General features: G+C 46.8%; 1 protein-coding gene, 1 long non-coding RNA gene and 1 other non-coding gene across 4 annotated transcripts; 1 reads left to right on the top strand and 2 right to left on the bottom strand.

Annotated features, from left to right (window-relative positions):
• Positions 1-26,051: 26,051 nt before the first annotated feature.
• UVRAG (UV radiation resistance associated) lies at positions 26,052-122,182 on the bottom strand. Of its 2 annotated transcripts, none has more exons than XM_068117052.2 (15): positions 121,897-122,182; positions 112,015-112,132; positions 106,650-106,684; positions 86,185-86,346; positions 85,477-85,551; positions 85,266-85,354; positions 68,648-68,753; positions 54,629-54,755; positions 53,095-53,179; positions 50,412-50,517; positions 50,044-50,104; positions 38,955-39,120; positions 38,616-38,694; positions 27,924-28,015; positions 26,052-27,625 (listed from the first exon to the last, which is right to left on the bottom strand). In XM_068117052.2, exons 1-15 carry the CDS (start codon positions 121,954-121,956, stop codon positions 26,944-26,946), a joined length of 2,043 nt encoding a protein of 680 aa, XP_067973153.2. In that variant the 5' UTR covers positions 121,957-122,182; the 3' UTR covers positions 26,052-26,943. The 2 variants fall into 2 exon arrangements, with proteins under 2 accessions (XP_067973153.2, XP_067973152.2); XM_068117051.2 differs by having other exon boundaries at positions 112,000-112,132; positions 121,897-122,177.
• A 169-nt stretch (positions 122,183-122,351) lies between these two features.
• On the bottom strand, positions 122,352-122,423 carry TRNAP-AGG (transfer RNA proline (anticodon AGG)). The gene has a single exon. It is a non-coding gene; the product is annotated as a tRNA-Pro (tRNA).
• Positions 122,424-123,955: 1,532 nt separating this feature from the next.
• Positions 123,956-124,633, top strand: LOC144892025 (uncharacterized). The gene is made up of 3 exons (XR_013623343.1): positions 123,956-124,025; positions 124,161-124,223; positions 124,502-124,633. It is a non-coding gene; the product is annotated as an uncharacterized LOC144892025 (long non-coding RNA).
• The last annotated feature ends 19,546 nt before the right edge of the window (positions 124,634-144,179 follow it).

The raw sequence follows: 144,179 nt of genomic DNA, 5'->3' as shown, positions 1-144,179 counted from the left end.
GATTGGCACGAAATTTTCAGAATATGAGCGGCTCCTCCTGTGGAATTTTTAAAATGATAATTATGACGTCATAGGTCGCGTGGTACAGGTGCCAACTTGGAAAAATCGAAAAAAAAGGTTGCACCTTTATATCTCTGAAACTGCTCAATGGGAAAAAACTGAAACATGGCTCATTGTCAAGGACTCCGCTTGGGGAATAAGATATGTTAATGATGTCATCGGTACTTTAATTATGACGTCATAATTCAACAATTACAACACTTGATTTGATCAGTATGATTTTTTTTCTCTGCAATTCTTGGTCCGATTGACACGAAATTTTCACTATGGGAGGGCCTCCTCCTGTATGATATTTTAATGATTATTATGACGTCATAGGTCACGTGGTACAGGCACCATCTTGGAAAAACTTTGCACCTCTAGATCTCTGAAACCACTCCATGGAAAAAATTGAGACCTGGCTCATTGTCACCGACTTCCCATGGGGAATAAGATATGTTAATGAATACGTCATCAGTGCCTTCGTTAGACGTCATAATTCGACAAATACAACACATCCATCCAATCATGATTCATTTTTTTTTCAGCAACTGTTGGTCTGATGGACACGAAATTTTCACCATAGGAGCACCTCCTCCTTTATAATTTTTTAAATGATAATCCTGACGTCATTGGTAATGTGTTACAGGCATCATCTTGGAAAAACCGAAAAACGTTGCACCGCTATATCTCTAAAACCGCTCTATGGAAAAAATTGAAACGTGGCTCATTGTAAATAACTCCATATTGGGAATAGGTGCTGTTAACGATGACGTCATTGGTGCCATAATGATGACGTCATAATTCGACAGGGACGACGCTTAGTCTGATCAGTTTGAAATTTATTGAGCATGATCTATGCAACAATTATTTGGAGAATATATATTTATGATGTCATCGCTCACGTGGTCTGGCAGCCATATTGGATCCAAAAAAAAGAAACGTTCAAAAACAGAAGAGTTGGCTCACACCAAGTTGACTGTGCAGGGTAAGTATTCTATGAATACCATGTAGTTTTATATATGATCGAGCCTCATGGAAGATAGAGGCTAGACATTGACATTGATGAATCATCCCACCTGGGAAGCACCAGGGTGGCAGTTTATAGGCGGGTCAGGATTCGAACCCAGACTAGGTAGCTTAATGTGTGGACTGTGCAAACCTGTACGCTATCCTGCCGACCTCCACTCTACAGGTACACTGACACTTAAATAATCCATAACACTTCTTGGAGCAAGTAGTTGTTCGGTGATCCTCCACCTTCTCCATCTCAAGGTAACGAATGTCACGTCGTGCTCGAGTTTGACGGATTGATTAACAGTTTAAATCAAACTCCTCGCGAAATGAACGTTATTATTAAACGTGTGATGAAAATTAAAAACCTTCCATGAGCCTCGATCTGATTTCAAAAGTTATTCCAATGAGGATTGTGGCACTTTAAATTAATTATTCATTTTAAATTATTAATTATTTATAACAAATTAGTAATTATTTTTAAATTAATTAATTATCAAAAAAATCTAAATTAATTATTTCAAATAGGTTAGTAGAAATTATTAATTATTTAAAATTATTATTTAAAATTCTTTTTACTTTCTTGATTATTTTAATTATTTATTAGAAATTATTAATTATTTCTAATCATTTGAAAGTGATTATTTAAAATATTTTATTATAAATGATTTATTTAAAATAAATTATTTATTTAAAATAGGTTATAAAAAATAAAAAACAAATTTTTTTTATATTTATTTTATAACCTATTTTAAATAAATAATTTATTTTAAATAAATCATTTATAATAAAATATTTTAAATAATCACTTTCAAATAATTATAAATAATTTATAATTATTAATTAATTAATTATTAATTTTAATTATTAAATTACAATTTTATACAATTAAAATTTTTACAACAATTTATAAACGCGAGGAATTATTAAATAATTAATTATTTAAAATAGGTTATTACAAATTATTTCAATTTTTTTATTTTATTTATTATTCTTTTAAAATTATTGATTATTTTAATTTTTTATTACAAATTGTTAATTATTTTTAAATTATTATTTTTAATTTATTATTCATTTAAAATTATTAAATACTTCAAATTATTTATCATAATTTATTAATTATTTTACATTTATTATTAATTTAAAATTATTAAATGTATCAAATTATTTATCATAATTTATTAGTTATTTTAAATTTATTATTTATTTAAAACTATTAAATAATTAAAATCTCGAATTTACACCTCGTCTTCTCAAGTACTCGAAGTCGACAATAACGTCGTGATGTAAACGTTGCACATCTGGGGCAACGTCCCGCGGCGTGCTTCACGATGCGGCACCTGCTGCTCGCACCGTAGTCCGCATCGGACACGGATTTAGTCGGATCCGATGACTTCGAGGATATGTCCGTCACCGTTTTACCCCCCATTTCCCCCAAACTTGTGGCGAGCCAACGAAATGCCATGAACTTCCATCACCAAACGTCAGTTCGTTCCGATTCCGGTTCCAAATGGCGTCCATGGTCCCCGGACGAGGTCGTGTCCCGAAGCTTGCACGACCCGATTCCCTCTGCGGACTCTCCGGTCGTAACTGGACACCGCGCAGCGCTCGCTACCCCCAAACTACTCTTGAAGCCAGATCCCCTGCTAGGGCACCAGACAGGTGTTACGTATGAAACAGTCATGGCTTCTGAGAGGTATTTGGCGAACATGGCGAACCTGGAATAGATCTTGTTAGGATTCCGACCACACAGCGCCGCTCTCTCAACGGCATGGATTTTCCCGCCAAAACCTTGAACCCCGGGCCGGTCGCACGTCTGTGCGGGGTCGGGCGTCGTGGGAGGCTTTCCCCAAGACCTGGACCTGGAGGACATCTTAACTCGGGGGTTCGGCACGTCCTGGGGTTCGTTCGTTGAACTTGCCGCGCTCTGGGCTGTGGAGTCAGATTCCCGTGTCGGGATCCCGCGGTCCGGCGAAGCGGCCGGAATCCCATTTGATGTGTCCGGTGCGAGGAGGGAGGTGTGATGGAGGGTGGGTGAATCTGGGGTATAGTGGGCGGGGCGTCAGGGGTCTTCATGACACGCCCACCTATTGAACGATCGACGTGCCACGTTAGAGTACTGCAGGGGGGACGTGGACCCCGTTTACTGGTCCGTGTCGCGATCACCAAAAACTGGACATTACACCTCCCTGAACCCACTCCCGATCTATTCCAGGCTCCAACCCTACAAGACCGATTCATTATACCCTCTACCCCCGCACCGGCGAAAAGAGGATCCTTACACGACCCTGTGTGCCCTACCTCCTGACCCCTCCCACCATAACCACGCGTTTACCCCATTAATGAATCACCACACTTGCGTTACTAATACCAGGGAGGGAGGGAGCAGAGGAAGACCCCAAGTGCATTTCCCGTCCCTCAAGCCCAAACCTCCATCACTGGTATTCCCACCTCATCAAACCCTGTCACTGGTATTCCCACCTCATCAAACACTGTCACTGGTATTCCCACCTCATCAAACATCTACACTGGTATTCCCACCTCATCAAACCCTATCACTGGTATTCCCACCTCATCAAACCCTATCACTGGTATTCCCACCTCATCAAACCTCTACTTCCCACCTCATCAAACCCTACCACTGATGTTCCCACCTCATCAAACATCTACACTGGTATTCCCACCTCATCAAACCCTATCACTGGTATTCCCACCTCATCAAACATCTACACTGGTATTCCCACCTCATCAAACCCTATCACTGGTATTCCCACCTCATCAAACCCTATCACTGGTATTCCCACCTCATCAAACCTCTACACTGGTATTCCCACTGCACCAAGCATCGATCACTGGTATTCCCACCTCATCAAACCCTATCACTGATGTTCCCACCTCATCAAACCCCATCACTGATGTTCCCACCTCATCAAACCCTATCACTGGTATTCCCACCTCATCAAACCCTATCACTGATGTTCCCACCTCATCAAACATCTACACTGGTATTCCCACCTCATCAAACCCTATCACTGGTATTCCCACCTCATCAAACATCTACACTGGTATTCCCACCTCATCAAACCCTATCACTGGTATTCCCACCTCATCAAACCTATACGCTGGTATTCCCACTGCACCAAGCATCGATCACTGGTATTCCCACCTCACCAAACCCTATCACTGATGTTCCCACCTCATCAAACCCCATCACTGATGTTCCCACCTCATCAAACCCTATCACTGGTATTCCCACCTCATCAAACCCTATCACTGATGTTCCCACCTCATCAAACATCTACACTGGTATTCCCACCTCATCAAACCCTATCACTGGTATTCCCACCTCATCAAACATCTACACTGGTATTCCCACCTCATCAAACCCTATCACTGGTATTCCCACCTCATCAAACCCTATCACTGGTATTCCCACCTCATCAAACCTCTACACTGGTATTCCCACTGCACCAAGCATCGATCACTGGTATTCCCACCTCATCAAACCCTATCACTGGTGTTCCCACCTCATCAAACCCCATCACTGATGTTCCCACCTCATCAAACCCTATCACCGGTATTCCCACCTCATCAAACCCTATCACTGGTATTCCCACCTCATCAAACCTCTACACTGGTATTCCCACCTCATCAAACCTCTACACTGGTATTCCCACTGCACCAAGCATCGATCACTGGTATTCCCACCTCATCAAACCCTATCACTGATGTTCCCACCTCATCAAACCCCATCACTGGTGTTCCCTACTCATCAAACCCTTCCACTGGTATTCCCACCTCATCAAACCGCTACACTGGTATTCCCACTGCACCAAGCCTCGATCACTGGAATTCCCACCTCATCAAACCTCGATTACTGATATTACCGTTTCATGAAATCTCGATCACCAATATTCACACCTCCTGAAACCCCAACACTGGTATTCCCACCTTTTGAAACCTCAATCGCTGGTATTCCCACCTCATCTAAATTTAATCACTGGTATTCCCACCTCATGAAACCTCAATCGCTGGTATTCCCACCTCATCTAAATTTAATCATTGGTATTCCCACCTCATGAAACCTCAATCACTGGTATTCCCACCTCATGAAACCTCAATCACTGGTATTCCCACCTCAAACCTCTTCCCCAGAGTCTCAAATGCCATTTTCATGCAAACAGGTAATCTTCCATAGTACGAGTGCAATTCCCAAGACCTTTCTTCCATAGTACCAGTGGAATTCCCCAGACCTTTGTTCCAAAGTACCAGAGGAATTCCCCAGACTTTTGTTCCAAAGTACCAGTGGAATTCCCCAGACTTTTGTTCCAACGTACCAGTGGAATTCCCAAGACTTTTGTTCCAAAGTACCAGTGGAATTCCCCAGACCTTTATTCCAAAGTACCAATGGAATTCCCCAGACTTTTGTTCCATAGTACCAGTGGAATTCCCCAGACTTTGTTCCAAAGTACCAGAGGAATTCTCCAGACCTTTATTCCAAAGTATCAGTGGAATTCCCCAGAGCTTTCTTCCATAGTACCAGTGGAATTCCCCAGACCTTTCTTCCATAGTACCAGAGGAATTCCCCAGACCTTTCGTCCATAGTACCAGTGTAATTCCCCAAACCTTTGTTCCAAAGTACCAGTGGAATTCCCCAGACCTTTCGTCCATAGTACCAGTGTAATTCCCCAAACCTTTGTTCCAGAGTACCAGTGGAATTCCCCAGGCCTTTGTTCCATAGTACCAGTGGAATTCCCCAGACTTTTGATCCATAGTACCAGTGGAATTCCCCAGACTTTGTTCCAAAGTACCAGTGGAATTCCCCAGACTTTGTTCCAAAGTACCAGTGGAATTCCCCAGACCTTTGTTCCAAAGTACCAGTGGAATTCCCCAGACTTTTGTTCCAAAGTACCAGTGGAATTCCCCAGACTTTTGTTCCACAGTACCAGTGGAATTCCCCAGACTTTTGATCCATAGTACCAGTGGAATTCCCCAGACCTTTGTTCCAAAGTACGAGTGGAATTACCCAGACCTTTGTTCCAAAGTACCAATGGAATTCCCCAGACTTTTGTTCCAAAGTACCAGTGGAATTCCCCAGACTTTTGTTCCAAAGTACCAGTGGAATTCCCCAGACCTTTGTTCCAAAGTACCAATGGAATTCCCCAGACTTTTGTTCCAAAGTACCAGTGGAATTCCCCAGACTTTTGTTCCATAGTACCAGTGGAATTCCCCAGACCTTTATTCCAAATTATCAGTGGAATTCCCCAGACTTTTGTTCCATAGTACCAGTGGAATTCCCCAGACTTTTGTTCCATAGTACCAGTGGAATTCCCCAGACCTTTATTCCAAATTATCAGTGGAATTCCCCAGACTTTTGTTCCAAAGTACCAGTGGAATTCCCCAGACTTTTGTTCCAAAGTACTAGTGGAATTCCCCAGACCTTTCGTCCGTAGTACCAGTGGAATTCCCCAGACCTTTCGTCCATAGTACCAGTGTAATTCCCCAAACCTTTGTTCCAGAGTACCAGTGGAATTCCCCAGGCCTTTGTTCCAAAGTACCAGTGGAATTCCCCAAAACTTTGTTCCATAGTACCAGTGGAATTCCCCAGACTTTTGTTCCATAGTACCAGTGGAATTCCCCAGACCTTTATTCCAAAGTACCAGTGGAATTCCCCAGACTGTTGTTCCATAGTACCAGTGGAATTCCCCAGACTTTTGTTCCATAGTACCAGTGGAATTCCCCAGACTTTTGTTCCATAGTACCAGTGGAATTCCCCAGACCTTTGTTCCAAAATACCAGTGGAATTCCCCAGACTTTTGTTCCAAAGTACCAGTGGAATTCCCCAGACCTTTGTTCCAAAGTACCAGTGGAATTCCCCAGACTTTTGTTCCAAAGTACCAGTGGAATTCTCCAGACCTTTGTTCCAAAGTACCAGTGGAATTCTCCAGACCTTTATTCCAAAGTACCAGTGGAATTCTCCAGACCTTCATTCAAAAGTACCAGTGGAATTCTCCAGACCTTTATTCCAAAGCACCAGTGGAATTCCCCAGACCTTTGTTCCAAAGTACCAGAGGAATTCCCCAGACTTTTGTTCCAAAGTACCAGTGGAATTCCCCAGACTTTTGTTCCAAAGTACCAGTGGAATTCCCCAGACTTTTGTTCCATAGTACCAATGGAATTCCCCAGACTTTTGTTCCAAAGTACCAGTGGAATTCCCCAGACTTTTGTTCCAAAGTACCAGTGGAATTCCCCAGACTTTTGTTCCAAAGTACTAGTGGAATTCCCCAGACCTTTCGTCCATAGTACCAGAGGAATTCCCCTGACCTTTCGTCCATAGTACCAGTGTAATTCCCCAAACCTTTGTTCCAGAGTACCAGTGGAATTCCCCAGGCCTTTGTTCCAAAGTACCAGTGGAATTCCCCAGACTTTTGTTCCAAAGTACCAGTGGAATTCCCCAGACCTTTGTTCCAAAGTACCAGTGGAATTCCCGACGTTTGTTCCATAGTACCAGTGGAATTCCCCAGACTTTTGTTCCAAAGTACCAATGGAATTCCCCCAGACTTTTGTTCCATAGTACCAGTGGAATTCCCCAGACTTTTGTTCCAAAGTACCAGTGGAATTCCCCAGACTTTTGTTCCAAAGTACTAGTGGAATTCCCCAGACCTTTGTTCCAAAGTACCAGTGGAATTCCCCAGACTTTGTTCCAAAGTACCAGTGGAATTCCCGACTTTGTTCCAAAGTACCAGTAGAATTCCCCAGACTTTGTTCCAAAGTACCAGTGGAATTCCCCAGACCTTTGTTCCAAAGTACCAGTGGAATTCCCGACTTTGTTCCAAAGTACCAGTAGAATTCCCCAGACTTTGTTCCAAAGTACCAGTGGAATTCCCCAGACCTTTGTTCCAAAGTACCAGTAGAATTCCCCAGACTTTGTTCCAAAGTACCAGTGGAATTCCCCAGACCGTTGTTCCAAAGTACCAGTGGAATTCCCGAGACTGTTATTCCCAAGTACCAGTGGAATTCCCTAGACCTTTCTGCAGTATCGGTGGTATCCCAAAGCCTGTGTTATGTACTTGTAACTTTGTTGGCATTTTTTCTTTTTGGACACACTTTGGGGTAAGTCCCCACGCTTGCCACAGTAGGGTGTCTCCCCTCCTTGCATTACGTCATCTCATTTCTCACTCCCAACACACACACACCTCCCCATCCTGCTTTCCCGAAGTGGTGTACTGTACACAGGTGATAAGTAGGGAACGATGTGCATCTCGCCATTTTCGTTCTCCACCTTCAGCAGTAAGTGCGATTTTTGGCGCGATTAGGATGGGACAGGAATAGCAGAACAAGGAGGGAATATGATGATGGAATGGAGGAGCGAGAGGGTGGGGGTGGATGTGGGGGCTATTAGAGACCCCTAGAGAGTAGTAGGAGGATGAGATGTGAGATGTTGAGCACGATGCGGGAGAGTTAAAATTGAAACATCGTGGGGCTGATAGGGGGTGAGAAGTGAGCAGCATGGATGAGTGAAGTTCGGTCTAAGGGGGAAACGAGGAGGGAATACGATACGGTGAAAGTGGGACAAATAAAGGACGAAAGAACAAGGAGGATGGGATGAATGGAAGGTGAAGAGGGGAGAACAAAGGGGACGAAAGGAGAGATCGTGACAGGGAGAAGGTACAGGTGATGAAGGACACCCCCCTCCCTGCCCTCCCCCATTCAGCCTCCAATCCCTGGCGTTCCCTGTCCTCTTGCCCACCCATGAACCCCTTTGGCTCGAAGCCGCCGCGCCCCGCCGTGGTGACATCTCGCGTTGAACCATTTGGGGTTCACGGCCTGACCTCGACCCCCATCTTGCTTACAGGAGGTGAGAAAGTTCGCGGTCTCCAGACAGCGTGGTGTGTTTGAGAAACCGAACCTGGCAACCTCTTATGGTGTGTGTGTGTGTGTGTGTGTATTCGGACACGTTAAATGTGTGCACATTACATGTGTGTTCATTATACGAGTGTACATTACATGTGTGCACATTATGAGTGTACTTTTATGTGTGTACTTTTGTGTGTGTGTGTGTGTGTGTGTGTGTGTGTGTGTGTGTGTGTGTGTGTGTGTGTGTGTGTGTGTGTGTGTGTGTGTGTGTGTGTGTGTGTGTGTGTGTACACATTATGGATGTGTGTGTGCATTATATGTGTGTACATTATGGATGTGTGTGCATTATGTATGTGTACATTATGGATGTGTGTGTGTGCATTATGGATGTGTGTGTGCATTATGTGTGTGCACATTGCAGTCATGGCCAAAAATATTGGCACCCTTGCACTTCTTTCAAATAACTCATACTTTTCTCTAAAAATAAGTTGAAATTGACAAAGGTATTTGGTCTCCACAATTCTTTATTTCACTGTTAGTATTACAGAACCGTTGTTTTTCATTCAGAACTTAATATATCCTTTTAAATCAGAATATAAAAAGAAATGGCAGTGACAAAATTATTGACACCCAAGACTTAATATTTGGTAGCACAACCTTTGGACAAAATAACTGCAGTCAAGCGCTTCCTATAGCCATGAATGAGCTTCCTAAACCTCTCTCCTGGCAGTTTGGCCCACTCTTCTTGTGCAAACTGCTCCAGTTCTCCCAGATTTGAAGGGTGCCTTCTCCCAACTGCTGTTTTCAGATCTCCCAACAGGTGTTCAATGGGATTTAGATCTGCACTCATTGCTGGCCACTTCAGAACAGTACAGCATTTTGTCGAGAACCATTCCTGGGTGCTTTTTGAACTGTGTTTGGGGCATTGTCCTGCTGCAAGACCCATGGTCTTCGACAGAAACCCAAATTTATGACACTGGGTTGAACATTGCGCTCCAAAATGCCTTAGTAATCTCCTGATTTTTATGATGCCATGCACACATTCAAGGTACCCAGTACCAGGGGCAGCACAGCAACCCCAAAACATCACTGAACCTCCTCCATGTTTAACTGTCGGGAAATGTTCTTTTCTTTGAAGGCTTCATTTTGTTTTCTGTAAACATAGAGATGATGTGCTTTCCCAAAAACCTCTAATTTGGTCTCGTCTGTCGACAGGACATTCTCACAGAAGGATTTTGGCTTGTTCAGGTGTGTTTTGGAAAACTCAAGTCGGGCTTCCGTCTCTCCGTGTCTCTCTCTCCGTGTCTCTCTCTCCGTGTCTCTCTCTCCGTGTCTCTCTGTCCGTGTCTCACTGTCCGTGTCTCTCTGTCCGTGTCTCTCTGTCCGTGTCTCTCTGTCCGTGTCTCTCTGTCCGTGTCTCTCTGTCCGTGTCTCTCTCTCTCTCTCTCTCTCTCTCTCTCTCTCTCTCTCTCTCTCTCTCTCTCTCTCTCTCAGCAGTGGGGGTCCTCCTGGGTCTCCTACCATATAACCCCGTCATTGAGTTGGCAATGGATGGTGCGAGTTGAAACTGTCTTACATTGTGTCTGAAGGTCAACTTGAATCTGTTTGGCAGTTGATCGAGGTTCTTTCTCCACCATTCGAACAATCCTTCGCTGCAATCTTCGATCAAGTCTTTTCTTGGGGCCACGTCCAGGGAGGTTGGCTACAGTTGCCATGGCCCTTAAACTTCCTGATAACATTGCGAATGGTGGACACAGGAACATCAAGGTCTCTTAAAAAAAAAGACTTGTAACCTTGAGATTGTCCATGCTTAGCTACAATCTTGTGTCTGACCTCAGAAACAACTTGCCTTTGCCTCTTGGAAGGCGAATCCAAATGAAGGCAATCTCAGTTTCTTCCACCAAACTCGGAACAAGTGTGTGTCTACCCTCAGGAGAGCCAAGAAACAATATCTCTCTACACTCAAGAATGAACTCTCAAACCTGTCTCCTTCCTCCAAATCCTGGTGGTGTCTGGTCAAATCCATTTCTGGTGTTTGTTCCCCCTCCATCCCTTCCCTCACCTCAAATGGCTACACAGTTGACACCGCACGTGACAAAGCAGAGTGCTTCAACTCTATTTGCCTCAACATCTTGTGTCCCAAACCCATCCCTCTCTGTACCCACCTTACCCAGTCGACCCAGCTGCACCTGGACTCTGTGTCCTTCTCACCTGACAAGGTGAAGTTTTGGTCAAACCTCGACTCTGATTCTGCAACTAGACCAGACGGCATCAGCCCACGGGTCCTAAAATCCTGCTCTGCCGCTCTATCTCACCCTCTCTCTGTTCTCTTCACCCTCTCTTTTGCTCAAGGTCACCTGCCATCATCTTGGAAATCAGCCGACATTACCGCTTTACACAAGAAAGGTGGAAAAACAGATCCTTGCAACTACAGACCAATCAGCCTGCTCCCAATTATTATCAGCAAAGTCATGGAATCCATCATTGCTTCGGATATCAAATCTTTCCGCTTCTCAAATGGCTTGATCTCGGATCATCAATTTGGATTCAGACCAAGTCACTCTACTCTGGACATGCTGCTTCTGCTATCTCAACAATGGATGGAGGTCCTCAATGCCAAGCAGGAAATCAGAGCCGTCTCCCTTGACATATCACGTACCTTCGATACGGTCTGGCACCCAGCTCTGCTCACCAAACTCTCCTCCTGTGGTATCCATGGAAATCTCCACGCGTGGCTTGCGGACTTCCTCTCTGGTCATAGTCAACGTGTGGCCCTGAATGGATTTCTCTCATCTCCCCTTCCTGTTCAGGCTAGTTCCCCAAGGTAGTGTTCTGGTCCCTGTGCTTTTTCTGGTCTTCATCAATGATCTCTCCGACTCTCTGGAAAATCCTCTCTATCTCTTTGCTGATGACTCCACTCTCTGCCGCTCCATACCTCATCCCTCAGATCGGCAGTCTGCAGCCTCCTCACTCTCTGCAGACCTGGACAAAATCAGACTGGTCAAACAAGTGGAACATGGCTTTCAATCCTGACAAATCTCACACTCTGACTATGTCTCTCCGAAAAGACCGACTGGACAACCCTCCCATCTACTTTCTGAATAATCCTCTCCAAGAAGTTCTGTCGCTCAAGCTTTTGGGTCTCACTATCTGCCATGATCTTTCCTGGGAAAACCACATTTCCAAGCTGGCCTCCACAGCCAGTCGCCGACTGGGCATCCTCCATCGTGCAAAGTCCTTTCTTGGCACTCCTGAGCTTCTCACCACATACAAGGCTTCATCCACAGCTCAATGGAATACTGTTCCCCCCTCTGGGCCGGTGCTCCTGCCTCACACCTAGCTCGGCTTCACGCTGTTGAAACAAAAGCTTTCAGAATCATTGGAATCTCCTGCGATGAAGCTAACTCCGAGAGCCTTTCACTCACTCACCGCAGGCAGGTTGGTGGTCTTTCTGTCTTCTCCTGACTCCTCTCAGGCCTTGCTCCCCCAGCTCTCTCTGTGCTCTGTCCACCAAATATTCCTACAGGTTGTAAAAGATCTGCCAGCAACCTTCTTATGGTTAAACTGCCAAAATCAAGAGTCTCTGCTCACCTTTACTCCTTCAATCCCCTTTTCTCCCGCCTGTGGAACAAACTCCCTCACTCTTCAATCCCACTCCTCCCTCCAGGTCTTTAAAACAGCTGTTCACCACCATCTCTCATCTTCCCCCATCCAAAATCTTGATATTTTCTACCCCCGTTAATTCACCCCCAGATCCATTTTTTCGAAACACCAACTTCTTTCCTGGACGTCCTTGCAGTGTCCATGTGTTTTATACTTTTTCCACCCCCCCCCCCCCCCCTCCCACAGATCTCCCGATGTTCCTGCTCTCAAATGTTGTGTTTGTGTGCTTCCCCCTCTCTCCCCATCTTGTATACTGCTCCCCTTATTATATTGTTGTGTGTCGGTTTGACTTTTTGTGTGATTAATGTTAGCTCTTTCACGAGCCTCGATCTTGTATACAAAAAGAAGAAGAAATCTCTGGTTTTCTTTCTTTTCTCCATGCTCATTGTGGTACATACAGACACAAAACAGCAGAATGACTCCTTTTTTTTCATTCAAACTGATTGAATGAGTGATTTTTATATTGCAGGCACCTGCAACTCACCACAGGTGAGTTCAATTCCAAAGTAAAGGAGAATCACCTGCTTGAAATCAAATTATTTCTCACAACTTCTAAAAGGTGCCAATAATATTGTCCGGGCCGTTTTAGTATTTCTTTGTGGAATACGCTAAGATTTAGTAATTTTTTTCAGCTTTTTTTGTTTCGTCCCACTGCAAACCAAAGAAATACAAATGTGGATACCAAAATATTTTTTTATTTCAACAATTTCCTGGAAGAAATGGTGCATTATTTGAAAAAAGTGCAAGGGTGCCAATATTTTTGGCCATGGCTGTATGTGTGGGACCATTACATGTGTGTGTACATTATGTGTGTGTACATTATGTATGTGTGTGTACATTATGTATGTACGTGTACATTATGTGTGTGGGTACATTATATGTGTGGGTACATTATATGTGTGGGTACATTATATGTGTGGGTACATTATGTGTGTGGGTACATTATGTGTGGTACATTATGTGTGGGTACATTATGTGTGTGTGTGTGTTCATTGTAAGTGTGTGTACATTATTTGTGTGTACATTGTGTGTGTGTGTGTTCATTGTATGTGTGTGTACATTATTTGTGTGGGTACATTATGTATGTACGTGTACATTATGTGTGTGGGTACATTATATGTGTGGGTACATTATATGTGTGGGTACATTATGTGTGTGGGCACATTATGTGTGTGGGTACATTATGTGTGTGTGTGTGTGTTCATTGTATGTGTGTGTACATTATTTGTGTGTACATTGTGTGTGTGTGTGTGTGTGTGTGTGTTCATTGTATGTGTGTGTACATTATTTGTGTGTACTGTGTGTGTGTGTGTGTGTTCATTGTATGTGTGTGTAGATTATTTGTGTGTACTGTGTGTGTGTGTGTGTGTGTGTGTACATTATTTGTGTGTGTACATTATTTGTGTGTACATTGTGTGTGTGTGTGTGTGTGTGTGTACATTATTTGTGTGTGTGCATTATTTGTGTGTACATTGTGTGTGTGTGTGTGTACATTATTTGTGTGTGTACATTATTTGTGTGTGTACATTATTTGTGTGTACATTGTGTGTGTGTACATTGTGTGTGTGTACATTGTGTGTGTGTGTGTGTACATTGTGTGTGTGTGTGTGTGTGTGTGTGTGTGTGTTCATTGTATGTGTGTACATTATTTGTGTGTAGTGTGTGTGTGTGTGTGTGTGTGTGTGTGTGTGTGTGTGTCTGTGTGTGTGTGTGTGTGTGTGTGTGTGTGTACATGATGTATGTGTGTGCACGCGGAGGCAGTGTTGTAAAGCAGGGCATTGCGTCACAGACATGACACGTGACGGAGACGTGCTTTGCTCGACCAGGGCATGCATCGGGAGATAAAACAGATTTTGTCAAAAACCTGGGGGGAAACAAGTCGCGTTTCATTCCACGCGGACTTCACCAAATGAAACCAGAACCACGAAATCGAATTCGGTTACAACTCCCAGGGCGATTTTAAAATCCTCTTCGGACGCATTCACGGGGAAACTAATCGCTTCGGATTATTAACAAACAAATGAACAAAATAAAAAAGATGGGGATAAATTTTATAATGTAGGAATGAATCCTTCACCTTACATTAATCATTATACAATACTTTGTATTTACCATATACTGTACATCATACCGGTTTATTTACCATATACTGTACATTATATTTAGCGGTTTATTTACCATATACTGTACATTATATTGTTGCGAATATGGAATTTGGCCTCCATATCCGCTTGTAAATATTCCCCTATTTTCTCCAATACTCCCCAACTTTCCCCAATCCCCCATTCCCTAGTCCCATTGCATGTAAATAACAATCAGTAGAGCCGACCTTCCCCTTATTCCCCCATTAAATGTCGTGCCCAGGTCCACCGCACCACACGTAGACAACTTTCGGACATCTTCCTAGTTATTCTTAATCTATGTCAGTTAAGGCCTCGTTTCCATTAATTATGACTCTTCGTTGCACCAGAATGTGATTATATGGCATCAGTAGTGAGTTTAGGACCTTTCCCATACCTCCTCCCATCTTCTTCCCCAAACAACAACAATAACAACAACTACAACAACAACTACAACAACAATTACAACTACAACTACGACTACAACAACAGAGGGGCGGGGAGTGTGCGTCCTCACACCGGCTCGGTTACCCGCCATGACCATGCGCTCCACGGCGTTACCCCGAAGGGGCTGGCTGTCAGCTCCTCGTCAGGGGCGGAGCCAGTAACCCCCCCACGCACCCAATGAGAAGCAACATGCCGATTCCATCTGGGGCGGAGCTAACGAGCCGAGGGCGTGTCACTCCCCGCCGGATATACGCGGCCCCGCGCCGGATGTGACGTAAGATGCGCCTCAGCTTGGAGAGAGAAGCCACCGCCACCCCCAGCGCGACGATACCTCCCCGCATCTTTGGACCGGACCGGACCGTACTGTACCCTGCCCCGAGCCCAGGAGGACCTGGAGCCATCGATACCTGCCTTTCCTAGCCATCAAACCCCCGTGTGAGTCAGCCGTTGTCCCGTTTGTCTGTCGTCTGTCCGGGGTTAATACAAGAGTGTGTCTAAGTGCCTGTCTTTCTGTGATTATACTTCTAGCCCCTGTAATCTGACCTTTCCGTACGAATATAATCTCCTCCGGAGGTCTTGAGAATCGAAACCTTGGTGTCGTATTGTGTTATTGTAATCCAGCCGGGTGTCTTCTTTTTCTTATTGAGCCAGCATCGCGCGACTAGTCAACGTTCGGGCACAATCGGGTAACTTGTGCAGACGTGGTCATACCATAAAACCGCTCGGTAAATAACATCCAAGCCACGTCTGTAACAATTGGTGTCGAGGAGTGGAATTCGAACCCGGGACTAAATTTATTTAGCCCAAATTTTGGACACCAATTGTGTTAGTACAGTAACAATTGGTGTCGGGAGTGAGATTCGAGGCCCGACCAAATTTTGAAAAAAAAAACGAATAGAGGAAAAAAAAAAATTTGGTCAAAATTTGGAGCGGCCGAAATTCGTTTTGTTTTACAAAACCCGAATTTTGAAAGTCGCGCTATGGCGGATCAAGACGGCTGGGGTCCGGTAGGGGAGAGTGAAGCAGGGTCGGTCCAGGACCAAATTGAGACACGTGAGGAGAGCGAAACAGCGGGGGTAGCAGATTCGCAAAATAGCGTCGTCACGCACGAGGTAGCGGGCGCGCGAAATGGCGCCTCGCAAGTAGCTACGGCGGCCGCACCCGCTGCACAAGTGGGAGGGATGGCCCAAATGCAGGCCCTCATGGAGCAATTTATGGCGCAAATGCAGGCGTCCCTCAACCTGCAGAAGGACGATATGAGGGCTAATAGTGAGCAAATGAGGGCTGATAGTAAGCGATTGGGTGAGCGATTGGAGGACCAAATGGGGGTAATGGGAAACCAGATGGGGGTAATGAGGGACGAAGCGAGGGGTACCGGTGAGGGGTTAGACAATAATTTTAAGGGATTAGACAAGAAATTTGGGAAGTTGGACAATAATTTTGAGGAGTTAGACAAGAAATTTGGGAAGTTAGACAATAATTTTGAGGGGTTAGACAACGGGATAAAAGAAGTGAAAAATGGGTTAATGGGGGTAGAAAATAGAATGGCTGCCCAGGAGAATCAGATAGAGCAGGGGTCAGGAACCTTTTTGACTGGGAGAGCCATAAAAGCCAAATATTTCTAAATATATTTCATTGAGAGCCATATAGTATTTTTAACGTATAATAAATTAAATATGTCTTACTTTTAATGCGACTTCTGGTGCTGCATGGTTTTGCTGATGGCGTTGTAGTCTGGTTCATACGTGGTGAGGTTGAGCTTCATGCAGGCGTTGAGGCTTCCATCAGTTAAACGTGAGCGTAGGTTGGTCTTAATGTTCCTCATATGCGAGAATGACTGCTCACATGCATATGTAGAGCCAAACATGGTCAATACGGCAATACTCACACGCTGCATTGTGTGGTATGTCACAGGAAGCTCGTTCCAAGTTTTAAGAATCAGCTGGTCTTCAGGTTGAGGATTTTTCATTTCTGTCCACTTGTGTTCCCTCGCCAGCTCTGCTCGCTGTCGCGCAAGACTTTCCAACTCTCCATTAAGTGACTTGAACTTACTCATCCACATGTCTGATGCCTTCAGGTCAGCAACTTCCAGCTCAAAGTCTCCGATAGAGACCCCGGGGATGCATGTCAGGTCGATTTTGTCCACTGCACACTCATGTGGATGAGTGATGAACTTGAAAAGACCAGTGCGCGCACGAAATTCTCCAAAACGTGCTTTGAATGACTGCAGGAGATTGGACGTAAAGCCAGCTAGCTGCTGGAGATCCAGATGTTGAGTGGAGTCACTTGCTAAGCATGCATCTCTAAATTGTTGCAGTTTTTCAAAGTGCAGAAGACGACCTGTTTCAATGTCCCTGAGAAAGACTTCCAGCTTGCTTTCAAATGCAAACACTGCTTGTTGAAGGGATGAGATTGTATTTCCAATACCTTGCATTTTCACATTGAGCTGGTTCAGATGGCCAGTTATGTCCACGAGATAGTGAAACTGCAGGAGCCAGTCAGTGTTGTCTAGCTCAGGATGCTTGATGCCTTTCATTTCAAGAAAAGTCCGGATTTCACTCAGGCAAGCTGCAAAACGGCTGAGCACCTTCCCCCTTGACAACCAACGCACGTTGCTGTGTAAAAGCAGACCGGGATAATGATTCCCAACTTCTTCTAACAGAGCTTTAAACTGGCGATCATTTAAAGCTCGGGCAACAATCAAGTTGACCACTCGAATGACCAGCGACATCACCTCACCAAGCTCCTGGCCACACGTCTGAGCGCAAAGCGCCTCCTGGTGCAGGATGCAATGAAAACTTAGGATGGCTCTCTTTTCATGTTCACGGAGAAGCGCTACAAATCCTTTGTTCTTCCCCAACATACAGGGTGCACCATCAGTACAGACAGAAATAAGTTTATCCATTGGTAGTTTTTTTTCTTTAGCAAACTCCATGAAAGACGTGAATAAATCCTCTCCTCTTGTTGTCCCTTTCATTGGCAAAACAGCCAAGCTTTCCTCACGCAGTGTGTCACCTGCAGCATACCTGGCAATTATACTGCACTGAGATAGATGGCTAACGTCTGTTGACTCATCTAACGCGAGAGAAAAGTATGTCCCGGCGTTTATGTCCTTAATTTGTGTTTCCTCGACTTGATTTGCCATCATGATGCTACGATCGTGCACAGTTCTTGCTGACAGGGGCATGTCTTTTATTCGTTTGATTATCTTGTCTTTATTTGGGAAGTCATCAAACAGTTCATTGGCCACATCAAGCATGAATGTTTTGGCATACTCGCCATCTGTGAATGGCTTTCCATTCCTTACTATTGCCAAAGCACCCGCAAAGCTAGCGGAATTCCCGTCACCTTGCTTGGTCCACACACGTAGTTGCTGCTGACTCGTCTGCACTCTCCGCTGTAGCTCCTCGCATGCCCTTTTCCTGCTGTCCCCCGCTGGATATTTCGATGCAAATGAAGCATGGTGCGTATCGAAGTGCCGCTTTATATTTGACCGTTTCATCGATGCAATTTTATCATTGCATATTAGACATACCGCAGATCCTGCTCTCTCACCAAATGCAAATTCCTCTGTCCATGCAGCCTGGAATGCACGGTAATCATCGTCTTTTTTTCTTTTCGCCATCTTTTCCGTTACAAGGGTTGAAGCGGATAAACTAGTTGGCTATCTGATAAAATTGATTTCTTCACCTTTACAATGACGCAGACATGCTCGCGAGCCATTGGTTCCCGACCCGACCCACGGGTGACCCGTGACCCGTGAAATTTATCTTCAAAACTAATTTCTGTTTACTTTAAAATGACAGTATTATTAAGAAATATCACAAGTATTTTAAAATCAGTTCCAAACTGATTTTTTTTTTTTTTTTTTTTCAACTCAAAATTGTCTGGGAGCCATATGCCGTCACCGGAAGAGCCATATATGGCTCGCGAGCCATAGGTTCCCGACCGCGGACTGATAGAGGGAGTGAAAACTGGGTTAGAGGGGTTAGAAAACAGTATGGAAGGCAAATTGAGGGACATGAGGGACCAAGCGGAAAGGGAAGTTAAACAAATGGAGCAGCAGATAGAGGGGGTCAGAATAGGGATAGAAACCAAACTGGATGCTCACAGGGAGGAAATGGAGCAGATGAGGGTGGCATCTGGGCAGGAGATGCAAGTGATGGGAGAGGAGATCAGAAGAGGAGTGAGTGAGGAGGTCGGAGGAGTGCGCGAGGAGGTGAGGCACTGTGAGGAGCACATGGAGAAGGAGGTGAGAAAGGGGACTGTAAAGTTACAAGGGGGCATAGAGGACCTGACGCAGGAGGTGGAGCAGCTGACGGTGGGACAGACGGAGTTAGTGGAGCAGGTTCAAAGGAACACTGCGGTATTAGGAGGTTTAAAGGCGACACAGAAAGAACTAAAAAACGACTTGGTAGCGACGAAGAGGGAATGTCAGATGGTACGTGAGGGACTGACAACGAGGTTGGACGAGGTGATAGAGGTAATGGAGACGAAGGACCGGCAGGTGAGGACGCACATGGAAACGGTCAAGGTAGCCTTGGAGGACGAGCTTGAGGAGACGTACCGGGGAATAAAAGAGGTGAAGCACAAATTAGAAGAAGTGGAAGAAGGGATGAGCGAAATTAAGAAGCGACGGAGAGGGGATAAGAAAGAGATAAAAGAGGAGATAAAAGAATTGGTCCAAAGTCTGTGTTTGGATCGTGATGATGTGCTCATTAACCGGATGAGGGATTCGCAGGTGATGGAGGAGAAGCGAAGAGGAAGAGGACCCGGTGTAAGTGGTGACCAATATGGTCGTGCGTATGATGCGCCAGGTGATTTAAGAGGCTTGGGGGTCGAGATAGACCCGGGTGTTCGTGAGAGGCCGTTGGTGAAGTGTGCGACAGGTCTGGTGTGCGAAAGAGGAGGTGTGCGAGAAAGTCCGACTCTGGGGTGTGTGAGGAAAAAGTGCGTGCCAAGGAGTGAGGGTGCTGGCGAGAGTGAGTCGGTCGTAGCGCGTGTGCGAGGGAGCACATGGAAGCGTGGTGTGGTGAGTGTTACAGAGGGTGTGACGGGAGAGTGTGCGCGAGAAAGGTGTGTGACGGACAGGTGCATGAGGAAAGAGTGCGCTGTCAGAAGTAAGGAAGAGTGTCCACCTGTGGTGAGTGTTACAGAGGGTGTAACGGGAGAGTGTGCGCGAGAAAGGTGTGTGACGGACAGGTGCACGAGGAAAGAGTGCGCTGTCAGAAGTAAGGAAGAGTGTCCACCTGTGGTGAGTGTTACAGAGGGTGTAACGGGAGAGTGTGCGCGAGAAAGGTGTGTGACGGACAGGTGCATGGGGAAAGAGTGTGCTGTCAAGAGTAAGGGTGAGTGCGCTGTCAGGAATGGAGGTGAAAGTAGTGAGAGTGACATGGAGCGTGAGTTAGTTGTGACAGGTGAGCGAGGATGTACACCTGGGATGGAAGGATGCACACCTGGAATGGTAGAGCGTGAGTGGGAATGCACGCTGGAGTTGGTGGTGAGGCACGTGGTTGGGTGTGCGAATGAGGGCACACCTGTGATTGTCACAGAGGAGGTGACCGAGGAGGGGGTGCGAAGCGGTGTATTGGTGAGGTGTGCGAGCGACGAATGTGTGCCAAAGTGTTCGGTGGTCAGGTGTGTGACCAAGGCTGTGAGTGGAATGAGGGTACCTGGGTGTGTAAGGAAGGGTACGAGGAGCATGGGCACAGCTGGATGTGTGAGCAAGGAACGGGCTGCGGGATGTAAGCATGCAGGTGAAGCATCGACGTTAGACGGGGTAGAGTTTAGAACGACTTATAGCCGAATCGGGCCCTCGGTGCGTGCTGGGCCTCGCTTTGAACGGCCGCGTCCGTGCTCCACCAGGCGGAGCGGGTGGCAGGATAGGAAGGGTCGTCATGGCGACCACTTTTTGTTGAGGCATTCCGGCAGGTCGAGATCGGGACATTGGATGGCTCCACGCCGAGGTGATGCGTGGGATCTCGGCAGGTAAGCCCCCGTCCCTGCACCGAATGCGGGACGTGTCCAGCCGCTGGCACAAAACAACCCGCATTCATGGCTTGGCTTTACAAAGCCGGGCTTTGGACGGGAATTGGCGCACCGAGAGGTATTAGTGAGTCGACTGGGTGATGAGGTTAGTGTTTTGGACCCAAAATTAGAGAAAAACAAAATTTGATGATTGGCAAGGGATTGGCAGTAGTGATTGGCAGATGATGGGCAGTGATTGGCAAATTTTTAATTTGTTGAAATTCGATGTGCAAAATTGGTAGTGAGCGATGTGCCCGGTGGGTAAGAGTGGCATCCCTGCCACCCTGCCCAAGGTGGGGCAAAGGAGCAATAGCTTATGGGGTGTATGGCAGTGAAAACTAGCCCGGGTGGGTTAGGATATTGTGTGTAGGGATCTAGAAGATGACATTAGGTAACGTTAAGATTAGTTAGTGACTGATACCTGTAGTGGGGACGCAGGTAGATTAGTATGGATGATAATGACGAGGGAGCGCAATAGTTTAAAGGGACGACTGGGAAGCGCAAGTTTCAGAAGGGAGTAGTTAGCTGAGATGATGCTGTGTTTGTGAGGATGGAACAGGTGTGATTGCACAGGTGTGCAACTGGACAGGTGTGTGGAGCAGTGTGTGAGTAGTGAGTGTGTGGATCAGCGCGAATGCGCTTGGGGAGAGAAGGGTGCAGGTGGCACCAGGTGTGAGAGCACAGGTGTGCAGGTACAGGTGTGTGGAGAGAGTTGGAGTGAGTGGTACGGAGTGGTGTGCATGGTGCGAAGGTGTGGATGGGGGAAGAGTGGACCCCTTTCACGAGCACCCGGGGCGGGTAGTGTAAGTGTTAGGTAGAGGGTGCAGGTAAATTGTGGTTGGATATTGGCATTTGTGGTGCGGTTGCAGAATGGTGTTGTGAATGGGTGCATTAGTGTTGTGGAAATGGCTGGGCGTGTAGCCTGTTAGTGTGTGTAGTTGGTTGGGCACTCCACCACTGTGAGGATGTCGGCCAGGTGAGGCCGCAGGTGGGCTCTGGGAGCCGGTAGTTGTGAGTGGGTGCCTGAGGATCCCGGGTGTGGATCGGGCAGCCCAGTGCCAGAGAGGGCACGGAGTGGGGAGAGAGCCAGAGGGCCTTCCCCTGGTAGTTAGGGTAGGGTAAGGAGCAGGTAAGCTCGGAGGCAACTGCAGTGGTGGAGGTGTGCAGGTGGGTAGACCCACTGGGAGAGGTACACGTCGCAGCCCAGAAATTGTACGAGGGCACCGGGAGATGAATCGGGGGAGTGAGACCCCAAATTGAAGAGCACCACAGTTTGGCCAATGGGAATTGGTTTTTAGAACCCATAGTGTAAGAGGGCCAATGGTTTGGCCGGAGAAAGACCCCGGGTAGTGTAAAGTTGTTAAAGTCATTTAGGCGATAGTTAGGATTGATGAACCTGTCGCACCATACGCAGCCACTTACCTGTGGTGATGATGATGACTCCACACCTGTGTTTTCTTTGTTTGTGTTGCAGAAATGAGAATTGCTGTTGGATTTGTGAGACGCATCACGACGTGGATGAGACATTGGGGTGATTCCATCTCTCCCTCCCTAGGAGGGACTGATGATGAATTGGTGATGGCAAATTTTGATGTTGAGTTGGAGATGGCAAATTTTGATGAGATTTGAAAATGGCAAATTTGATTGGTTAGGAGGGAGAGAAGACGAATTTGGTATATGGGAGGAACGGGGAAGACAGTAGGGATGTTTGTTGATTTGTAAAGTAGATGTTTATGGGTAGTGTTGTGTTGTGTGGATACAGTAAGGGGTAAGGGAGGGGCCATGTAGGTTACCTGGTGGGGGGGGGGGGCGTACGATAGGAACGTACCTGTCTCACCTGGTTCCCATGTGCCCCCAGTGTGCATCACCTTACATTGCGTGCACTTTTGCGCCCTTACCACCTTACTCACTTGTTTCTTCTTTTGTCTCCCACCTCCGAGGATCTGGCTTTGGGGTAGAGAGAGAGGAGAGAGAGGTGCTGGCTGCGCAGTTGTGGGCCTGCACTTTCGCTGTTTGCTGCCGGGATCGATACACCATGTGGACCGCAATGTTTGTGGCCACCCACAATGGACCGCAGTTCGTTTGCGGCCAAGCACCACCCGGGGATGGACCTATGGATCAACGTGGCACCTATGCCATACAGGTGAACCACTAATAGTTAACACCACCAAGTGCACCACAAGAAGAGCAAGAGACACCTGCAGGGTTAGGGGTTGTCGAATTTATTTTTATTCCAATGAACAATGGTGACTGCACCGATTGGTGGTGGGGTGGTGCTGTTGATGCTCGGGAAGGGTGCTCTGCACGTTATTAAAGGCCGTCGGCCACAGAGCACTCGTGGGTTGGTGTATCGATGTTGGCAAGCGCGCTCTCTCTCTATGCATAACATCTGCATGTGTCCCTCCAAAAACAGGTCCTGGATCGTAGTGTAAATAGCAGCGTAGTCTTGTAAATAATGCTCCCTACCGGCTGTATGTTTAGTTTGAGAATTCTTTCCGGATTCGGTTATCCTGTGGGTGTGTTTCTGTGAGGAGAAGGGTGCAACGTCGCAGGGGGACATATTTACTCATTTGTGAATATCTGTAAAACTGTCGCACTCAGGGTAGAGTTAATAGTAGAGGGAACTACATTGCGTGCCACACTAAAGTAGGTAAAAATTTATCGGGTCGGGACGCCCCGAGGGTAGAGAAGGGTGCAATGTTGCGAATATGGAATTTGGCCTCCATATCCGCTTGTAAATATTCCCCTATTTTCTCCAATACTCCCCAACTTTCCCCAATCCCCCATTCCCTAGTCCCATTGCATGTAAATAACAATCAGTAGAGCCGACCTTCCCCTTATTCCCCCATTAAATGTCGTGCCCAGGTCCACCGCACCACACGTAGACAACTTTCGGACATCTTCCTAGTTATTCTTAATCTATGTCAGTTAAGGCCTCGTTTCCATTAATTATGACTCTTCGTTGCACCAGAATGTGATTATATGGCATCAGTAGTGAGTTTAGGACCTTTCCCATACCTCCTCCCATCTTCTTCCCCAAACAACAACAATAACAACAACTACAACAACAACTACAACAACAATTACAACTACAACTACGACTACAACAACAGAGGGGCGGGGAGTGTGCGTCCTCACACCGGCTCGGTTACCCGCCATGACCATGCGCTCCACGGCGTTACCCCGAAGGGGCTGGCTGTCAGCTCCTCGTCAGGGGCGGAGCCAGTAACCCCCCCACGCACCCAATGAGAAGCAACGTGCCGATTCCATCTGGGGCGGAGCTAACGAGCCGAGGGCGTGTCACTCCCCGCCGGATATACGCGGCCCCGCGCCGGATGTGACGTAAGATGCGCCTCAGCTTGGAGAGAGAAGCCACCGCCACCCCCAGCGCGACGATACCTCCCCGCATCTTTGGACCGGACCGGACCGTACTGTACCCTGCCCCGAGCCCAGGAGGACCTGGAGCCATCGATACCTGCCTTTCCTAGCCATCAAACCCCCGTGTGAGTCAGCCGTTGTCCCGTTTGTCTGTCGTCTGTCCGGGGTTAATATAAGAGTGTGTCTAAGTGCCTGTCTTTCTGTGATTATACTTCTAGCCCCTGTAATCTGACCTTTCCGTACGAATATAATCTCCTCCGGAGGTCTTGAGAATCGAAACCTTGGTGTCGTATTGTGTTATTGTAATCCAGCCGGGTGTCTTCTTTTTCTTATTGAGCCAGCATCGCGCGACTAGTCAACGTTCGGGCACAATCGGGTAACTTGTGCAGACGTGGTCATACCATAAAACCGCTCGGTAAATAACATCCAAGCCACGTCTAACAATATTTAGCGGTTTATTTACCATATACAGTGCACAATATTTACCAATTTATTTACCATAGGCTATACTGTACACCGCACTTACCATGTACTGTACATCACACTTACCGGTTTATTTACCATATACTGTACATCCATCATATGTTTATTTACCATAAACTGTACATCCATCGTATGTTTATTTACTATAAACTGTACATCACACCTACTGGTTTATTTACCATACTGTACACCTTCCAGGTTCATTTACCATATTGTCCATCATACCAGTTTATTTACCATACTGCACATTATACCGGTTTATTTGCCATACTGCACATCATACTGATCCATTTACCATACTGCACATCATACTGGTCTATTTACCATCCTGTACAGTAGAATGGCTCATTTACCACACTGTACACAGCATTTACCATACTGTACACACTACTGCTTTATTTACCATACTGTACATCATACCAGTTTATTTACCATACTGTACATCATACCAGGTTATTTACCATAATGTAAAGTATTCCAGTTTATTCACCATACTGTACACCATACTGGTTTACCATACTGTCCAGTATACCGGTTTATTTACCATACTGTACATCATGCCGGTTTACCATACTGTCCAGTATACCAGTTTATTTACCATACAGGTTTATTTACCATAATGTACACCATACCGGTTTATTTACCATACTGTACACCATATCGGTTTACCATACTGTCCAGTATACCGGTTTATTTACCATACTGTACATCATGCTGGTTTACCATACTGTCCAGTATACCAGTTTATTTACCATACCGGTTTATTTACCATAATGTACACCATACCGGTTTATTTACCATACTGTACACCATACCGGTTTACCATACTGTCCATTATACCAGTTTATTTACCATACCGGTTTATTTACCATAATGTACACCATACCGGTTTAATTACCATACTGTACACCATACCGGTCTAATTACCACAATGTACACCATACCGGTTTAATTACCATACTGTACATCATACCGGTTTTATTGTGGCCAAATTAAAGGCATCATATGTAAAGGGACAGCAGGCACTTCAGTGGAGTTTTATTCTTTCCCCACTTCAGGAGGGTTCTTCCTTACACCAACCAATATTTGGTTCCGGTGGCTACAGGATGTATCTGCCAGCATCACACAACAGGTAAGCATGGTGACAGCACAAAAGTGGAGGCTGAAAGAAACAGGCAAAGACTAACTGGTGCAAAGTGGGGAGCTGCTCGTCCGGAAAGCTCCCCAACGTGATTGGGAAGCTGATGGCAGATAAGGGGTCGACAGGGTGGATCACGGCAAACGGCGTGCGATTAACACGACGAGAGATGCACGGAGTGTCGAGGGAGTGTGGGATGTTAAACCCAAGTGCAGTGGGGGTGGAAGAGGTTGGGGGTTAAGCATAGTGCAGAGGACACAAAAACCCTGGAGGCTGGCTGGCTTCGCCATGCTTACATGTTACATGTGTGTGCACACGCGTGTAATAATATTCCTTTCATAACCTTTCAATATATCATTCAGCTTCTTCAGCACGAGAAACTTCAATTATCATCACATCGTCACAAAGGGTAATTACAACACAATAAAGCTTCGCTCATCTATTTGGTTCTGCATACCGTTACGCAAGCCCCATTCATAGGGCAGATCCAGGTAGGCCATCGTTTGGTGCAGGTCCTCACGTGATTCACCGAACTGCGCTTCCCGTTGTCCTAAATGGTCCTCAAAAGTAGAGGAAGCAACATGAAGCGACTCGGTCATCTTGGAATGAAAAACAACTGGTAATGGGAGGTCCTGCCACCAAACCGATATGTGAGTGCGCTCGAGTGCAACATACGGTCATTGGGCGGATGTGAACTGAACGGTAATCCTTGGCCACGTGGAGCCAGAGATAGACGCACGATGCGGCGAGTCGGTCACAACCAAAACGCAATCTCCATCAAGACGAGTCGCTGCGCGTGTTTCGGCGGAAACTGCTGGCATTCTGACTGAGCGCGTCCACACGGCGGGAGAACTCGTCCAGCTCCGAATGTACCTGAGCCATGGCTGCTGGGTCCATGTGGTCCAATGAAAGGAGAACGTGCTCATCGCTGTCCGCCTCCACTGCGGTCTCCACCTCTGCTTCGGCATCACAGAGCCAAGGAACGGCAGCAGCACCGCAGTCACTACCAACAAACGCCGTAGCACCTCCAGTTTCCATGGAAACAGGACCAAATTCCTCCGGTTGGTCCAGCGCTATATATAGCATCGGGGGTGCACTCGTGCCCGCCGCACCTGTTGCATTACCCGAGACCTCCGCGCTTTTAACGATGCGAGATGAAGGGATCGGGAGGCCGGGTTTCCCTGTCCATTCTGTGCCAGGTCGTCCAGGACCGACGTCGGATCCCAAGGAGGAGGAATGTTTACGAACCTCAAGCTGTGAATGAGGCGTGAGTGGCGATGAAACAGCACCAGGAAGTGCATCCGAGCGAATCCACTCGATTGTAGCTTTCTTGGTGACACGGTTGCCAGGTGAAGGGGTCACTTTGTCCACCATTTCACCATTTTGCACATCGTTGCTGGGTCCTGTTACAACCTTGGAGGCCTTTTGACGTCCAGTCGGGCTTGTTCTCAAGTTGGACCTGGCAGATTAACAAACGGCCACAACATGGAAACATCAATAAAATGTCTGCAAGGAAAAGAATACAACTCCAGCGAAAATGACACATCACAAGCATCTTGAAATGGAAAAAAGCAGGAAAAACCTAGTAGAAAAGGTGGTGATCCTTGATTAACAAAGGTGCTTCCGGGCAACCAGGTCTTTCAGAAAGCCTAATGCCACTGATCAAAATAATGTCTCCAGAAATTTAGAAGGAAGACACTGAGAATAGTGTCCAAAAACTGATAAAAGGCACCAAGACAGCGGGGCTTCTCACTCACTGCGACACTCCAAGCCTCGTTTCGAACAGCTCCCGTAGGTTGGGCAGAGTCTGCCGCAGATCTGTGGTGTTCAGGCCCAAGCAGTAACGCAGCTACAATAGGGGATAGGTGAGGAGGGGACAGCGACAGCTGCAAGTACTTGTACAGTCCAACATTTAAATCACACAAATGGAGCTTTCATGACCCAAGCTGGACCTGGACCTGTGGTGTGCGTTTGTCCGTCCGAAGCGAGCCGCTTGTGACGGTTCTACCACCCAAGTTAGTGCGCGCCTTGTTCAGCACGGGTTGAGAATTCTCGGCGTTCTCATTGGGAAGCTTCGTCCTGCGTACCTGCCGTGAATTTTTGGATTTTCGCCACTCTCTGCCTTTTATCCCCTGCCAGTCGTCAATATTATCAAGTTTGTCCTTTCGTCACTTTTTAACCGGTAATTCATCTCATAACCGACTTTTTGTTTTTTGTTTTTTGTATACTGAATCGAGGCTCGTGAAAGAGCTAACATTTATTTCACAAACAAATCAACCAGACAAACAAAATATATAAAAAGAGGGAGCGGAAGACAAGATGGGGAGAGAAGGGGAAGCACACAAACACAACATTTGAGAGCAGGGAGATGTGTGGGAGGGAGAGGGCTTGGGGGTAGGAGGCATGGGAAGGGGGGGGGGGTGGGGGTGGGAGAAGTATAAAACACAAGGACTTCCAGGACAGAAGTTGGTATTTCAAAAAAGTGGATTTGGGGTGAAATTAGCGGGGGTAGAAAAGATCAAGGTTTTGGATGGGGGAGGATAAGAGATGGTGGTGAACAGCTGACTTTGCTTATGAATTTGCAGTGACAGCTTGCTAAGGAGGAACATTCGGCTTTTTCATTTGACCTTTGTCTACAACCCGTGTGTTCAAGTTCTCAACGCAAATAAAAAGTTGCATTATGAAAGTAATAACAAGGACATGGGCACAATCTACAAATTTGATTGGTTGAGACGACATAAATGCCGTAATGTTTTTTTCCAAATACTGCTCAACGGAAGGGTTTTGAAAGTGCGAAAAAGGTGATTTGTTTTCTAGTGTTCAAGTATATAATTCATTTGAAATTAAAATGAAGATTGTAGAGGTTGTAGAAAGAAAAAAAAAAGATCAGAGGTTTAACGCAGTTGATGCAGCGTCTTTTACACCACCTGATTTAACACGTTAAACATTAGTTCTTCGTGCCTGATGTTGTGTCCTTTATAACGTCCTTAAAACAGTAAGTTTCCAGTTTGGAATGATTTTCCATTTTATTTGACTACCAGATGGGCAGACAGAGTTTAAAAATGATCTCACTCGTCTCCGTGCATGCACGACCGTGACAAACTCGACGACAAAGTACTGCTAAACTACAGGTTATTTTTACGATTCGTGTTCAAAATAAAACATTCAACTGAAATTTAGTTGTTTCATAGACAGACAAAGTAGACAGACAAAGCCAGAAGTGAACCAATTAGTCTAGTAGGAAGACTAGGTCCCCCTGCACCCCCCGGAGATATACTTCTAATCAGTGTTTCTAGATTGGAAAAAATGTGTAGAAAATGACTAGCTATGGCCCCAAGCTGAAAAAATGTCCCACATACCATTTTTATGCAAATTACTGCTGCAAATTTTATGCAAAATTATGCAAATTTTATGCAAATTTTTGATGAGGAGTAGAGTTGAGGGGTCTTTGAGGGCTTCATCGAGGTGCTCTCGGTTGCAAGACTGGGTCATTCTGAGAAGCACAGCAGGGTCAGAGATCATGATGTTCTCCTCCTCAGTGAATCTCTCCATCAACAGCCTCTCCATTGCCTCACACACTGTTTTGAGGCAAAAGAGGGACTTTGCGTAGGCCTTTCCACTGAGAACACCTTTGAGAGATCCACTTGTTACTAGTTGTGCCTCAAAGAGAATCTCTGCATATCCAGAACCACGCATCTTGTGTCCAGTGAGCATCCCGATGTAGTTCATGGATGTGTGGAAGGGTCCAATCGTTACTACATGACTAGCAAATTCATTTGGCCAGCGCCAGATGATGGGAAGGGCTTTCATGCAGACACCCAGATCAAATGTATTCAGGACCCATCTCTGACCCACCTCAGCAGTTGCTGCCTCGGAACGCTTCAGTAGCTCACGAACAACTGCGTTGTCTGTGATCGGTCTGTGCCTGGTGCCTGCATGGCATGGCAATGGCCTGCAGCCTGTGCCTGGGCTAGGGGGTTTCACCTCTGCAACTGGTTCTCCCCCACCCAGCAAATCAACAGTCGACTACTGCACGCCTATCCACCAACCGATCACAGACAACGCAGTTGTTCGTGAGCTACTGAAGCGTTCCGAGGCAGCAACTGCTGAGGTGGGTCAGAGATGGGTCCTGAATACATTTGATCTGGGTGTCTGCATGAAAGCCCTTCCCATCATCTGGCGCTGGCCAAATGAATTTGCTAGTCATGTAGTAACGATTGGACCCTTCCACACATCCATGAACTACATCGGGATGCTCACTGGACACAAGATGCGTGGTTCTGGATATGCAGAGATTCTCTTTGAGGCACAACTAGTAACAAGTGGATCTCTCAAAGGTGTTCTCAGTGGAAAGGCCTACGCAAAGTCCCTCTTTTGCCTCAAAACAGTGTGTGAGGCAATGGAGAGGCTGTTGATGGAGAGATTCACTGAGGAGGAGAACATCATGATCTCTGACCCTGCTGTGCTTCTCAGAATGACCCAGTCTTGCAACCGAGAGCACCTCGATGAAGCCCTCAAAGACCCCTCAACTCTACTCCTCATCAAAAATTTGCATAAAATTTGCATAATTTTGCATAAAATTTGCAGCAGTAATTTGCATAAAAATGGTATGTGGGACATTTTTTCAGCTTGGGGCCATAGCTAGTCATTTTCTACACATTTTTTCCAATCTAGAAACACTGATTAGAAGTATATCTCCGGGGGGTGCAGGGGGACCTAGTCTTCCTACTAGACTAAATGGCTTAATCTCACTTCTTGCTTCGTGTGCACGGGGAAATAACAACCTTTAATTTAACATCTATAACGAGTGGAAATGATATTATACAACAACAACAACATGCATTTTAAGGCCATTTTCCCTGCTAGAGCGGGGGTTAGCCTTGCGGTCCCCATGACAATCTTCTCCATTTTGCCCTATTTTCTGCATCTCTCCTTGTTAACCCCCTTGCCCGCATTTCTTCTTCCATCATCTTTAGCCAAGTCTTTCTCTGTCTTCCCCGTCCTCTACTTCCTTCTACATTAATTTCCATCACTCTTCTCAACCAGTCACTTTCATCCTTCCTCAACACATGACAAAACCATCAGCAAAACCTGTTCCTCTTCACAGCATCAATCACAGGCAATATTCCCATCATCTTTCGCAATTCATCATTTGTCTTCCTCTCTCTCAACGATACTCCGCACATCCATCGAACCATTCGCATTTCCACCCTTTCCAGCCTTCGTTGCTGCTCTACGTTCATTACCCATGTCTCGCTCCCATAAATCATAACACTTCTCACACATGCAGCATACACCTTTCCCTTCAGCTTCAGCGACACTCCCCTCCTCATCAGCACGCCACTCAGTTCCCCCGAAACTTCTTCCATGCACATCTCACTCGAGCAACCGTTGCCGAGTCTGATCCACCTTCTCCATTCAGTGGAAATGATATTATATACCTAATAATTCCGTCCACATTTTGAGTGGTGATTTTAATGATGCAAGAGGTGATTGAATGCATGTTTTATTCTAAAGTTTCACATGCTGTTATGGTTCAGGCAAGTTGGGTTAGGCACAACAACAACAACAAAAAAAACCGAGCAAGTCAACAAATAACGGCATCTAGTACTATGGATGAAGCCATCGCAAAAAGCTTCACTAACAATGATATACAAACTAGTGTGAGATTTCATGGCCATGCCGAAGTCAAATTACATTTTGCATCCCAATTGAAGGCTAACATAGCCAAGGCAGATGCATCGAGGACACTTCAGGAGGATGTCTTCTGTGCTGGGGATCAAAACAAATGGAACTAGAATGGCACTCGGTAGAGCGCATACCTCCGTATGCCACAGTTTACGTTTTGTATCCCACTGCTGGCCCGATCTGGATCTGAACCAAAATCCGAATCGGCTTGTTCTTGTCAGGTAACCAACTCATCCACCAAGTTTAGTCCTAACTCGTCCACAACTTTAAAAAATATGTTATGTATCGCTTTTCGCCCGATCTCTCAATTGGTGAAGAATCGCTTTCAAAAATTGAATAAATCTCGTATGAATGAATGAATGAATGATCGTTTCAAGGCCATTTTCCCCGCTAGAGCGGGGGTTCGCCTTGCTGGCCCCATGACAATCATGGTTCCCTGTTTGAGGCAATGTTTTTAGGGCCGGATGCCCTTCCTGACGCCAACTCTTGGTCGCCTCTTACGATGCGCAGGGATACGGTGTACCGATTCTAAACCGGGGTACACACCGGGATCATTCATCCCAGCAAGCTGGTACTCAATTTGCCGACCTCGGAAGGACGACAGGCTGAGTCAACCCCCCTGGCGTTAATTCAGCGTTCGACCGGGATTCGAACCCAGGACCCTAGGATCCCAAGCCGGCACCCGAACCGCTAAGCCAACACCAGGGACTGAATCTGAATCTGAATCCATATTCAGATATTTACCAAAATCGAAATGATTCGTCTTTGTCACACACACCCAACCTCGCCAACAAGTTTCTTCCAAATCCGTCCCCAACCTTTTGAGATATTGTGCAATGTATCGGTTTTAGCCCGATCTCTCAATGGTGAAGATTCACTTTATAAATTCAATAATTCTCGTATCCGAATCCATATTCAGATCTTCACCAAAATAGAATCGATTCGTCCTTGTCACACACCCAACATGTCCACCAAGTTTCTTCCAAAACCGTCAATAACTTTTTGAGATATCGTGCTATATATCGGTTTTAGCACTATCACTCAATGGTTAAGAAAGAATCACTTTAAAAATTATCTGATCCGGATTTGAATCTTCACCAAAATTGAATCAACCCTTCCTTGTCACATAAGCAACGTCTCCACCAAGTTTCGTTCGAATCTGTCCACAACTTTTTGAGATATCCTGCTATATATCGTTTTTGGCCTAATCTCCCAATGGTGAAGAATCACTTTAAAAATTCTAGTAGCCGGATCCGGATCCTCACCAAAATCTAATAATTTCGTCCTCGTCACATACACTACTTCTCTGCCAAATTTTGTCCGAATCTCTCCACAACCTTTTGAGACATCTTGTTCACAGACAAACAGACAGACAGGGGTGAAAACATAACCTCCATGCACCTTTTGTGACGGAGGTAATAAGTGCATTGAAGAGGATGGAGATCATGTAAATAGAGCATCGTGACGCGAATAAGGTTCGTCAGTGGTACGGGTCTGTTGTGTCGGTGCGTTGACAGAACCTTTGGAATGAAACTCATATCTACGTAGGAGTGAAAAAGTGTGTGGCACTCGTTGTCGTAGATATATTTAGTTATTACCACTCAGATTACACGATAAATATCTCAATTGAGAAACTTCTTCACAATTGGCATGCATTTGGCAAAATAATAATTTGGCATGGCAAAAGACCATCCCATTGGACCTCGTCTCAGCTGCCATCTCTTGACAACGAAAGCAAGAGCTTTCATGACCTGGTTCTGGCTCAATCCATCAGGGATTGTACCTATAATTTTTCAGCCTCACCATCAGCCACTACCTCCATTAGTAACATCCACATATCCAAGTTGGGTTCCAAAAGCAGCAGCTCATTGGGCATCCTTCATCGTGCCAGTTATTCCTCAGCAAATCCGAACTTCTTACAAAGTACAAGGCTTTCATTCACGGCTCGATGAAGTACTGCTCTCCCCTTTGGCCGAACACACCTGCCTCATATCTTTCACATCTTTATGTCATGGAGACCAAACTCCTCAAAATCATGGGAATCTCCCACAATGACGTTGGAAAAGTGATTCAGAGGTTCAGCAATGCAGATATTGTACTATCGTGTCCCCGGGGTTAAGACCCCAAGAGGACGTATTACCAAAACGAGCTTTACTCCGAGGCGTATACCCAACTTGGCGGTATTATCTTTTCACGCGCGCGGGAAGGTTCAAGGCTTCATCTGATCGGCACACACGCAGGGATTAATCCTAACCCACAAACACAGACGGCACAGCAAAATCCACAATACAAGGAAAGTAAAATTCGACAAATAATAATATAATGAAAATAAATGCAAATAACAATGAAAGGTGAGGTAAAAACTAAAATTCCGAATTGAGATGTCCCCATTCAGACTCGTATACAAACACGGGGGAAACGAAAGTAAAAGAAAATAAATAATGCTGTGGTAATCTGCCGGCACTCGGCTTTGCGTCCCCAAATGGCTGGTAAGGCTTGCCGGTTGCTCGTCGCCTCCAAACTACCGTGCGGGAAACGCACAAAATGGCGCGGAGTAGCGCTCTTCGACGTCCAGAGGAAACACGACGCGGACCCAGTCCACCGCCGACATCGATCCTGTGCCTTGAAGTTCCGATTGTTCCGAACCGCTGTTTCTCACCAGCCCTTTCCCAAGAGTGCACACGAACCAAAGACAACATACCCGCGACCAAGCCACGATGACATCACACTCTGTCCAATCACCGAGCGCTACTCAATCACGAAGGCCAGGGTGTGGCCTCCCCGTTACGATTCGTCAGGGGCAGAGTCTAATCTCCGTTCGGGAATGTTTGGATGACGTCGTTGGCCATGAGGCGGGGCTTGCGTGCCGATCGGCAAATGTGCCGGGTTTGTCGGACCTGGCGGTGTGGTGAGCGAATGAGTCCATTTACAGTACGATTGTCGTTTTACTGAGCCTTTGATTTCCTGGCTGGCCGAATGTAATAAGAACATAAGGGAAAAACCACAGGGAGGCAATCACGTACAGGGGAATTTAACCTTGCAGTCCGATCGGGAAATGTATAATTAGCACATATTATAATATACAATTAGCATGTATATATAATTATATATATATATATATATATATATATATACATATACGTACATACATATACATATATATACATATATATACATATATATACATATATATACATATATATACATATATATACATATATATACATATATATACATATATATATATATATATATATATATATATATATATATATATATATATATATATATACTGTATATATATATACTGTATATATATATACGTATAATTACATATATATATATATATATATATATATATATATATATATATATATATATATATATATAATAGCATGTGTAGCACATATATATAATTAGCATGTATAATTAGCACATTAATTAGCACAAAACCACCCTCCTTATGGTGACGTACAAACGCTCTTACCTGGACAGACGGCCTACTTATGTACATCGAGATGGGTTCACGGCATACGGAGAATTCTAAACCTACACGATTCTAAACTTCATTAAGGTATTTCATCCATACCCCAAAACAAAACAGTACATCAGTCGGCACAGAATGAACAGCCTCCCTCCAAATTTTTGTTTTCTTTGGCACTTATCTCAAAGCCAATCAATTTTTAGCTCACCTGGAACGAAGTTCAGGGGAGCTTATGCGCTGGCGCGTTGTCAGTCCATCCGTCCGTCCATCCGTCCGTCAGTGCGTAAACACTTGCAACTTCTTGTCCAAACCCGCTGAACGGATTGTGACCAAATTTGGCACAAACGATATTTGTTGTGTTGTGACTAAAGGTTGTTCACGGCATTAAAAAGAAGAAAAAAAAATCAACAAAGAAATCGGTGACTGAGGGGGTTTACCGGTGTCAAAGTGGATCCAGGTTTGACCCTCCAAAATACGAATTTGCTTTTTCCTCTGAAACTACACACACTATTTCGATGAAACGTGATTACAACCTTCATCATCCGTGAAGTACCGAAGTTTGTTCACGGCACAAGGAAAATCAAAGTCTAAAGGGGTCTATGGGGAATCAAAGTGGGTCCAGGTTTGATGCCCCCAAATAGGTATTTGCTTTCTTCTCAGAAACTACACACACAATTTCGATGAAACATGACCCCACAACCTTCACCACCTGTGATGTACCAAAGTATGTTCACGGCATTAAAAAAAAAAAAAAACTGCCTCTTTCAGGGTCTACGGGGGAGGAGGGGGGCAGGGGGGGTTTCTCCCAAAATAGGTATTTGCTTTCTTCTCAGAAACGACACACGCAATTTCGATAAAATTTCACCACAACTTTAATCACCCATGATCTACCAATGTTTGTTCAAGGCATTAGAAAAATTGGGGTCTTAGGAGGTATATGGGGTTGGGGGAGGGAGGGAGGGGTTATGCCTCCCCCCCCGCCCCCCACCCCAAAGAAGTAATATATTTTTCTTTGTTTGTTTAAAGTCTTATGATTATGTTGGTATGATTCTACAATGCTGCCCTGTCTTCGAGCAACCATTGAAATTGGTTTAAAACACCCTTCGTCGGTGCAGTATACTGTTTATTTTTCCAGATGAGCGCCAGCGGTATTGCCCCTATGTTTAGACACAATTGTCGGTAATTCATCAATTGCAAAACATCAGACTAGTCTGTACAGCAGATGTCATTTACCATGGGGGGAGATAAGGCGAATTACTACATTATATACAGACCAGCCAAGTCCAACATTGCTCGGTGCATTCTGTAACATTTTGGTCAACAACAACAACAGGCATTTTAAGGCCATTTTCCCTGCTAGAGCGGGGGTTAGCCTTGCGGGCCCCATGACAATCTTCTCCATTTTGCCCTATTTTCTGCATTTCCCCTTGTTAACCCCCTTGCCCACATTTCTTCTTCCACCATCTTCAGCAACAGGATAATAAAATTTAGGATAAAAAAAAAATTTAACAGATATCCAAACCTCGTACCTTGCTTGATGGTAGTACTAATTTTTCAAAAAAAAAACCACCTTTAGAGGCCATTTTTCCCCGCAAAGCGGGGGTTGGCCTTTTTCGGGGACCGTGGTTGTTGTTTTTTTTTTGGTCCCCTTTTTGAAGCAATGTTTTACGGCCGGATGCCCTTCCTGGTCCTGCCGCCAACCCTGTTTGTCGCCTTTTTACGACACACAGGGAATTACCAGTGAACTGGTACTCAATTTGCCGACCTCGGAAGGATGACAGGCTGAGTCAACCCCCCTGGCGTTAATTCAGCGATCGACCGGGATTCGAACCCAGGATCCTTGGATCCTAAGCTGGCACCCTAGCCGCTAGCCCAACACCAGGCTGATGGTAGTACTAATTGGAGAATATAAAATGAAACCAAGAGAATGAAACCAGCAAACTGGTCTTTGTGAAGACTACAGTCAGTCTGTGTCGGTATAGAAATAAGAACGAGGAAGTTTCACCACTAAATTTTGAAAGCGTTGTGCTAACTACCGTAGGAAAGAAGGTGAAGAGACGTTTTGGATGTCAGCTCTTCTTCAGAGCAAGAGAGTGACCTAAGGATTGATATTTACATATACTGTATATACACATACATATACTTGCACTCTACATGGATATGGATGGAGGGGAAGGGCAGAAATGTAATGGGCCATAGGTTAAAGGGAGACGGTAACGGCCATCATCGATGGAGGGAATGACACCATACCTCAGGTGGGGTTGGGATACAGCTCTCAACATTTGGTTGAGAAAATCCATCAAGCTTGTATCCAAAACCTTAAATTCAGAATGAACAGCGTCACAAAACAGAACCGATTTTAAAATACGGCGAAAACCAGCCCAACGGTAACGTTTGCAGTTTCCGGAGTTAAGAATCATTGTGGAATATGGAAGCAACAGCAACCTCCAGTTCAGGAACCTCATGCTGCATGGCCAAATAAACACGTGACATTACCAAGGGGACAGAGAATATGACGGAACCAAACAAGTAGGGCCAAAAAAGGCAAATAAAAAGACTAACAGGAAAACACTGTTGTACAAGAACAGATGACAAAAATCAAATGACATGTTAAGCAATGAACCCAAACCAGTTGGCAGTGCATCTTAAGAAGCTTTCAATGTGTGCCCAGCAGGGGATCGTAATGAAAAGCTGGCAGAGCCAAGCGCAGCGTGCTTCAGCATCGACCCACGCCTCCGGCATTGCGGCCGAACCTTTCAAGTGGTCAGTATTCTGTCCACAGTCATGTCCTCACGTCCAACATGAAAAACCGACGTGCTTTATTGCCGTAGCATCAAACGGCAATTTGAGGCGGAAAGACAGGCCGTGCGTGCATAGGACAGGAAGTTTATCTGTCCCATTAGCTATGCTGCATTCTGTGGAGAATAAGCAGCCCTGACGCTTTGACCCAATCAAATCCCAGCCACGTGGCTGCGATTTCACGTGAGTGCCGTTTACAACCTACGGGCACAAGGGGCTCAAATCGTTACCGGGCTGCAGGTTCAAGTTCGCATCGAAACTGGATGCAGTATTGCCGCAAAACATAGGCAGCAGCATTTTAGAATTTTTGAGATGTCTTCCTGCCTGATCACATCCTAGTGAAGAGGAAGAAGTGTCCAACGCTCACGTGGGTTTGGTCTCCGATTTTACTTTCCATCCTCTTTACCTGAACCGAAACCTCTGTGTGACGTGTCGTAGCGAACACATGCTATTCCTACAGTCACAGCACCCATGTTACCTGTGCTACGTTCTTGTTCAGCAGGTAGACGCCATATTCAAAGTGGACACGCTCAGCTCCCTTGGAATACAGCGGAAACCTGATGGTAATAGTTACGATATGAGAAATGAAAAAAAAAGATTGCATGGCACAATTAGAAATCTAAAATTAAAACAAACAAAAACCAAAAGTGGAGGTAAACGGTGAAAATACAATACTAAAGATGAGACGAAGTAAAAAATACACCACTTTACGATTCAACTCTTCTAATCCATCAAATGCAATTGTATCGTCATACTGAAGCCAAGGTACAGTGCTCAGGCATAGTAAACACAATGATATTCCCCAAACCATACTCACTCCCTCTCCTTGTCTGACAGCTTGTCTGTGATGAGGTCTTGGACACGAGAGCGAGAGCCATGTTGCTGCAATGGATAACGCAGGGGCACCTCCAAAAAAAGGGCAAGCATAGAGACGAGGTGTGCCGTGAAACCCAGCGCCACTGCAATGCTTGAGTCTTCCTTTGCTGTTCAACACAGGTCAACAATCGTGTTATCACTTTCATACAATGCCATGCCGTTGCCGGACTTCCCCCTGCGTGGCTCCGTGCTGACGCCGGACACGCCCCTTTGCTGGACCGTGGATCGACTCCACTTCCGCGGAGCCGGGCCGTGGATCGACTCAACTTCCGCGGAGCCGGGCCGTGGATGGACTCAACTTCCGCGGAGCCGGGCCGTGGATGGACTCCACTTCCGCGGAGCCAGGCCGTGGATGGACTCCACTTCCGCGGAGCCAGGCCGTGGATGGACTCCACTTCCGCGGAGCCAGGCCGTGGATGGACTCCACTTCCGCGGAGCCGGGCCATGGATGGACTGAGATGCGGCGCCGGGCAGTGGATGGACTACCCCCTAACGCGGCGTTGGGCCGCGGATGGGCTCCCTCCCCTCTTCCGCTGTACCGGGCCGCGGATGGGCTCCCCGTCCGCGGTGCCGGGCTGCAGATGGACCCCCCTTCCGTGGTGCCAGGCTGCACATGGACTCCCCTTCCGCGGCGCCGGGCCTCAGATGGACTCCCCTTCCGCACTTTGTGCCGTTGTCAGACTCCCCTTTGATCGTATAAGGCAGCTCAAAATTTTAATTGTCACTTGTATTGTGATGACAGTTTTATTTTTGTGTGCTGTAAAATCACATTTCAGAGCAGCAAAATCACACCAGGAAGAGCATTTAACCATTGGAAATCTTGTTCCTCTTCTGGACAAAAGAACACAGAGAAAATAGGGGATGGGTAGGAAAATAATAGGAAGAAAAAAATGCACTGAAAAAGAAAAACAAAAGTATTAATTGAAAACAGCTGAAAAGTCAGAAGGAAGAAAAGAGAATTAGCCTTATTGCTTTTTGCACTGCGGGACAGCCAATTGGCCAGCTGTGTATGTTAGGAATGCTTGCGGCTCAGCAGATCCTACAGCACACTTTGATGGACGCCCAAAATTGATACTCCTCATTGCATGTTCTCCTGACAGCAATGTGCGCACATCCATCAAACCAAACCACTAACATTTCATCCTGACGGAAGCAAGCAGCTCCCCATGAAACAGTATATTGCCTAACTAACAATCCCCACCACCCTCCACCCAAAAATAGGGACTCACAATAATGATGGTCCATGATCATTTGGAAGAAAACAAAATCAAATCCGAGGTCTTTGTTTGCAAGTCACAGTCACCGAGGCAAACGAAAATTTGGACGACCTGCTTGACATACTTGTGGTCACGGCGGACTGCAGACCACAAAAAAGGGATTCCTGTTCTGTGCAACATTAATCCTACGCAGAAGAAGAGCATGCAAGCATAAATAGATCCTTTTATATAAATAAACCACAACAGTGACTACATCACCACAAGTTTGCATGTGCAAGATAAGATACGCAAAATATATGGTTTACGAAGGAACAAAGAAAAAAAAATGGGGTAAAAGGTTCGATCTGCACTCTTATGGATTGATCGTGTTGAAACATCACACTAAAGAATACAAACTTGCCTGCTCATCTAACAAAGCATTCTCACTGATTTTCCAAGGGACTTCTTTCCTTGTATTTACCCTTAAATTGATGCCCTAGGGTAGGAAGAGTAAGTCACGGGTTGGGGGTGGCACAGCTTAAACCTAGTTTCTCATGGATCTTGAGAGGCAAGTGAAAAGCCATCCCTTAATATCATGCAGGCCTCCATGAAAAAAAAGAGGAAAGAATGAGGAAAAATGAAAATTTCTCATTTCCACATATCTTCGAATGGCACTGCAGCTCTGAGGTAATAAATATGACCGCAAGTTTTCTCGGATTCGATTCCTGACAGGATCGAACCCGACTACAAACTGTCGCACCAGCGCTTTACGGGCAGGGTTTTACTTCACAGCACACACCATCCCTTTAGAGGGAACTTTAAGCCAGCAGTCTCCTCGTGATCCTTCCAGATCCCACGGTATTATTCAAAAAGAGTAGGAAATCATGGATCATGACCAAATCGCAATTTCGAGCTCCCAAAGAGGTAAGAGCACCACAGGGGCAAAAAAAGGAATCCAACGTGCCGATGGACCGGCTTGGCAGAACCCCTTAGTACAACCGATGCTAAGCGGCCCTCCGTAGGATTCCGCATCAGAGTAGCAGTACAGAAAATGAATGAATGAATGATCGTTTTAAGGCCATTTTCCCCGCTGGAGCGGGGGTTAGCCTTGCGGGCCCCATGACAATCATGGTTCCCTGTTTGAGGCAATGTTTTTATGGCCGGATGCCCTTCCTGACGCCAACCCTTGGTCGCCTCTTACGATGCGCAGGGATACGGTGTACCTATTCTAAACCAGGGTACACACCAGGATCATTCATCCCAGCAAGCTGGTACTCAATTTGCCGACCTCGGAAGGATGACAGGCTGAGTCAACCCCCCTGGCGTTAATTCAGCGATCGACCGGGATTCAAACCCAGGATCCTAGGATCCCAGGCTGGCACCCTAACCGCTAAGCCAACACCAGGCAACACCAGGCCAGGTTGGCTAAGCCAACCAACGCTAAGCCCAGGATCCTAGCAGTACAGAAGCAATGGGAATATTTGACAAGAACATTTTCAAGAGAAGTTTGTTCCTTTCATGGGATGGACAGTCGAATGCAGAGTTCACGAGAAGCATGCGCAATGACAATGCTGTGCAGCCCGACAGACGTGATTCCCTCTTCCACCAATCACGTGCCCTTCCACATATAGACAACTCCAATCTCAAGCAAACAGGAAATTCATGGACATTAAGAATGTAAAATTGCACAATGTACGATCAAATTACTTAACTGTTTTCTGTGGACGAGTCTGGCTCATATCAAGGGGATATTTACGAATAATGTACATCGTGTGTGGCCAAACGCTCATCTCAGCATTCTTATATTCCGAGTTGAAGCCAAAATCGACTTTCTCTTAAATCGAGTGATCTGAGATTGGAGTCAATTTCCTCCTCAAACTTGTGGGGGAGAAATACGAGACATGTACAAGTACTGCGGGCACAAAATATGCATGCCAAACTGCAGCATAAGGTAAGAAGAGAGTCGAGCATTTTACCGTGGAAGGCCTGCAGAGTTAGCCAATTAAGAACAGCGCTCACCAAAGACCACACGAGCACCAGGCCAGCAAAGTAAGCCCAAGTGAAAAGCCAAGATGAAGAGACAGCAAGCAACTGTGAATAAAGGATGAAAACTAGAGGAGTACTTCACGTCACACTCAAGGACATCTTGCTGAAAATGGCGGAGTTTCCGCATCAATCTACGTCAGAAATTGCTATTGCATGGGCTACTTGGCCCATCATCCGTATGCATTACCAATTGCACAGATCACACAAGACAGGGGCAATGTGGCTGAAGTAGTGGCACAAAAACGGCCTACTTCCTTCGAAGGACACTATGGGATCAGAAGGAAGAACGGACTTTTGTGCACATGTGCCGGGTGGTGTGCTTCAAGGTGCAGCACTTCCTACTAGGGTCCAGGCCAGCCATCGCTGGGAATCGAACCCAGACTATAGCCAGATCCCTATCTTCATCACTTTCTCCTATCACGTGGTCAAATGTGCCTCTCCAGGTGTTGAAGCGACCGAAATGTTTCACTCTGTAGTTTGCTCTGCCCTGCGACACCATTTTCGATCATCTATTTATGGTGGACAGTGCCAGTGAGAGAATGCCGAAGAATGTCAGACATTTCAAATGTCTGAAGCGATCACCTCAAAAGACAGATTGTTCACGCAACGCCCTCGATCAAAGGTGAAAGAAAAAAGAATGGCGTCGGAAATCCAAAGCAGTTGAGTCACTTCATTGTGTCTGCATTGCTGGTGACAAAGGGCATTTGGAGCCAAGACCAGACGTACGTCTGAGATCTTCGTTCGAACGCCATCCTCTTTTATAGTGCTACATCTAGGAAGGTAAGTCCTCTTCAAGACCTGACAGGTTGTTTCGCTTACTGTTCCCTTGGCCACGAAATTGTGAATTGGCCATCTTTTATTTATTTTTGCGAATATATATATATATATATATATATATATATATATACATATATATATTTAATTGAACACTTTTTTAATTATACAATTTATTTAAATTATTATTCTAATTCAATGTATATATTTTTTATTTTTTTTTGGGGGGGGGGGGGGAGGAATTGGAAAGTGAATTGGCCATCGGTGCCACAAAAGGGCGAAACAAATGGCTCGCTACACTTGGACCTTATTACAAAGGCCAAACGTTGATACAAAAATATTTTCCAAAAGATGCGCAATACCAAATTGGTAAACGATTCAGAAGGTGAAACATTGGCATCCTTTTCACAATCGAGTTGCTCTGCATGTGCAGGTGCATTCCAAGTTACTGCGTAAAGAACCCGCCAGGTAGATGGTTAAGGAACCGAATCAATGCCGCATGTACCACTAACAGCGAGTTTAACACAGTTTAACTCGACGTGCGATAAATTGCTACAAGGAAACGCGTTCCACCCCATTTTGCATTCACACGACAGCTGTGAACCATTGTTTCATGAAAACAAGTCTATCTGGCTTTCAAACAATCGTCGAGGAATACTTCGGCTCATTGTATTCAAATTTCCAGATGCCACTGCCTCACCAAGGACACGGGCAACGTACGACGGAGGTATTTGTTCGTGACCGCATCGGTCGGACTACGATACCTCGCCGAGGAAAAGTGCGGGCGGACGGGTGACGCAAGTTGATGTACGCAAAATGGTTTACGAGCCAAGCAAATAGATATTACCAGCGCACGAGCTACCTTGAAATGCACATGTACAGGTGAACCATTGCCACTGACCATTGGAATAATGGTTTTGTGCAGAATAATTCATTCACAATGTGTCCAACTTGTAGCCGATTTAATGCAGCGAATGTCGTTTCTAAACGATCGAACCCGAGTGTGCCACAAATGCCATTCAAAGTGGTCTCGTACCACCTGGGAGGATTAAAAACCAGACTCGATGCAGTAGTGCCTCCACATCGGCCATTTACACTGATGGGCCGAGACGGTTTTGTTTCTACCATTACGAATGCTCGACTCGAACTATCTCACACTGCTGATTTAGGGGGAGGAGGGGAGTGGAGGGATGGGAGAACTGTTTTTGACATATCACAGTGTTTGTATAAACGTGGAACTGTTTGTGATCCACAGCAAAGGAGCCAAATCTTCAAAATCCCCTGGGGCGGCCATGGCACCATACGTGGTGGGGTCCAAAATGTACAAATTGCTCTCGATAAAGACAACTCAGATTCGAGCTTTTCTACATCATTATACGTGTAAATCCATCAGATTTAACCACTTGTGGGATTCGTGAGCGAGAGACAGCCGATGACAATCCCCATCGGAGAACAGAGTCGACTACACAAATAGCTGAGTCAAGTCCACCCCCACTCTCTTTTCTCGCTGCCCTTGACCCTCCTAAAAATAAAAAAACGGGTACAATAAAAATGAAAGACCGAGGGATTAAAAAGAAGAAAAAGTGAGCACGATATGACGGATATCTGTTTTCAATCACCAGCTCCATAAAATGAAAGGGGCAGAGTGAGGTTCCCATTGGTGAAGGAAGCACGTGGTGCGGTGCTCTCCACAGTATGTCGAAAAGCGGCCCGCGGACGCCACTACACAGCACTCAAATGAAAAACGTAACGGGAAGATAAAATAGAATACGAGTGAAGAGAAAAGGAGATTCCAGACATTTTGCAAAGGACAGCGTGGCAAATCATGAACGCAGTCATGCCGGCTCGCTCTATCATGGATTAAGTTGTGGAGAAGGGAAAGAGGTGGCTCGGGCGTTTTTTGCAAGGAAATCTCGGCGAAAAGCGAGGGTACTGACAAACCGTCTGTAAAAGGTGGGAAAGTGATGTGGAAAGAGCAATGAGAATAAAGTCGATGCGGGAGATGAGATGCGACGTGGAGGAGAAGAAGAACGCCGCAGATTCCAGCGCCTGATAAATCGCTGCCTTTTGAGCACCCGCTGTGTGTGCAGCACCGCGGTCCTGCTGGCAAGGACAGGCTAGGAGTCACCGGATCAGCACTCCACAGGAGGCCAGTGGGAGGTGGAGGGGGCAGGTGGTGTGGAGGGAGGGTTGAGAGTTTTTGGCATTGAGGTGGGGGGGCAGGGGGGGGAGGTGGGAGGATGTGGTAAAGAAGTTTCTATCTTCCAGCTGTGCACCAGCCATGTGCTGTACCAGGTTTGAGGTACAACCTCCGTCGTAGCTGACGAGCACGACAGGAAACATTATACAGTGGTAGGATTGTGGCTGAGCAGACACCATCAGGTGTAAAGCCAGACATGTCCTCCCATCGAGTGAAACGGTCACCTGACCACACCTTAGCCTTTCCAGAACCTTCTCAGCTGTGATGCGTGCCAAAGCTCCAAGTCTAAACATCAGGATATTTCAAAGATTTTCAAGAACATGAACACAGCTTAAAGCCGAGTTGCTTCAAGGGTCCAAGGAGTCAGAGTCCTGCAGTCTGGCCTAAGGGATTTGCTAGCCTGGGAGGAATATGAAAGTGCACTCATATTTTGGTTTAACAGATGACTGCCTGAACATACTTTTATGTTTTGAAATTTCTACCTTTTCTTCCCTCGCTCGATTTACTGCAGGATACAGCGCTACGAGTTATTCAAGACCCTAGAGGATACTATCAAAAGGTTTGGATCTCAAGCTAGGCCGAGGGCCCTGGCACAGAGCCACAAACTGCAAGAGAGCCGGGGGTGCAGGATTAGAGACTATATGTTGCGTCTTTCCCTCCCAAAACTCATACACACCTGAAACGAATGCGCAAAATCACCTGGTCTGATAAGATTAAAGAAAAACGGTCGATTCATACGTATCGAGTCTGACAGGTACACTGCGCGTGTATGAGTCGCAGAGCACGAGAGGTACTTCGGGTTACGAGGATGAGTGTGGGTTTCAGAAGGAAAACAAAGAGCGGTTTTTGGTTTGATTGCAATTCACCAAAGGTGAGAACAGCCTGCTGTGAAGGTACGGTTATCGGGGACGACACCCTGGGTCTCCGAGAGTGGACAACACGAAGCAGATGCCACAATATGGCGCAAACATTCAGGCAAGAACTTGGGAATGTACATAACATAAAGTTTCAAGGAAGTGCTGAGTCAATGCACACAAGGGTTCAATCCACAGCAAACCCTGGTGGATAAGGAAAGACAAAAGATGAAGGTCGAGGAGCGACGGGAAAGGAATGGACAGAGTAAAGGAGGAAGGCACTGGCAGTGAGTGCTCCATTTGAAGAAATGAATTGTTCAAAACCCTCAGATCCGCCCTTTTGACCTATTGGGATATTAAAAAAGAGAAAACTATTTCTGTGACCATATGACCCTTCAGAGTCCAGTTTGGGAGTTTATACTCACCAAGTTTAGGGAAGAAGCATATCTTTTGGACCAATCTTCTTACAAGCCAAGGGTGTGTGTGTCAGGCCCTCTCCCTGTTGGTCAAGACCCCTGCAGCAAGTGCTGGTGTGACTCAGGGGTTTGTGGTCATCGTTCCAATGAAGAGGTGTCCAAGGTGTATACTCCATCAAAATGACAGTTCACATTCTGAGGTGAACCCACTCTGCGCTGTTCATGCCCAGGAAGCCAGAAACACATCTGTGGATTGATTCCTTGTCCTAGAGGGTGGGCTCCTGATCCACCTCCCACCATCCCCCTAAAATGGTTGTAAAGCAACCTAGGCCGACTGATGCTGCTGTAAGCAGTGTGTTACAACGGACACTGCATTAGGCAATGGGCAGTTGTGTGTTATTCACAGACTGTACCCAAGATAGTTTGCCCATTTCCTGGTGAGTGAACGCACACGCGCACCACACACCACGCACATTGTGATTGACCAGTTTCAGGTATTTGAGGGCATTTTTGCATTTGGAAGAAAGTCCCTAATCATATTTTGAGGATCTCTGGAACAACATCACTACTACCACATAAAACACCATCCAGAATTATCTCGGGCTGCGAGTCGATTGGCCAAGTACGTGAAGAAATTGTGACCAAACAAACACCTGCAATGATTCCCCTTGGTAGTACCGGTAGAAGTAAAAATTGCCACTGCCACTGCTGATTTTGCCAAGAAGCAGGCCCAACCTTCTTGAAGGATAACGCGATCGTGGAATAACTCACGAGGCGGTGTGTGCTCACGTCCTATTTACACTGCTGGGATCAAGTTGCAAATGTGCAGGGCCGGCTGTGAGAATAGAAGACAGGTGTGTTCAAGAGATGCGGGAGATTAAGGGTGGGATCCCACCGGTTCACCCACCCACTCGCTCGAAGTGCAACGCAGATCATATTTTAGTATTGAATTCAGACCACAAGACAAATGGGGTGGGATTTTGGGAAGAGGAAGGTTGGAGGGGGAAGCGAGTTAAAGTTTCAACAAACCCTTTTACACAACTCGAGCAATGAACCCGTCACTTCGCTGACAGAAGTTGAACAACAACTTATATACATGTTACGGTACTGTACAGTAACACAGCTTATGGACGGTCAATATTTGCAAAAAAATATTAATTCCAGAAACATTTGTTTCCTCCTAACAACCCAGCGTAAATTTTATTCGCAAAAAATAACGAATTTGTTCTATGTTCGCAGGGATCAGACTTTGCGTCAGTTTTTAATTTCAAGTTGCAAAATGCAATTCTCACGGAGTCATGAGTAATACCTAGCACTAGACGTAAAAGCCGTAAAGGCCTCGCCTAGTACTAGACGTAACGACGTAATGACGACTTAGGGCACCGCCATCTTACTAAAGACGTAACCCCAAGGCCTAGCGTCTGCCATTCAGCCCGTCGCCTATGCTAGTCAGATAGAGTCTCATGTATGGGTTATGGTGTTGAACTGTTGTAACCGAAGTGTGGAACTGGTTGAGTGCTGAATGCCGGGATGAAGTGTACGTCTGTAGAGACCTAGCCCAGTGCTAGACCTAACACCATAATGATGTCAGCAAAAAGAGTGTGACAGACGGAGAAATTTAGCTACTTTAATACTCGTATATAGATAACTTTATCACCTCACATTTGCAGGTATCCGACAGTGATGCCAAAATATTCCGGTATGCGAGAAGGAATAGCAAACGTGCAATCGTGTGTGTTCCTTGTCGCAGCGAAGTGTTGCACTGGAATTCTTGGAAAATTTTCAAGGGGGAAGGAGAGGGACACAATGATGTCATACCAAACACGGATTTTGGAAATCACGACGATTTTGATTGAAGACTTTCCTCCATTACAACTACTTATGTGCACATTGAACCCCTCATCCCCCTACCCCCTCAACCCCATACCCATACTTTCCTTCAAACACCTTGATACAGGTACTAGGCTTTTGCCAAACGGTGGCCCAAGCATCGATTTGTCATCATGCCTAGAGTCTTTTGCCAGTGATACCAAGCTATTAGCGAGCTTTCTCCAAATGGGTGAGCTGGCTTGCTTGTGATAGACGGGCCTCAAAAGGTGCTCCGACCCAACCCTTGGCCCTATTTGTTTTCACACCCAGCTAAGTGCATAGCTCTTCGTTTACATAAAAAACACAAACCTGACAAGAAAATTGATAAAATTGCCATGGTCTCGTGGACCCAGGAAGGCCTAGCGCCAGATTTGGAAAAAATAAATTGTCAAAAAAAGAAAAAAAGAACGGAAGCAAGCTTTAATAGGGGGTGACAAACGTGACAAATTTGAAGCAAATTGCCAAAAATTTTGAACCGCAGAACTCGACGCCAAATAAAGCGGAGGCAAGTGGCCGAGTCCGTAATTCCAGGCGCTGTCAGGGCCAATTTGGAATAAGACTGCGCAGCCACCCTCTCGACTTTCCCAGGGACGTGGACAAAACACTTCGAGCGCGAAGCGGGCAGGAGCTCGTCGGATGCCGTACGGGGACCGGGCACGGGATGGTAACGAGCGGCGGGAGAGTGGTTTTACTACGTGAAATAAGCCAATAACAGGTAATTCGCAGGTTATGAGGCAAAGTTTTCTTTGGAATACAGGCTTACTGATCTATTAAAATAGATTTACCATCCTCTTAGTCCCCCTTTGGCAATCCCACGCTGCTCTCTCTCTCTCTCTCCCTCTCTCTCTAAGCATACGGAACAGTTTAAGCACGACCATGAAGTAACAAGCTGTTTCAAACAACCTTTGTCCTCATGTTAACGGTTTATCCGTCGCTGAAGAATGTCGAAAGATGAGACAAGGTTGGACGAGAGTGACGAAAACTTTTTCACAAAACAAGAGACAAAAGGTGCAAACACACCATCGGTAAGCAAATGCAAGAAAGGTAAGTGGTTTTGGGTAACTATAGGGGAAGTAAGAATAAATAAATAAAAACATGTACCATGTATAAAAGGGCTGTATGAGAGTAACTAGCACTACTTCTTTAATGGGTAACTAGCACTACTTCTTTAATGGGGTCGGCTGGGGAAAACTTTTGGCCAAAGTCTTTCACGAATCGGCTTGCTCGGCCTGATGTTTGGCCTGAAGATGGCAGGAATTTATGATTTGTTCAGGGTGCCGGTGATAACTCGTCGACCTTTCGTGAAAGATATCGCGCGATTTCTTACATCCACCAACTAATGCAAGCAGACTGGACAATTTAGCTTGATGCCCATCCGAAGGATGGGGCACCTGACGGTGCAAAGCCCCCCGCCTGCCAACCGCCGACCCGACAGTTTATAGTCAGGCCAAGAATCAAACACAGACTATACAGGTCAAAGGTAAGTCCGCGACCTCCCTCCGTACCATCGTGTCGGACTGTAGGAAAGTAAATAATCACGATAATGAGAGAAGGGCGAGACAAGAGTAAGCAATTCCTCAAGGACACCCACGAGTGAGAACAATACGCAAGGCAATGAGGACGGGACGGATGGGACCGTACGGAAGACAGCAGGAAAGGGAGGTGGATGTCTTACCGTGAAAGTTTTCTGAATTCGGAAGTCTCACTTGACAAATGAAGTGATCATCTGTTTCGCGCTGTGTGAACACGGGCAGTATGGCAACGTATTCATTAGGACATGTTAAAAAACCCAATGGATTTACCTTCATCTGAGCTAAGGGGCCGCATACTTATCATGTGTAATCGCAAGGGGCCCAGATCAATTCACTGAGTAAACCCCTCCTCTCCCGCCCTTATAGTGCTAAAGCTGGACACATTTTGGGAACCGTACAACTACGACCCCCGAATGACCAAAGACCGATCAATGTAGGTGGATTCATTCAATGTGTAATTCATGGGAAGGAGCATACAAGTGAACAAGGGGAGAAGGTTGTAGGGCTGGACCTGATTTTGCGTTTTCATCACAGTTATGGGGTAGATGTGGCTCAGTTCCGAGAAAATCTGACGGCGGCGTTGAAGCAACTGAGAGTTTATCTTCTGTAACTGCTGCCTGGGACAGACACATGGACGGCACCACCATAAATCGTTACCAGACCATCCAGAATCAGAATGGGAAAACAGAGGAACTCGTAAGGCACAGTTTTTGACGAGTATAACAAAACCTCATCCTTTCTCCCCTTTGTTAGGAGCTATCTATATTTTACGTAAGCAAAAAATGGCGGGATGCCCTCCCCCACAGGTTTTATCCCCCGTCCCCATTTTCCTTCCTTTCCTTCATACCAACCCTTCCCTCTCCTTTGCATACATATGTACTACGTGGATGGTTCCACAATTTCATGGCAATCTGTGATAAAGAACAAAATTAACCAATCTGCTCTCCAGCCAAGCTCACAACCGAGTGATCAATTGCACACCTAGTTGCATGCAACTTCATCGCATACATGCGGATATTTCTGCGACCAGATGCAAACCATTTGTGCAAGCGGTTGCTTTCGGTAGAGAGGTGCCTTACTTTAAAATCACCGGACGAGCGATTTGTAGAGACGAATATTATCACGTGCACATTTACGATCGGTTGTTAAGATGCCGACCATGCACGGCCAAATGCTGGAATCTTGTTGCGCAACTACAGACTTGGCATTTAATATGGAATTTTTTTTTTTTTCTTGACGGGTTTACTTTCTGAACTCAGTATATCAATCTGGTGAGTTTATTTTATGCTTCGGTGATTTCTTTGTTAAAAGAACCATGTCACTGATTGTCTGTCACAGCAAGAAGTCAATAACAGGATTATATCACAGGTGGCGTGACAAAATGTACGGACAGTACATTTGACGATTGGCTTCACAATCGGGTATATAAAGGTTGTTGCTTTCTGTATTAGTGGAAAACAACTGCTGCACGTCTACAAAAGTTATTGCCGCTTCCTCTGGAGATGGTCCGTCAACTCGACAATGCTGTTTGTCATGGAGTGGTGGCTTTACGAAATTCTGGCATGAAACAGCGTGCTATTGCTCGGCAGTATGGCATCACTCAAGTTCAGGTGTCAAAGATCCTGAAACGAAATGCTCAGAGGGGTGTCCCTACTCCAATACCGAGGCCAGGACGTCCCTGCAGAACCACAGGGAGGGATGATCGCCAGCTGCACCGGTTAGTCCGCAATGGCCGTACCAAGTCAGCTAATCGGCTTAGGGCTGAGTGGCAGCAACTGACAAATGTGCCTGTATCCAGAAGGCTAATCAACCAATGACTGCTTCAAGCAGGCTATCAGGGCAAGAGTCCCCTGAGAAAGCCATGCCTGACCAAACAACACCGCCAGCGCCGATTGCAGTGTGCCAGAGAGCACCGCCAATGGCAGCCAGGACACTGGAATCACGTGATCTTCAGTGACGAGTCTAGATTTCTGGTCTATCGTCAAGATGGCCGCGTCCGAGTGCACAGACAAGTGCATGAAGCCTACAATGAAGATTGTATAGTGCCAAGAGTCCAAGCTTGAGGTGGTGGGGTGACCGTTTGGGCTGCTTTTCATGCATGTGGCAAAACTGACCTGGTTGTTCTGAATGGAAACCTGAACCAGTTCAAGTACAGGGCCATTCTGGAAGAAACATTGCTTCCATTTGCTCATGCAGCCTTTCGAGGAAACTTTGTCTTCCAAGATGACAATGCATGGCCTCGTCGTGCTCGCATGATCCAACACTTTCTTGCTGACCGTGGTGTAGAGCATATGGAGTGGCCTGCCATGTCCCCGGATATGAATCCGATAGAGAACTTGTGGGCAGAATTGACGCGTCAAATGGACAACTTGGACCAGCAGCCCACCTCTGTGCGTGAATTACAGCAGGCTATTGTCACTGCATGGCAAGCGATTCCTGTCCAAACCTTGGCAAATCTCGTGAACAGCATGCCTCAACGTGTATGTGCTCTCCTGAATGCTCGTGGGGGTTACACGATGTACTGAACTGTAATTTTACTGTCCGTAATCCCAGTCGTAATTTAACTTTTGTTAAAAAAAAATTTGGGCTAATGTGCAAAATAAAGAGATACTTCTGGAAAACGTACAGAAGTTTAACACAGTACTGTCCGTGAATTGAGTTCGATATCAGTTTACATCACTTTCAAGGATCAATTTATTTGCTTCGAAATGTCAAATGTGGTTTTTGTTTCTTTTAAAGGTCACATTAACAAAATCTAGAATTATTTCAACATAATTCCAATGAACTTTTGGTTCTAAGTCATCTTGAAAAGTAAGTTCACCCCCACAAAAAAAATATTCCATATTAAATGCCAAGTCTGTACTTGCATAGATGTCGGCAAAACGGTTGCACGCGATTAGGTAGTGCGGTTTAGAGCGATCCGGTTGCGTAACCAATCGCTCAGGTGTGGCCTGGCTTAGGACACCTGATCCTGGTGAAGACAACATTTGCGTTTAAGGCAAATATTCGGAGCAGCATTCCGGTGACAAATTGCCTCTCAGCATTAACGGATGTTATTGCAGAAAACATAAACTCAAACCAATATTAATTCAATCGGTGTGGGTGATTAAGGGTTAGATGACACTCAGTTGTGGGGTTGAGGCCAACTGCTCTCGATAACCGGTAGAGCACTGACAACAACGCAACAGACGTACCTCTTCTCTGCAAGCTTTTTCAATTTGTCCCGCAGACCGTCATGCTCCTGCTGAAATGCACTTTTATGCTTCTCGATGACCACCTCTGTCATTTGGGGAGATTGGTGGGAGGATGAGTGGGGTGGGGGGTCATGTGATAATAAATGGAACAGTAGGTTATTGTCTTTACACAGTACATCAATCACACCAATCACACCACCCCTATCCTTGAAGAATACACCACACGCTTGACATATTATATGTGAAAACATGGAGGAATGCTGGAAAAGCATCTTCTCCATGACATTATAAAATGCTATAAGTGTGCTCTTGAAATGCCATTTTAACACTCAATCCATCATTCACATACCTGGCTGTCTTCATGGGGGATTGATGAAGGGCATAGGGCAGGGGCAGGGGAGTATTGAGCTGCCTTTCAGCAAAGAGGCGACACTTAAAAAAACGAGAGACGAGGAATAAACGCGCAACAACAAAATGAAGCACGAAAGTGGCTGAAATGTTAGTGAGCACAGACCACGGGGGCATGGATGGACACGGTAGCATGCTAGCATGGTGAAGTGGTTACCGTGTCCGTGTTACTCTGGAGAGACTGCGGAATCCATCAGGAAATCGAGTTGCGATGGTAAAAGCTAATTGAGTTGCAATGGTAAAAGCTCATGCAGTGGGTGTGTGAGAATGCCAGGTCCACAGAGCGGCAACGATGCTGCTCAATACAATGTCATCGGATGCGATCAAATAGAGAGGAGACGGTCAAGGCAGAGCTGCACCATGTGATTGGATGTCCTATAGGCTGGTTCGTTTTGAAGAAGGAAATTAAAGAAAGAATGATTGGTTTAGTGTAACCTAAGGTGGTGGTGGTTATAAGGACCGCTGTGGTAGGGGAGGGGAAATCGGAGCAAGAGGATTGAAGACAAGGCAGCAGAGTGGGGGCACGGGTGGAGAAAGACCTGGCGATTGTCCTCGGTGGAACGTTCCTGCCAAGGCACGTCTGCCGCAGACCTCACAGCGTGGCCGGGGAGAGCTTGGCACAGGGCCCGACAAGCTGCCGACACAACGCAGAGCTCTCGACTCCCCACCCTCTTCCATCTTTCATTCCGACTCTCTCCAACTAACCGCTCAACCTGCTGCTTCCAATGTCCAAGTACCCAGGATACCTTCATTTCGTACATCCCCAAGTGAAAGTTACGCACCTATCATCCTTCAGCTTCCATCCAATAATAATATCAAATGACGATCGAAATGTGTTGCCATTTATCAAAGCAATTATAATGCAGTGACAGTGAATACCAAGTTCAGTTGGAATGCTCGCCTCTTTCCCAAACACAATTCCCAACAAAATACATTTGTAAAAAAAAAAGTCAGTATTTCCCCAACAGCCTTGAGCTACCAGACTTTCAATTCTCAAATCATATTGTTGGCATAAACCCAATTCCCCAATCACCAATCCAGCACCAACATGATGCAGATCCCCAGCTACATGACATTAATGTACATGCTCGGGACCGTAGACCCTCCGCAAGGTACGCTAGCCCACCTCTCTCGGCATTTGAAGCGCGCGAGGCTGCCAGTGCATTCGTAAGCCGAGAAAGATCACGAACTTGGCGGTCCAGCTCCGAACGGAGGGTGGCAACACCCAGAACCAGTAGCTCCTGCTCCTTCAGCTGATTAAGGGGGGGGGGGGAGAGAGAAATGGCAGGGTCGGTGAAGGGGACTTGGAAATTCAATTACTCTGCAGTTGATAAAGAAGTTGTTGATCCAGCCATTTGCCACGTGGCTACAAACGCGATTAACATAATCTGCGGAAGACCTGGCAATGTTGTGGAGACCCTCTAAATACAAAACCATCTCCTAGCAGAGTTTAGGTATTCGCGGTCACAGTGAGGAAAGGTACATTAGAGAAGAGGTAGCAAATTATTATGGATCAAAAAGGTCCTCAATCAATGGAAGACTTCCAAATCCATCACGGCACTCAGCAACCTTGTTCAAGTTAGAGGAGAGGAGGTGAGAGAGAGTGAGGAATATGAGCAAATGAGGAGAGACAGCCAGAATTGCAGCTCGGAAATGAACGACGGCAAAGTTTGCCCACGAGCAGCCATTGAGGAGCCTTGGCAAAAAGCCCACAGACGCGTGGTCGAGAGAGAGAGGAGAACCCGTCGTCAAAAGCTCTCCCACAGTCAATCCGCCTGCCAATCATTTCCATTTCACCCTTTAGGTTGTGCCCCTCCCCCATGCCATGGAGCTAGGGAAATTAAAACAGGCCTCAATCGTATCTGGCCTGCGGACAGGCCACACATGAGGGGAGGGAGCTGGGGTGGGTTGGTGGGATGGGATGTCCTTTTCCAAGTTTACCAGAAAGCCCTGATGGCAGCTCCTGCTACATGGTGCTTGGGAACCTTATGTTCGGTCACGATATTCTAATCTTGTTCCTATTTGAAATGAACGATTTTAAACGATTCAGTGTAAAATTAAAGGAAAATTAAGCAGCATTTTGATACGCTCATTTGGCGAGTGGCTCCTGAAGCGTAAGACTTATTCGGCTGGGTGGCCGGGCCTTTTGGGCTGGTCAGCCTCAACAAGTGTTGGAATCGCATCGAAACGACATTGGCCATCGCAGTCAACTCCTGACTCTTTCAAAATCCTGAAATTGCATGAAGCGGCATTCAAAGTAACAACGCCCGGATCATTAGAGGGGAATGGAAGAAGATCAGAGAAAGTGGGAGGCTGCAAGGGAGGACGAGAATGTTTCGAGGTAACAACGTGGCACGTTGAGCCAACATGGAACGCAGCAATTTTTATGTTCATAACTCGTAAACAGCTCACCTGTTAGTTAACCCCTTCTCCTCCGAGTGCAGCATCCAAAAACAACAAGCATTATGCAATCATCGAATTTGCAGGAAAAAAAATCCGGCAATATAGTAAGATCAGCCTTACAAGCACTCGCAACAACACCGTCGTCGGAACAGATGCGAAACTTGTGCGCCATTCGCAATTTTACTCGTCCGTCAGCCACATTCATAGCATGCGTGTGCGACTGAAAAGGAAGAAGATGCCAGATGTTGGTGCTGTTTTTTGTTTTAAAAATAAATAAAATAAACTTCCAATTGTATCCTTTCTGGCCCAAGCGTCTTCCCTCCTTGTAAGCCCATGGCCAAATGGTAATTTTTGGCTTCCTAAATTCTGGGTGTTGCATCATCAAAGCCCTGTTGGGCAAACCTCGACCCATTTACACACCAAGCGGTACTCAACAACAATTGCTACAAAATAATCAGGAGTCGAGATGCAGGTGAATAACGACAATGCTCTTAGCAAGCACGACACAGGGCCTAGATGCTACAGACGTCAAATCTCTGGGTATTTTCCTTTCTATCAAATATCATTTCCATGAGATCCGGACCCAATTAATGACAAGCAACCCTCTTGTGGATTTCACACTGGGATGACGTGACTGGAGGCCGACCCAAGTGGAGCCGTCTTTCCACCGATAGGTTGCGGTGACCAACCCCGTACTCCCAGTAACGTCTCCGGAAGGCCTTAAAGCACTGGTAGATGTAATCAGGGCAGCTTTCACCGGTCCTTTTCATCATTTACAAAACGGCACTTGAAAGCGAAGAGGCTCGATCTCAAGATGCAATTTTTGCAAAATGAAAATATCTTTCCAATTCCTGTCTGTGCTTCTTCCATATTTGACTGCAGAAGTTCAAAGAAGTGGAAAGACTTGCACAAAATAAAATCTTCAGGTTGTTAACACAAGATCTTCACACCTGTAATGCGTCCATGCAACGACCAACATTTGACTGAATGACAAAGTCGTGAATTCCGACTTCCGACTTTCCAATCACCTTGTCCCCAAATGGGAGATTAGGCTACTCCTCCTCTCGATAATCACTGACGCACAGAGACCCGAAAACTTAACCAAGAGGTTGGCAAAACAATTAATTGTGGAATTGGGGGATGGGAAGGGATGCGACGTTGAGACTCACGGAAGAGTGAGGCGACGAGGTAGAAGGAAATAATGACAATGGGGCAACATGCAGATGAATGAATAAGAGTTGGGGAAAGAATGGAGGGACAGAAACAGAACAAACTACAAGTAGATAGGAAGAGGTTAATGAGGAGAGAATTTTTTTTCCTAAAGAAGAAGAATATTCAAAGAAACTTGGACAAAGTAGAAGGCCATTTGTCCCTTCTTGGCTGCACTCGATCTAAACCCCCTTAACGTGATCAGTCACCTTCACCTCGACATACAACCGGGTTAGCAATATCAGCTTTATCTAGCTTAGGTGACATCCAACTCGTACCATAAGCAATTTTTTTTTGTTTGTTTTTGTATACAAGATCGAGGCTCCTGAAAGAGCTAACATTAATCACACAAAAAGTCAAACCGACACCTAAAACACAAAATAAGGGGAGCGGTAGACAAGATGGGGAGAGAGGGGGAAGGACACAAACACAACATTTGAGAGCAGGGACATCGAGAGAACTGTGGGAGGGAGAGGGCTCGGGGGGAGGTGGGAGAGGTTTAAAACATATGGACACTGCAAGGACTTCCAGGAAAGAAGTTGGAATTTCGAAAAAGTGGATCTCGGGTGAATTAGCGGGGGTAGAAAAGATCAAGGTTTTGGATGGGGGAAGATAAGAGATGGTGGTTACCTTTCCTTTACAAATAACCTCTCTCGTGCATTTAATGCAAATTAATTAACTTTAGTAGAGGGTACGCATACACCATGGCCTACTCAGATGGCCGACTTATTCGCCTGCTCAACTTTCGAGATCCGAGAGGCTCAGGTGCGTTAAAGCCGATAAGTGGTAGATACATTTCACTTCTTTGACAGTCCGGCAAAACGAAGCTGTCCGAACTGAACTTCCCAACGATGGCATATAGGGCCCTCTCCTGGCAGGTATCTTCAGCGCTCACAGGCAGCAAACACGATAAGCCTACTTGGTAATCCCAAACGCCTCATGACAAACAAGGCCTTCAGCACCGTGCTTTGGAGTATGGATCTTGTCGGTCACCTTCGAGTTCTGCTTTAAAACCCTACGCGTCGCTCACATCTTCCTGCAGGAGGGCAAGTATGGCACAAGTGGTACTTGTGTTTGGTCTTTTCACCACAAACAGATTGACAGCTTCACTTCATCTAGCTCTCAGAACAATCACACATAATTTCACTTACAAGAAGGTTGTGATGTATATAATATCAAATAATTAGCCTCTGACCGGAAGCACATGCAAATCACCCAAAACTTTCAGGTCACGTTGAGCATCAAGTCCTCTTTTCTGACCTTGATTCGAGAATAGTCCAACTGTGTTAGCAGAATCTCAACGTTTAATCGCCCAGTTATTTAACGCAGTTGCCCACCACATTGCGTTATATCTCCGTGACCCACTTGACGCTTTATCGTTGCAGTCGAAACCTCAAAGACCATCATCAGAGAGCACAGAAAGAAAGTCTCCTCCTTTCACATCGCATATATACATCGGTGTCCTTTTTTTAAAATTTACAGTCGCTCCTTTGGCCTTGCACCTCCTGCTCTCAAGCCACTTGCTCCTTTTGAGACTCCTACAAATCACACCTCGCTAACATCTCTAAATTCAAGCTTATTCTCACCTCCACCCCTCTCCATCCCCCTCCACCCACACCTATATATTTTTCTCCTGTTCATACAACCTTGTCCACTCTCGATCTTCACATCCTTAAAGTTTACAGGAACATGTTTTGCATCCTCTGGATTGCCAACACAGCTGTACCCACTGCAATAAGGACACTTCAGAAGAAGGCTTCTGTACTGGGATCAAAATGTTGGCAGACAGCTGCAAGAAGTGTATCGAAGAAGATGGCGGTCATCTATAATAATGAGACGTAAATGAAGCTTGTCAATTGTACAACATGTACTTTGAATGTGGGTCCATGATCTCATGGAATAGCCCTGGAGGTTTATGTTATTTATTCCTTTAGTCACTTGTTACAGGATATGCCAAGAGCTACTTATAAAACAGCATTTCCTGAACAACGCAAGTTTCCCTGAAAATATGGTTGCGTTCCTTCTTTCAACAGCTGCAGTCCCTGTGTGGTTTAACAGCTTGGTTCACCTGTGATGGGATTGGGAAGGGCATTCCAGGATTGCGATCCAAGTATGAAGGAACGATGATTATACCTCAGCTTGAGTTGTTCCGAGCGATACTGATCTTGTGTTTTTTCACAATACAGATCGAGCGGCTGGGAAGCTATTGTTGGAACAGGGAGGATGCGTAGCTGTGTTACCTTCTACAGATAGCATACACTGGTGAGGTAAGGGGGGGATGATGATGAATTGAGATGGTGGTGAGCAGATTAAAGTGAGCAGCAGCTCTGTTCCTGGATGTAACAGAGTTTAAGTGTTGTTTCAGATTCTCCCATCCAGGTGAGCAGTGAGTGGTCAATCGCACTTCTGACCGGAACATTGTAGATGGTGGAGATACCTTGAAGAGTCTGATGGTCAGGGGCGCCGTAAGGGGGGGAAAAGTTAGGATGATTCCAAGGGCCCTGCACTTACAGGGGCCCTAAAAATTATGAGAACATTAGGTAAAAATGTGCGCACGTGCTTCATAGGGGCCCATTGTGATATCTTTTCATGGGGCCCAAAATCCCTGGCGGCGCCCCTGCTGATGGTGATCCACTCATCACAAGGTACCTAACCTATGTCCTGTTCTTGTAGCCTATGTCGCTATACCAGTTGCACTTCTGCTCAATGATTACCTCCACCACCACTACCCCTCAACCACGGGATGTTGACAATGGAGATTTTTGGGATGGTGGTACCACTGAAAATCAAGGGCATCCAGTTGGCATCCAAGCCTGCATGTTGTCAGACTTTTGATATAAGCAGCCATTTTCTAGTTCATTGTTGGGGTTACAAATGGTGCTGAACACCAAGGTCATCAGCAAATAGCTCCACGTGGCATGTTATGATGGCGCGCAGGTCACTGAATAAGGAAATGAAGAAGGTTTAGGCCTAGGTCACTGCCATGAGGAACACCTGCAGCTATGCTATGGGGTCGTGCTGATAGTACGACCTCCACAACAACCATCTTCCTAAGAGTCAGGTCATGACTGGCCATCAGAGGGTAATCCCCTTGGATTCCAACTATTTTAGTTTTACCAGGACTCGGCCAGTGGAGGGTAATCTAGGTTGCCAGACTCTAATGAATGCTGCCTTGATCTTGAGATCAGCGACTCTCACTTCTCCTCCGGCATTAAGCTCTTGTGTCAATGTTTGGCTTACAGCTGTGACTGTCCTGAGCAGAGCGATTCTCACGGAACCTCAACTGAGCATGCGAGTCGGTTGTTTGTTTTCAGATGCTTCTGCGTGGCGCTATTGATGGCACATCACTTCACTAGTGGTCGAAAGGAGGCTGACTGGGCGATAATCAGTGAGACCCGATTAATCGGCGGCCGGTCAGTCAATACGAGTGACATCAAATTACGTTTCCCACCGTTGCCTTTGCATAGCCTTCATTTACCATTTAAGGGGAGGAAGGTGGACTGCACATATAAGTGATGTTTAAGAAGATGCTTTTGCCAATAAAAAAATAAAAATAAAAAACAACCAAACCACAAGCACACGTGCAGGACCAATTGACTCAGTCTGGAGTTCTGCTTTACCGAGCCTTCTTGCAATCACTGGATTTTATCTGTCCTTTGTGAAATGAAATATTACAAGTTTAATTTCACGAGCTTATGTTTGGACACGAGAACAAGGAATTTAAGTTACTCATGCCTTTAACTGTGTAACATAGTGTCGATCAAAAATAATAAAATGTGGGAGTATGTACAGTCGTGGCCAAAAATATTGGCACCCTTGCACTTTTTTGAAAATAACTCACAATTTTCTCTAAAAAATAAGTTGAAATTGACAAAAGTATTTGGTCTCCACAATCCTTTATTTCACTGTTAAAATTACAGAACCTTTGTTTTTGATTAAGAACTTAATATATCCTTTTAAATCAGAAAATAAAAAGAAATGGCATTGACAAAATTATTGACATCCAAGACTTGATATTTGGTAGCACAACCTTTGGACAAAACAACTGCAGTCAAGCGCTTCCTATAGCCATGAATGAGCTTCCTACACCTCTACTGGCAGTTTGGCCCATTCTTCTTGCGCAAACTGCTCCAGTTCTCCCAGATTTGAAGGGTGCCTTCTCCCAACTGCTGTTTTCAGATCTCCCCACAGGTGTTCAATAGGATTTAGATATAGACTCGTTGCTGGCCACTTCAGAACAGTCCAGCGTTTTGTCTTGAACCATTCCTGGGTGCTTTTTGAAGTGTGTTTGGGGTCATTGTCCTGCTGCAAGACCCATGACCTTCGACGGAGACCCATCTTTCTGACACTGGATTGAACATTGCGCTCCAATATGCCATGGGAATCTCCTGATTTCATGATGTCATGCACACATTCAAGGCACCCAGTGCCAGAGGCAGCACAGTAACCCCAAAATATCACTGAACATCCTCAATGTTTGACTGTAGGGAAGGTGTTCTTTTCTTTGAAGGCTTCATTTTGTTTTCTGTAAACATGGAGATGATGTGCTGCACCAAAAAGCTCTAATTTGGTCTCATCTGTCCACAGGACATTCTCCCAGAAGTATTTTGGCTTGTTCAGATGTGTTTTGGCAAGCTCCAGTCTCTCTCACAGTCTCTTAATGTCTCTCTCTCAGCAGTGGGGTCCTCCTGGGTCTCCTACCATGGAACCCCCTTTCATTGAGTTGGCGACAGATAGTGCGAGTTGAAAATGCCGTACGTTGTGTCTGAAGATCAGCTTGAATCTGTTTAGCAGTTGATCGAGGTGCTTTCTCTACCATTCGAACAATCATTCGCTGCAATCTTCGATCAAGTTTTCTCTTGCAGCCACATCCAGGGAGGTTGGCTACAGTGCCATGGGCCTTAAACTTTCTGATAACATTGCGTACGGTGGACATAGGAACATCAAGGTCTCTGGAGATGGATTTGCAGCCGTGAGATTGTCCATGCTTGGCTACAATCTTGTGTCAGACCTCCTCAGATAATTCTCTGGTTTTCTTTCTTTTCTCCATGCTCATTGCGGTACACACAGTGACACAAAACAGCAGAATGACTCCTTTTCTCTATTCAAACTGGTTGAATGAGTTATTTTTATATGGCAGGAACCTGCAACTCACCACGGGTGAGTTCAATTCCAAAGTACAGGAGAATCACCTGCTTGAAATCTAATTACGTCGAACAACTTCTAAAAGATGCCTGGGCCATTTTAGGATTTCTGTATGGAATAAGCTAAGATTTTGAAAAAATTTCAGCTTTTTTTGTTTTGTTCCACTGCAAACCAAAGAAATACATATATGGATTCCAAAATAATTTCAACAATTTTCTGGAAGAAATGGAGCATTGTTTGAAAAAAGTGCAAGGGTGCCAATATTCTCGGCCATGACTGTATACACATATATACATATACACATATATACAGTCACGTGAAAAAGTAAGTACACCCCATGTAAAGTTTTGACTTTTTCAACATATTTCAACATACAGCTATTTGATCTTCATTTCAACAATATTGATAGATAAAGGTGATATAATACAACAAATACCATGAAACATTTACATTTTGTAGTCCATTGTATAAGTTAAATAAACATAAATGCAAATTTCGCATGTGGAAAACGTAAGTACACCCCTACATTTATCACTACTTCAAATACCTAAAATTACAATCAGGTGCACCAGCTCAGGTGCAAATGATTAGAACATCGTTAGAGAGGATCTTGGAGGAACCTGTCTTATTTAAACCTCAGACATTTAGTTTGGTTTGCTCTTTGTTGTTGAAGTGTGTGGCATCACATTGCCAAGATCAAAAGAGCTCTCTGAGGCCTTCAGAAAGAAGGTTATAGATGCCTACGAGTCTGGGAAGGGATTCGAAAAGATCTCCAAACAAATTGAAATCAATCATTCGACTGTCCGGAAGATCCTCTACAAGTGGAGAAGATTCCAAACAACTGCCAACCTGTTCAGGCCAGGCCGCCCCAGCACGTTCAGCCCGAGAGCAGACTGCAAGATGCTGAAATAAGTCTCTAAGAACCCCAGAATGTCATCACGGGACCTACAGGTAGCTCTTGCCACTGTTGATGTGAAAGTGCACGAGTCTACCATTAGAAAGAGGTTGCACAAATTTGATCTACATGGAAGGTGTGCCAGGAAGAAACCTTTGCTGTCCAGAAAGAACATCAGGGCAAGACTAAAGTTTGCCAATGAACACCAAGGCAAAGACCAGCACTTCTGGAACAATGTGCTCTGGACAGATGAGTCAAAGGTGGAGCTATTTGGCCACAGTACCAGAAAACATGTTTGGCGAAAACCAAAGACAGCATTTGACCACAAGAACCTGATACCAACTGTAAGGCATGGTGGTGGAAATATTATGGTTTGGGGCAGCTTTGCTGCATCAGGGCCTGGGCAGCTCACCATCATAGAATCCACGATGAATTCTTAATTGTACCAGAGGGTGCTTGAGGATAATGTGAGGCCATCTGTCAGAAAGTTGAAGCTCAACCTAAGGTGGACCTTGCAACATCACAATGACCCTAAACATGCCAGTAAATCCACCAAGGAATGGCTGAAATGAAAGAAATGGAGGGTTCTAGAATGGCCAAGTCAAAGCCCGGATCTAAATCCCATCAAGATGTTGTGGGGGGATTTGAAACGAGCTGTGCATGCAAGAAACCCCTCAAACACCGCACAGCTGAAAGAATTCTGCATGGAGGAGTGGGCAAAAATTTCTCCCAGTCGATGTCAGAGACTGGTAGACAGTTACAAGAAACGCCTACTTGAGGTTGTTTCTGCCAAAGGGGGCAATACCACCTATTAGAGCCAAGGGTGTACTTACTTTTTCCACATGCGAAATTTGCATTTATGTTTATTTAAATTATACAAGGGACTACAAAATGTAAATGTTTCATGACATTTGTTATATTATATCACCTTTATCTATCAATATTGTTGAAATGAAGATCAAATAGCTGTATGTTGAAATATGTTGAAAAAGTCAAAACTTTACATGGGGTGTACTTACTTTTTCACGTGACTGTACATATGTGACTGGCTCTGACAAAAGCAGACACTTGGGGGCAAAAATCAAAATTGAGATTTTAATATCATCTGATTCCCCATGCTTTTCTCTTTCATTTGGTATATACATTATGTTAATTGGATGAAAATTAACGAAGTTATGGTATTTTAATGACAATTATATATTCGTTTAATCAATGGGGATAATTAGGTTCCAAGTTCACAATACAGTTCACACGCACAAAGAATGTGCACACGTAGAGCTTTTCATTCATACCAAACATGTATGTCAGGGATCTCCTTCGAATTACGTTGTATGGCTCGTAGTAAAACATCGAAATTTCGCGATCTTCGTGTCTTTTTCAGCACATCTTGAGAATGACATTTTAGATTTTTCGTCGAATTCCACAACTTTTCTGTTGTTTCTTGGAAACATGTTTTGGTGCAAAATAATCTAGAGAAGTTACTCTTTATATCCATATAAAAATCTCAATTTGGTCCCTGTGGTCATGTTTTGACTCTGTTCGGCTTTTTCTCGCTATGAGAAATGCCCCCCAAGTGTCTGCTTTCGCCAGAGCCAGTCACATATACATATATACATATACATACATACACATAATATATACATATACACATACATATACCCATATACATACACATACATATATACATACATATACAGATACATACACATACATATACACATACGGTCCCTGCTCGCCTGTACTAACTAAATTATACAAACCTGACACCTGTCATCCACTGATATTTCTCGTATTTCCTGTATTTTTGTGAGTCTGGTTTGCATTCAGGAATGCAACAATTATGGTTAATTAACCATTTTGAAGTTATTGCTACCATCGTCTAAATACTGAAAATTATGTTCAAAAGACAATTTGAATTACAGATTCTGTGCTCGTCATGGCAGGTTAAAAGTGCCTGGAGAACCCAACAGACAACACACATTAATCCACCATCCACCATTCCGAAGGTCTCAAATTGAAATGGAAATGATCACTGCTGTGCCTTGCTTACGGTACCTTGAGAGAATGAGTCACATGGTGGGAATTATTGGTGTGCATAATATAATCTGTTTATTTATTTTTTATATTGTATCTGGCACGAAGGGGTAACTAAAGGTGCAATTAAATATGAAATTATTCACAGTCACATTCTGTCGTTTTGATTAAAGAACTCATTTGTGCGGAATGGGATAAACGTACCGATGTCTCCATTTTTTTCCTTGCCTCTCACTCATATCGCACCCCAACCTGCATCGACATTTTCCTAAAGCCACCATTGTCTCCTGAGCTCGCAATTCCAAAATGCTGATCGTATTCTTAAACGCGATTGCATTTCCACAAAACTCTCACATAGTCTACCTTTCCTCGAGTTACCGTGCACCATCATTTTTCCCCCAAGATCCGTGTACAGGTGCAACAAACGACCCGTGTTCATAGAGAAGGCGAACTTTTCCTCGATGTCCTGCAGGACCACAATTCACTCCAGCCGAGAAACTTCCAAACGTCGCTCTATTGAAAAGAGAACATGCTCTATGCCGTTCATTATGACTGTACTCTCTCGCGTCCGTTTGACGGAGTCCAAAACCCGAAGACTCGAGTGAAAGGCAATTTCACTGTGATGATCGTAGTTACGTCTTCCATTGGCTAAAGGGTGTACCGTTTTGACTACATGTCATGTTAACCATTATAATTCTCCTCTTGGTTCTTGCAACTCTGCAATGGGTTCTTCAGTTGACGTCTTCAACAAGTGCACTTGGCAAGTGTTTCTTCAAAGTTGTATCGAATGTAAGTACGTCTGCTGGAACTCAAGATGGCCGTGTCAGGTTATATGTTTGAAAGAAATGTGAATTGCAATTTTTAAGTCGTACAAGGTTTCGTTTTCCTGTACTGAAGAGCTCATTTTTTCAACCTACGAGATGTTTTTGTCATACCTTTCTGAGAAGGATGACAATGCTAAACAGTCAACGCACATTCGGTGAGGCAGAGATCGCTAGCAAGTGTGGTGCAGAAAGGGATTGATCGCCATCTCATGCAGTCGGGAGAACAGGTGGCGTTGATTAATCTCCGGTTGAGACGACTGTTTGTTTATGACTAAGGAACTCCCACCCCTTCCACCACAACGCACCTTTCTTTTACCAATAGATGCAAAAATCTTGAATAATTTCACTTGTGGCCCCGGAACCAAACAAATATTTATAATGGTCCTCACAGCTCACCCTCCCAACATGATTAATAGTAGCTATAATAATTTCAACCTTACGCTGTATATTCACAAACCCCAGATATGCCCTTCCCATGGGTGTTCAGTAGCAAATTAATCCAGATATACAGTCCATTCACTGGTAGCAATCCACAAATAACTAACAGCAGCACAAATTCATGCATAGAGACCAATCACCTCACCTCCAATCATCAGCAATCTCATGGAATCCATTATCACTTCCGATATTAAATCCTTCCTTTTCTCCAACAACCTCATCTCAGATAACCAATTTGGATTCAGACCAGGTCACTCTATCTTGGACATGCTACTTCCACTCTCCCAGCAATGGATGGACGCCCTCAATATCAATAATGAGATCACGGCCGTCTCTCTGGACATATCCCATGCTTTTGATACAGTCTGGCATCCTGTCTTGCTCTCCAAAATGTATGCCTATGGAATCCATGGTCAACTCCACTCTTGGATTAATGACTTCCTTCACTCTCGTAGCCAAGGTATGGCTCTCAACCAAACTCTTTCTTCTCCTCTCCTGTCAAGGCTGGAGTACCCTAAAGCAGTGTTTTAGGCCCCCATCTTATTCCTAATATTCATCAATGATCCCACTGACTCTGGAAAATCCTCTGTCTCTTTGCTGATGACTCCACTCTCTGCCGTGACATCCCTCATCCTTCTGACAGACATGCAGCCTCTTCCCTCTCCTGAGATCATGACAAAATCACAAACTGGTCAAACGCTTGGAATATGTCTTTCAATCATGTGACATCCCACTAAGTGTATATCTCTCTCTCTGAAAGGACCATTCCACAAAACCTCCCATCTCGTTTCTCAACAACAGCCTCAAAGAGGTTCAGTCACTCAAGCTCTTGCGTCTCGCTGTCATTCATGATCCTACAAAGCGAGATGCCGCCTGGGCATCCTCCGTCGTGAAAAGTCTTTCCTTGGCACACCTGAGCTCCTATCCACTTACAAGGATTTCATCTGCAGCTTGATAGAGTACTGCTCTCCCCTCTGGGCTAGCTCCCCTGCCTAATATCTCAGCTTAACACCATGGAAACTAAGACCTTCAATATCATTGGAATCTCTTGTGATGAAGCCGAGTTTAAGGGCTATCACTTCGCCATCACCGACAGGTTGGTGATCTCTGTGTTGTTCCGCCTCATTTCTCGTCTTGCACCCTCTGCCCACTACGTGCTGTGCCCCCCCCCCCCCCCCCTCCAAGTATTTGCTGGATGCACGGGGCCACCAGGAACCCCCTCCTGGTGAAACCGCCCAAATCCAGAACCACTGCTTACCTCCACACATTTATTCCACTCTTTACCCACCTATGGAACCACCTTCAACACTCTCTTCATCTCATTCTTCTTTCCCAGTCTCCAAGACAGCTGTTCACCATCTCAGGTCATCCTGCATCCAAATAAATAATCTTTTCTACACCATTTGAACCACTCCAACCCTAATATTTTGCTTATGTATCCATCTTGTCCACCCCCTGCGTTCTCCACTACCCCTCATCATTACCTGCACCCATTATTTCTCAGTTAGCCTTGTCCCTCTGCCCTGCTATTGGCGTTTCTCCTTTCTCCTGCTGTTCTCGTTATTATGTTGTGTTCTGGTCTGTTCTGTGTCCTGTCTTCCACGAGCCTAGACCACAGATATATAAAAAGTCCCTCCACCGACCACCTGGTCAGGAATTTGTCGTAGAAGCAGGTGCTCATTCGGCGAGCTGAGAAAATTCTCTAAGTCTTTCGTTGTGCAGAGGCACAGCCCCTTCTCTCAGGTACCTTCCAAGTATTTTTGACTTAATTTAAAGCTTTGAGCCATTTTAGGAACAATCCTTATCCTGGACAAGTGATATACTCTATTTTACCCCAAACATGACAGTTTCCTGGGGTATCTGCGCATGCGCACCGAGCATTTTTGGGGCAGATTACGCCATTTCGAAAGTCACGCATTGGTGAGCGATGTCAAAATTCAAAACTCATTAACTTTGAGATGTACAATGATAAATACAAAACAATTTGCATAATTAACCACAACAGACGTCGATTTCCTCTCCAAAGAGAGTTGATCATTTTGATCACGACTGTTGCCAATAATTGCTCATGAAACCTCCAATCGAACGGTGAAAGCCGCACGGTGCACTCAGCAATCCGTCTACTGTGGTGGGTTTACACAAAATATGAAGATAGCGAGTCGAATCAAGATGCAAAAGGAGAAGAGACAAAGCGTACCACTTGGGTTCGGCCTGCCTCAACCTTCAGTCTCTCATTGATTCGCATGTGAACCTTTTTCACCGCCAGCTGCGTCTGCCGGATGGCTTTCTGGGCCGTGTGTAACCTGAGGGCAGGAAAGAATTGGAAGGAAATGGTTGGGGGATCTCAGAAGGAATGAACAGTGAACAAGGAAAGATGGCAAGGTTATGATGCTTATTCTAAGCACAACGAAAGCAGAAGGAAAAGGGGGGCCGGAGGGGGTGGGACTCAATCATGCCAACTACCAATCGGTTTTGTTTCGCTGATAACTATATCAGTTTTCAGCACTGTGTTAAAGTTCCCCTTATCATGGCTATTGGTTAACCAGCATAAAAATATAATTTCCTCCAAAAACAAACCACATGACTCTCTCCTTGAGAAACGGCATTTCAAATAAAATATGAACCGCTGTTCTTCTTGATCAATCACCATTGCACTCTCAAGCCAAAGGTGTCGAGCTCTCAAGGAGGAAATGGAAGTGTACAAGAGCATCTAAACAAATTGAAGTTGATTGGAATCTCAATCTCCCACGATGAAGCGATCTCCGAGGGCCTTTCACTCACTCACCGCAGACAGGTAGGTGGTCTTTCTGTCTTCTACCGACTCCTCTCCGGCCTTGCTCCCCCAGCTCTCTCTGTGCTTTGTCCCCCAAATATTCCTAAAGGTTGCACAAGATCTGCCAGCAACCCTCTGATGGTTAAACTGCCGAAATCTCGGCTCTCTGCTCACCTTCACTCTTTCATTCCTCTTTTCTCCCGCCTCTGAAACAAACTCCCACACTCCCTTCAATCCCACTCCTCCCTCCAGGTCTTTAAAACAGCTGTTCACCACCATCTCTTATCTTTCCCCATCCAAAACCTTGATCTTTTCTACCCCCACTAATTCACCCCAGATCCACCTTGTTTGAAATTCCAACTTATTTCCTGGAAGTCCCGGCAGTCCATATGTTTTATATCTCTCCCACTCCCCCCCCCCTCCCCCACCTTCCCATGCCTCCCCCCCCCCCAAAGCCCTCTCCCTCCCACAGATCTCTCGATGTCCCTGTTCTCAGATGTTGTGTTTGTGTTCCTCCCCCTCTCGCCCCATCTTGTCTACCGCTCCCCATGTTATATGTTTTATGTGTCGGTTTGTCTTTCTGTGTGATTAATGTTCGCTCTTTCACGAGCCTCGATCTTGTATACAAAAAAAAAGAAAAAAAAAAAGGGAAAATTGACTAGAAGGTCAAAATACAGCGATGCTGTTCAACTGTTCAATGGAACAAGGGACATTGTTTAGCCAACGATCGTGGAATACCAACTTGTTGATTCTTCCGATCTACCAGACTCCTCGTCCATTGTTCGGTCCAGTGAAAGCAATTAAAGCTTCCACTACGTTGGGACAAGTCCGTGCCCAAAGCTGGAGAAGGCCTCAAGTAGTGACACTCAGCGACAGTGGTTTTATCCAACATAACATAAAAGCTTGCAGCCATGATTATTGAAAAGTTGTGGTTTAATTTGAGGCACCATCAGTTTCCAAGAATCAGAGCCAAATTGCTCTTTCGTTTTCATTTCCATCGCAGGACGTAGCATCAGTCAGCTGGCCGGCTGGAAATGAATCTTCTTCCTCTTTCTTTGCAAAGTCGGAGGTGATATTTTTATCTCTATCTTCACGCAGACAGTTGATAATATCACTCACAAATTGTCCGAAACTTGGAAATAAATTCCTCTCCTTATCCTTATCCCCTCTTCCACCATGTGCACCTCTGGGGCCCTTGGGAAATGCTTACAGATTATGTGTGTCGTGTGCACAGATGGACGGAAAATGACAAAATGGCACGATTATTGTGCACCAAACATGTACGGACCTTGAGCATCAGCTCAAGCTCAAGCCCCCATCAGCCCCCCCCCCCCCCCGCCCAATTCCCACGTGACCTCCACAGGGTTTCTCCGTGTTATATCCTCCAAATGCTTAGCATCAAGTGAGGAAGCAGCACATACAATTTTTTCAAGTCGAATACAACTCAGCAATGGTCAAAATCGCACCGCTGACCTCTCAGACTCGATAGCGGATACTCTTTAACTACGATATAACCGACACAGATTAATTCAACTCTATTACAATAAATAAAGAAATTAATTAATCGATTATTCATTATAATCATGCAGGGAGATACCCCTTTTACCTCACACTGTGAAATACTGGACAATAGTCTTTGGTCTCAAACTGTTATGGGAAGGAAGACAAATAATATAATATAAATAACCTCGAGTGGGATGATGGTCACCTCTTAATCTGTAATTCAGACCTCTGCTGATTCTGGGGATCCCCCCTAGGGCTCCTCCCCCTCTCCACCCCCCAATACGAAATTGAAGAATGTTAGACTGAGCGACCCTGCAAACCATCAAGTAGAAGGGTTGTATCAGGTATCAGAGCAACTGGTTTGTGAATAAAGGACAAGTATGGATCAGACGTTTCATGGGATCCATGGGATCCATGGGATTCCCCCCCCCCCCCCCCCACCCCCTCCGCCGAGAACTGCCATGGCCCGAATTAGAAGAACATGAAATCGGAAAATGCAAGACCGAGAGATCCTGTGGACCATCGAGTGAGGATCCAAAGTTTCAGGAGGTTAATAAACCTCCCCCTCCCCCCACTACTCGCTGGGGTTAACCCCGCCTCCCCCCACCCCCTACCCACAGGTGCCTCTATGGTCAAAAATCGAAAAATAAAAGCCTGAGAGATTATGGAGGCCATCGAGTAGAAGGGCTGTATTTGGGTTTCAGAGCAATCGGTTGGTAAATAATGGACAAATAGGGATCCGAAGATTCAGGGGGTTAGTAGAGTAACAGCCGGGTGAACAATCAGCTGGGTGATGAAGGAAGAATAGCAAAAAGTTAACGGACGGACAGACGGATAGACATCCGGAGATCACGACCCATTTTACAAGTTCATCGCTTCGAGAAGAGATGACCTAAAAATTGGTTCGCACACTCATGTCCATCTTGTGTTTGGGAAAGCAAGTTATTTATTTATTTTCATTCCAAAAAAACTCCAGAGTAAACGACTTTTAAAATCGGACTTGGGATAGTATGTGAGCGGCATCGGATTAAACATGGGGTTGGGGGCAGGGTGGAGGGGGAACCAATTGGGCCCTGTGGTTCCCGGGGTGATTGCTGCATCACCAGTGGAACGGTTCTAGACGACGCAATGCCAAGGCCCGTTGTCATTGCGAGGCAATTATACGAGTACGAGGCAGAAGTGAGCAGGCACGACCACATAGGATCAAGATGGCATTTAGATTGGAGAGTCCAAAGCTGATGTAAAGGATGACTCGTCAACCGAGCAGAGTCCCTGCAGACCCTTGAACATGCGAGGAAAGTGGCAGCATTATGGTGCTCGAGAGGGCATTGAAGAGTCAACCACAAAGTGTGGAATTTTTGACATGGCCTACAAGTCAGACCAGCTGAAGCAGGCCTGTCGGAGACATTTGTGACCCAAATCGGTTTAAAATCATCGAATCCACAACTTGTGGGTTCCCAATCCAGTGGCAGCTGAAGGGCCATGGGGAATATATATTATAAAATGCAATACTTCCCATTCAAACCTTTCCAGTCACCACAAAAAGAGGCCACGCTGATAGTCAGGTTCACTATGTTTTCTCGTTCAAAATTTTGGTAGATTAGCAAAACTGTACATTTTTGGAATATTCAGAGCATGAGGAATCCAAAAATTAATGTTTACATTTGCGTAGACACCTTTGCGAAAATGACGCTCAGGACAGTGATGAAGATCTGTAAAAGCATATTCCTGAACGGTATAGACCTAGTAGATCCTGTGTATAGGACTTATAGTTCAATCTGATACTACCTATAACTTCCTATAACAACCTATAACTTCAAAGGACTTGCAATATCATGTATTATGTAATACAGTTATATCACAAATATAAAGACAATGGTTTTCAATTACCTTTGTTTGTTGCTTTTCTATAATCCTGGGCACTATTTTGAGGCCTTTATTGGATTCCTTGACCCAGAATAGGATTAGCAGATTTAATTAAGTTTCTAGGTTGACTGGAAGCCGAGATCGCGCAAAATATGTATTTTATGGCGGCCATTTTCAAAATCCAAAATGGCGGCCATGCAGGTGTCTGTGCAAATGCCAACATTGATTTTCAGATTCTCCATGCTCTGAAGATTCCAAAAATGTACAGGTTTGCTAATCCCAAATTTTGAAAGAAATTATATTTGTTAACATAGTGAACCTGACTATGATAAACAATTGTAATTACAGAAGCAACCAATATGAAACGACGAAACCACATCTCGCCTTCTCCAGGAAGGACCTCAAAGACGCTTTCACCACAAACATGGATGATGCTGCACCGACTCCAAAACAATCAAATAAATTTTAAAAATCTCTTAACAACATCCTCCTTGGTTTCCTCAACTTGATCTTCAACTCGTGTTTAGATATCCCCTCCACACTACAATCTTTCCTTTAATGCCACAGTCTGCATCCTCAGCACTGTGTACATTTTGGAGCAACTCCTTCACCTTGGCCACAGCTTCCCCTTCCGAACACTCCTTCACCTTGGCCACAACTTCTCCTTCCGAACACTCCTTCATCTTGGCCACAACTTCCCCTTCCGAACACTCCTTCTACTCACGACTTTGCAAACTCCCCCTTCAACCATCACTCTTTCCACCCCTCCAATTCCAACTTCTCACAGATGAACACCAGCCTCCCTCTCCCCCACTCCACCCCTCCTCACAACCCAACGCAGGTCAAAACCTCATTTCTAACTTCATCCTCACCACCCCATAAAACGGCACTGTGTTTCCCACTTTACATCTCTTTTACAACCCCCACCCCTCCTCCTCAATCCAAACCTTTATTTAAAGTCCTCCTTCTTTCTGATCTCGACGATTTAATCCCGGAATTCACGATTTAATTACCAGGCCTTCTCCTGAGCTCCCATTATCAAATACTCTGTCTCTCTTTCACAGCCCCGAACCCATAACATACAAACGGTGCAATACCAGAATATCCCTGCCTTAAATAAATAACTAATTAAATAATAGATTCCAAATCCTCAGACTTATGTCACCAATTCCCCCTCCCCTCCCTTACCTCATGGCTTCAACATCATTCCTCCAAGCCTCCTCTCATTCCCTCCCCAATACCTTCTGTCTGGGCCCTCATAGCTGAAGCTGCCCCTGTATGTGCACACGGAAATTGGAAAGGCAGATTCTAGCCTGGGGTATGGAATCAATTAGTTTTGAGTCCATGTAAAGAGAGAAAATATAATCTGTCCGTATATTATCATGGCAGGCCTGTCGACTCACGAAGGGAAATCTACAGGCTGACAGTTTCACTTCTTCTCATGGATCGCAAAAAAGAAAAAACAAACAACAGAAAGCAGTGTGGTGAAGAGGACATGAGTGATAAGGGGGAGAGGAAGCAAAATGAAAACTAGAACGGCACCTGGTAGAGCGCACACAACCACCAGGCTGAACGGTTTACATTTTGGATTCCGCTGATAAACCGGGATCCGCATTCGGACCTTAAACAAAATCGAATCGGCTTGTTCTTGTCAGCTAATCAACTCATCCACCAAATTTAGTCATACCACGTCAATAACCTTTTTCAATGTCATGTTATCCATCGCTTTTTGCCCAATCCCTCAATGGTGAAGAATCACTTAAAAATTAAATAATTCTCATATCCCAATTCATATTCAGATCTTCACCAAAATCGAATCAATTCGTCCTTGTCACACACACAACTTCTCCACCAAGTTTTGTCCAAATCCGTCCATAACTTTTTGAGATATCCTGATATATATATATATAGATATCGTTTTTAGCCCTATCTTGCAATGGTGAAGAATCACTTTTTAAAATTGTAGTAGCCGGATCTGAATCCGGATCTTCACCAAAATCTAATCATTTCGTCCTTGTCACATACACTATCTCCACCCGTCCACAACTTTTTGAGATATCTTGTTCACAGACAGACAAACAGACAGACAGACAGACAGACGGGTGAAAACATAACCTCCATCCACCGTTGGTGGCGGAGGTAATTAAAGAGACGTCAATATGTAATTGGTTGAGGCAAGCGCAAAACAAATGCACACAAACCATTACACTGCTTAAGAAACAAAATGACGGAAACACGACGCCGACGTCCTTTAAATAAATGGTTATAATAATAACGCCTACTGCCACTTAACAACTGCTGGCAGTGATGACCGGGTACTAAGACATCCCGCTTTGATGAAACGGGTGACCCAATGACGTCCTCTTTCAAAAAAAAAAAAAAAAAAAAAAAAAAAAAACTTGATCCAGAGATGCATTTAAAAAATTCCATTCAAAGGAATTTTTTAAATGGCTGCTAGACCATATGAACAATGACGTTTGAATTATCAAACTATATTCCGACGCACTCGTTGACCTTGTAAGTTTCACATAAACCTTGTAAGGTCTCTTCTTCTTCAAATAATTTAAACATTCTGGTCGCCAGACCGTGCGACCAAGCACGTTGGAATTTTAAACGTCTATTCCCCTTGACGACTCGATCTTACTGGCAAAGTTTGACTTCAATAGCTTAAGCCATTTTAAAAAAAAAAAATTTTTTTTTTAAAAAGAACGCAGATTCAAAAAATAAAATAATCATGGCTACCAGACCCTGCGTCCGATCAGGATGAAGTTCAAAACATATATTCTCCATGACTACTAGATCATAATTGTGAAGTTTCACATTCATCAATGAAGTGGTTCAAGAGACAATTTTTTTTAAAGGTTTCATTCAATGAAATGTGGCTGCCAGATCATATGACCTATCAGTTATTAGCTCAACTGGACTTTAGTCCGGTGAGCTTGTGCGATCGAGCAGTGTCTGTAGATACGTCAGAGAGAGAGTGAGAGTGAGTGTATAAACACTTTAGTCATTATCACTTGAACCAAACACACGATTTTGATGAAATTTGGCCACAAGCTGCATATCTGATGCCTAACGAAGGTGGATTGACAGCATCAAAATCTGCGCTCATTAACGGAGTATATGGGGGCGGGGTGGGGGTTGATCACCTCCCCCTCCCCCAAATAGGTATTTGCTCTCTTCTCCGAAACTACACACACAATTTCAATGAAACTTTATCACAACTTTCATCGCCCATGATGTACCAAAGTTTGTTCACGGCATTAAAAATTTCAGGGTCTAAGTGGGTCTGTGGGGGGTTTGAGTGACTTTTGCTCCCGATCCAGGTGAGCTTCAGGACCCGCAATCCTATTTTTCTCCAAGGCATGGGGTACATTTGTGTGAAGTTTCCACTCAATCTGTCTAGCCATTCTGGACGAGTTGATTTTAAAGGTTTATGCTTTAAAAAATCTCTGGTGTTGGGCTAGCGGCTAGGGTGCCAGCTTAGGATCCTAGGATCCTGGGTTAGAATCCCGGTCGATCGCTGAATTAACGCCAGGGGGGTTGACTCAGCCTGTCATCCTTCCGAGGTCGGCAAATTGAGTACCAGTTCACTGGTAATTCCCTGCTTGTCGTAAAAGGCGACAAAAAGGGTTGGCGGCAGGAAGGGCATCCGGCCGTAAAACATTGCTTCAAAAAGGGGACCAAAAAAAACAAAAAAACAACAACCACGGTTCCCAAAAAAGGCCAACCCCCGCTTTGCGGGGAAAAATGGCCTCTAAAGGTGGTTATATATTATATATATATGCTTTTTAAAATCATAGCTGCCAAGCCATGTGACCTATGACGTTATGGCAGGGACCTATTTGTTCGTCATGAATAGGATATCATGCTCGCAAAGTTTTGCCTCGATCTGTGCAGCTGTTTCGGAGAAGGTAGGTTTTCTGGGTTTTTTAAGTGTTTTATGTTCAATACAATATGGCTGCCGAACTACGTGACTGATGATGTTGTCAATTTAATTCTCCCATACAATTTTTGCGTAGATCACGCTCAAGAATTTTCCTTACTGATCAGATCAAGAGTTCTACTTGTCGAATTACGACGTCATAAAGGAGGCATCTATGACATCATCATTAACATATGTTATTCCCCATGGGGACTACTTTTCAATGAGCCATGTTTCAATTTTTTCCCATGGAGCTGTTTTGCAGATATAGTGATGCAAAGTTTTTCGGTTTCCCAAGATGGCACCCATACCACGTGACCTATGATGTCATGATTATTTTTAAAAAAAAATCTACGTGCGAGGAAGGGCTTCTATGGTGAAAAGGTATTTCAAACAGTATCGCGGTATTTTAAACCCATTTCAATGCTTGCTAGAAGACTGGGCGGCATGTAGAATCATACTAACGTAATCATAAGAATTTAACCAAAAGAAAAAAAAGAAGCCTACTTTGGTTGCTTTTGTTTTTCCCTTGTTAGACCTCCATTTTTATAATGCTGTGAACAAACATTGGTACATCAGGGGTGATGATGCTTGTGATGATGTTTAATCGAAATTGTGTGTGTAGTTTCTGAGAAGAAAGCAAATACCTATTTTGGGGGGCAACCCCCCCTCCCCCCACCCTCCTCCCCCGTTGTGGTCAAGTGTCATCAAAATTGTGTGTGAAGTTTCGGAGAAGAACGCAAATACCTATTTTGGAGGGAGGGTGGGGGGTCAAACCTGGATCCACTTTGACCCCCGGTAGACCCCCTCATACCACGATTTTTTTTTAATACAATGCACAAAGTTGGATTGCAACATACAAAGTATCATTTGTGCCAAGTTTGGTCACAATCCCATCAGCAATTTCAGAGACGTTGCAAGTGTTTACAGACTGAAGCCGCGCCATCCCATAAGCTCCCCGGAACTGCGTTACAGGTGACCTAATAATAATGTTACCAATAACAATAGGGTATCACAGCCTGAAAGGTATTTGGTACCCTCATAAAGAGAAGAAAATCAATAGGTATCCCATCCTGAAAGGATTGGATCCATAATAATAATATTAATAATAATAATAATAATAATAATAATAATAATAAAAATTATAAGAGTTCCCTTACAAACGACTTCAATGCAGGAAGCGATTAGTCTCATCAAAGCCTATGCTATGGTTGCCAAGATATGGTTGTTTGTCTGAGCTCTATTCTTTTTAAGGTGAGCATCAAGCAGGTAAGCAGCACGTACAATTTTTTAAGTTTTTGATATGACCCGGCCAGGGTTCAAACCACCGACCTCCCGGACTCAGAACACGCTCTAACCATTACACCACCGAGTTAGTCATTCCGTTGCTCCTCTATTTGCTTTGAAGACCCCGAGGTCCATCTCAGGTGGAGGGGAGTGGATGGAAAGGATTTCAACACTTATAGAACACCGCACTCGGTGGATCGCCAAGACAACAGAAAATCGTGTCGTCATTTTGACTTAGCTCTACTTCCGGGTTCTGGCCCAGGATGGTGCATTGCACAGTGATAACCGTGCATCCATGTTGTTCCAACTGGTCAATATGGAATCTTACGCTTGTCCGGCAGCACCTGTGGGACCTCGGCCGAAAGGCTACACCGCCTGTTATGTTTGCTGTTCAGCTGAGCGTCATTCACCACGGCAGCGCGCACAGGCGACAGCTGTCTAAACAGTGCACAAGAGGCGAGGCGGGAAAATTAAATAAAATCCTCGCCCACCATCCCCTCATTTCCCCGACCACCCCTTCCGAAACCCCTCTCTAATGGCCCCCAAAATGTGGAAGTGGTATCAAAGCTGAATGGAAACAGGTGAAAAAGTCTTAAATTAGAGGTCTATGACTGCGTACTGTCACGGCTGCCAACCTTTTGACATGAAATGAACGAACGACTGCCAACTTTTTTTTACGTGAAATGAACAAACGAATGAAGAATGAACAGCCTCGACCAAACGATGTGGGCCCGCAGCAAACAGTCCGCATCACCAAACAGTGTCCGACATGTCGATTCCAAGAACACAAACACGGCATGAAAAAGCGATAAGTTGTCTTTCCTTTTACAGATGCTGTGTCCATCTTTTTGCCAACACCACACCAATAATGTTCAGACGCGTGTTAAAAGGCCAGCACAGACAAGTCCGGATACAGTGGACTTATTTGTTGCAAACGTTACGCCCCGATATAAAAAAAAAAAATAACCACCTTTAGAGGCCATTTTTCCCCGCAAAGCGGGGGTTGGCCTTTTTCGGGAACCGTGGCTGTTGTTTTTTTTTTTTTTGGTCCCCTTTTTGAAGCAATGTTTTACGGCCGGATGCCCTTCCTGACGCCAACCCGTTTTGCCGCCTTTAATGACAAACAGGGAATTACCAGTGAACTGGTACTCAATGGCCCCGATGTCAGACAAAATTAATTTGTTGGACAAACTGATTCCGAGGACAAAAATGCAAAAAGGCCACCGGCCTACAGCTTCGTCGCACAACCGAATAGCGTGCGCGCGCACACAACCCTGGAATGCTTACATTCAAAAACCCTGATACTAAAACGCGGACGGCGTATAAGGTTGCATAAAAACAATATTTTCACTTTTACTTCCATAAAATGCAAGGACTGGCACATTATTTATGAGTGGAAATAGGCCAGCATCCTGTGAGGCACACGGGCATTCACCAATAGAACAAAAATGAGTTCCAGGTGCAGAAGGCGCAACTAACTTGGCTCGTTTCAAGGTAGATCGATGGAGAATCTTCCCTTTCGCAGGGATCCGTTAGTTAGATCGATGCTGTCTCGAAGGTGTTCACGGGGCGGCATTCTGACATTTGCTCGTCCCGAGTTTGCGGTACCGTATGTGGGCAAAAGGAAATGGCACGTCGACGGCTCCATCTATACAAATGCTACATTGATGAAAGCATTGGGACAGCGTAAACACAAACTTTAAACGAACGCTCCCGACACGCATGTGTATGTTCCCCCCGACAACACAAAGCCGCACGTGCTTTGAAAAATCAAAATCTCGATGAAATAAAAGTTTGTAGGACATCAATCTTGCCATCCATCTCAATTATTTGTAGGACATCATCGCATTGAATGAGTAATCTTCTGCCTTGATATCTTACAAAATTAATGAGCCTATGTATTTCCTTCCTGTCTGGGTAAATCTTGGTGGCATAATGTACAACCAACCAGTGAAGCCAATTGCTTGATAAGCATGATCGCACCAACACGGTTTGATGGATAAACCACAAAGTGGCACTCGTTACCCATCAGGCCCTCTCTCCTTCACAACATATAGGCAGAAAAACAGCATTCAAACATTGCTACAATTTGTTTACTTTAACAAGTCGAGCATGTATAATAATTAATTATTATAATCCAGCTGCTCCTGGACTCTGTGTCCTTTCCTCCTGACAAGGTGGAGAAGTTTCTGTCAAACCTCGACTCTGATTCTGCAACTGGACCAGACGGCATCAGCCCACGGGTCCTAAAATCCTGCTCTGCCGCTCTTTCACTCCCTCTCTCTGTTCCCTTCACCCTCTCTTTTGCTCAAGGTCATCTGCCATCTGCTTGGAAATCAGCCAACATCACCGCTTTGCACAAAAAAGGTGCAAAAACAGATCCTTGCAACTACAGACCAACCAGCCTGCTCCTGATAATCAGCAACGTCATGGACTCGATCATCGCTTCTGACATCAAATCCTTCCTCTTCTCCAATGGCTTGATCTCTGATCAACAATTTGGTTTCAGACCAGGTCACTCTACTCTGGACATGCTGCTTCTGCTGTCTCAACAATGAATGGAGGTCCTGAATGCCAAACAGGAAATCAGAACTGTCTCCTTTGACATATCTCATGCCTTTCATACGGTCTGGCATCCCGCCCTGCTCACCAACCTCTCCTCCTATGGTATCCATGGAAACTTCGACACATGGCTTGCAGACTTCCTTTCTGCTCGCAGTCAACGTGTGGCCCTGAATGGAATTCTCTCTGTTCCCCTTCCTGTTCAGGCTGGAGTTCCTCAAGACAGTGTTCTGGGCCCTGTGCTTTTTCTGGTCTTCATTAATGATCTCTCCGACTCTCTGGAAAATCCTCTCTATCTCTTTGCTGATGACTCCACTCTCTGCCGCTCCATATCCCAACCCTCAGATCGGCAGTCCGCAGCCTCCTCACTCTCTGCAGACCTGGACAATATCACAAACTGGTCAAACAAGTGGAACATGTCTTTCAATTCTGACAAATCTAACTCTCACTTTGTCCCTCCGAAAAGACCGACTGGACAACCCTCCCATCTACTTTCTGAACAATCCTCTTGAAGAAGTTCTGTCACTCAAAGCTTTTGGGTCTCACTATGAGCCATGATCTTTCCTGGAAAACCACATTTCCAAGCTGGCCTCCAAAGCCAGTCGTCGACTGGGCATCCTCCATCGTGCGAAGTCCTTTCTGGGCACTTCTGAGTTCCTCACCACATACAAAGCTTTCATCCACAGCTCGATGAAATACTGCTCTCCCCTCTGGGTTGGTTCTCCTGCCTCACACCTAGCTCGGCTTCACGCGATTGAAAGCAAAGCATTCAGAATCGTTGGAATCTCCCGCGATGAAGCTAATTCTGAGGGCCTTTCTCTCTCTCACCGCAGGCAGGTAAGTGGTCTTTCTGTCTTCTACCTACTCCTGTCCAGCCTTGCTCCCCCTGCTCTGTCTGTGCTTTGTCCCCCAAATATTCCTACAGGTCGCACAAGATCTGCCAGTAACCCTCTTCTGGTGAAACTGCCAAAATCGAGACTCTGCTCATATTCACTCTTTCATTCCTCTTTTCTCCCGCATCTGGAACAAACTCCCTCACTCTCTTCAATCCCACTCCTCCCTCCAGGTCTTGAAAACAGCTGTTCACGGCCATCTCTTGTCTTCCCCCATCCAAAACCTTGATCTTTTCTACCCCTGTTAAAACACCCCAAATCCACCTCTAAATCCCCAACTTCCTTCCTGAAATTTCTAGATGTGTTCATTTGCTTTATACCGTGTACCTCTCCCTCCTCTCCCAGCCTTCCCCCTTCCAAAGATCTACCGACGTCCCTGTTCTCTTCTGTTGTTGTGCTTGTGTACTTCCCTCTCCCCCCCCCCCCCCCTCTTGTCTCCCGCTCCCTTCATTGGATATTTTATGTGTCTGTGCATCTTTTCATGTTCAATGCGTTAGCTCTTAAACGAGCCTCAATTCTGTATTTAAAATAAAAAAAATTTAAAAATAAAAAAATTGTGCGATGACGACAAATTGGGGCTTTAAATAGGTTTGAGGAATAAATTCATGTCGTGAATGTAGCAAAGATAAAGTAAATTAATGTGATGAGTGAATTAATTATTTATATAGCAACAAGCCAATTTATTACACATGGAAAATGACAATTTTTCCACGCAACTCTCCCTTAGCAAGGAAGAAGAATTGGAAGAGGGAGGAGGGATTGCGACCAAATTTGGCACAAATGATAATTATTCTGTTGCGACTAAAGTTTGTTCACGGCATTAAAGAAGTCGGGGTCTAAGGGGGTCAAAGTGGATCCAGGTTTGACCCCCCAAAATAGGAATTTGCTTTTTCCTCTGAAACTCCACACACTATTTCGATGACACTGTACCACAACCTTCATCACCCGTGATGTACCAAAGTTTGGTCACGGCCTAAAAAAATTTTTGCCCTTTTACGGATCTACGGGGGGTCAAAGTGGGTCCAGGTTTGACCCCCAGAATATATATTTGCTTTCTTCTCTGAAACTACACATAAGATTTCGATGAAACTTCACCACCCATGCTGTACCAAAGTTTGCCCATGGCATTTGAGTCTGGAGGGGGGGGAGGGGGGGCAGACTCCCAAGGCAGCCTACTGACTCCAAAGGCAGACTCCCAAGGTAGCCTACTGACTCCAAAGACAGACTCAGGAGGCAGCCTACTGACTCCAAAGGCAGACTCAGGAGGCAGCCTACTGACTCCAAAGGCAGACTCCCAAGGCAGCCTACTGACTCCAAAGGCAGACTCCCAAGGCAGCCTACTGACTCCCAAGGCAGCCTACTGACTCCAAAGGCAGCCTACTGACTCCAAAGGCAGACTCGCAAGGCAGCCTACTGACTCCAAAGGCAGACTCCCAAGGCAGCCTACTGACTCCAAAGGCAGACTCCCAAGGCAGCCTACTGACTCCAACGGAAGACTCCCAAGGCAGCCTACTGACTCCAAAGGCAGCCTACTGACTCCAAAGGCAGCCTACTGACTCCCAAGGCAGCCGACTGACTCCAAAGGCAGACTCCAAAGGCAGCCTACTGACTCCAAAGGCAGACTCCCAAGGCAGCCAACTGACTCCAAAGGCAGCCTACTGACTTCAAAGGCAGACTCCCAAGGCAGCCTACTGACTCCAAAGGAAGACTCCCAAGGCAGCCTACTGACTCCAAAGGAAGACTCAGGAGGCAGCCGACTGACTCCAAAGGCAGACTCCCAAGGCAGCCTACTGACTCCAAAGGAAGACTCCCAAGGCAGCCTACTGACTCCAAAGGCAGACTCAGGAGGCAGCCGACTGACTCCAAAGGCAGACTCCCAAGGCAGCCAACTGACTCCAAAGGCAGCCTACTGACTCCAAAGGCAGCCTACTGACTCCAAAGGCAGACTCCCAAGGCAGCCTACAGACTCCAAAGGAAGACTCCCAAGGCAGCCTACTGACTCCAAAGGCAGACTCAGGAGGCAGCCGACTGACTCCAAAGGCAGACTCCCAAGGCAGCCTACTGACTCCAAAGGAAGACTCCCAAGGCAGCCTACTGACTCCAAAGGCAGACTCAGGAGGCAGCCGACTGACTCCAAAGGCAGACTCCCAAGGCAGCCAACTGACTCCAAAGGCAGACTCAGGAGGCAGCCTACTGACTCCAAAGGCAGACTCAGGAGGCTGCCTGACTCCAAAGGCAGACTCCCAAGGAAGACTCCCAAGGCAGCCTACTGACTCCAAAGGCAGACTCCCAAGGCAGCCAACTGACTCTAAAGGCAGAATCAGGAGGCAGCCTACTGACTCCAAAGGCAGACTCAGGAGGCTGCCTACTGACTCCAAAGGCAGACTCCCAAGGAAGACTCCCAAGGCAGCCTACTGACTCCAAAGGCAGACTCAGGAGGCAGCCTACTGACTCCAAAGGCAGACTCAGGAGGCAGCCTACTGACTCCAAAAGCAGACTCCCAAGGCAGCCTACTGACTCCAAAGGCAGACTCCCAAGGCAGCCAACTGACTCCAAAGGCAGACTCAGGAGGCAGCCTACTGACTCCAAAGGCAGACTCAGGAGGCAGCCTACTGACTCCAAAGGCAGACTCCCAAGGCAGCCTACTGACTCCAAAGGCAGACTCCCAAGGCAGCCTACTGACTCCAAAGGCAGACTCCCAAGGTAGCCTACTGACTCCAAAGGCAGACTCCCAAGGAGCCTACTGACTCCAAAGGCAGACTCAGGAGGCAGCCTACTGACTCCAAAGGCAGACTCAGGAGGCAGCCTACTGACTCCAAAGGCAGACTCAGGAGGCAGCCTACTGACTCCAAAGGCAGACTCAGGAGGCAGCCTACTGACTCCAAAGGCAGACTCAGGAGGCAGCCTACTGACTCCAAAGGCAGACTCCAAAGGCAGCCTACTGACTCCAAAGGCAGACTCCCAAGGCAGCCTACTGACTCCAAAGGAAGATTCCCAAGGCAGCCTACTAACTCCAAAGGCAGACTCAGGAGGCAGCCGACTGACTCCAAAGGCAGACTCCCAAGGCAGCCAAATGACTCCAAAGGCAGACTCAGGAGGCAGCCGACTGACTCCAAAGGCAGACTCCCAAGGCAGTCTACTGACTCCAAAGGCAGACTCCCAAGGCAGCCAACTGACTCCAAAGGCAGACTCCCAAGGCAGCCAAATGACTCCAAAGGCAGACTCAGGAGGCAGCCTACTGACTCCCAAGGCAGACTCCCAAGGCAGCCTACTGACTCCAAAGGCAGACTCCCAAGGCAGCCGACTGACTCCAAAGGCAGACTCCCAAGGCAGCCGACTGACTCCAAAGGCAGACTCCCAAGGCAGCCGACTGACTCCAAAGGCAGACTCCCAAGGCAGCCTACTGACTCCAAAGGCAGACTCAGGAGGCAGCCTACTGACTCGAAAGGCAGACTCCCAAGGCAGCCTACTGACACCAAAGGCAGACTCCCAAGGCAGACTCCCAAGGCAGCCGACTGACTCCAAAGGCAGACTCCCATGACAAAAGAAATGGCTCAAACTAAGACTGGACATTCACAGCTCTTTTACGTGTGAACAATTGATGCAACAAGAAACACCTGAACAAACAAGAGGATACCCACCCTAACACCTGTCAGTCATTTGTTCCAATACAAATGTAAAATCCAAATTATAAAAGCTGACCTTCTGTACTCTCGTGTCATTTTCATTTTTGATCTCCAATCCAAATTTCTTGAGTACATAGGAAGAATAACGAATTAGCCTTCACTGTACCAACCAAACATTATAAATTGCTTCACTTGGGAGTTAACATCTGGGCACCTGCTCTGCCTTAGCCACAGTTCAAGTTTTAGCACAAGGGAGTCTTGGGGAAGCGGAGCTATGCATATACCATACAGGAAGGAATGTAGCAGGGTAAAGAGGATGACGAGGAGCAAGGGAGGCCAATGGGAAGACAAGGATGTAAAGTAACCAAGGAGTGAGTCACCTGAGCAAGGAAAAGACGCTGTAAGATGTACGCACGGCTGATGGCTCCACCTGTAGTTGGCTCTGCCTATTCTTGGTGCTGGACTTAGGCTGGAGTATGAAAAATGGGAGAGAGAGCGGGATTATATGGAGGCAGGACCAAATAATCCTCGGCTGATAACCCACCAGCTCGACCACCACTTCCACGTGAATTCATTTCACAAAGGACAAACCTTCCCGAATGCTGGTGCTCTATAGTATCCATCGGTCAGGCCAAAGATGAGGGAGTTTGGAGCATCGGCCTTGATCTGATGGAACAGAAAGCGACACGTCGGAATGGCGGACCTTCGCGACAAGAGTAAAATAAACGAAGATAAAAGTAAATACAGCAACGCAAACGCAAACGAGCAAGAGAAGAAGATGAAGTCGAGTAATTAATCGGGGCTTCGCCAGATCAGATGCAAGAAATCCGACGCAACCGAGCAAGACGATGCAACGTCTCCAAACGAGGAACCGGCTTTCATAAACGACTACACTTTGACCCCGACACGAGTCTTCAAAATAAACAAACGGTGTCAACACATCGGCGGAGTGTGTAAAGTGCATACACAAACCCATGACCCCGTCTCGCAACTCATGTTCATCGGCAGAGACACCGAGCAACGGGGCGAGAGGATGTCGTGATATCGGAGTCTCAAGGTTGCCCAGATCATGAGGCTACAACACTCAGGAAGCGATCGCAACGCAAAATGCAAATCTCTACCTGGAATCATACACTTGAGGCCTCGACAGAGATAGAATGGTGCATCTGGGGGTCAATATTCGTTTACTCTTTTCCTATCCCTAGGATTTACTTGTAAGACTACCCACTTTTCCCCACATACTTAAAATTTTCGTCGTTTGCCGTATCAACCGCCGACATTTTTGTGATGAAAACCAACCTGAGGTCCGATGTAACTGAGGCCGTCCAGGTGTACATTCCACTCGAGGAGGAGCCAAAAGGATTCACCCTGGCACGCCCAGACTCGCACCACGAGCCGAGAAACGGATGTGTCCAGACGCTCTGGAAGGAGTCCAAAGTCCAGGCTGCACCACGTGGGGTTCTAATGCAGAATGCAGTGGTTAAGTAGTTAACGTCGTGTGTTTGACCAACAGGGAAATAATATCGGACAGGAGGCAGAGGATAAAAACTCGAGCCGAGAGGAAAAAGGGGAACAAAAATGCGGGACCGAGTTCAAAAAGCCAAGGAAAGATACGAGGCAGCAGAAAAAGGCCACACACGCACGAGGAAAAGCGAAAACACCTGGAGAAAGTCTAACAATCCCCATTATCATTACCTTCATCACAAGGCCAACGACCTTTTCTGCCAACGTTGTGTTTTTGCCTTCAAATGCTCGGCCACCCACCCACCCGCCCCCCCGTTATCAGCCCTCACCGACTCCATTTGTAAAAATGAGATGTAAAGACTTGGCGGCAGGTGCATTGAACAGTAAAGGCGGAGGAGAGGACGGGAAGATGGGGAATAAGTAAATGAAGGTAGGAATGCCAGGAAGGCGAAAGGAGTATCGTAAAAGGAGAGTCTGGAAGCTTGAGGGAATGAACGTTGGATCCCAGCGTGGTGTCATCTTTATGACCGAGTGATCAAAGCAACGGGGTCAGATAATGTTGGAGGGATGGGGATTTCAACCACAGGAGCAAAACTTCGGATCAATAGGACTTTCAAAAAAAAAATTTAATTTTTTTTTTTGGTATACAGAGTCTAGGCTCGTGAAAGAGCTAACATTTATCAAACAAACAAATCAAACAAACAAACAAACAAAGTATATAAAAAGGGGAGCGGTCAACAAGATGGGGAGAGATGGGAAGCACACAAACACAACATTTGAGAGCAGGGACATCGGGAGATGTATGGGAGGGAGAGGGCCTGGGGGGAGACAGGATAGGTATAAAACGCAAGGACACCAAGGACTTCCAGGAAAGAAGTCGGCACCTCAAAAAAGTGGATTTGGGATGAAATTAGCAGGGGTACAAAAGATCATGGTTTTGGATGGGGGAAGATAAGAGATGGTGGTGAACAGCCGTTTTAAAGACCTGGAGGGAGGAGTGGGATTGAAGAGAGTGAGGGAGTTTGTTCCAGAGGCGGGAGAAAAGAGGAATGAAAGAGTGAATATGAGCAGAGTCTCGATTTTGGCAGTTTAACCATAAGAGGGTTGCAGGCAGATCTTGTGCGACCTGTAGGAATATTTGGGGGACAGAGCCCAGAGAGAGCTGGAGGGGGGGGGGGGGGGCAAGGCCGGAGAGGAGTCGGTAGAAGATGCGGATTACATAGGGATGCGATGACGCGTCGGCTTCTCGCCTTGCATGGTCTGCAGAAACTTCAATATTTAAAACAAAGACCAACTACATTTAATGAAAAAAATTTTCTAAGGAGGTGGCGATCTCTTTAAAAGGACTTTAGCCTGGACTACCGGTCAAAAATGGTAGTGTGCGGTGATCACGGAGACTTTCACGAACTCCGATCAACACCAGTCTCAGACAGCACCATTTCGGATTTGAGTGCTTCAAGGCAAGATGACAGGAAGGATCCAAAGCTCACGCAAAGAGCGAATAGACTTCAGTCTACGGAGTGAAGGGCACCAAGAGGACAACTGCGCAAAAAAGTAGAAAATAAAATAAATAAATAACCAGGAGGTGGCAAGAAGCAAAGGTAGAAATGAAAATCGAAGTATGATGTGAAAATCAGAAACCAAGTGCAGAAAGAGGAGAAATGGAGGGTGGGGGAGCAGAGAAGAAAGGTGAGCAAACACGAAGTCCTTTTACATCCCGAGCACATCATCAGCATAATGAGTAAAATCAGCGTAAATCCCTTTTACATGACTCCTTCCTGCCCAGGAGAAAACGTGTCCATCGTGTTGTAGCAAACCTATCAAACAAGGCCTTGCATTGAACGGTTATCCAGCTCAATCCCTACACTCCTTCCTGGACTGACTAACTAAATTGAAATGAAACAAACACCTTCAAAAGGATCACACTTGCACTGCACACTGGGTACAAAAAGTACAGGTAGAGACTGAGAACCCAATGACATTTCAAAAATCTTGATCCGCCATTGAAAAAAAACTCTGCCATTGGCTCAGAAGGGAACGATGCGAGTTTGAGGGCAGAGACAGAGACAGAGACAGAGACAGAGACAGAGAGAGAGAGAGAGAGAGAGAGAGAGAGAGAGAGAGAGAGAGAGACGCATAGTGGAAGCCCCACATGATGGAGGAAGCACAATAAATTTGGATCGAGGCCAAGGCTTTTAACAAATTTCTTAATAATTAGGTCTACCAGAAAATATCACTTCTCCAAGGCAAAAAATAAAATAATGAGGTTGAATGATTAAAAGCGTGGGAAAGATTCAAACTTCATGGGCATGAGGCCTGTTGCATTTGGGACTGCAATACTACATTTTGTGCCTTACATGCATTACTTCCTTTCCTTCATCGTAGTCGCAAAAGGGAATTCTTGCAAAACATTCATTAGATTTGATCGACGATAAAAGGATGAGTTTTGTGTGTGTGTGTGGAATACTTTTCGTGTCTATTAATTACATACGTCTATTAATTCATGACATATTGCGAACTATTGAAATGTACCTTTTAACTCTATAGATTGCTGAGACCGCTTCGACCTTTGAAGACAATTTAAGACTCCTAAGATCCTCAAGACCCCAAAACCCCTAAAAATCCCAGAGGTCTAAAAAGTCCCAAAAGTCCCCGAGGATCCAAATGATCCAGATGACCCAAAATACCCCGAGGACCCAAAAGACCCAGATGACCCAAAAGTCTGAGGGCCCAAAAGTCTGAGGACCCAAAGGTTCCAAAAGACCCAGAGGACGCAAAATAACTCACCCCCTCTCGAGGGCCAGACGGAAGCCTCTCCTCAGTGAAAGACACATGAAAGCCCGCTTGGAGTTTGCAAAAAAGCACCTAAAGGACTCTCAGACTGTAAGAAACAAGATTCTGTGGTCTGATGAAACCAAGATTGAACTGTTTGGCTTCTTTCTGGCCACTCTGCCATAAAGCCCAGATCGGTGGAGTGTTGCAGTGATAGTTGTCCTTCTGGAAGTTTCTCCCATCTCCACACAGGATCTCTGGAGCTCAGCCAGAGTGACCACCGGGTTCTTGGTCACCTCTCTTACCAAGGCCCTTCTCCCCTGATTGCTCAGTTTGGCCGGGCGGCCAGATCTAGGAAGAGTCCTGGTTGTTCCAAACTTCTTCCATTTAAGAATTATGGAGGCCACTGTGCTCTTGGGAACCTTCAATGCAGCTGAAATTTTTTTGTAGACTTCCACAGATCTGTGCCTCGACACCATCCTGTCTGTGAGCTATGCAGGCAGTTCCTTCGACCTCATGGCTTGGTTTGTGCTCTGATATGCATTGTCAGCTGGGAGACCTTACATAGACAGGTGTGTGCCTTTCCAAATCATGTCCAATCAATTGAATTTACCACAGGTGGACTCCAATGAAGGTGCAGAAACATCTCAAAGATGATGAAGAGAAACAAACGTTATGCCTAGGTCCCCCGTCGGTGAAGTGATGCGAGTTGACAAAGTGGAAGAGGCAAGGTGGGCCATCTTGGATTTTGACGTAGTGACCCAATTTTCAATAGCTTTCTTCCTTATGCCTTGATACACCCACACACCAGATTAGAAGTTGGTACTTCGCTTATTTTTCAAGATATTCCGCTCAAGGTTCAGACATACATGGCGGTGGCCATCTTGGATTTTGACGTGGCGACCCAATTTTCAATAGCGTTCTTACATATGCCCAGATACACCCACACACCAGATTAGAAGTTGGTACTTCGCTTATTTTTCAAGATATTCTGCTCACAAGGTTCAGACATACATGGCGGTGGCCATCTTGGATTTTGACGTGGCGACCCAATTTTCAATAGCGTTCTTCCATATGCCCAGATACACACACCCACACACCAGATTAGAAGTTGGTACTTCCCTTATTTTTCAAGATATTTCGCTCAAGGTTCAGACATACATATGGTGGTGGCCATCTTGGATTTTGACGTGGCGACCCAATTTTCAATAGGGTTCTTCCTTATGCCTAGGTACACCCACACACCAGATTAGAAGTTGGTACTTCGCTTATTTTTCAAGATATTCAGCTCACAAGGTTCAGACATACATGGCGGTGGCCATCTTGGATTTTGACGTGGCGACCCAATTTTCAATAGGGTTCTTCCTTATGCCTAGATACACCTACACACCAGATTAGAAGTTGGTACTTCACTTATTTTTCAAGATATTCCGCTCACAAGGTTCAGACATACATGGCGTCAGACATACATGGCGGCGGCGATCTTGGATTTTGACGTGGGTTGCACCCACACACCAAATTCGAATGCGGTCCTTCACTTATGCACGCACGCACGTGCGCACGCACGCCCGCACGCATGGACACACGGACGGAGGGGAAAACCATAGTCCCTCTTTCGCTCCGCGGTGCGACGGGGACAATGAGGCACCTGAGCTAAATTAAAAATGTCATAGCAAAGGGTATGAGGGTGGAGGCACTATGTCAATGTGATATTTCAGTTTTTTCTTTTTAATAAATTTGCAAAACTTTCTAAAATCCTGTTTTCTCTTTGTCATCGTGGGGTGTTGAGTGTAGATTGATGAGGGAAAAAATGAATTTAAACGATTTCAGCATAAGGCTGCAACATAACAAAATGTGAAAAAGTGAAGGGGTCTGAATACTTTCTGAATGCACTGTATACACTAGCTGAAGTACCCGGCATTGCCTGGAAAGGGGGGTGGGGAAGGGGTGGCAGGGAAGGGAGGAGGGAGAGGAAGAGGAGGTGTGGAGGGGAGAGGAGGGTTAGGGAAAGGGGGGAGTAAGGGAGGAGGAGGAGGAGGAGAAGAGGATGGAAGAGGGGAGGGAGGAGTGAGGGGAGGGGGCAGTCAAGGGGAAAAGGGGAGGGGAGAGGGATGGGGGAGGGAAGGAGGAGAGGAGATGGAGGACAAATTTACCCATGAAATGAGTGCTTTCACCTCAGTGTTGCCCAGGTAAAGAGCCAATTGTAATGCACTCCTGCCACCACCACCAGGTGGTGCTACACAGTACGCATTTACATAGAAAATTTAGTCCACCCTCTCATAGCCCCCCACACTCCCGTGTGAAGCCACGGCCACATTGCCTATGTTACCCTCCACACAAAATTATATTATTTGTACCCTGAGTTTGGAGTTGGTAACTTAAAAGATGTGGCCGTGCATCAACACATACAAAAAAAGAGGGAGCCTTTTATAGGTATAGGTGTGGATATAGGTGTGGATATAGGTATAGGTGTGGATCGGCTCACTGCACTCGCCTCACCACACATCGCCGCAGAGGCACTAGCTTGTTTAAACTGAGGATTCTTGGAAAAAATGCGAGGGGCATAGAAAAGGCGTCTTTATAAATGCTATGTGCCATGTGGCAAAGTAGAGAAAAGAAGGGGCATTCCATTCATGTAGAAAATGCCAAACAAAAGAAAAGCAGAGACAAAATCAAATTCAAAAAAAATCACGTGTGCATGCTGGTCTACCCTTGTGTTCTAAGGAGGAACCAAGGAATGCTCCAGAATAGATCATATAAAGGGGCGACAATTTGATTCATTCAGCTGCATGAAGAAGTATATGTGTTTTATTTGCCAGATGTAGTGCGTAAGTGTACAAAACAACAGGCATTTTAAGGCCATTCTCCCTGCTAGAGCGGGGGTTAGCCTTGCGGGTCCCATGACAATCTTCTCCATTTTGCCCTATTTTCTACATCTCCCCTTGTTAACCCCCTTGCCCGCATTTCTTATTTCACCACCTTTAGCCAAGTCTTTCTCGGTCTTCCCCATCCTCCACTTCATTCAACATTCATTTACATAACTCTTCTCAACCAGTTACTTCCATCCTTCCGCAACACATGACCCAACCATCTCAACCTAGTAGGGCGCAAGTGTAGGGCATGTGTGTATATATATACTACATGCACTACACCATGACCAAAAGTATGGACAAGCATTGGCAGTAGAATGGTCATACTGAAGAGCTCAGTGACTTTTAACATGACACCGTCATAGGATGCCACCTTTCCAACAAGTCAGTTCGTCAAATTTCTGCCCTGCTAGAGCTGCCCCAGTCAACTAACTGTAAATGCTGTTATTGTGAAGTGGAAACGTCTAGGAACAACAACAGCTCAGCCGTGAAGTGATAGGCCACACACAAGCTCACGGAACGGAACCGCCGAGTGCTGACGCGCATAGTGCACAAATCGTCTGTCCTCGGTTGCAACACTCACTACCGTGTACCAAACTGCCTCTGGAAGCAAAGTCAGCACAACAACATTTTGTCGGGAGCTTCATGAAATGGGTTTCCATGGCCGAGCAGCCACACACAAGACTAAGTTCATCATGCGCAATGCCAGGAGTCGGCTGGAGTGGTGTAAAGCTCGCCGTCGTTGGACTCTGGAGCAGCGGAAACGCATTATCTGGAGTGATGAATCACGCTTCACCATCTGGCAATCCGATGGACGAATCTAGGTTTGTCGGATGCCAGGAGAACGCTACCTGCCTGAAAGCATAGTGCCAACTGTAAAGTTTGGTGGAGGAGGAATAATGGTCTGTGGCTGTTTTTCATGGTTCGGGCTCGGCCGCTGAGTTCCAGTGAAGGGAAATCTTAATGCTATAGCATACAATGATAAATTTGATCCCTGGTGTTGGCTTAGCGGTTAGGGTGCCGGCTTGGGATCCTAAGATCCTGAGTTCGAATCCCGGTCGATCGCTGAATTAACGCCAGGGGGGTTGACTCAGCCTGTCATCCTTCCGAGGTCGGCAAATTGAGTACCAGCTTGCTGGGATGAATGATCACGGTGTGTACCCCAATTTAGAATAGGTACACCGTATCCCTGCGCATCGAAGAGCGTGACCAAGGGTTGGCGTCAGGAAGGGCATCCGGCCATAAAAACATTGCCTCAAAAAGGTAACCATGATTGTCATGGGGCCCGCAAGGCTAACCCCCGCTATAGCGGGGAAAATGGCCTTAAAACAATCATTCATTCATTCATTCATTCATTCATACAATGACATTCTAGATGATTGTGTGCTTCCAACTTTGTGGCAACAGTTTGAGGACAGCCCTTTCCTGTTTCAGCATGACAGTGCCCCCATGCACAAAGCGAGGTCCATACAGAAATGGTTTGTCGAGATCGGTGTGGAAGAACTTGACTGGTCTGCACGTAGCCCTGACCTCAACCCCATAAAACACGTTTGGGATTAATTGGAATGCCAATTGCGAGCCAGGCCTAATCGCCCAACATCAGTGCCCGACCTCACTAATGCTCTTGTGGCTGAATGGAAGCAAATCCCCACAGCAATGTTCCAACATCTAGTGGAAAGCCTTCCCAGAAGAGTGAGAAGTTTGAAGTTCGGGTGTCCACATACTTTTCGTCATGTCATGGATATAAATATTTTTGGGTTTTTTTCCCCCAGTACAAAGCAAATGCAGGGAAGTGTTTTAGGCACCCACAAAGGAATAGGAAAAAAAAAAAATTGACGCTAGTACCATATTGTATACAAAGTCAGTGCTCGTGTAAGAGCCAACACATAGAACATATAATAAAGGAATGGGAGACAAGCATGGGAGAGAGAGGGAAGAGCAACAGTAAAGAACAGGGACATCAGGAGATCTATGGAAGGGAGAGGGCTGAGGAGGGGCACAAAGGATAAACAAATGTACACTACTGGAACTTTCAGGAAATAAAACAGAATTTAAAAAGGTGAATTTGGGGTGTATTAACGGGGGTAGAAAAGATAAAGTTTTTGGATGAGAGATAAGAGATGGTGGTGAACAGCCGTTTTGAAGAACTGGAGGGAGGAGTGGGATTGAAGAGCATCGGTGTTTGTTCCAAAGGCAGGAGAAAATAGGAATGAAGGAGTGAAGTTGAGCAGAGTCTTGATTTTGGCAGTTTCACCAGAAGAGGGTTGAAGGCAGACCTTGTGCATCCTGCAGGAATATTTGGGGGACAGAGCACAGACAGAGCATAGGGTGCTAGGACGGAGAGGAGTCGGTAGAAGACAGAAAGACCACCAACCTGCCTGTGGTGAGTCTGAAAGGCCCTCAGAATCAGATTCATTGTGGGAGATACCAATGATTCTGAAGGCTTTAATTTCTACAGCGTGAAGTCGAGCCTGGTGTGAGACAGGAGCACCAGCCCAGAGGGGAGAGCAGTATTCCATTGAGATGCAGATGAAAGCTTTGTATGTGGTGAGGAGCTCATGTGTGCAAAGAAAGGACTTCACACGACAGAGGATGCCCAGTCGGCAACTGCCTTTGGAGGGAGCTTGGAAATGTTGCGTTTCCCAGGAAAGATCATGGCAGATAGTGAGACCCAAAAGCTTGAGTGACAGAACTTCTTCGATAGGATTGTTGAGAAAGTAGATGGGAGGGTTTTCCAGACGGTCTTTTCGGAGAGACAAAGTGAGAGTGTGAGATTTGTCAGGATTTAAAGACATGTTACACGTGTGTGACCAGCTTGTGATTTTATCCAGGTCTGCAGGGAGTGAAGAGGCTGCTGCCTGCCAATCTGAGGGTTTAGATAAGGTGTGACAGAGAGTGGAGTCATCAGCAAAAAGATAGCGAGGCTTTTTCAGAGAGTCGGAGAGATCATTGATGAAGACCAGAACATTGCCTTGAGCAACTCCAGCCTGGACAGAAAGAAGAGATGAGAGAATTCCATTTGGAGCCACACGTTGACTATGACAGGATGGTAGGTCCATGAGCCATGCGTGGAGATTTCCATGGATACCATAAGAGGAGAGTTTGGTGAGCAGGGCGGGGCGCCGGACTGTATCTAAGGCACGAGATATGTCGAGGGAGACGGCTCTGAATTATGTCTGGCATTGAGGACCTCAAACCTCAGTTGTTATGGCCACGGGTTTTGGGTCTACTAAGAGAGGGGTAGCCTCAGTTCCCCCCATACTTGCCGGGCCTGAGGCTACCACGCAATAACTTTGTGCTGCAGCAGGTTGTGAGTCAACCGCAAGTGCCAATCAGTTAACCACATGCTTCAGTGTCTGCTGTCTAATACCGTTGAACTGAATGTCACGTGGCCTTCTGGCCGGGATACGCGCCCTCGATTATGCACGAATATTATCTTAATTAGATCTTTATTGAGGGTGACCGAGCTTTACTCAAGGACTTTAATGTTCAAGGTGGGAGGAGAGGGTACACACAAAGGGAACAATGGGGAAATGCAAAATCAAAATGTACAGCTATTGCAATCAATGAAGAGTGCAGCGATATTTACAAGCAAGAAAGAAAACATACGAGATGCAGAACTTAACCTAGGCCTAAACCACCAGCTATTACACAATACAGGGCACCCATCAGACATTCACAAGAAAGCAAGACAAGATTAGAAAGAGAGACAGTGCAAGGATCACAGCCACTCGTTTACTGGGCGAAAACAGTCGTGCTTTACACCACTTGGGCCTTTTTTGATTACAAGTAAATTACAAATAAATAATATCACCAATATTACAAATAAATGTGTACAAAAGAAATGTTTGTATTATTATTTGTGTAAATCATGACAATACAGCAACTCAAGTTGTCAGATCATCCTCAGTTTAAACAAGCCTATGCCTCTGCAGTGACGACGTGTAGTGAGGTGAGGTGAGCATAGGGAGCCAATCCACGCAAGTATGTGTATATATACAGTATATATTGTTGCGGATCTCGAAACGTCGGCCTCTCCCTTATCAAGGGGGGATTAATCCCCTTGTCTTTTACTAGCCGACGCGATCCGGGGCTATCACGTTCCTTCCGGTCAGCACTGAATAGGGTGGTAGGTCGAATTAGTCCTATTACCTAAGTACCAGCGCCTCCCAGGAAGCAAGGAAATAACCCCACCCGAACCACGGTTTCAGTGGACATGCCGAGCGATAGCGAGCCGCGATTCGGGCCGTTAACAGGAACTAACCCGATTGGAGCGGTTGTGATCGTGCCACGCTTACCCAATGGAGAAATCACTAAAACGGTCGAATCAGGAAAGACAGGAAGAGCAGATTGGTTTATTTACAATTGTACGGGAAGGAAGAGAAGTACACACAGGGCAGCCTTATAACAGTCTTAACTTATCCCTAGACACGGGCCCGTTCACACTCAGACTCAGACTCACACGGGGATTGTAGATGGTCGGGTTGAGGGTCCACAGATGGCGCCCACAGCTCGCTCCGGTCCCCGACTCGTACGGCGGTGAAGATGGTAGACAGCAGGCAAGATCTCCACGTGTCGGTGGTGCGGATTGGACAATTATATGGGGGGGATCGGTAAGCTGGCGATTATTGCACGGCTTAGCCGCGTACGTAATAAACGAACCGGCTGGCGGTTATACTGGCGATCTCAGCAACCCAAAGCCGAACGTGACAGTCCTCTTGATCAAAGCGCATCAGCCCTCTCCGCACAGTCCTCTCCAATGAGTGCCGCTACATCAGCCCCCGAGTCCTCGTTGGTAAAGCGCGTCAGTCCTTCTGCACGAGCGCTGTTGCGTAAGTCCTTGGTGGGATCTCAATTCTCTCAATCAGAAGTGCAAGTCCTTTTTAGAGGGCTTTGCACGTGCGTTTATATAGCGCCGCTTAGCGAACTCTCTCGAACCTCTAGCCACACCCTGGCAGGCGATGTCGCCTCAGCCCTGATTGGCTGGTGGCCCTTACCGTCCCCCCTGCTGCCGATCCTATCTCAGCCTCGCGGCCGCTCAACCCCCTTTTTGGGCCTACCTCGTGTCACTGGGCTAGTTCCAGCAAACCAGCAAACCAAGAGCAGCAAACGCTGCTGGTAGCCAAAGCGTAACAACTGCGAGCATCCTAAGCGTAACAAACTGCGAGTTGTCAAATGGGGGGCGGGATGGATTCTGCCCAACGAGGTGGAATTTGGAGGGTGGAGGCACATTGGAACGGGCCTATTCTTATTTGTTTTACACAACGCAGATGATAACTATTGGAAATGGCCTTATCTCACATATACTAAGAAATAACTAATGTTCTAAGGTGACCTACGTGTCGCATGTGGACTAACTATGGGGGCAAAACCTTTAACCTTTATTAATCAAATATGTACACTTTCTCATAACCGCAACACTGCACCCCTCCTTTGCCAGGCTCGTTCCCGAGCCGAACCCACATACCAGTGAGCCCGACCGGTTCTGATGCAAGGGTCAGGACTACTTTTTAACAATTAGTGTGACACTTAGGTGTGGTTACCCTCTACATTTAGCCTAACACCCTGGGTGCGACAGTTTTAAACACTAGATATGTCCCACCTACTGCGTTGTGTACTAACTAACTGACTCACGCCCACAATTAACCGAATTACGGAAAGAATCCTCAAACTACACATAAAGCCGGTGGGGAGCATGTTATTTACAAGACCCTACTTATTTACAATACTACAACCCAGGACCTGTTCTTTTTGTGGGAGAGAAAAGGAATTTTGAAAAGAGGAAACACAAATGCAATGCACTGCACCAATACACCATACACATATGCACCATACACATATGCCATATGCACAAAAATAAACAAAAAAAAATGCACAAAAAGCACCAAAATGCACAATCATCAAAATGCACAATCACATTTCAAAAATAATGAACGATGCCTTGTGCTTCGCTGGCTGCTGGGCTGCAACGTCTTCTTCCTTCGTCTTTGGTGTGTCATCGTCAAACTTAATGTCTTCTTGTCCTGACACACCAAAGATTAATAAAAAGGCACAAACCGTGTCCGCTTTTTATTTTGGCCAGCAGGGCCATCTTAGGTGGTCCAACTGCATGGCATTGATGCCACTTAAAAACAGTGGTCCGCAGGGCAAGGTAATGTTTGCCGCGATTGTCTGCCCAGCAAAGGTGCCAGGCCACAGAACAGAACGTGTGGTCCATATTGTGTACCGGTGCAGGCAACAGGCAGCAGGGTGCAGCACAAGAGTGCAGCCGCACAGCTCAGGGCACCTGCACACTCCCCTCAACAAAAGGTAATGGGTCCATGGGTGGGGAGGAAAGACAAAGCAGAGGTTAGCGGGGAAAGGGCACAAGGGTACACGTCACCACAAGGTAATGCGACATGAGGGGCGCGGGAGAGCGAGCGGAGAAAGCTCGTCCCTAGCCGTACGTAACCCCCCATGTCAATCTACACTACCCTTGCTCTTCCCCGTATTTACACAATTTACAAATTCCGTCTCTACCGTCTTGTCTCCCATATCTCCCCCTAAACCAAATTAGTCCCCAATCCGTCCCAAGAAGGAAGGGATGGAATACACACAATGTCTCACCCACGTCATGATGCGTCTTTCCATCCCAAATCATCTACAAAACTCGGTGTGGAGTCCTGTCACATTGGTGAGTGGATGCGTATGGTGCGAAGACATTTTCATCCTAACTATCCTTCTAATTGACATTAACTCTTTAAACTACCCGGGGTCTTGCCCTGCCAATCCAATTGGCCTCTTTACACTATGTGGTTCTAAAAACCAATTCCCATTGACCATCCTGTGGTGTCTTACCAAATTTGGGGTCTCACACCCCCCAATTTTTTCAATACTGTGCCTTCGCACAATTTCGGGGCTGGGTCGTGTGGCTCTACCAGCAAGTCCTACTTACCTGCGCACCTCCGCCACTGAAGTCGCCATCCGAGCTTGCCTAGCTCCTCAACTACCCTAACCTGGGGAAGGCCCTCCTGGCTCTCTCTCACCCCGTGATGCCCTCTCTGGCATTGGGCTACCCGGGTCCTCTCCTCGGATCCTCGGGCCCCGCTGAACTCTACTTGAACGCTACCTGGCTCCCAGAGCCTACCTGCGGCCTCACCTGGCTGACAGACTACCAGTGGCGGAGTGCCCCAATAACTATACTTACCAATTAAGCCCACACGCCCAGCCATCTCCACCTCAAAGCAATACATTGCTACTACACGCACCACAGATGTCAATATCCAATAAATTTACCTACTCCCTCTACCTAACTTTAAACTACCATCCCCGGGTATTCGTGAAGGGGTCCATCCTCCCCCTATTCACTCCTTCGCACCATGCACTCCACACCACTCATTCCACACACCATTTACTCCACACCATTTATTCCACACAACCATTCTCCACTTGCACACCATGCAAGCCATTCACTCAACACCATTACACATGTACTACAATACTCCACTCATACACACACACACACACACACACACACACACACACACACACACACACACACACACACACACACACACACACACACACACACACACACACACAGCCTCATTTGCTCACTCTCACCACAAAGATTCTCATTCTCAATTCATCATTTGCACCTAAAGCGCATCCTCACTCTCACACACACAGCATCATCTGACTAGCTATTTCCCCCAATACTTGTGCTTTCCCCATCTTCCCTTTACACTAAGCACATCCCTCGTCATTATCATCCACCTAATCTCTCTACGTCCCCTCTACCTGTATCAATGTCTCTACTTAAATATCAAGTCTCATAAAGTCACTTCTAAATCCCTATCAATTATCCTAGCCCGCCCTGGCTAGTTCATACTGCCAAACCCCCATAAACTACTGCTCCTCTGCCCCAAAAGTCGTGAATGGTAAACTACCATTCGCCATCACTACTGCTATTTGTTCACTATACTCGAGCCTCTCGGTGCGGAAATACATTGTCATTTCAGCTCGGCTTCACAAAGCCGAGCAATGCATGCGGATGGTCAGTCTCCTGTTGGTTGGGTCCGTCCGGCATTTTCGATTCTGGGGAGGAGGCATACTCGGACCGAGGTTCCAGGAACCATCTCGGCGCGGGGCCTTTCGGTCTCCGCCATGATGACCCAACCTCCCCTGGCCGGAGCACCGCGCCCGCCAGGGGGCGAAGGTCCAACCTGGCCTTCCTCCCCCGGAATTGTGCCGTTCGCCCCTTGCGCCATGGCACGGCACTGACCATACAGGGCGGGGCCCGGCCCGAATCATGCACGGCGCTCCTTGCGAGAGCGCCGCGGAAACGATCCCCGTCGGCTCCCGCAGCACACAAAGCGCACCACGCCCCGAGAGCTCGCGTCGGCTATCCGTCGGCCTAAACGCTGCCCCGGTCTGCGTCGATGCCTGAGTCGCATTCTCACACCACGCGACCCATTTCTCACTCGTACACCAAGGCGCTCCAGCGCCTCCCATACACTCCATGCATTCTATTACTGCACTCTCTCTCCGTGCACTCTTTTTTCTTACACACTCAGGTGCACACCACTCAGGCGCACCCACTCCGTTACACACCCTCGCGCACATCCTGGCGCACTCATTCCACTCACGCACTCCGTTACATCCTCTGTAACAATCATGGGTGTGCATTCCTGCATACACCCACTCAGCGCACACCTACCCACGGGTGTGCAATCTCCTTCTGCACACCCAATCACGTGCTCTGGTGTGCATCCCCGCACACTCTCCACAACCATCGCACACTCTGTCCGGCACTCTGTTTCACACTCCGTTTCAACACACTCTTCCCACACACACTCCATTGTGCACTCACCCTCATTCTCTGTAACACACTCGCGCACCAGCGCCGTACGCACACGCGCGCCATTCACCTTCATACACCTCACCACGGACCTTCCACAAGTGCTCGGGTGACGTAGGGATCCCAAGCGTGCGAAAAATCCTTTCGCGCCAAACCTTTTCGCGCCATACACAGCCCTACTCACCTTCGGGATTCTTTTCTCCTCTAACCGCATCTACAAACTTTCATTTTGGTTAGGCAGCATGGCATCACAATGCGAATGCAGACTTTGTACATATTCCATTTCTTCCTCCCGCGATTGCTTTTCTAAGTCTGCCGTCTCTTCACCGCCAATCTTCACTATTTCTTTTATTTCAATTTTCTTTTTCCTCGACGACCGCCGGTGCTAATAAAATAAAATTTTCTAATTCGGTGGCCGTCGGCTTTTCCACACCCCGTGTCGTGATTTCTACCCCGGTCCACCCGGCTGTGCTTGGCTCAACCTCGCTTTCCCCGCGTTCCTCAAGTCGCGCTACCTCGTCGCGTAACAATGTGCCCTTCCCGCTCGACCTGCTATGTCCTTCCCCATTTTTTTTATTTGGCCACCTATTCTATTACCACACCCTTTGAACCCGTCTTTCATCCCTTTCATTCGATTCTCTTGGGGGCCCATCCTGCTTTCCAACCCCGTTAACCCCTCGTTCATTCCTCCCATTTGGCCCCCCCATGTCCTTCAATTGGCCCCCCAATTTGCTTTCTAATCCCCCGAATTTGCTTTCTAATCCCCACAATTTGCTTTCTAATCCCCCAATTGCTCCCCCATTCTGTTTTCCAAATTACTTAACCCTTATCTCACATATATTAAGAAATAACTAACGTTCTAAGGTGACTTACGTGTTGCATGTGGACTAACTATGGGGGCAAAACCTTTAACCTTTATTAATCAAATATATACACTTTCTCAGAACCGCAACAATATATGTATGTATGTATGTATGTATGTATATAGGTTTCAAATTACGAATTAAACTCGTAAGTCAAGGTTTCACTGTATATATATATATACATACATACATACATACACATACATACATATATATACATACATACATACATACATACATACATACATATATATATACATACATACATACATACATACATACATACATACATACATACATATATATATATATATATATATATATATATATATATATATATATATATATATATATATATATTGTTACAGACGCGGCTTAGATGTTATTTACCGAGCGGTTTGGTATGACCACGTCTGCACAAGTTACCCGATTATACCCGAACGTTGACTAATCGCGCTACGCTAGATCAAGGAAGGAAAAGACACACGGCTGGGATTAAAATGACAAGACACCAGGGATACGGTTCTCAAGACCTCCGGAGGAGATTATATTAAGGCGGAAGGTTAGATTACAACTACAAGAGGGACATCATAGAAAGACAGGCACTTAGACACACTTATATTAACCCCAACAGACGACAGATAAACGGGACAAAAGGCTGACTCACACGGGGATTGATGGCAAGGAAAGCGGGTATTCGATGGCCAGCACAAGGTGCACCTTGTGCTCAGGGACAGGATAGCGCGGCCCAAAAGATGCAGGAGGTCTCTCAGCGCTCGGAGGTGGCTCTCTTGTCTTCTCAAGGCTCAAGCTCGGGGCGCATCTGACCTCACATCCGGTAAGTCGCTGCGTATATCCGGCGGGGAGTGACACGCCCTCGGCTCGTTAGCTCCGCCCCAGATGGAATCGGCTCGTTGCTTCTCATTGGGTGCATGCGGGGGGGTTACCGGCTCCACCCTTGACGAGGGGCTGACAGGGAGCCCCTTCGTGGTAACCCCGTGGAGCGCATGGTCATGGCGGCTAACCGAGCTGGTGGGAGGACGCACACTCCCCCCGCGCGCCGTGGTTGTAGTTGTTGTTGTAGCTGTAGTTGTTGTTGTTGTTGTTGTTTGGGGAAGAAGATGGAAGGAGGTATGGGAAGGTCCTAAACTCACTACTGGTGCCATATAATCACATTCTGGTGCAACGAAGAGTCAGAATTAATGGAAAGGAGTCCTTAACTGACATAGACTAAGAATAACTAGCAAGATGTCCGAAAGTTGTCTACGTGAGATGCGGTGGACCTGGGCACGACATTTAATGGGGGAAAAAGGGGAAGGTCGGTTCTACAGAGTGTTGTTTACAGACAATGGGACTAGGGAATGGGGGATTGGGGATAGTTGGGGAGTATTGGGGAAATAGGGGAATATTTACAAGCGGATATGGAGGCCAAATTCCATATTCGCAACAATATATATATATATATATATATATATATATATATATATATATACAGTGAAACCTTGACTTACGAGTTTAATTCGTTCTGTGACCGAGCTCGTAACTCAATTTGCTCGTTTCTCAAATTAAATTTCCCCATTAAAATGCATTGAAATGCTATTAATCTGTTCCAGCCCACCAAAAACCACACCAATTTTTTTTTAAATATACAGTATATATAAAAATATCTCGCGCTTTATATTTCACCTGTATGCAGCATACAAGTTGGCAGGATGGCCTGGACTGGAGGTACGCACACTTGACTCTAAACTGTCCAGCCTGGGTTTGAATCCCGACCCAGCTATAACCTGTCATGGGTGAATCACAGGCAGGGTGATTCATCAATGTGTGTACCGCTAAACTGGGCGCCCCGTTTGCGTCCCATAATAGTTGTTGGATGTTAAGGATCTCACCGTGTTTTCCACAAAGAGAAGGCGAGCTATCGCCGGCACTCTGAACAAGTTGTGGCCTGGCATGCTCTTCTCCTCTGCCGTTATATATGTCCTCCTCGGCATCTTTTTCCAGAAGAGCCCTGTCTCGTCACAGTTGAAGATTTGCTGGGGGATGTATCGTTCGGCTTCTATCAGTTTGGCAAAAGTTATAATAAAATCTTCAGCTGCCTTCACATCCGAGCTTGCTGCCTCACCATGCCTGACGACGGAGTGAATGCCGGTCCTCTTCTTAAAATTATCAAACCATCCCCGACTGCCTTTGAATGACTTCCGATGCCTTGTCCGTTGATGTTCCCACCGTCTGCTGCACCAAATCCCCGTAAATGTCTCGGGCCTTCTCACACATGATGCTCTCGGTCATGGTATCTCCTGCGAGCTGCTTCTCCGTCAACCACACAAACAACAACTTCTCCATCTCTTCATGGATAGAGGTCCGGAGCTTTGAAATAATCGTAACACCCTTGGCTGGCGTTATAGCCTTTATCGACTCCTTCTGCTTCAAAATCGTACATATCGTAGAAGTACTACGATCGTACTGCCTCACCAAGTCGACAACACGCACACCTCGCTCATGTTTTTCGACGATTGCGTGTTTTATATCCAAGCACATCATCCTCTTCTTCTTCTCAGTACTGCCCTTGGCACTCAATTTCTTAGGACCCATGGTTAAAACTAAGAAATTTTCCAAAATAACCAAAATGCGAAAACAAAGCAGCAGCGATATACGGCAGAGATGCTTGCACGGCAAGATAACCACGTGACCGGAACCCACCTGGTGGCGGGTGGCGTAAGCTCGTAACTCAGATCTCGGCTCGCATCTCAAAGCAAAAAACCGCCCGAGCGACGGCTCGTATCTCGGAAAACTCGTAAGTTGGTGCACTCGTAAGTCACGGTTTCACTATATATATATATATATATATATATATATATATATACATACATATATCGTTGCAGTTTTGGGAATAAAGGATAACCCCCCTCGTAGTTATTTGCACCACAACATGTAGCCTCGCTTAATTCAGTTGTTTCTTATTAAATGTAAGCATAGTCTCCTTTCCTGTGTTAGTATGCGTTGAGCAGGCCAGTAAGTGTAGGCCTCAATTGGGCTAGAATGCCATGTGCTATGCCCAGCACAAGTCTCGAAGGCCCAAGGGAGGAGCTGCAGGGGAGGGGCCGGTAAGCAGCAGGCAGCCAATGAACGCTCAAGGGGAGTGGCTAACAACGGCAGCCGGGGAGGGGCTTGGAACATTCTAATGGGACTCTGGGCGGGGCTATAAGCCCCTGCCCCAAGCCCCCCGAAGAGAGCTTCTGTCGAGAGGTGTGTCGATAGTCAGAGTTTCTATCTAAGAGGTGTGTGAACGAACTCTCTGTGAACGGTCTCGCTCTTGCTCGCTGCCCCTGAACGATCTCCTCCGTGCTAAGCTCCCTCTGTCGTAGAGAGGTGTGTCGAAAGAGAAAGCACGAACTCTCCCTGTGCCCTGCGCTCTGCTGCCTATTAATAGCGCTTGTGAGGACGTCCCTCCCGGGGCCACAGATGCCAACGAGCTCCCTGCACACGTGCCGCGAACACCTCAAGGGACACGCCCGGCGAGCTGACCGGAGCGAACGGTGCCAAGGACGCATTTCGAGCGCATACTTTTCCTTCCTTCTTTTCCCCGCGTGAGTGAGTGGGCCCTTGTCCGGGAATTAAGATAAGACCGATTAAGTATCTGCTCTGTGTCTCTTTACCCTGATCACTGTATAAATTGTATAATAAACCTGTGTTCTTCCTTCCATTTGGCCGTCCACGTCATTTCTCACCATTGGCTTCGCATTGCACGAATAAAACCGCTCAATCGGGTTCAATAAGAATTAATGGCACGAGTCACGTGACACGCAAACCGCTCGGGCGTATCCGACTAGCGTGGCTCGTGCGAGGTCCAGTCCCCGTTCTCGTGGCAGCGTGTGTATAGAAGGTACGAGGGGATTCGACCCGAAACCCATCCGCACGCTCGCTACGGGAGTGGCGGCTGGAATTGCTTAGCAATCCGCCCTCCACGAGTGCAAAGTGGGGAGCGGCCTCGTGGACTCGGAGCTCGAGGGGGAAGAGGGTTTAACCCCCCCTCTGTACGTCGACGGGCTCGTGATCCGCAACAATATATATATATATACACACAAACAGATAATCTGGTTCACCCGTGCCATTCTAAGGAAATTAGTTCCCCACAGAGTGTGGAATATTTCAGGAGTTTGACAGGAATGTCCTTTTGACAGCATAATGGCAAGGACCCGTGGAAATTTTGCGTAACGTAAAATGGTACATTGAGTCCTCAACCCCGGTTTCTTCTTCAAGTGAGCATCCCTTTCCTTCGCAACTCCAAATGTGTATCCCTCCCGCTCCCAACTACAAATCAGCATCACTCCCCCCTCTCCCCACAACAATTTCGCATCCCACCCCTATCCCAACCACAATTTTGCATCACAACCCCCTATCCCAACTCCAATTCCAATTCCGCATCCCTCCCCTTATCCCAACTGCAATTCCAATTCCGCATCCTTCCCCTTATCTCAACTACAATTCCACATTCATCCCACTTCCAAAATTCCAAGCCCACATTCCTCTCCCTCTCCCAAATCCAAATTTGAATCTCTCCACTGCTCCAAACTCCAAATCAGCATCCCTCCCCCTCCCAAGTCCACATCAATGTGGGCGAGAGGGGGAACATTCCCTGATGCCCCTAATCATGCCCCCCCCCCAATGGCAACTGGAGGGTGGGGGGGGGGGGGGGGAGGATTACATGTTGCTAAATTACTAACATTTTCTGCAAGAAAAATAGTACAAGTTGAAATACTGTACACATACATGACTAAATTTAATACATGTATTTATTTAAACAACACACCACAACACAACACAAACCAGGCATTTAGAGCAGAGGAGAAAACCAAAATGAAAAGGGGGAACACAAGGAAAGGAAGGTTCGAGAAAAAAAAACCCCCAAAAAATAAACATAGTCGGTTCACACAAGCCAGGCGAGCTGCTTACCAAGGAATCCCGAATGACCTCACTCGTGTAGAATTCTGAAAAACACATTCAAAAACCATCAGAAAACCGAAACCCTTCCCGTCTCGCCGCAGCTCCCTCGGCTCCTTCCACAGCACGAGAAAGCCTTCTGAACGCCACGGCGGAGCAGAGTTATCCCTCCTCGCAGACCTCGCGGTTTAATAAACACGAGGAGGGTTGCGGCACAGGAGCGTGGTTATGCGCCAGAGACTCCGAGGATGTTAGCCACTCTGAGCGTGTAGGGCACGACCCGGATAAGTAAAACCACTCGTTTGTTGAGGCAAGAATAACACCACGTGATCGACATCAGCCGTCAGTCAGCACGTGCCTCTCGAGCGACGGCGACAAATGCGTTACTGAAAAGAACGACTTCATTAGAACTTTTATTCTGGAATAACCAACACAAGATGAACTGACAGGGTTATTACAGATGAACATTTATCGCAATACTTATGCTGTTACAATAGCCAATGGTAGCATCCTATGTTTATGGCATAAAGCAAGAGTAGAGAATGAAAATGAATGAATGATCGTTTTAAGGCCATTTTTCCCCGCTAGAATCGCTGAATCGATCGATCGCTGAATTAACGCCAGGGGGGTTGACTCAGCCTGTCATCCTTCCGAGGTCGGCTAATTGAGTACCAGTTCACTGGTAATTCCCTGTTTGTCGTAAAAGGCGACAAACAGGGTTGGCGGCAGGAAGGGCATCCTGCCGTAAAACATTGCTTCAAAAAGGGGACCAACAACAACAAACAACAACAACCACGGTGCCAGAAAAGGCCAACCCCCGCTTTGCGGGGAAAAATGGCCTCGAAAGGTGTTTTTTTTGTTTTGTTTTTTTTCCCCCGCTAGAGCGGGGGTTAGCCTTGCGGGCCCCATGACAATCATGGTTCCCTGTTTGAGGCAATGTTTTTATGGCCGGATGCCCTTCCTTACGCCAACCCTTGGTCGCCTCTTACGATGCGCAGGGATACGGTGTACCTATTCTAAATCGGGGTACACACCGGGATCATTCATCCCAGCAAGCTGGTACTCAATTTGCCGACCTCGGAAGGATGACAGGCTGAGTCAACCCCCCTGGTGTTAATTCAGCGATCGATCGGGATTCAAACCCAGGATCCTAGGATCCCAAGCCGGCACCCTAACCGCTAAGCCAACACCAGGCATAAGGCAAGAGTAGAGAATGGTTCTTTATTCCACCAGGATGGGGAAACGAAATATTACTTACATAAGCAAAGAGGGGATTACATGGGAATAAGGAGGGAAAGACAGTCCAAATGGAGATTTGGGTTGTGAGGGGCATGTCCATAAATCACATGCAAGACAAGGATGTACTTACTCTTCACACGAGTTGCAACGATATCAAAAGACAATGGAAAAATCATAAAAGTCGATTCAATTTTAACATGGCATCCCAGCATAAAGAACGATACGCTGGAGTCGAGCAGGCAAAACTGATAATCAAATAAACAAACAAACGAGGAAAATGGGTGGAATTTGGGGATGGGGATGTGATCGGATGGGGATGGGATTACATTGGATGGAGATGGGGTCGGATCGGATGGGGATGGGGATGAGGTCGGATCAGATGAGGATGGGGTCAGATCAGATGGGGTGGGATCGGATCAAGAAGGGATCGGATCGGGTCAAGAAGGGATCGGATGGGGATGGGATCGGGATTAGATAGGCATGGGATGGGATTGGAAAGGGATCTGATGGCGATGGAATTGGAAAGGGAATGGATGGGGATGGGATCAGATGGGAAATGGATAGAGAAGGGATCAGATGGGGATGGGATTGGATCAGACAGGGATGAAGGTCGGATGGGGACGGAACCCTCTGAGGTGGGACGGGATCCTGTGGGGTGGGAGCATATGAGATGGGAGGGGAGTTGAGCGGATGGGATGGGGTGGTAGCAGAGCTGAGCGGATGGGATGGGGTGGCAGCAGAGCTGAGAGGATGGGATGGGGTGGCAGCAGAGCTGAGAGGATGGGATGGGATGGCAGCAGAGCAGAGCAGATGGGATGGCGACATAGCTGAGCGGATGGGATGGCGGCAGAGCTGAGCGGATGGGATGGCGGCACAGATGAGCAGATGGGATGGCGGCACAGCTGAGCGGATGCGATGGCGACAGAGCTGAGCTGATGCGATGGCGGCAGAGCTGAGCGGATGGGATGGCGGCAGAGCTGAGCGGATGGGATGGCGGCAGAGCTGAGCGAATGGGATGGAGGCAGAGCTGAGCGGATGGGATGGCGGCAGAGCTGAGCGGATGGGATGGCGGCAGAGCTGAGCGGATGGGATGGCGGCAGAGCTGAGCGGATGGGATGGCGGCAGAGCTGAGCGGATGGGATGGCGGCAGAGCTGAGCGGATGGGATGGCGGCAGAGCTGAGCGGATGGGATGGGATGGCGGCAGAGCTGAGCGGATGGGATGGCGGCAGAGCTGAGCAGATGGGATGGCGGCACAGCTGAGCAGATGGGATGGCGGCACAGATGAGCAGATGGGATGGCGGCACAGTTGAGCAGATGGGATGGCGGCACAGCTGAGCAGATTGGATGTCGGCACAGCTGAGCAGATTGGATGTCGGCACAGCTGAGCAGATGGGACGGGATGGCAGCAGAGCTGAGAGGATGGGATGGAATGGCAGCATAGTGGAACAGATGGAATGGCAGCAGAGCGGAATAGATGGGATGGGATGGCAGCAGAGCTGAGCAGATGAGATGGGGTGGCAGCACAGCTGAGCGGATGGGGTGGCAGCAGAGTGGAGAGGATGGGATGGCAGCAGAGCGGAGTGGATGTGATGGGAGCACAACAAATGGGAGTGGATCAGACCGGAGCAGATCGGGTGAGAGCAGATCGGGTGAGAGCAGATCGGGTGAGAGCAGATCGGGTGAGAGCAGATCGGGTGAGAGCAGATCAGATTAGATTAGATTGGATGGGAGCGGATCAAATGGGATGGGTTGGGAGTGGATCGTATGGGATGGGAGCGCAGTGGATCAGATGAGATGCGAGCTGAGTGGAGTGGGTTGGCACAGGCAGTACTGGACGCTGACAGGAGTGACCGGTGCTGCAGTTTAATCCACGGTCTGATTTGTTCCAGTACGACATGACTGGACAAGAGAACAGAATTCTTTTTGCATCTCATTCTCAAGCAAATCACTTGTATTTGCACATCACCGATTGGGAAAAGAGCAACATCATTTACCAAGACGGGAGACTTCATTAACTTCGCACGGCTGAATGTGTGAGATGGCATTCTGTGGTATTCATCAAACTGCTTTCTTATTGCTCAGCACTTGGGATTGCATGGTTTAAATGTGACCCAAAGGAGTTTTGCCAAAACCAAAAACAATGCAGAATGAATTTAACTACAATCTTATGGCACTTTTAACATGGCTAAACAAGTTGACTGACACCGGCATAATAAGCAGTGTGCAATTGAACAAGAGCCACCATCACCTTGCTTTTCCAACATCAAAAAGTTCTAAAAGAATACTTATCACTCGATGTAAGCAATGAAAGACTTCATTGCTATTTTTTGGTGTAGGCTTCCAGAGTGTAGGCTCATGGAGGAGCTTATTATTGATCTTAACACAAGGGCAAATTTTAATGTCATTTCAACAATTTGCCTCGACTTTTCTTGTATCCAGCCTGGGGCCAAAAATTCCACAAAATGAGACAAAAATAAAGAAAGAACTGGAGCAATGCGACTGTCGCCAATATGCCTCCGCGTAATCCCTGCACATGACAACGGGTAGATGCCCTCGTTCACGTCCTAAACATAAACAAGTTTGATTTAAATCACTTCAGCTGTTTTCAAGGATCACATTTTTACCAGACAGGGCAAGTTTCATATCGATTGGTGAAGCGGTTTCAGAGAAGAGATTTTTTTTTAAACATCGGCTTTCAAGCAAATTTGGCTGCCAAACCACATGACATATGACATCAAAAATGTAAACTCTGCCTATGTTTGGGCGGGGGATCATGTTTGTGAAGTTACGTGCTGATCAGATAAGGTTCGTTTTTCTATCCAGATTGGCTTCCAAATCACATGACCTATGATGTCATAATAACGCCACATGATCGATATATATGCAGCAATGGGGTTAGATGACATTTGTAAAGTTTGCATCAATGGAGTAAGCGGTTTCTGAGATATAATTATTTAATATTTTCCTTCAATCCAATATGGCGGCCACACCATGTGACCGATGACGTTTTCGTGATCAACTTTTAATCGCCATGCATAATCGATGACACACGTAAAGTTTTGAGTCGATTGCTTTGGTGGTTTGGGAGAAGATGTGTTTTACAGTTTTAGGTTAAATCCAATATGGCAGCCAAACTATGCGACCTATGATGTCGTAAATTTAACATTTCAATACAAATGGGTCATAGATCATATACATGCAATTTCAGATTTTTAGGCTAAGGAATATATATAGAATGATCGTTTTGAGGCCATTTTCCCCGCTGGAGCGGGGGTTAGCCTTGCGGGCCCCATGACTGGTGTTGGCTTAGCGGTTAGGGAGCCGGCTTGGGATCCCAGGATCCTGGGTTCGAATCCCGGTCGATCGCTGAATTAACACCAGGGGGGTTGACCATCCTTCCGAGGTCGGCAAATTGAGTACCAGCTTGCTGGGATGAATGATCCCGGTGTGTACCCCGGTTTAGAATAGGTACACCGTATCCCTGCGCATCGTAAGAGGCGACCAAGGGTTGGCGTCAGGAAGGGCATCCGGCCATAAAAACATTGCCTCAAACAGGGAACCTAAGCAGGCTAAGGCATTCGATTAAAACATTTATCACTGGTATACCACTTCCCTGATGATGTCATCGTTATGATGCTTTTGTTCAACATTGGGAGTACTTGACAATGTGTCAAGTTTCAAATTTTCCCAATCGGTGGTTTCCGAGAAATATTTTTTCATTATTTGACTTTAAACAAGATGGCTGCCATACCACGTGACCTATGACATCACAATGATCATAAAAACATTCTGCAAGGGTGTCGCTCCTACCCTGAAAGTTTTGTCTCCATCAGACATATGGTTGCTGAGAAAAATGAGGTTTAGCCCATACGGACGGATGGACAACCTGGAAACAAAGTTTCCAATTACCTTCGGGAGTGGAGGAATCATTAAAATCCCATTTGAGAATACTGGCGACACAATATCCAATGCAAATATACCTTCGACTCAAGAGAGATGAAAGCAAAAGTCCAAACATTCTTTTAAAATGAACAACAACAGCAACAAGACATGGCAATGATAAACAAATGTGAAACGATAATAGAGCAAGCCAAGGGATGAATAAAGATCAAGGGAATGCACCGGAGGTGAGCGTACCACTTTGCACCCTGTTGTCTGAGGAAGTGTGCAGGGAGAATCGAGTGTCAAGCAGACCCTTTCCACTCCGATTCACCAGGTTGCGCGCAGAGAGCGTCCGCAAGTGCCGCAACCTTCGCTGAAATGCACAAAGATCGGCGAGAATTTCACTCTATTTCATTAGAACTAATATGTTGTCACAAATGCGCATCAAATTACAGAAACGTATTTGAGGGGAGCATTTGCGACGTCCTTGGTGCTGCCTCATAGAATCTCTGCCCGCTGGTGCTTGCATTTTTCAGCGTTTGACATTTTGACCCTGCCCCAGTGCCCCAATGACACTGCTCTTGCAATTTCATGCCATGTGGTGATCATAACTACCAAGGTTATTGAATTTATGCCAAACATTTTAGGAGTAGGCAGTGTGACTGACAGACACTTAAAAATTGAAATTCGCCCAAAGCAAGGATGAGAGCCGCTGAATGTGAAGGGCTACAAAGAAGAAGAGGAGGAAAACTGGCAGAACCTTCACCAACTCCTGAAACAAGGAAACCTTTTCATAGGATCACAGTGCAGGAAGCAGGGGGGGGAGGGGGGCTGAAGGGTGTGGGCCTACTAGGCCTGGCGGAATATCCACCTGTTCTTTTCAAAAATCATGGGGATAACTAGAGGGTTCATAGAACAAATTACCCTGCGCTCTTTTGAGAAACAAGGGCATGGGCGGGTTCTACGAGCAGGCAAATTTGATTGGTTGTGATGACGTAAAATACCGTAATATTTTGTCAAAGTATGTTCTGCTAAAGGGAAGGCCTTTGAAAGTGCTAAAAAGGCAATTTTGTGTTCTACAGTGTTCAAGTATATAATTCAAATAAAATGAAATAAAGATTGTAAAGGTCGAAGAAAAAAAGAAATCTGGAAGTTTACCGCAGTTGATGCAATGTCTTATACACCACTTTATTTAACACGTTACATTAGTTCTCCATACCAGTTGTGTGTGTCCTTTATGACCCCCTTAAAAGCAGTACGTTTCCTGTTTGTAATGATTTTCAATTTTGTTTCACTGCCAGACAGGCAGACAGAGTATAAAATACCATGTCACTCCTCTCCGCGTATGCGCGAGTGGGACAAATTCAGAAGAAAAGTACGGTTAAACTGCAGGGTTTTTCTGATTTATGCTCCAGTTCGTGTTCAAAATCAAACATTCAATAGAAATAAAGTTGTTCCTCCATCATAAAGCGATGTTTATAGACAGAAGGAGACAGACAGACAGAAGTGAAGGCAATTGCTTAACCGCACTTGTCGCTTCGTGTGGTATACGAAAAAAAAAAAAAAAGACATCTTTCATTTGCACTTTTTCAGTGCACTCAGGTCGTGTATGCCTTTTAACGTATAATTTTGCACCTTTAAAGACAACCAGATGAGAAGGAATAACAGCCCAACGACAATAGGATATGCTTACTTTGAGTCAATTCATGTTCAATTAATCTGAGCAATCAGAGATTGCAAACCCTAGCCAGGACGTGATGGTGTGGTGCATTTTGTGTGGTGTTTATTAGTTGCTGTGTTTGTGTGGTTTATTGACGATGTAGATTTATGTTCAATCCAATATGGCTGCCAAAACACGTGACCGATGAGGTCATCAATTTAATTCTCACATCATTTTTCTGTAGATCATGCTCAAGAAGCTTCAAACTGATCGGATCAAGTGTTCTACTTGTCTAATGATTACGTCATAATGAAGGCACCGATGACATAATCATGAATATATGTTGTTCCCCATGGGGAGTACTTTGCAATGAGCCATATTTCATTTTTCTTTCCATTGAGCGGTTTTGGAGATGTAGAGGTGCAAAGTTTTTCGGTTTTTCCAGGATAATGCCCGTACCACATAAACTATGACGTCATAATTATCATTTAAAAATCTACAGGTGGAGGCGCACCTATGGTGAAATTTTCCTGTCAATCAGACAAACAGTTACAGAGCAAAGCATACTCATTCTGTGCAGACAGACAAACAAACCAACAAACGGACCCAAATGCAATACCCTCTCCTCTGGCGAGGATAAGACGGTAATAATCGAGCAAATGGCAGAACGTGATCGTAAAAGAAGAGAGAACATAGACGAGATAATAAATAGTGGTCGGAAGGCAGACAGATGTTGAACTAGAACGGAACTCAGTAGAGAGCATACCTGCACCAGGTGAACAGTTTACGTTTTGTATCCCAGAGTAGACCAGAAAATCACAATACAGAATCACATTTAATCAAAATCATCCGTCTGCAACTTTTTGAGATATTCTGCTATATATCGTTTTTGGCACTATCTTCCAATGGTGAAGAATCACTTAAAAATTAAATAACTCTCGTATCCGAATCCATATTCAGATCTTCACCAAAATCGAATCGAATCGTCCTTGTCACATACACAACCGGTCCACCAGGTTTCGTCCAAATCCGTCCACAAGTTTTTGAGATATACTGCTATATGTCGTTTTTGGCCCGATCTCCTAATGGCGAAGAATCACTTTTTTTTAAATTCCTAGCCAGATCCGAATCCGGATTTTCACCAAAATCAAATCATTTCGTCCGTGTCACATACACTATCTCTGCCAAATTTCGCCGGAATCCGTGCACAACTTTTTGAGATATCTTGTTCAAAAACAAACAGACAGACAGGGGTGAAAACATAACCTCCATCTACCTTTGGTGGCGGAGGTAAAAAGAAAACTACAGTGGGATGTCACGCTCTCAACAAGATACATTACCTGGCACTACAAAGTAGCAAAAGCTCTGTATCAATAAAAAATTAATTAAAAAAACACTTTAATAGCCAATTGCCTCCAAATCGTTACGTATTTAATGTCTCCCAATGTTTATGGCATGTACAAAGTATAATTTGAAAATGTTTCAAAATGTGCCTGTAATTGCAATTTTTGCTATTTGGTTTTGGTTCTCATCTGGTTTTGTTATTGCAAAATGAGCCCGTAATTGCAATTTTTGCTATTTGGTTTTGGTTCTCATCTGGTTTATCAAATTGCAAAATGCGCCTGTAATTGCAATTTTTGCTATTTGGTTTTGGTTCTCATCTGGTTTTGTTATTGCAAAATGAGCCCGTAATAGCAATTTTTGCTATTTGGTTTTGGTTCTCATCTGGTTTATCAAATTGCAAAATGTGCCCATAATTGCAATTTTTGCTATTTGGTTTTGGTTCTTATCTGGTTTTTCAAATTGTAAAATTTGCCTGTAATTGCAATTTTGCTATTTGGTTTTGGTTCTCATCTGGTTTTTCAAATTGCAAAATTTGCCTGTAATTGCAATTTTTGCTATTTGGTTTTGGTTCTCATCTGGTTTTGTTATTGCAAAATGTGCCTGTAATTGCAATTTTTGCTATTTGGTTTTGGTTCTCATCTGGTTTTGTTATTGCAAAATGTGCCTGTAATTGCAATTTTTGCTATTTGGTTTTGGTTCTCATCTGGTTTTGTTATTGCAAAATGAGCCCGTAATAGCAATTTTTGCTATTTGGTTTTGGTTCTCATCTGGTTTATCAAATTGCAAAATGTGCCCATAATTGCAATTTTTGCTATTTGGTTTTGGTTCTTATCTGGTTTTTCAAATTGTAAAATTTGCCTGTAATTGCAATTTTGCTATTTGGTTTTGGTTCTCATCTGGTTTTTCAAATTGCAAAATTTGCCTGTAATTGCAATTTTTGCTATTTGGTTTTGGTTCTCATCTGGTTTTTCAAATTGCAAAATGTGCCTGTAATTGCAATTTTTGCTATTTGGTTTTGGTTCTCATCTGGTTTTTCAAATTGCAAAATTTGCCTGTAATAGCAATTTTTGCTATTTGGTTTTGGTTCTCATCTGGTTTATCAAATTGCAAAATGTGCCTGTAATTGCAATTTTTGCTATTTGGTTTTGGTTCTCATCTGGTTTTGTTATTGCAAAATGAGCCCGTAATAGCAATTTTTGCTATTTGGTTTTGGTTCTCATCTGGTTTATCAAATTGCAAAATGTGCCCATAATTGCAATTTTTGCTATTTGGTTTTGGTTCTTATCTGGTTTTTCAAATTGTAAAATTTGCCTGTAATTGCAATTTTGCTATTTGGTTTTGGTTCTCATCTGGTTTTTCAAATTGCAAAATTTGCCTGTAATTGCAATTTTTGCTATTTGGTTTTGGTTCTCATCTGGTTTTTCAAATTGCAAAATGTGCCTGTAATTGCAATTTTTGCTATTTGGTTTTGGTTCTCATCTGGTTTTGTTATTGCAAAATGAGCCCGTAATAGCAATTTTTGCTATTTGGTTTTGGGTCTCATCTGGTTTATCAAATTGCAAAATGTGCCTGTAATTGCAATTTTTGCTATTTGGTTTTGGTTCTCATCTGGTTTTGTTATTGCAAAATGAGCCCGTAATAGCAATTTTTGCTATTTGGTTTTGGTTCTCATCTGGTTTATCAAATTGCAAAATGTGCCTGTAATTGCAATTTTTGCTATTTGGTTTTGGTTCTCATCTGGTTTTGTTATTGCAAAATGAGCCCGTAATAGCAATTTTTGCTATTTGGTTTTGGTTCTCATCTGGTTTATCAAATTGCAAAATGTGCCTGTAATTGCAATTTTTGCTATTTGGTTTTGGTTCTCATCTGGTTTTGTTATTGCAAAATGAGCCCGTAATAGCAATTTTTGCTATTTGGTTTTGGTTCTCATCTGGTTTATCAAATTGCAAAATGTGCCCATAATTGCAATTTTTGCTATTTGGTTTTGGTTCTCATCTGGTTTTTCAAATTGCAAAATTTGCCTGTAATTGCAATTTTTGCTATTTGGTTTTGGTTCTTATCTGGTTTTTCAAATTGTAAAATTTGCCTGTAATTGCAATTTTGCTATTTGGTTTTGGTTCTCATCTGGTTTTTCAAATTGCAAAATTAGCCTGTAATTGCAATTTTTGCTATTTGGTTTTGGTTCTCATCTGGTTTTTCAAATTGCAAAATGTGCCCGTAATAGCAATTTTTGCTATTTGGTTTTGGTTCTCATCTGGTTTATCAAATTGCAAAATGTGCCTGTAATTGCAATTTTTGCTATTTGGTTTTGGTTCTCATCTGGTTTTTCAAATTGCAAAATTTGCCTGTAATTGCAATTTTGCTATTTGGTTTTGGTTCTCATCTGGTTTTTCAAATTGCAAAATTTGCCTGTAATTGCAATTTTGCTATTTGGTTTTGGTTCTCATCTGGTTTTTCAAATTGCAAAATTTGCCTGTAATTGCAATTTTTGCTATTTGGTTTTGGTTCTCATCTGGTTTTGTAATTGCAAAATGTGCCCGTAATTGCAATTTTTGCTATTTGGTTTTGGTTCTCATCTGGTTTTTCAAATTGCATAATTTGCCCGTAATTGCAATTTTTGCTATTTGGTTTTGGTTCTCATCTGGTTTCGTAATTGCAAAATGTGCCCGTAATTGCATTTTTTGCTATTTGGTTTTGGTTCTCTTCTGGTTTTGTAATTGCAAAATGTGCCTGTAATTGCAATTTTTGCTATTTGGTTTTGGTTCTCATTTGGTTTTGTAATTGCAAAATGTGCCCGTAATTGCAATTTCCTTCCAGAGGTTATTCTTTGTCACTCTTCCCTCCAGAGCTTCATGTCAAGCAGTGCCTCGTGTCATCTCCCATCCTGACCCGTGATCTTTCGTACCCCGTTAACCCTTCCTAACCCTACCCTCTTACCTGCTCGTTTCAGCGTTTCCTCTCATCCTGCCTCTACACTTATCCTGTTCGTTCATTTCCTCAATGTTTCTCTCACTGTCAGTTACACCTTGCTCTTCCGCTTGGTCAGGACCGACATTTGGAAATCCGTCGATAACTCGGTTACTCTTCGTGAAAGATACCATGGGATTTTCAATGTCCACCAACTAATGGCAGCACACAGGAAGCCAGGTTTAACGCCCAACTGATGGACAGCACTCGCATTGATGCGTCGTGCTACAGGTGAAACACCAGGATGACAATTTATAGCTGGATCGGGATTCAAATCCAGGATAGGCAGCTCCAATGCGAGTGCGTGCACTTCTAGGATGCCCTGCCAGCTCAAACAGCCTTTCTCCTCGTATCCATCATTTTCCTACAGCTGGGTCGAACCCCCCCCCCCCAGCCCCCCCCCCCCCCCACTTCATTAAGAGTAGGTGAGCTATCGCAGATACCTAACCAGTAGAGGGCACCGCATCAGCAGCACAGCCACACCCTCAGCCAATGATGCCACCCCGCAGACTAGCCCTGCATACGAAAGAAGAAGATGAATTTTGGCTGAATCGTAAACCGGTGAGCAGGTAACAGGGGAGCATAGCTCTCAACTTAACGATCCGATGCGGTCAATGATTTATACAGGTTTTCCTGATGGTATCCCTGGTGAAGGTTTGGGCGATGTCACTCAAGGTGACAGAGATGACCACATCAGGTTCCAAAGGGAAGAACTTACAGCTGACAGCCCAGGAAGACGTCGATGATCATAACCTGGTGAACTTGCCATATTCTGTCGTATTTTTGCATTTTCAACAAAGTTTGGAGGTTTTGTCGATTCAGAGTTCGGTGTTTATCCTCAAATTGGATAAGAATTGATTAATATCTTACGATAATTCACCAAATGTCCGTCCGTCCGTCCGTCCGTCTGAAGGTACCGCAAAAATGGCTGAACCGATCGCAACGATATTTTGGGTGGGTAATCCTGGGATCTCCTGGAGTAAAATAGGGTATATTGTTTTTCCAATTTCAGCTTTGGCCTCCAGCATTTTCACGTTTGGACTCCCACATAACGTTATTTTCCTGGGTGCCGCACAAACGGCTGCACCGATTGCTGCACCGATTGGACTCGGTGACCTCAGACAAAGACCGTTTATAAGGACACAGGTTGAATCCCTGCTTGAGAGAATGCCAACCCCCTCCCCGCCATCACGGTCGTCTCTCCAACTCACAATCCCACGAGATATGCGGAAAGGACGACCCAAAACCAATTATCTTCTTTTTGATTCGTATATAAACATCATTAAAAGTAAATAATGACCTCGGCCAAAGTTTAATCTCTACATGAGAGAATGCCACATAGCTATTTGGGAGGTGTATAAGCCAGCAGATCGCTGTCTCCATCGATCTTGCCTAGGCCGTAACACCTATCGGCTCAAAATCCTTTTAACTGTTGACTTGGTAGTTTTTACAATGAAGGAAACATTAACAATGTTGTTTAAAGTTTATTTTGTGATTAATTTGTGATTGGAGATATGTTTGGAATGAAAAAAACCGATATAGAGTTCACGTGAATGACGACATGCCGTGATGGTTTCTACTTTCTGAACGTGAACTTTGCGGATCGCCATATGCAGATTCGCCACGGACCCACGATCGATGTTTCTATGCGTGAACGTACCCGTTTGTTTGCGAACGGGTACGTTTTTCATGGAAGTCCTTCACGAACTTGCTGTCCATGTCTGATGTGCAACTGAAGGTGCTTCAGGAATGTGGAATTTATTGGTTTCATGCTTTGGCATTCGCCGTATCTGCATTGCCTGTTTACTTCTGGCCTCCCACCCGTGCATAACACGGGTACCTCACTAGTCGTATTAAATTTAGAGAAACTTTTCCTTCCTGACCCCACCTCAGGAAGAAGATGAATCTAGTGATCTACCGTAAATATCACAGCCATTCGCATACACGCACTATCCGGGAAATACCACAATCTTGCACACACCTCGTTAACCCACAGGTCATGTGCTCAAAATTTGACTTCACCCGAAAATAATGGGGGGAAATCTCTCATGCAGCAACAAATGAAATGTTGTCACTCACATCATTGAAGGACTTATCAAGACGACAACTACAACCACCTTATTCGATTTGGTGGTTCAACGACATTGGTCTTGTGGTCACAGTCAACTTCTGCACATTCGGTGGAAATTTCTGGTCCAAAAGAAATGTAGGTGTCACGGAAACACATTTCAACAAGGTGGGATATTTCTCAGGTAATGAACAACATACGGTCTGTCTGGGCTGGCAGGATGGCCTAGAGGTACGCACGCTCACCTCGAGGCTGTCTAGCCTGGGTTTGAATCCTGATCCAGCTATAAACTGTCATCCCGGTGTTTCACAGGCAGGGGTATTCATCAATGTGTGTGCTGCCGTCCCTCGGACGGTCATTGAACGGGCGTCATGTGTGCCGGAATTAGTTGGTGGACGTTTAAGACACCACGGTGTCCTTCGCGAAGAGACGAGCCATCACTGGCATCCTGAACAAATTACTAATTCCTACCCTGACTCCCTATGTTGGAGTGGCGACCCGGCCGAGGTTGGAATCCAAGCCAAGAAAGTGCCTCAGCAGACCCGACGCCCTGCGTAGAGCACGGTACGTGATGATGATGATATGGTCGGTCTCCATCGCACCTATGAGGGTCAGTCATGAGGGTCAGTCATGAGGGTCAGTCATGAGGGTCAGTCATGAGGGTCAGTCAGCCTCTCACACCCACAAGCACCACCATTGCAGCCATGGGCACAAACAGAAACCACCAAAATCACCAACCACAATGGCAGCCACCACCCCAATGCAGGTGAAAGCAACGATGACCCCACGGAAGGGGGGTAAGAGACTGACCTGGGGAAGGGGGTAGGAGGACGACTTGGGGAGGGGGGTGGGTGGACGACTTGGGGAGGGGGGTGGGAGGACGACTTGGGGAGGGGGGTGGGAGGACGACTTGGGGAGGGGGGTGGGAGGACGACTTGGGGAGGGGGGTGGGAGGACGACTTGGGGAGGGGGGTGGGAGGACGACTTGGGGAGGGGGGTGGGAGGACGACTTGGGGAGGGGGGGGGGAGGACGACTTGGAGAGGGGGGTGGGAGGACGACTTGGGGAGGGGGGTGGGAGGACGACTTGGGGAGGGGGGTGGGAGGACGACTTGGGGAGGGGGGTGGGAGGACGACTTGGGGAGGGGGGTGGGAGGACGACTTGGGGAGGGGGGTGGGAGGACGACTTGGGGAGGGGGGTGGGAGGACGACTTGGGGAGGGGGGTGGGAGGACGACTTGGGGAGGGGGGTGGGAGGACGACTTGGGGAGGGATGTGGGAGGCCGACTTGGGGTGGGGATCGGAGAACGACTTGGGGAGGAGGGGAGTAGGAGGACGACTTGGGGAGGGATGTGGGAGGACGACTTGGGGAGAGGATAGGAGAACGACTTGGGGAGGGGGGATAGGAGGACGACTTGGGGAGGGGGTGTAGGATGACGACTTGGGGAGGGATGTGGGAGGACGACTTGGGGAGGAGGGTAGGAGGACGACTTGGGGAGGGATGTGGGAAGACGACTTGGGGAGGGGATGGGAGGACGACTTGGGGAGGGGAGGAGGACGACTCGGGGAGGGCAGGAGGAGAACGACTCGGGGAGGGCAGGAGGAGAACGACTCGGGGAGGGGAGGAGGAGAACGACTCGGGGAGGGGAGGAGGAGAACGACTCGGGGAGGGGAGGAGGAGAACGACTCGGGGAGGGGAGGAGGAGGAGAACGACTCGGGGAGGGGAGGAGGAGAACGACTCGGGGAGGAGAGGAGGAGAACGACTCGGGGAGGAGAGGAGGAGGAAGACTTGTGGAGGAGTCGGAGGATTTTGGTGGGGTGGGGGGAAATGTGGAGGGGAGGAGGACTTGGGGAGAAATGCTTTGGGAAAGGGGAGGGGAGGAGAACTTGGGGTTCAAAACATTCAACCTGCGATTAACCTCACTAAACATCCCCGAGGAGCGGATCCGTGAGGCCTCGCGGCGCCTCAACCCGGACGGGAATCTATCCGAGGGCAGATCGCGACCACGGCCGAGCGTGAGACGAACGGCTCCATCGGGGGAGGAGAGGAGGTTCCATGATACGAACCGATCCGGCCGCCGGCCATGACCGCGGACAAACCTGCTGAGACGACAGTTCATAATGTCCGGCTCGGATGGAGCCCACGTCCGAAACGTTCATAATCTCAGGCGGATCCGCGCCGAACAAGCCAGGACTGCGGTGGGAACCGCCCGGACCGCAATCGGCTCGGCCCGTGCAGCTCCGTCTTTGTGGAAAGGACGAGACCGAGGCCTAACCGGGCGAGAAGAGAGTCCTCGTGACGGACCCAAAACCACGCAAAACAGCGGAAACAAATCGTCCCAACACCCCTCCCCGTGTCCTTCAATCTCTTATTCATTCAAATTCATTCGTGGATGAGTGAAAAAGGGGTTTTCGGGAAGGGAAGAGAAAACAGCAATTAAAGGCGCTTTGTGCGAGTTGGCAGGAACGGGGAACGAGTTTGACAAGTAATTCGATTAGTGGTGGAGCGATCGGACAACAAAAGGGTGAATGAAGGATTAGGCGGACACCCAAAAGGGCTCGTCCGGGATTTGAACCCGGGACCTCTCGCACCCTAAGCGAGAATCATACCCCTAGACCAACGAGCCACACGAACTAATTCCACAACAGCCCTTCATATGCGTTTATGATTTACAAGTACATTTAATCGTTGAACCGGTAATTGTTCCCAAATCGTTCATTTCTGAGGAACATTTTCATTGCATGAAAATTTACGTGACAAACCAGAGCGCGTGCGCGCGAAAGCCGCCGTGACGTCACCGCGCGTCAGCCGCCGTGACGTCACCGCGCGTCAGCCGCCGTGACGTCACCGCGCGTAAGCCGCCGTGACGTCACCGCGCGTCAGTCGCTGTGACGTCATTGGGGCCAACATCTCGATGGTCGGTGTGAATCGGAGGTCCGGAGAGCACGTTTTTCATCAAAATTCCAAATCAAAGCGAGTGTCGAAACTGTGAACGGAAATTGAGCTGATGTCGTTGACGATCGAATTGATATCAATGAGAGATATGAGGCCAAAATGGTTCGATCGCAAGCAAATCTTACTCGGTGTCACGACGGTCCGTTATTACCCTGCGCTCGCGAAGCGAAAAGTGCGGTTAAGCATTCAAGTACGTACGTGTGCCGTGTGCTGTGTCTGCATTTTAAAAATTCATTTTCTCGGCAACTGTTGGTCCGAGTGACACGAAATTTGAGCATAGAAGCGCCTCCGCCTGTATAAAAATTTTTATGCATAATTATGACGTCATAAGTCACGTGGTATGGACGCCATCTTGGAAAAACGTTACACCTCTTTATCTCCCAAACGGCTCAATGGAAAAAATTGAAACATGGCTCATTGTCAAGTACTCACCATGGGGAATAAGATAATTTGATGGTGATGTCATCGGTGCCTTAATTATGACGTCATAATTCGACAAGTACAACGCTTGATCTGATCAGTATGAATAAAACAAAAATTCCTCTACAACTGTAAGACCGATGGACACAAAATTTTCAGAATATGTGCGGCTCCTGAATAATTTTAATGATAATTATGACGTCATAGGTCACGTGGTACAGACGTCATCTTGGAAAAAATCCAAAAACTTCGCACCTCTATATCTCCGAAACCGCTCCATCGAAAAAATTTAAACATCGCTCATTGTCAAGTACCTCCCTTGAGGAATAAGATATGTTAATGATGATGTCGTCTGTGCCTTCGTTATGACGTCATAATTCGACAAGTGCAACACATATCCGATCATTGTGAATTTTTTTTCGCAGCAACTGTTGGTCTGATGGGCAGGAAATTTTCAACATGGGAGTGCCTCCTGAATATTTTTATGATAATGATGACGCCATAGGTCATGTGGTACAGGCGCCATCTTGAAAAAATCGAAAAATGATGCACCTCTATTCTATATCTCCAAAACCGCTGCATGGAAACATGGCTCATTGTAAAAAACTCGATATGAGGAATAGGTGTTATTAACAATGACGTCATTTGTGCCATAATTATGACGCCATAATTCGACAGGGACAACGCTTCGTCTGATCAGTTTGAAATGTATTGGGCATGATCTATGCAACAATTAAATTAGAGAATATAAATTTATGATGTCTTCACTCACGTGGTCTGGCAGCCATATTGGAACAAAGGAAAAAAATGTTCAAAAACAGAAGAGTTGGTTTAAACAAGTTGACTACGCAGGGTAAGTATTCTATGAATACCATCTAGTTACTGTTACTGTGTCCAATTTGTTACCAATTTGGCAGGTCTACACGGGTTCAACAGTCAGACTGAGCCAAACCAAATTTCCTGAAGCACTCTTGACATGTGGTTGCAGGTTTCTTCTTCTGCTTCTTCTTCTTCTTCTTCACTTCGGTAGGATGCTGGGCAGAAGGGTCTGGTAAGTGGATAATAGTTGGGTTTCTTTTGCTAAATATTGTTTTTAAATCTTATACCTGCCTGGCTTAGTTTTTGAAATTTACTTGTTTGTTCGTTTACCTTTATTGTTGTCATTGATAAAATTTGGGTCCTTTTGTCTCGTCTTTCTGTCTAGTGTCTGTCTGCACATAATGTACTGACGTAGGCCACAAGCGCCACCTGGTGGTAGCCAGTATTACACGTTATCTTTTTTCCAACCAGTACTTCTATAAAGTGTTGTTGTTGTATCGCCCCGGACAGTTCTCTTGAACAAGTCCACGGCACGGAGACAGCCGGTTGATGTCCGAGGAGCGACCTAGAGATCCCACACATCTAGGATGGTCTACTCCCGCCTTCATGTCTTCAAGTCTGGGCCACAACAGAGTTAGAGAAAAAGAAAGAGAGAGACAAGAGGAAAAAGACCGGTCCATGGGGACCAATCGGCACTCTGACCATGACCGCGCTGCCCTGACAAATCCAGGCAGCAGGGAAGAATGGGGAAGATTTGGCCCCCGACTTGCGTTCGGGGGTACAACCACCACGAGGAGGGGTCCTCGATAGTTGTTCTATAAAGTGTTGTTATGATCCATGCATGGTCCAGAAGACGATTTCTTTATTTTTTAAGCAACACTCGCTTACGCAGCACAGACAGCATCAAAGTTACTGCAAGAAACCATTGAACTGTATGTAAGAATGGAAGGATTATGGCTATTCACATTGCTTGTGCCATTGGGTCGGCAACACACAGTCATCTTGCACGGAATCGCGGCCCACTTTGCGTTCACTGAGCTCTATAATATGGAGGAACTCTGGTTTTGTTTTTTTTGAAATACCGACTTTTTTCTTAACCTGGAAGTTCCCAGCCGTGTCCATGTGTTTTATACCTCTCCCATCCCACCCCCACCCCCCTCGCCTTCCCATGCCTCCTCCCCCCAAGCCCTCTCCCTCCCACAGATCTCCCGATGTCCCTGTTCTCTGATGTTGTGCTTGTGTGCTTCCCTCTCTCTCCCCATCTTGTCTCCCGCTCCCTTTTTTTGTATATTTTGTGTGTCGGTTTTTTTTTGGTTTTTTTTGGTTTTTTTGATTGATGTTAGCTCTTACACGAGCTTCGATCTTGTATACAAAAAAAACAAAACTCCGGCCGATGAGAGTGCGTTTGCTGATGAGGCCACTGACCGAAAGTTCCACAGTAAACAACGTGAAGAAAAAAACCTCAAAAATTAGCAGAGTTTTTAAATAAACGGAGTTTTGGCTTGGGCTCGCATGGCTGCCCCTGGAACTGGCTCACTCATCTTTATTACCTCCGCCACCAAAGGTGGATGGAGGTTATGTTTTCACCCCTGTTTGTCCGTTTGTGAACACAATATCTCAAGAAGTTGTGGACGGATTCGGACGAAATTTGGCAGAGATGACAAGGAACAATCGATTCAATTTTGGTGAAGATTCGGATCTGGATCCGGCTACTAGAATTTTTTAAGTGATTCTTCACCATTGAGTGATATGGCCAACCAGGCGGAGGTTGGTCAACTTCACCAACCCTGCTCTCTACTGAGTGCCGTTCTAGTTGATGATGTAACTAATGATGGCAGCAGCAGAATGAATTCAGAAGCGCACAGAAACATTTTGTATGCCTTTGTGCAAGAAAATGCCTCGAAACTTTTTGGAAAATGCCTCCACTGCCGTAAAATGGGGTGAATAGGGACAGCAAGGTGAATAGGGACACAAACTGAAAAAATGTTCGGAAACTTTTTTCGCTGAAAATTGATAACCATACTGATTTGTTGATATTTGTGTTGAAAGTGTTCTCTTGTTTTTTGTTTTTTTTAAAGCAACTTATAGTCCCTATTAACCCCAGATATGGGTTAAATAGGATTTTTATGGCTGTCCCTATTCACCCCGTTTTACGGAAAATAATACAAGTCACTAATACAAAAAAATAATAATCAAGAAACAATCCTGAGTTCCCAACTTATTGCTAAATTGATAGCTCAGGTGGATGCACATAATATGCACCCATAATATTGTTACTGATCGCGGTTTAGATGGTATGATGGGCCGAGCGGATGGTCCAACCGCGACCGAACAGTTATTCCCCGATTAGAACCCGATTCCACCCAAACGTTGGCCGGATCGCACCGCAGCTATTCAATAGGGAAAAGACAAAGGCGACACGGATGTGAAGAAGAAGAAGAAGACAAAAAGGTTGGAAATACTACTAAATTTATTGACTATTTGCACACATAAGCAAAAAGAAAGCAGTCACGTTTATTTACAAGCACATAAGACGCAGGTGACACAGTGAAAATACTAGCTTATACAGACTTAATTAACCCAGGACAGAACAAACAGAACAAACTCACGTACACAAGAAGGATGGAAAGGCAGGAGGTGGATGGCTGGAGGGAGAGGAAGGTCCAAGGGGGTCCCGCAGCTCAACCGGCGTGTCTAGCAGCCGCCGTTCCTCCACGGCCCTGCTCCAAACCGCCGTTCAGGCCCCCAAGCTGCTGTTGTGGCTGCTGTGGACGTCGCGTGCTTTGCCAGGCCTTGTCCGACTCGTCTGGTCCAAACCCTCAACTCGTTCTTGGTCCACTCACTCTTTACCACCGACTCCTCACCGCAACCAACGCAACCAACTGACCACCACCACCGACTCCTCACCGCAACCAACGCAACCAACTGACCACCGACTCCACTGACTGACTCCTCACGACTCTCTCCTGACGACCAACTCACGACTCTCTCTACTCACTTTTGCGTGCGCGCCTTTTATAGCGCCTCCGGCGATTAAGCCGCCGGCCTTTTGGACACGCCCATCGGGGTGCTCACCTCGGCCCTGGTTGGTCGCGCGACCCTCTCGCTCCGCCCTTGATGACGACGGGCGGGCATGCCCCTCTTCCCCTCTATGACGAGGTGGAGACACGCCTTTCTTCTCCGACCCTGCCTCATGGTCAATGGCGGTTATTGGAGGGGAGGTAATTGGCAATCGAGGGTTGGCAATCACCAGAGGGGATGTAAAAGGGAATGGAGATTTTGGGGATGGGAATGAAAGGGGATCTATTCTCTTTCACTGGTGCAATGGAGTACTTCAATTAATGGGAGACACAGCCTTACCCTAAAACACAGAATAAGAGATAACTATCAAACAGGGGTATTCTATTATTTGGCTGACGTGTATGCTTGTGGACTAATTATGGGATGCCCTTTCACCTTTACACAGCTCCGGAGGTAGGGGGCGCAGAATAAACAATAATAATAATAATACAGCACACAATCAAAAAAATACACAGTCCTCATATCCGCAACACTGCACCCTCCTCCTCTTAGGCACGTCCCGGGCCTACAACTTTTATTTTTAGTGTGACACGTAGGTGTAGTTCCCTCTACTTTTAACCTGACCCTGAGTGCGACAGTTTTAAAACATAAATAAATGTGTCCCGCTGCTCCATTGCACCCTGCCTAACAGACTTACGCCCACAGTTAACCGAATTGCGGAATGGTCTTCAAACTATACACTGACGGTGGGAAGCATTATTTACAATGACGCTATTTTTATTTACAAAACTAACCCAGGACCTGTGATTGTTCTTTCTGGGGGGGAGACAGTCTGCTCTGCATCAATGCACCATGAACGCACCCAAAAACGCACCAATACAAGCACCCAAGCACCAATCGGTGCAGTCACCATTGTTCAAGAGTGTTCAACAAAAATAAATTCAACAACCCCTAACCCTGCAGGTGGTCTCTTGCTCTTCGGCTCCCTCTGCTGGCTATTATCATTTGTTCTTCCAGATGTTGTCATTCCTTTGCTTTGCTTACTGGCGGCCTATTTGTATTAAAACTTGCACCCAATGTGTCCATTTTTATTTTTTTTTATTTATGGCCCACAGGGCCGACTACGTGTGGTTCACCTGTGGGGCATCGGTGCCCTGTGGCCAAGGTCCGCCAGCAAGATTTCGGGCCCTCATGGCCGGTTCCAGCAGAGGGGCCATGTCCCAACCCATGGGGTCCATAAGTGGTGCTCGGCCACAGACATGTGGTCCATAATGTGGTGCATCGATGCAGACAGCTGGTTCTGGGAATTCCGGGCGCACAATGGAGGACTCACGCACGCTCCCCTCGGCACACAATGGCGCACAGGTCATGTGGGAGACAAAAGGGGAAAGACAAATGAGCGAGGGGTAAGGTCACAAGGGTACACATCAATAAGGCAATGCAAGGCGAAATGCGTACGGAGGGCGAAGTGAGAAAGCTCGTCCCTACCGTACGTCACCCCCCTGTCACCTACACTACCCTTGCCCTTACCCCATATGTACAAAATCTATCCATTTACAAATTCGTCACTACTGTCACGTCTTCCCCATATTTCCCCTATACCAAATTCGTCTCCACAATCCCTCTACTTCAAAATTTGCCATCTCCCAATTCATCATCAATCCTCATAAGGAGGAAGAGATGGAATTACGCACAATGTCACACCCACGTCATGATGCGTCTCACAATCCAAACATTTGCATCATAAAAAATAATCAAAACATGGCATGGCGTGGAGTACCTGTCACCTCAGGTGAGTGGATGCAGATGGTGCGAGGAGACTCCAATCCTAACTATCCTCTAAATGACCTTAACACACTTTAAACTACCCGGGGTCTCTCCCTGCCAATCCATTGGCCAACTTACACTATGGGTTCTAAAAACCAATTCCCATTGACCAAACTGTGGTGCTTCTCAATTTGGGGTCTCACTCCCCCGATTCATCTCCCGGTGCCCTCGCACAATTTCTGGGCTGCGACGTGTAGCTCTCCCAGCAGGTCTACCCACCTGCACACCTCCACCACTGCAGTTGCCACCCGAGCTTACCTAGCTCCTCACCCTACCTATCTAATTTGGGAAGGCCCCTCCTGGCTCTGTCACCCCTTGGTGCCCTCTGGCACTAGGCTACCCGGGTCCGTCCTCCGGATCCTCGGGCCCCATCCACAACTACCGGCTCCCAGAGCCCACCTGCGGCCTCACCTGGCCGACATCCTCACAGTGGTGGAGTGCCCAAACCAACTACACACACTAACAGGCTACACGCCCAGCCATTTCCACAACACTAATGCACCCATCCAATCACCATTCTTTCACCCGCACCACAGATGCCAATATCCAACCACAATTTACCTATACCCTCTACCTAACACTTACACTACCCGCCCCGGGTATCCGTGATGGGGGTCCACTCTTCCCCCATTCACACCTTCGCACCATCCACTCCACTCCACAATTTCCACCATACTCACTCCACGACCATCCATTCCAAGACTCCAGATATTCCACACTACCATTTATTCCACATAGCCACATACACCTGTTGTTGCACACCTGTGCAATCACCTGGTGCCACCTGCACCCTCCTCCTCTTCCTGGACCATTTGGTCAACACAACACGCAATCACCACTACTCCCTCATACACTGCTCCACACACCTGTTCAGTTGCACACCTGTGCAATCACACCTGTTCAATTCTCAAACACACGGCATCATCTCATCTAACTACTCCCCTCTGAAACTTGCGCTTCCCAGTCGTCCCTTTAAACTATTGCGCTCCCACGTCATTATAATCCACACTAATCTACCTGCGTCCCCACTACAGGTATCATTGTCACTAACTAATCTTAACGTCACCTAATGTCATCTTCGCTAGATCCCTACACACGATATCCTAACCCACCCGGGCTAGTTTTCACTGCCATCAACCCCATAAACTATAGCGCATTTGCCCCCCCCCTGTGAGGGATGACAGAGTTGCCATCCCACCACATGGGGGGCGGTCCTACTATCAATTTGGCCCACCAAATTTCAGCCACTCAAAAATTTTGCCAATCATCTGCCAATCACCGTACCAATCATCAAATTTCGCCTTTTTCTAATTTTGGGTCCAAAACACTAACCTCATCACCCGTCTACTTATTAGATCCTCTCGGTGCGCCAATTCCCTTCTAAAGCTCGGCTTCGTACAGCCGAGCAATGAACGCGGGTTGTTTTGTGCCAGCGGCTGGATACGTCCCGCATTCGTGGCAGGGACGGGGGCTTACCCGGGCCGAGATCCCACGCACCACCTCGGCGTGGAGCCATCCAATGTCCCGATCTCGACCTGCCGGCACGTCTCAATAGAAAGTGGTCGCCATGACGACCCTTCCTATCGGGCTGCCCGCTCCGCCTAGTGGAGCCCGGACGCGGCCGTTCCAAGCGAGGCACAGCGTGGATCGCGTGCGGCGGTTCTTTCGAAACCGCCGTGGTTCGGATCCCCGCTGGTCCTCGCGGCACGCGAAGCTGCCCGACGCGCACCGAGGGCCCGATTCGGCTATAAGTCGTTCTAACCTCTAACCAGGTTACCGTCGATGCTTCACCCGCATGCTTACATGCATACGCTACCCCTTTCTTGCTCACACCTCCAGCTGTTCCCATGCTCCTCGTACCTTTCCTTACACACCCCGGTACACTCATTCCGCTCACCGACTTGGTCACACACCTGACCACCGAACACCTTGGCACACATTCGTCGCTCGCACACCTCACCAACACACCTCTTCGCGCCCCTTCCTCGGTCACCTCCTCTGTGACCATCACAGGTGTGCTTTCACTCGCACACCCAACCACGTGCCTCACGACCAACTCAAGTGTGCATTCCCACACACGCTCTACCATTCCAGGTGTGCATCCTTCCATTCCAGGTGTACATCCTCGCTCACCTGTTACAACCAACTCACGCTCCGTGCCACTCTCACTACTTTCACCTCCACTCTTGACAGCGCACTCACCCTTACTCTCGACAGCCCACTCTTTCCTCATGCACCCGTCCGTTACACACCTTTCTCGCGCACACTCTTGCGCACACTCTCCCGTCACACCCTCTGTAACACTCACCACAGGCGTACATTCTCCCTTACTCTTGACAGCATGCGCTTTCCCCATGCACCCGTCCGTTACACACCTTTCTCGCGCATCCTCTTGCGCACACTCTTTCGTTACTTCCTCTGTAACACTCACCACACCGCGCTTCCATGTGCTCCCTCGCACACGCGCTACGACCGACTCACTCTCGACAGCACACTCACTGGTCGGCGCGCACTTTTTCCTCACACACCCCATGGTCGGACATTCTCGCACACCTCGTTTTTCGCACACCAGACCTGTCGCACACTTCACCAACGGCCTTTCACGAACACCCGGATCCAAACCAATCCCCAAGCCGACTGAAGCTTTCCTCACATCATATACATTGCCACTCACCTCCGTACCTCGTCGTCGCACCTCCTTTGCCACCTGCAAACTCTTTATTTGGTTAGTGAGCATCACATTATGAGTTGAGCACCGACCTTGCACATATTCCATCACCTCCTTCTGGATTTCTCTTTTAGTTTCTGTCCGTCTCTTCTTAATTTCACTCACCTCTTCTTCCACTTCCTCTAATTTTTGTTTAACCTCTTTTATTTCTCGGTGCGTCTCCTCAAGTTCGTCCTCTAAGGCTACCGTGACCGTCTCTATGTGCATCCTCACCTCTCGGTCCTTCGTCTCCATTATCTCTGTCACCTCGTCCACCCTCATTGTCAGTCCCTCACGTACCATCTGACATTGCCTCTGTGTCGCTATTAATTCGTTTTTAATTTCTTTTTGTGTCGCCTTTAACCCTCCTAGTACTGCAGTGTTCCTTTGAACCTGCTCCACTAACACCGTCTGTCCCTCTGTCAGCTGTTCCACCTCCTCCGTCAGATCTTCTATTCCCCCTTGTAACTTTGCCGTATTATTTCTCACCTCCTTCTCCATACACTTCTCACCTCGCTTTACCTCCTCGCGTAGCCCCGAAACCTCCTCACCCACACCTCGTCGTATCTCCTCCTTCATCTCCCCCATTTCTTTTGTAGATGCCACCCTCATCTGTCCCAATTCATCCCTCTGAGCATCCAGTTTACTTTCTAACCCGATTTGCACCTCCTCTATCTGGTTCCCCATTCGTTTGATTTCCCGGGCAGATTGTTCCCCTATTTCCCGCAATTTGTCCTCCATCCTATTTTCTAACCCCATTAACCCATTTTTCACCCCCTCTAACTGATTCTCCTGCGCAGCCATTCTATTTTCCACCCCCGTTAACCCATGTTTTAATCCCTCACCGGTACTCCTCGCTTCGTCCCTCATTACCCCCATTTGGCCCCCCATCCTATCCATTTTTGCATTCAGTTGGGTCAAGAATAATCTGAGGTCAAACCCGGTTTGCCCAGCGTCCCCAGCCGCCACCGCGGGCTCGCCCTCCATTGCGCCGCTATTTTGGGACTCTTCAACCACGTGCGCGAGCACGCCATTTTGCGCGCCTGATACTCCCTCAACCGCCTCCTCATTGCTCCCCTCCATTTGATCCTGGGTTACTCCTAACCCCTCTTCTAGCTCACCCACCGGCATCCCGTCGCCTTGACCAGCCATGGCGCGATTTCAAAGTTCAGGTTTTGTAAAACAAAACAAATTTCGGCCGCTCCTAATTTTGACCAATTTTTTTTTATTTAGATGTTTTAAAAATTTGGTTCGGGCCCCGAATCTCACTCCCAGACACCAATTGTTACTGTAATAACACAATTGGTGTTCCAAAATTTGGGCCTAACAAATTTAGTCCCAGGTCCGAATCCCAACTCCTGACAACCAATTGTTACTGATCGCGGTTTAGATGGTATGATGGGCCGAGCGGATGGTCCAACCGCGACCGAACAGTTATTCCCCGATTAGAACCCGATTCCACCCAAACGTTGGCCGGATCGCACCGCAGCTATTAAATAGGGAAAAGACAAAGGCGACACGGATGTGAAGAAGAAGAAGAAGACAAAAAGGTTGGAAATACTACTAAATTTATTGACTATTTGCACACATAAGCAAAAAGAAAGCAGTCACGTTTATTTACAAGCACATAAGACGCAGGTGACACAGTGAAAATACTAGCTTATACAGACTTAATTAACCCAGGACAGAACAAACAGAACAAACTCACATACACAAGAAGGATGGAAAGGCAGGAGGTGGATGGCTGGAGGGAGAGGAAGGTCCAAGGGGGTCCCGCAGCTCAACCGGCGCGTCTAGCAGCCGCCGTTCCTCCACGGCCCTGCTCCAAACCGCCGTTCAGGCCCCCAAGCTGCTGTTGTGGCTGCTGTGGACGTCGCGTGCTTTGCCAGGCCTTGTCCGACTCGTCTGGTCCAAACCCTCAACTCGTTCTTGGTCCACTCACTCTTTACCACCGACTCCTCACCGCAACCAACGCAACCAACTGACCACCACCACCGACTCCTCACCGCAACCAACGCAACCAACTGACCACCGACTCCACTGACTGACTCCTCACGACTCTCTCCTGACGACCAACTCACGACTCTCTCTACTCACTTTTGCGTGCGCGCCTTTTATAGCGCCTCCGGCGATTAAGCCGCAGGCCTTTTGGACACGCCCATCGGGGTGCTCACCTCGGCCCTGGTTGGTCGCGCGACCCTCTCGCTCCGCCCTTGATGACGACGGGCGGGCACGCCCCTCTTCCCCTCTATGACGAGGTGGAGACACACCTTTCTTCTCCGACCCTGCCTCATGGTCAATGGCGGTTATTGGAGGGGAGGTAATTGGCAATCGAGGGTTGGCAATCACCAGAGGGGATGTAAAAGGGAATGGGGATTTTGGGGATGGGAATGAAAGGGGATCTATTCTCTTTCACTGGTGCAATGGAGTACTTCAATTAATGGGAGACACAGCCTTACCCTAAAACACAGAATAAGAGATAACTATCAAACAGGGGTATTCTATTATTTGGCTGACGTGTATGCTTGTGGACTAATTATGGGATGCCCTTTCACCTTTACACAGCTCCGGAGGTAGGGGGCGCAGAATAAACAATAATAATAATAATACAGCACACAATCAAAAAAATACACAGTCCTCATATCCGCAACAATATAAACCACGGAGCCAATGAAAAAAATATGGGATAAAAAGTTTCTCCAAACTCCCTATTTCTTGATTATTATTTTTTTGTATTAGTGACTGTCCCTATTCATCCGTAAAACGGGGTGAATCGGGACAGCCATAAAAATCCTATTTATTCCTATTTAACCCATATATGGGATTAATAGGGGCAGCCATAAAAATCCTATTTATTCCTATTTAACCCATATATGGGGTTAATAGGGACTATAAGTTGCTTTTTTTTTAAAAACAAGAGAACACTTTCAACCCAAATATCAACAAATCAGTATGGTTATCAATTTTCAGCGAAAAAAGTTTCCGAACTTTTTTTCAGTTTGTGTCCCGATTCACCTTGCTGTCCCTATTCACCTTGCTGTCCCTATTCCCCCCATTTTACGGTGCTGCACTTTACCACGCAGCAAGACGATGGCCCAAAACACACCGTCAACGCAACTAAGGAGTTCATCAGGGGGGAAAGTGGAAGTTTTTAGACTGGCCAAGTCAATCTCATGGATTCAATCAAATTGAGCATGGATTTCACTTGCTGAAGAGGAGACTAAAGTCAGAAACCCCCAAAACAAAGTTTGTGATTGTGATGTTGCTGGAATTTGCGATTGTGATGTGGATGTTTGGAGGTTGCGATGTATAACAAAGGCTTCCTCGTTTTTGTCCCAATAGGCATTGGATCTAAGGCAATAAAGGACCAATTGGAAATTCTTAAGGTGTTTTAAAACCCCTTAAACTTCAACAAGTGCTGCACAAGGGGGGCGGTGGGATGGTGGTGGTGGACACGTGATGTTGTGACATCCTCACTGGCATGCTCGCCTCCCTTGGGCACACAGTGCTGTGTTTTTAATTAACGATAACAGAGCACTATTGTTTCGCCTGGTTACTTCAGTACTGTTAAACTCCCCCTCCCCTCCAGGCCCAGTAATCACTCTCACACTATCCTTGTTCCTCCTCCATCCCTGTCCTACCTTACTCCTCCTATCTAACCCATTCTCTCCGTTGTGCACTACCCCCCCCCCCCCCCCTCCCACTAGTCAGGGTCACTATGTTTTTTCGTTCAAAATTTTTGGAGATGAGCAAAACTATACATTTTTGGAATATTCAGAGCATGAGGAATCCAAAAATTAATGTTTACATTTGCGTAGACACCTTTGCGAAAATGACCCTCAGGACAGTGATGAAGATCTGTAAAAGCATATTCCTGAACGGTGTAGACCTCGTAGATCCTGTGTGTTGGACTTATAGTTCAATCTGATACTAACAAGGCTGATTTCTTGCTTTATAAACCCATACCTATAACTTCAAAGGACTTGCAATATCATGTATTATGTAATACAGTTATATCACAAATATAAAGACTGAAGGAACTGCGCTCCAACGCGAGTCGAAAGAATTGACGCGACCAAAGACGGAATTCGTCCGAGTTGCTTTATTGAAACAAAACAGCTCAGGTATTCTGACAAGCCCGTTTTTCGGGCAACAATATATATACACATTTATGTCGGGAAGTTTGCCCGGTAAAAGCTATACCGGGCATGCCCGGGTATCAAGGGCGAGCCTTGGAAAGGCGAGTCTGGACCTGCCCGGGCGTGTTTGGCTGCGGCCTGGCAAGTCGAGGCTGGGCGTGCCCGGGCGCTCTGGGCGAGCACTGGAAAGGCGATAGCGGGCATGCCCGGACGCTCTGGGCGAGCCCTGGAAAGGCGATAGCGGGCATGCCCGGACGCTCTGGGCGTGCCCTGGAAAGGCGATAGCGGGCATGCCCGGACGCTCTGGGCGAGCCCTGGAAAGGCGATAGCAGGCATGCCCGGACGCTCTGGGCGAGCCCTGGAAAGGCGAGAGCGGGCATGCCCGGGAAAGACGAGACCGGGCGTGCCCGGGAGGTTCGGGCGTGCCCGGGAACAGTGAGTCCGGGCATGTCCGGGAGAGGCGCGTCTGGCCGTGTTCTGGCCGGTGCAAGGCGATTGTGTACATCCAGCGGTAACCGCTACACACGCCCCTCCAGAATCGACCTGCACCGGCAGGGTCAATTTAAGGGGGGTCCGGATGACCCGGCCGAAGCGACCCCTGGAGGGTCGTGGGGAGGGGTCTGACGTGGTGGTGGGTGGTCGAGCGGGGGGAACTGTGGACGGGGGGCGGCCTCGCCGCGGAGGAAGGGCCAACCGTGGTGGTCGGTCGACGTCCATGTGCGCCGGTTTGAGGCGGTCCACAGAAATCCGGTCCGGCCGGCCGCCGAAGTCGACGATGAAAGACTTGTCGCCCCGTCGCAGGACCCGGAAGGGCCCGTCGTACGGCGGCCGGAGTGGCCCCCGGTGCGCGTCATGACGCACAAAGACGTACTCCGCTGTGCGAAGCGCCGGGGGGATGTAGGACTGGGGGCCACCGTGGCGGGACGTCGGCACGGGGGCAAATCGTCGGGCGGCCTCCTGGAGGTCCGAGCGCTGGTGAGTGGCGGACCAGGGACTGGTAGCGTCAGGCACGAATTCGCCCGGGACGCGGAGTGGCTGGCCGTAGACGAGCTCGGCGGCGGACGCCTGGAGGTCTTCCTTGGGGGCCGTGCGAAGGCCCAAAAGGACCCACGGCAGCCGGTCGGCCCAACCGTCGTCCTGAAGGCCGGCCATGAGTGCGGCCTTCATGGAGCGGTGAAACCGCTCGCACAACCCATTGGCTTGGGGGTGGTAGGCCGTGGTGCGGTGCAGCGTGACCCCCAACGAACGGGCGACCGCGCCCCAAAGCTCAGACGTGAACTGTGGGCCGCGGTCGGACGAGATGTCCGCTGGTGCGCCGAAGCGCGCGACCCAGGTGGCGATGAACGCCTGCGCCACGTCGGCGGTGGTGGTGGAGGTGAGGGGCACGGCCTCCGGCCACCTGGTGGTCCTGTCCACCATGGTGAGCAGGTGGGTGAACCCCCGCGAGGGGGGCAGGGGACCCACCAGGTCCACGTGGATGTGGTCGAAACGCCGTTCAGGCACGGCGAAAGGTGCCAGCGGGGCCTGGGTGTGGCGGTGGACCTTGGCTCGCTGGCAGGCCGTGCAAGCGTTGGCCCAGTCGCGGATGTTTCGTCGAAGGCCGTGCCAGACGAAACGCGCCGACACCAGCTTCTGAGAAGCTTTCCGGCCCGGGTGAGAAAGGCCGTGGATGGAGGCGAAGATGCGGCGCTGCCAGGAAACGGGCACGATGGGGCGAGGCTGGCCCTGGGAGACGTCGCAGAGCAGGACGGTGCCCGCGAAGGGGATGTCGGCCAGGCGGAGGCCCGTGTCCGCCACACGGAGTGCCTGCACCGAGGCGTCGGTGGTCTGGTCGGCCGCCATGAGCGTGAAGTCCACGCCGAGGTGGACCGCGTTCGCGCTGGCCCGCGAAAGGCAGTCGGCCACGGCGTTGTCTTTGCCGGCGACGTGCTGGATGTCCGTGGTGAACTCCGACATGGCGGAGAGGTGGCGCTGCTGGCGGGCCGACCACGGCTCCGTGACCTTAGCCATTGCGTAGACCAACGGCTTGTGGTCGACGAAAGCCGTGAACGGGCGGCCCTCCAGGAGGTGTCGGAAATGGCGAACGGCCAGGAATAGCCCGAGCAGCTCGCGGTCGAACGTGCTGTAGTTTAACTCGTTCGGCCGGAGTTGCCGGCTGAAAAAAGCGAGTGGCTGCCAAACCCCGTCCACCCATTGCTCATGGACGGCGCCCACCGCGTAGTTGGAGGCGTCCGTAGTGAGGGCGATGGGCGCGTTGAGCACCAGGTGAGCCAGCAGCGTTGCGTCGGCGAGGGCCCGTTTGGCACTGGCGAAGGCCGCGTCCATGTCCGCGGACCAAACAATGTCATGCTTGGCCGGCTTGCCCCGGAGGGCCTCGTAAAGGGGCCGCATGAGCTGAGCAGCGCGGGGCACGAATCGGTGATAAAAATTCACCATGCCGAGGAACTCTTGGAGGGCCTTGATGGAACGTGGACGCGGGAACGTGGTGATGGCCTCGACCTTGGTCGGCAGCGGCACGGCCCCGGTCTTGGTGATGCGGTGGCCCAAAAAGTCAACGGTCGTCGCGCCGAAGTGGCATTTGACCGGGTTGACAATTAAGCCGTGCTCGCTGAGGCGACCGAACAGTGTTCGGAGGTGGAGGAGGTGCTCGGCGCGGGACGTGCTGGCGACGAGGATGTCGTCCAGATAGACGAAAAGAAACGGCAGGTCGCGCAGCACGCCGTCCATCAAGCGCTGGAACGCCTGGGCCGCGTTCTTGAGGCCAAACGGCATCCGCAAAAATTCGAACAGGCCGAACGGCGTGATGACGGCCGTCTTCGGGACGTCGGCCGCCCGGACAGGTACCTGGTGGTAGCCCCGTATCAGGTCAATTTTCGAAAAGATGACCCGTCCCGCCAAACGGGCGGAAAAGTCCTGAATATGCGGGATCGGGTACCTGTCGGGGGTGGTAGCGTCATTGAGACGGCGGTAGTCGCCACACGGGCGCCACCCACCCCCCGGCTTTGGCACGATGTGCAGTGGCGAGGCCCACGCGCTATCGGAGCGCCGCACGATGCCGAGGTGCTCCAACGCGTCGAATTTGGCCTTTGCCACGGCGAGCTTGGCTGGGTCGAGGCGGCGGGCCCTGGCGTAGACCGGCGGGCCCGTAGTGGGTATGTGGTGCTCGATCCCGTGCCGCACCGCGACGGCCGAAAACGTCGGCCGCGTGAGGGCCGGGAATTCCACGAGCAGGCGAGCGAACTCGTTCGTTGCCGGGAGGGCGCACGCCAGTTCGGTCGGCGCCGAGCTGCTCATTGTGCATGCCAGGGAGCTGAAGGTCTCGGCGTGGACAAGGCGACGTCGTTTGACGTCGACCAGCAGCCCGTGCGCGCAGAGGAAGTCGGCGCCCAGCAAAGCCACGGGGACGCTGGCGGTAACAAAAGTCCATTGAAAGCGCTGGCTGCCGAAGCAGAGGGTGACGACGCGTGGGCCGAAAGTGCGTATGGCCGAGCCATTAGCAGCGACCAAAGAGGGGCCGCAAACTGCGTCCAGCCTGTCCTGCTCGGAGGCAGGTATGACGCTCAGTTGGGCGCCGGTGTCGCACAGGAAACGCCGTCCAGACGCTTTGTCCCGAATAAACAGCAAGTTGCCCGAGTGGCCGGCGCTCATGGCTGGGAATGAACGCCGGCCCGGCCGTTTCCCGACCTGCCGAAAGTGCACGGGGGCCGGCACGTCCGAGCCTTGTGTCCGAACCTGGCGTGGTAATAACACCACGCCCGGTCAGGTGGAGGCCCCGGCCGTCGTGTCGGAAGCGGGCGGTGCGGCGTGGCGGCCGCCAGTTGCACCGGCAGTTCGGCCTCCAACCGCGCAGGGCGCTCGGGCGTCGTGGGCGTCGCCTCGGACGGCGGCGGGCTCCAGGTAACCGCGCCGATGTGCTGGCCCGCCGAGGAGATCTTATCGGCTTCCCTGGTGAGGGCGCGGGAATCCGTGATCAACGTGCCAGCCAGGGCGAGGCGTACCGGGTTAGGCAGCTGACGGAGGAACAGCTCCCGGAACAGGAATGCCGGAGAGTGCTCGCCGAGCAACGAGAGCATATAGTCCATGCGCTCGGACGGGCGCGTGTCGCCGAGCTCGGGCAGGTCAAGCAGGCGCCGTGCGCGTGCTGCCGGTGAGAGGGCGAAAGCGCCGAGGAGGAGCGTCTTCAGCGCGTCGTATTTGTCAGCAGCCGGCGGGTGCTGGAGGAGGCTCAAGGCGCGGGCCGCGGTGGCGGAACCGAGCGCCGCCACAACATGGTGGAAGCGGGTGTCGTCCGCGGTGATGCCTCGCAGGGCGAACTGGGAGTCCGCCTGGGCGAACCAAACAGCCGCGTGAGTCTCCCAGAAGGTAGGCAGTTTAAGCGTCACTGCCGTATCCATGTCGGTAGGTCACCAATGAAGGAACTGCGCTCCAACGCGAGTCGAAAGAATTGACGCGACCAAAGACGGAATTCGTCCGAGTTGCTTTATTGAAACAAAACAGCTCAGGTATTCTGACAAGCCCGTTTTTCGGGCAACAATATATATACACATTTATGTCGGGAAGTTTGCCCAGCAAAAGCTATACCGGGCATGCCCGGGTATCAAGGGCGAGCCTTGGAAAGGCGAGTCTGGACCTGCCCGGGCGTGTTTGGCTGCGGCCTGGCAAGTCGAGGCTGGGCGTGCCCGGGCGCTCTGGGCGAGCACTGGAAAGGCGATAGCGGGCATGCCCGGACGCTCTGGGCGTGCCCTGGAAAGGCGATAGCGGGCATGCCCGGACGCTCTGGGCGAGCCCTGGAAAGGCGATAGCGGGCATGCCCGGACGCTCTGGGCGAGCCCTGGAAAGGCGAGAGCGGGCATGCCCGGGAAAGACGAGACCGGGCGTGCCCGGGAGGTTCGGGCGTGCCCGGGAACAGTGAGTCCGGGCATGCCCGGGAGAGGCGCGTCTGGCCGTGTTATGGCCGGTGCAAGGCGATTATGTACATCCAGCGGTAACCGCTACAAGACAATGGTTTTCAATCACCTTTGTTTGTTGCTTTTCTATAATCCTGAGCACTATTTTGAGGCCTTTATTGGATTCCTTGACCCAGAAAACATAGGATTAGCATATTTAATTAAGTTTCTAGGTTGACTGGAAGCCGAGATCGCGCAAAATATGTATTTTATGGCGGCAATTTTGAAAATCCAAAATGGCGGCCATGCAGGTGTCTGTGCAAATGCCAACATTGATTTTCGGATTCTCCATGCTCTGATGATTCCAAAAATGTACAGGTTTGCTAATCCCAAATTTTTGAACGAAATTATATTTGTTAACATAGTGAACCTGACTACACCCACAGGGCTCTCAACAATCCCATCATCATGTGCATTCTGTACTAACGGGGTCTTCATCTGTTCTTCTCATTGTAATGTGTTACCCCATGTTCTGTCATGTCCACCCCCCTTGGACATGGACATCCCATCCCCTTGGACATCCCATCCTCCAGTGCAGTCTCTCTTAGCTCCACTCCATAAAGCCCCTGAACCCCGGGCTTATTGTCTCTCCCTCATCCCGACCCCATGTTTGCTGTGCTTATGGCACAGCTGATCCACGAAGCTTGACTCATTGCAGGCTCAGGGTGTGTGGAGGAACACAGGAGAGTCCTCATTATTACTACCAGATATGACTCTGTGTGATCACCCTTCCCTCCTCAGATGAATTGGTCTTCATTCCGCTATATGATGGGCAGAATCTCTGAGCATGGCGGCCCAGTCCAGCTGTCCCGATAACATTTCGTACACACTAGGTCTCTGCAGGGCTGGTACTCTGTACTCAGGTCAAGTTCCAAATAGTGCCAGCCTCGTCAAAAAGCAAGACTGGTATTTGTTACCTCCGCCACCCAAGATGGGTGGAGGTTTTGTTTTCACTCTGTCTGTCTGTTTGTTATTTGCAAAATCGAAGATTTTTCAAGTACGAGGGGTAGTCAATAAGTAACCTTAAAATATTTTTAACAACTTGTTTATTGCATGTACGTGTGTAACAACTGTTATTTTTCAACAAAATCTCCATTGCGTTCAATGCATTTTTTCCAGCGCTTTACTAAGGCCTAGCTTCCTCTAGGAAAAAAAATATTTTGGCTGCTTGTGTAGCCATTCGTGCACCGCCTCTTGGACCTCTTCGTCAAATTGGAAAGTGGTTCCACCTTGCGCCTCTTCAAGTGGCCCAAATATGTGGTAATCTGAAGGGGCGAGGTCTGGTGAGTAGGGTGGATGAGGAAGACACTCAAAATGCAGGTCCTCGATTGTTGCAGCTGTAGCATGGGCAGTATGGGGCCGAGCATTATCATGCAGCAAAACACCGGAAGTGAGTAGTCCACGACGTTTTGATCTGATTGCAGGTTTCAGATGTTTTTTAAGGAGGTCGCAGGATGATGCACTGGTGACTGTGGTCACTCTGGGCATGTAATGCTCTACAAGTAGGCATCGGCTATCCGAGAAGAGTGTCGGCATCACTTTTCCAGCGGACGGCTGTGTGCGGAATTTTTTGGGCTTCGGTGAAGTTGAATGGCGCCACTCTTTGCTTGCCCTCTTCGTTTCTGGCTTAAAGTAGTGGATTCAACTTTCATCCCCAGTCACTACGTGCTGTAAATAAGCGTCGCCTTCTGTTTCGTAACGTCGCAGAAGTTCTTCACATGTGTCCACTCGCCGTTCTTCCAGTTAGATTGTGAGTTGTCTCGGCACCCACCTTGCAGACACTTTGGGGAACCCCAGCACGTTGTGAATGATATGGTGTGCTGAACCATGGCTAAGCTTCAATTTGGGGACAACTTCATTCAGCATAATGCGACGGTTTTCCCTTAGCACGCGCTCAACTCCTGCAACCATTTCTGGTGTCGCCTGTGTGAGGCCGGCTCGAGCGAGCAGCGTCTGTCACACTGGACACTCCACATTTAAACTTCCTGTCCCAGTCATACACCTGTTGCAGAGATAAACATGCGTCACCATATTGCATCTTCATTCTGCGATGGATTTCACTGGGATTCACTTCCCAAGAAACGGATGACAGAACGTTGCTCCTCCCAAGGTAGCCGCCATCTTGGAGCTCCTCTACTGACGTCATATGCTCAATGTTGCCAGATCTAAAACAGGCAAAACATGACTCTTACCCATATATATATATATATATATATATATATATATATATATATATATATATATATATATATATATATATATATATATATATATACTGTATAACATATGTCGTCTACAACTACACACATTACATTCTCGAATTTATATCGCCATTTTAAGGTTACTTATTGACTGGCCCTCCCTCATATATTGGTCAGTTGCGTTTGTTATTCTGTCTGTTTGTTTAATGGTCACCGGCCTACAGGTCACAATTCTAAACCGATCGTCATGAAACTTCACCACATTGTAGAGGTCGTCACAATTGAGAAGCCTATTGATTTTGAGGTCAAAGGTCATCTGGAGGTCAAATTTCTAAAATCGCCATTTTTAATCTGATTCTTTTTTTTTGTATACAAGATCGAGGCTCGTGTAAGAGCTAACATTAATCACAAAAAAAAAAACGCTCACACAGAACATACAATAAAGGGAGCGGGAGACAAGATGGGGAGAGAAGAGGAAGCACACAAGTACAACAGCAGAGAACAGGGACATCGGGACTTGAAAATTGATTGACTTGAAAATTGAACAGCATTTGTATATCGAGTCACTAAATTGGAAAACCAACTATTTTTTGGGTCAAAAGGTCAAAGGTCAACTCAAGGTCAAACTTCCTAAATCATCAATTTTCATCCGATTGACTTGAAAATTTAACAGCATTTGCACAGTACCTCACTGAATTGGGAACCCAACTATTTTTGAGGTCAAAAGGTCAAAGGTCAACTCAAGATCAAACTTCCTAAATCATCAATTTCCATCTGAAAAATCATCAATTTTCATCCGATTGACTTGAAAATTTAACAGCATTTGCACATTGCCTCACTAAATTGGGAACCCAACTATTTTTGAGGTGAAAAGGTCATTTCTAGGTCAAACTTCTAAAATCATCCATTTTCATTTAAAAATTGTCACTTTTTATCCTATTGACCCGAGCTTTGATCAAGATCGTCAATTTTGATCTTGATGAAATGGCCAATTTTCTGGATCAATCGCAACCTTTTTTTCGGGGGGGGGGGGGTGGATTTTGCAAGTATAGTGCTGTGCATGACGTCTTCTTGTTTGTTTGTTTGTGAGCAAGATGTCTCAAAACGTTGTGGAGGGATTCGGACCAAATTTGGTGGAGAGGTTGCGTATTTAAGGACAAAATTATTAGATTTTGATGAAAATCTGGATCCGGATTTGGATTTGAGAATTTTTTTGAAGTGATTCTCACCTTTGAGAGATAGGGCAAAAACTATACATAGCATGACATCTCAAAACGTTATAGACGGATTTGGCCGAAAGTTGGCGGAGAGGTTGGGTATGTTAAAAGGACGACATGTTGATATTTT

Source organism: Myxine glutinosa, chromosome 5, assembly GCF_964187855.1.
Source record: "Myxine glutinosa chromosome 5, kmMyxGlut1.1, whole genome shotgun sequence".
NCBI lineage: Eukaryota > Metazoa > Chordata > Myxini > Myxiniformes > Myxinidae > Myxine > Myxine glutinosa.
This window is presented reverse-complemented; position numbering and strand designations above follow the sequence as displayed.

Coding starts and splice junctions, on each gene's coding strand:
- UVRAG (XM_068117051.2), bottom strand. CDS start 121,956: ATGAACGTTTCGGACGTGGGCTCCATCCGAGCCGGACATTATGAACTG. Junction 86,347..106,649: donor AGGTCATTCGGGATTCCTTG/GTAAGCAGCTCG, acceptor ATTCTGCATTAG/AACCCCACGTGGTGCAGCCT. Junction 53,180..54,628: donor CGCTTCAAATGCCGAGAGAG/GTGGGCTAGCGT, acceptor CCCAAATGACAG/AGGTGGTCATCGAGAAGCAT.